This window comes from Plecotus auritus (assembly GCF_963455305.1).
Source record: "Plecotus auritus genome assembly, chromosome: 10".
NCBI lineage: Eukaryota > Metazoa > Chordata > Mammalia > Chiroptera > Vespertilionidae > Plecotus > Plecotus auritus.
The window spans coordinates 36,657,934-36,800,721 of record NC_137785.1 but is presented as its reverse complement, the minus strand read 5'-3'; the positions used below and the strand labels follow the sequence as shown (position 1 = coordinate 36,800,721).

The 142,788-nt window shown below is 47.1% G+C and overlaps 4 protein-coding genes, 2 long non-coding RNA genes and 1 pseudogene across 18 annotated transcripts; 6 read left to right on the top strand and 1 right to left on the bottom strand.

Moving 5' to 3' along the window:
• Positions 1–12,426: 12,426 nt before the first annotated feature.
• On the top strand, positions 12,427–55,249 carry FCGBP (Fc gamma binding protein; the record flags this gene model as incomplete). The annotated part of the gene is made up of 19 exons (XM_080645217.1): positions 12,427–12,481; positions 16,978–17,327; positions 20,889–21,459; positions 23,461–24,065; positions 26,711–27,278; positions 30,366–30,958; positions 33,140–33,728; positions 33,856–34,055; positions 35,508–35,646; positions 37,007–37,344; positions 38,372–38,945; positions 39,301–39,917; positions 40,303–40,846; positions 41,690–42,261; positions 42,511–43,084; positions 44,105–44,304; positions 47,793–48,176; positions 54,675–54,952; positions 55,075–55,249. The coding sequence occupies 19 exons, from the start codon at positions 12,427–12,429 to the stop codon at positions 55,082–55,084; spliced, it is 7,761 nt and encodes a 2,586-aa protein (XP_080501343.1). The 3' UTR covers positions 55,085–55,249.
• A 13,910-nt stretch (positions 55,250–69,159) lies between these two features.
• FBL (fibrillarin) lies at positions 69,160–84,082 on the top strand. The gene is made up of 9 exons (XM_080645641.1): positions 69,160–69,275; positions 75,961–76,128; positions 76,235–76,336; positions 76,422–76,516; positions 80,248–80,418; positions 81,366–81,498; positions 82,780–82,892; positions 83,696–83,841; positions 83,977–84,082. Exons 1-9 carry the CDS (start codon positions 69,266–69,268, stop codon positions 83,999–84,001), a joined length of 963 nt encoding a protein of 320 aa, XP_080501767.1. The 5' UTR covers positions 69,160–69,265; the 3' UTR covers positions 84,002–84,082.
• LOC308236218 (small ribosomal subunit protein eS12-like) lies at positions 73,162–73,553 on the bottom strand (annotated as a pseudogene). The gene has a single exon. The product of its transcript is annotated as a small ribosomal subunit protein eS12-like (transcript).
• A 290-nt stretch (positions 84,083–84,372) lies between the features above and the next one.
• Positions 84,373–93,418, top strand: DYRK1B (dual specificity tyrosine phosphorylation regulated kinase 1B). 12 transcript variants are annotated; one of them, XM_080645592.1, is made up of 11 exons: positions 84,394–84,533; positions 86,545–86,708; positions 88,183–88,302; positions 88,402–88,590; positions 88,991–89,138; positions 90,105–90,391; positions 91,123–91,269; positions 91,351–91,491; positions 91,905–92,100; positions 92,481–92,587; positions 92,681–93,418. In XM_080645592.1, exons 2-11 carry the CDS (start codon positions 86,646–86,648, stop codon positions 93,050–93,052), a joined length of 1,770 nt encoding a protein of 589 aa, XP_080501718.1. In that variant the 5' UTR covers positions 84,394–84,533; positions 86,545–86,645; the 3' UTR covers positions 93,053–93,418. The 12 variants fall into 12 exon arrangements, with proteins under 12 accessions (XP_080501710.1, XP_080501718.1, XP_080501715.1 ...); XM_080645589.1 differs by having other exon boundaries at positions 91,785–92,100; XM_080645588.1 differs by having other exon boundaries at positions 88,180–88,302; positions 91,785–92,100.
• An 816-nt stretch (positions 93,419–94,234) lies between these two features.
• LOC308236198 lies at positions 94,235–121,520 on the top strand. The gene is made up of 3 exons (XR_013959247.1): positions 94,235–94,329; positions 99,484–99,592; positions 121,484–121,520. It is a non-coding gene; the product is annotated as an uncharacterized lncRNA (long non-coding RNA).
• LOC308236197 lies at positions 121,520–123,775 on the top strand. Its single transcript, XR_013959246.1, has 3 exons — positions 121,520–121,657; positions 122,577–122,653; positions 123,639–123,775. It is a non-coding gene; the product is annotated as an uncharacterized lncRNA (long non-coding RNA).
• A 768-nt stretch (positions 123,776–124,543) lies between these two features.
• LOC308235258 (uncharacterized protein) lies at positions 124,544–142,124 on the top strand. The gene is given in 4 exon segments (XM_080644022.1): positions 124,544–124,848; positions 124,852–125,211; positions 127,404–127,502; positions 141,724–142,124. Coding segments are annotated over 4 exon segments (978 nt in total). The 5' UTR covers positions 124,544–124,671; the 3' UTR covers positions 142,066–142,124.
• Positions 142,125–142,788: the final 664 nt, after the last annotated feature.

Genomic DNA, 142,788 nt, shown 5'->3' with positions numbered 1-142,788 from the left:
GGATGGATCTTCCAGACAAAAAATCAACACAGAAATGGTGGGCTTAAATGACACATTAGTTCAGATTAATTTACTTGATATCTTAAGAGCATTTCAGCCCAAAGAAACAGAATATACACTCTTTTCAAGTGCACATGAAACATTTTCTAGGATAGACCATATGTTAGGAGGCAAAACGAGTCTCAATAAATTTAAGAATATTAAAATTATATCAACTATCTTTTCTAACCATATGACATGAAACTGGAAATTAATCACAAGGAAAACTGAAAAACACACAAAGCCATGGAGGCTAAATAATATGCTATCAAACAATGAATAGGTTGCAGTGAGATCAAAGAAGAAATAAAAAGGTATCTGAAACAAGTGATATGAGAACACAATAATCCAAATTATATGGGACAAACAAAAGCAGTCTTAAGAGAGAAATTTGTAGCATTACAGGCCTATCTCAAGAAACTAGAAAAATATCAAATAAACAATCCAACTTTACATTTAAAGCAACAAAGTGAGGAGAAGGAAGCAAAATAATAAACATCAGAGCAGAAATGAATAAAATTAAATTAAAAAACCCAATGCAAAAAAAACAATGAAACCAAGCGCTGATTCTTTGAAAAGATAAACAAGTTTGATAAACCTTTAACCAGACTCATCAAGAAAAAAAGAGAGGAGAAACCAAGATGGTGGCATAGGTAAACACCTGAAATTGCTGCCTCGCACAACCACTTCAAAACTACAACTAAAAGACAAAATGGACATCATCCAGAACCACAGGAAGGCTGGTTGAGTGGAAATTCTACAACTAGAAGGAAAGAGAAAAGCACACTGAGACTCAGAGGAGCTGCAGAAGTAAAGTGCAGAGGTATGGGGCTGGCAACTGAGTACACAGTTGTCTTTTTCAATCGGGAGGGAGACAAAAGCTCCCAACTGCTCTGAACTCCATTTCCGGGTGATACTCTGGGGACCCAGACTCATATGGGGAGAAACTGGGTTGTCTGGCAGTGGGAGGAACTCAAGGGTGCCTTTCTCTCAGAGATGCTTGCAGCGATTACTGCGGACAATGAGATCCGGGCCTCTTAGGGCAGGGCTGAGGATCAGCCATAGCTGTTTGCTCCACCCTGCTGATTCCCTGAGACCCTGCCCCACCCTAGCTGTGTGCAGAGGCCTTTGCATATGAATGGTCTGGCCCTTTGCATTCTAAACTTACCTTTCAAACTGCAGCTGAGTCAGAGAGACCGAGAACATCCAAAAGAAGGCCCAAGGCCCCACAACAGCTTCCATTGCTTCACAGCTGGGCCTCATCTGGGCACCTCCAAACCCCAAACAAAGAAAGGAATCTGCAGATCTCTCCATAGCTCCTGCTGTGTGGCCTCAGGCAGAGGCTAAATTAGCACCTCCTTAGATCTCCAAGAGCCAGTGTACCCAGTGATCAGAGTGGGACCATCCAGATTACAACTCCTCAGATCCATAAAGGACACATCAGGGGGCAGACTCAGTGAGCACCAAAGCCCCACTGAAGCAAGTCTTGCCTCATAAGGGTGTCTCCAGCACAGAAGTTCTCCCATCATAGACACAGCTGATCCTCACAGCCAATTGGCCTGGAGGTCAATTCCTCCCAGTGATACCAACAACAATCAAGGCTTAACTACAACAAGATTGTGCACACAGCCCACAAAGGGGTGCACCAAGAGTATCCACCTCAGGTAACTGGGGAGGCTGAGCCACTGGGCCCTATGGGACACCTAGCACACAAAGCCACTCTATCAACACAGGGAAGCAGCCAAAATGTGGAGACAAAGAAACAGCTCACAAATGACAGAAATGGAGGAAAACAAACGACTGGATATAGAGTTAAAACCACAGTTATAAGGTTTTTCAAGAATTTTCTAGAAAAGGCTGATAAATTTAGCGAGACCCTCGAGGATATGAAAAAGGACCAACTAGAAATTAAACATACACTGACTGAAATAAAAAATATTATACAGAGACCCAACAGCAGACTAGAGGAATGCAAGAATCAAGTCAAAGATTTGAAATACAAAGAAGCAAAAAACACCCAACTGGAAAAGCAAAAAGAAAAAAGAATCCAAAAATATGAAGATAGTGTAAGGAGCCTCTGGGACAACTTCAAGCGTACCAACATCAGAATTATAGGGGTGCCAGAAGAAGAGAGAGAGCAAGATACTGAAACCTATTTGAAGAAATAATGACCAAAAACTTCCCCCACCTGGTGAAAGAAATAGACTTACAAGTCCAGGAAGCACACAGAACCCCAAACAAAAGGAATCCAAAGAGGACCACACCAAGACACATCATAATTAAAATGCCAAGGGCAAAAGACAAAGAGATAATATTAAAAGCAGCAAGAGAAAAACAGTTAGTTACCTACAAGGGAGTACCCATATGACTGTCAGCTGATTTCTCAACAGAAACTATGCAGGCCAGAAGGGAGTGGAAGAAATATTCAAAGTGATGAACAGCAAGAACCTACAACCAAGATTACTTTACCCAGCAAAGCTATCATTCAGAATTGAAAGTCAGATAAAGAGCTTCACAGATAAGAAAAAGCTAAAGGAGTTCATCACCACCAAACCTGTATTATATGAAACTAGTGGCCCGGTGCATGAAATTCGTGCACGTTAAAAGGGGATTAATTAGAGGAAATAATTTAATATTTCTCTATAATAGAAGTGTCAGAGATGAAAGAAAATTAGTAAAATGTATATGAAAACCTTCCTTCTGTCAGAGTCTGGGGTGCACCATGGGACCCAGAGTCAAGTCCCCGCCCACCCACATGCACCTCAAAATCATGTGAGATCCAGACCCGGACAGTCCCCCACCCCATTGAGCTAGATCCAGACCTGGCCAGTCCCACCCTTGTCAAGCCCCGCTGGGCAGGGGGTGTAGCCTCAGGTCACCTGGCCTGGCGCCAGGATGGGGGCCGTGGCCTGAGGTCCCCCAGCCCAAACCAGGGCGGGGGCGTGCCTTGAGGTCCCCTGTCAATACCCCGCTGGGTGGGGGGCATGGCCTGAGGTTCTCCATCAAGCCCTGCCAGGCGGGGGAGCGCAGCCTCAGGTCCCCCATCAAGCCCCACCGGCAGGGGGACACAGCCTCAGGTGCCCTGTCAAGCCCTGTCGGGTGGGGAGCGCGGCCTGAGGTCCCCAAGCCTGGCCTGGGGCAGGGGGAGCAGCCTGAGGTCCCCTAGCCTGGCACCAGGATGGGAAGTGCACCTTGAGGTCCCCTGTCAAGCCCTGCTGGGTGGGGGGCATGGCCTGAGGTCCTCTGTCAAGACCCACAGGGGTGGGGGAGGGCGTAGCCTCAGGTCCCTGCTGATTGCTTGTTAAGGCTCCTTATGGGAACTTGGCCTCAGCTGTGGGTGCAGCCATCTTTGTGATGGAGTGATGTTCAATTTGCATATTCCCCCTTTATTATATAGGATGTGAAAAGTATTCTTTAAGAAGAGGAATAAGAAGAAAAAGGTAAAGATAAAAATTATGAGCAATAAATACATATCTATCAACAAGTGAATCTAAAAATCAAGTGAATAAAAAATCTGATGAACAGAATAAACTGGTGAATATAATAGAATCAGGGGCATAGAAAGGGAGTGGACTGACAATCCTCCGGGGGAAAGGAGTGTGGAGGGTAAGGGAAGAGACTGGACAAAATTCGTACACCTATGAATGAGGACGGGGGAAGGGGGGGTAAGGGCAGAGGGTGGGGTGGGAACTGGGTGGAGGGGAGCTATGAGGGTGGGAAAAAGAGGAGCAATTGTAATAATCTGAAAAAAAAGAAAAAAAGAGAGAGGACCCAAATAAATAAAATCAGAAATGAAAGAGAAGTGGCAACTGACACCAAAGAAACACAAAGGATTTTAAGAAAATATTACAAACAACTATATGCCAACAAATTGGACAATCTGGATGAAATGGATACATTCTGAGAAACATACAACCTACTAAAACAGAATCAGGAAGAATCAGAGAATCTGAACAGACACATCACAACTAGTGAAATTGAAGCAGTAATAATAATAATAAAAACCACCCAAAAAACAAAAGCCACGGACTCAATGGCTTTACGAGTGAATTTTACCAAGAATTCAAAGAACTAACACCTCTACTTCTCAAACTATTCCAAAAAATTCAAGCGAAGGGAAGAGTCCCAAGCTGATTTTATGTGGGCAGCATTAAACTAATTCCAAAATCAGACAAAGACACTAGAAAAAAAGAATATTATAGTCCAGTATCCCTGATAAACATAGGTGATAAAACTTCAACAAAATATTAGTAAAATGGATCCAGCAATACATAAAGAAAATCACACGCCATGATCAAGTGAGATTTATTCCAGAGGTGCAAGGATGGTACAATATCCACAAATCAATAATGTGATACATCACATAAACAAAATAAAGGATAAAAACCACATGATCATACCAATAGATGCAGAAAAAGCATTTGATAAAATCCAACATCCATTTATGATAAAAACTCTCAGCAAAGTGGGAATAGAGGGGTCATACCTTAATGTAATAAAGGCCATATATGGCAAACCCACAGCCGATATCATACTCAATAAGCAAAATCTACAAGTGTTTCCCTTAAGATTGGGAACAAGACAGGGATGCCCACTTTCACCACTCTTATTCAACATAGTACTGAAAGTCCTAGCCACAGCAATCAGACAAGAAGAGGAAATAAAAAGCCAAACTGGAAAGGAAGAAGTAAAACTGTCATTATATGCAGATAACCCTAAAGTTTCCACCAAAAAACTACTAGAACTGATTAAATGAATTCAGTAATGTGACTGGATACAAAATAAATAACCAAAAATCAGTTGCATTTTTATACACCAATATGGAACTATCAGAAAGGGAAACTAAGAAAACAATCGTATTCACAATTGCTTCAAAAAATAAATGATAAATTTAACCAAGGTTAATAATAAATTTATTACCCAGTAAGAAACTTAACCAAGATTGTAAAATACCTGTACTCAAAAATCTTTAAGACACAGAAGAAATTGAAGAAGATACAAATAAGTGGGTAGGAAGAATTAACATAATTTAAATGTCCATACAACCCAAAGCAGTATATAGATTCAACACAATTCCTATTAGGATACCTATGTGTATTTTACAGAACTAGTAGAAATATTCCAAAAATTTATATGGAACCACAAAGACCCCAAAAAACCACAGCAATCTTGAGAAAGAAGAACAAAGTTGGAGGAATTACACTTGCTGATATTAAACTCTACTACAAGGCTATAGCAATCAAAACATCATGGTACTGGCATAAAAACAGACATATATTAGTAGATCAATGGAACAGAACAGAGAGCCCAGAAATAAAACAATGCCTTTATGGTCAACTAATATTTGACAAAGGAGGCAAAAACATACAATGGAGGAAAGACAGTCTATTGAATAAATGGTGTTGGGAAAATAGGACAGACATGTGCAAAAAAATAAAATTAGACCACCTTCTTACACCATACACAAGAATAAACTGAAAATGGATTAAACACTGAAATGTTAGACTAGAAACCATAAAAATCCTAGAAGAAAACATATGCAGTAAAATCTCATACATTTCTTGTAGCAATATTTTTTCTGATATATCTCCTCGGGCAAGGGAAACAAAAGAAAAAATAAACAAATGGAACTATATCAAACTAAAAATTCTTTGCATAGCAAAGGAAACCATCAACAAAATGAAAAGACAAGACACTGAATGGGACAACACATTCACCAATGATACATCTGATAAGGGGTTAATATCCAAAATTTATAAAGAACTTATAAAACTCAACACCAAAAAATCCCAAAACACACATACACCACACACACACACACACACACACACACACACACACACACACACACACCAAAATCCACCCACAAAGAATCCAATTGAAAAATGGGCAAAGGCCCTGCTGGTGTGGCTCAGTTGGTTGGGTGTTATCCCGTGCACTGAAAGGTCGAGGGTTCAATTCCTGGTCAGAGCAAATGGCTGGGTTGTGGGTTGGATCTCCAGTAGAGGCATATGCAGGAGGCAGCTGATTGATGTTTCACTCTCACACTAATGTTTCTCCCTCTCTCCCCTCTTCCTTCCTCTCTTTCTAAAAATCAATTTAAAATTTGTAAAATTAAAAACAAATGGGCAAGGATTGGAATAGACACTTATCCAAAGAGAACACACAGATGGTTAATAGACATATGAAAAGATGCTCAATGTCACTAATCATTAGAAATGCAAATTAAACCACAATGAGATATCATCTTACACCTATCAGAATAGCTACCATCAATAAACAACAAATGTTAGCGAGGATGTGAAAAAAAGAGAACCCTCGTGCACTGCTGGTGGAAATGCAGATTGGTGCAGCCACTGTGGAAAGCAGTATGGAGTTACCTCAAAAAATTTAAAATGGAACTTATGAACCTGTGATCCCACTTCTGGGAATATATCCGAATAAATCCAAGACACTAATTTGGAGGAATATGCATCCCTATGTTCATTGCACCGTTATTTACAACTAGAGGCCCAGTGCATGAAATTCGTGCATGGGTGGGATCCCTAGGCCTGGCCGGCGATCAGGGCCTATTGGGGCTGTCTCACCCAGTCCCGATCAGGGCCAGGCTGGCTGGGGCCTGCCGTCCGGCGGGGAGGGAATGGGGGAAGTTGGCTGTCCATGGAGGTTGGCTGTGGGAGCACACTGACCACCAGGGGGCAGCTTCTTCCTTGAACATCTGCCCCCTGGTGGCCAGTGCACATCATAGCAACTGGTTGACTGGTCGTTCTGGTCATTCAGTCATAAGGGTCACTTAGGCTTTTATGTATATATATATATATATATATATATATATATATATATGACAGCCAAGATTTGGAAGCATCCCAAGTGCCCAACAGTAGATGAGTGGGGAAAAAAGCCATGGTACATTTACACAATGGAATACTACTTGGCCATAAAAAAGAAGAAAATCTTACCCTTTGTGACAGCATAGATGGACCTGGAAAGCATTAGGTTAAGTGTTTCATGACAGTCAGAGGAAGACAAGTACAATATGTGAAATCTAATGAACAAAATAAACTAACAAACAAAATAGAAACAGACTCATTGTTAGAAAACAGACTGACAACTATCAGAGGAGAGGGTGATTATGGGGCTGGGTGAAAAAGGTGAAGGGATTAAGCAAAAAACAAAAAAATTCAGACATAGACAACTGTATGGTGATTTCCATAGGGAAAGCAGGATGGGGGGAGGTAGAGTAGGGTAGAGGGGGGATAAAAGGCGATGGAAGGAGACTTGGGGTAGTGAACACACAATACAATATAGATGATGAATTATAGATTGTACACCTGAAACCTATATAATTTTATTAACCAATGTCACCCCAATAAATTCAATAAGGAAAGAAAACCCTACAAAGCAATGCTATAGCTGACATGAGGACCAGATGTAATAATCTCCCCTACCCTAGCACTGACCAATTAGTAGAGGCCACAGCCCTGACCACAACTCTAATTCCCTTAGACACCATGACTGGTGATTTTCCCCCTATATAATCCATCCCCTGAAAGCCATCAGGAACCAAGTCTTTGACTAGCTTACCTGTGACTCCAGGTGTGCACCATCTCCTCAACTAATGAACCCTTACTTTCCTGGCTGCAAAAATTTTGATTAAAATTAAATTACATAGAAAATTCAGTTCTTTCCATTATATTTCAAGAGCTCAATGTGTAGCTATTGCCTACCACATTGGACAGCAGCAAATATAGAAATTTTTTATCATCACAGAAAGTTCTATTAGACAGCATATGTAGGTGGACATAGAAAAAAATCTCCTAGAGAAAGAGGTCATTAGAAAAAGAAGCAGAGAAAGATTCTGAGAACCACAGCGTAGAAGGGGTTACTATAGGAAACACAAAGCAACACAAGATCCAGAAGAAAGTGACGTCATGGGAGCCAAAGCATTAGAAATTTTCTGTATCTTTTTTTTGGTTTTATTTCTTTATTTTCTCTTTATTTTATTTTGTTAGGCATTAGAAGTGTTCAAGGAGGAAGGGTTCACATCAAATGTTACAGAGGGAGCTAGAACCAATTGGCAAATAAGAGGTCATTAGAGAGTTTAGCAAGACAGTTTTTAAAAATATATATTTTTATTGATTTCAGAGAGGGAGGGAGAGGAAGAGAGAGAGATAGAAACACCAATGATGAGAGAGTCATTGATTGGCTACCCTGACCGGGAACCAAACAGTAACCTCCTGGTTCATAGGTCGATGCTCAACCACTGAGCCACTGTGGCCGGGCTAGCAAGACAGTTTTTAAAAACAAAACACCCAAACAAAGAAAGTACTTCACTGCTCACTGCACAGCAAGCAACATGAGGCTTGTTCACATGGGTTCCACAGGTACCGTGGGGGGTCACATGGAGGCCCCAGATGGATGCCTATCCTTGAGGTGGCTTGCATTATAGGAGAGGAATCCTGAGCTTAAGGAATCTTCTATTTTATAGCAAGTAGTAAGCAAGCCTGGGTTTTTTTTTAAATATATTTTATTGATTTTTTACAGAGAGGAAGGAAGAGAGATAGAGAATCAGAAACATCGATAAGAGAGAAATATCAATCAGCTGTCTCCTGCACACTCCCCACTGGGGATGTACCCGCAACCAAGGTACATGCCCTTGACCAGAATCGAACCTGGGACCTTTCAGTCCGCAGGCTGACGCTTTATTCACTAAGCCAAACCGGTCAGGGCTGGTTTTTGTTCCAGAGGGTGACATTATGTCATTCTTCAAGACTGTTCACAGAAAAGAAAAAAAAATACTGTTCACTGCAAGTACATTCCTGAGAAATGGCCTGGGTAAAGGCAGTCAGGCCTTGCACTCTTGGCATACCCAGCAAAATACGCAGGAATGCCAGAGACCCATGGAGGAGTGTCTTTCAACTAATACACTGCTGGAACGAATGTAAAATGGTGCAACCACTTTGAAAAACATGGTTTTTTCCTAAAATGGTAAACAAGGCACTCTCCCTCTCAGAAGCATGCCTTGCCTTTCCCTTCTCCCGCTCCTCCCCAGTGCATTACCTTTGTCTTTCTCTCTCCTAAGCTCCAAGGGCCATTCTTTTAGCAAACCAGTTTTAATGCACATGGAGGTCAGATTGTGGTGGGTGGAAGAGAGATTGGTGGGGAGGTATAGAACAGAACATAGATGTAGCAGAACTCTCAGTTCCAAGTAGCTAAAACAAAACAAGGGGATTTCCATTAAGTACAGGAGCAGATAGCCAGTGTCATATAAGAGGAATTAAAGAGATTAGCCTCAGCTTGGGTTGTAGCAAATGACTCATGCAGAAAGTGATGATGTTTGGATTCCAGATAAGGAGTCAGCAGGTAGGTTGTGGGGAAGGTGCACCAAGAGGAAGGAACTGCATAGCAATGGTGAGGTGCACAGTGCAGGAAACGGAGCACCAGGACTTGGGATCCTCCTGCCAACAGTGTGGATTTGCATTCACAGGGACAGGGAAGCTTGGGATGCTCTTGAGCAGAAGAGGAACAAGATCACGGTTGAGCCTTAGGGAGGTTAGTGGCAGCTTCGGCAAGATAGAGGAGTTCCCCCAAAGGAGTAAAGAGACCCCCTTGTGGAATCCAGAGCATGTAAGAATGAAGTTAGAAATTGCTAGCAAATCTGAATTTAGCTGCAGAGAGTAAATTCCCTCCAGCTGTGCCCTGGGGCTGTAAAGCCCAGATAAGCCAGAGGGTTCCAGATCCTGCCTGCAGGGAGAGGTCATAAGGCTCAGATGCACAACCACCCCTTGTTTGGGCTGCCAGTGGTGGGATAGAGGTGGTTTCTCCGTGTGCCATACCAGCACAGCCAAGGGTGAACCTGAGGAGGGGCGGTGAAGGATTGAAGAAAAGACAGACAAGAGAATACAGATGGGGCTCGGTGGATCGCCATGCCTGGATGAGGACATAAAAGACCCAGCCTGCAAGCCGATGCTTTATTTTATAGTCTGGTTAAAACAGGGTAGATTAACATGTATACAAATGTTCTTGTTTTGGCAACACTTGCTGCACCTCCCACAGCTCATTAGCTTCTTAGGAAGGAATGAGGGAGGGCTACAAGGTCAGGCTTAATTATGCCAGGAGAGCTCTGTCCTCCAGGCTGGGACTTGTTTGTGGCCCTGCCACAGGTCAGCCCAAGGCTTGGCACTAGAGCCACTCCCTACATCTCCGACCATAAGAAAGTGTCCCCACAGGTTATCTTTACCCCATCAGTGGGATATCTGAGAACAGATATGATATGAAGTAAGGCACAGGGTCCAGCACACTATACACCCCCCCCTCACACACACACCCTAAACAGACCAAAAAGGTCCCAGGGGTTTCATATCCAAAATATAAAAGATTTCCCACCCCCACCCCATTTCTGAGGACTCTGTCTGCAGAGAGCAATGGCAGTTTTTGAAGAGGGGAAGGTTTCTCTCTGGAGTCAAGCTTGGAGAAGATTGGGGGGGGGGGGGCGTGTAAAATCACCCCTGAGACTTACCCTAATTGTCTGTCTCCCTCCCCTCCTCATTTCTCTGAGTGCCTCAGACTATAAGAGAAGTATCTGACATAGATTTTGACATCTTGGTTTGCAATAGCTGCTTCCTCCTTAGGAATCCCAGAAGCCCGCTCCCTTTTTCCCTTGGCAACTCAGATGACCCCTCTACCCACCCCCAGACTCTTCAGGGACCCAGGCACCCCTCTCCCCAAAGCTCTCACCCCTTGTAGCCCTCCCCCGCCACACACACACACACACTTCCTATTTCTCAATAGCTCTGGCTTTTATCCAGTCTCCTGTTTACTCACTTCATTTTCCTGATTGACTTTGGGTCCCTGGTTGATTCTGAGCCTTTATCTCTCCCTCTGGGAACCTGCCCTGGGTGGGGGGTATCAGAGCCCCACCCACCCTGGCTGCACAGAGGCCCAGGTCTTGGTGATAAGAGAGGAGGAGTCCTAGGGGCAGCAGCTGCTGGGTGTTGTGTGAGAGGACACCCAGGCTTTGCAGCTGTTGTTTCCATGGGAGACTCCCCAGCAAACAATGAGTCCTAGGTCAGGAGGATGGAAGCAGGGCGTGGGTCAGGCCAGGCCCCAGGAGGAACAGACTCCACCTGAGAAAGCCCACACCACCTTTCAGTGGTCTCTTCTCTCTGTGTGCGACTTAGACCCATCTCCCATCCCAGGCAGGTTCTGGAGTGATGAAGGGCACTCACAATCTGTTCAATCAGCCCCTTTTCAGGGCCAGAAAACAATTCTCCAGGAAGTGGAACCTGGTGTCTGTGGGGAACCAGGAAACGGAGGCCTCTATCTCTCTTTGCACACAGCTCCAGTTGCCACACAGAGGTGCCTGCCTCCCACCTACAGTCTTTGAGAGTTTGCAGAGCACCCTCTGGGAGAGAAATAATCCCAGTGAGGTTAGTTTTGAAGTTCCCATTTCATAGGAGGCCCTTGGACTGGGGGTGGAGGTATTGTGTCTCACTGCACAGGCCTGAGTAAGGTGTTCAGATACCTCCCCATCACACACACTCCCATAGTGGTGCCTGGAAACAGCATGTGGGTGGCTGGGGACCAGGGATCAGCTAATAGAAACTGGGGAGCAGCCAGGACCCGGATGCAGGTCTTTTGCTATTGTACCTGGCAGAAGCCAAAGAAAAAATGTGCAGGCAGCTTCTGGTCAGCAAACAAGATCAAATATCATCTTCCACCCAGCTCCCAACCCGCCGGGGACCTCGGGTCTGAGCACCCTGCTCCCCAGCTGTTTCCCTCAGGACCACCACCTTTCTAAGACTGAAGTTCCCAGCAGGCTCTCAGGGCACAGCCACCAGCTGTTCTCATATCCTCAGGCCCCAGGCATCCAGGCTTGCCCTCCACCCTTCACAGGCCTTCAGGATCCCCATTCCACCTGGCCCTGGGATCAGGAGCCTCCTCCCGGAAGTTGGAACCATCTGCCTGGCAGGTGGCCCAGGGTGTGGCGTAAGGAGCCCAGAAACTCCATTATATAGCCCAGCCCAGGGGCTAACCCTGAAGCTCCAGGGACCTGCAGGTGAGAGAGGCTGGGTCTCCTTTGGCAATAGGCCATCAGGTCTCCTACCCTTGCCCTTGACTCCAAGCTTCCCCACCCCATCCCCAGACCCAATGGACATCCAACTCCCTATCCTTGTCTCTGTCCTGCCCTCCCCACCCCATCCCTAGACCAACTGGACATCCAACTACCCTATACACACTGGCCCTTGGATCCAGTCCACTCAAGCCTTCCTGCTGTCCAGGTGGCCATTGTCCTGAGACTGGGCCCTTCTGTTCTTTCTGAGATGGCCTCCATCAGGAGGGGCAGACCAGCTTCCTATGACCTCCCTCTATTTCCTCACTGCAGACATGGGTTTCCTGTGGAGCTGGTGGACACTCTGGGCTGGAGCAACCCTCCTGTGGGGTAAGTAAGACCAAAATCCCATCCCTGTTCTTGTTCCAGTCTTGATCCCTGTTCTTGTTCTTGACTCTGCCTGCCTGAGTCAGCACCCTCCATTTGTGTCCTCTCCACAAACCCATCTCCCAATGTCACCCTAGGCCTAGCTGCAATGGGAGAGAGGGCCCTTGGGCTCTGCAGAGAAGTGTGATAGAATTGAGGTGAACACCTTAGTCCCCAATTCAAGATGCAAGAACAACCATTCCCTTGATTTTCTGCAACTCAAGCAAAGTTAGACCCTAACAATCATTCTGCTGAGTTAATGGAGAATTTCACTAAAGTCATTCTTGGCCGACTTGGTGCCCAGTTCTCCAGAGTCCAGGAATGGAGTCTTAAGTAAACCAAAGGACTGGGGGGACGATGGGACACCAAGATGGGACACCTGATTCCTTGGCCCCATGGACACTAGGATACCCTTCAAGGGCCCCCTCATTCAGCAGGCACTCCTTCTATAACCCCACACTCTTACCAAGACCCCATAGACCAGTGGTCGGCAAACTCATTAGTCAAAAGAGCCAAATATCAACAGTACAACGATTGAAATTTCTTTTGAGAGCCAAATTTTTTAAACTTAAACTTCTTCTAACGCCACTTCTTCAAAATAGACTCGCCCAGGCCGTGGTATTTTGTGGAAGAGCCACACTCAAGGGGCCAAAGAGCCGCATGTGGCTCGCGAGCCGCAGTTTGCCGACCACTGCCATAGACCCTTCCTTCTCTCCCTCCCCTCCCCTCCCTCCCTTCCCCTCTCCTCTCCTCCCCTCCCCTCTCCTCCCTTCCCTCTCCTCTCTCCTTCTCCCCCCCCCCCCCTCTCTCTCTCTCTCTCCTGGAGAATCTCTTTCTTTTTAAGGGTGTTGAAAAGTACCAACTGCTCTCTATTTCTTGGAGACATTTTACTCACACTCCATAACTCCTTTCTTCCCTTTGCCCACTTCACACTTCCCACCCCACCTCCAGTTCTATTATCACAAACTGGCAACTGAATCCAGCCACTTTGGACCCCATAGTGCTTAAAACAATTTTGGGTTGGAGATTTCACATGGAAATTCAGAGAGCCAGTTTCTCGCAAAAATAGAAAAAAGTAAAATCTGGCATAAAAAAAGGAAAAAAGGAGCCGATAAGCTGTCAAAATAACAACAGGCTAAAGTTAGTAGCAACACCCCACTTTTGATGTGTCTGAATGGTCCGTTTGCACAGTCACCACCCAATATTTATGTTACTTGCTTCACACTTGAATTTGAGATCTCTGTCCAAAGCATTCAGGCTTTTGGAAGACAAAGTCAGAAAGGCTGGTAGGTAAATGCTGCAAGAAAAAGGAGAAAGGGAAGAGAAAAGAGGGGGGAAAGCCCAAGTTAATATTTAACAGGTTATCCAGGCACAGGGCTAGGGGTTACTTCTCTGATGAATAAGTAGACCCATGAGTGCATTTTCTCACCCCAGGGTTGACCCAGGAGGCCTCAGTGGACCCCAGCAATGCTGGAGGGAAGGAGTTCCTCACAGCCTTCCTGCAGAACTACCAGCCTGGGTACGTCAAGGGCAAGCTCCACCTCCTCCTCACCAGTCTGTCGGACAGCCCTGCTTCAGTTGCCATCCTCAGCCAGGCAGATGGCACCTCGCAAAATGTCACAGTGAAGCCTGGGCAGTCGGTCATGGTCAACATCGGCACCAAGGCTGAGATGATCGGCAGCAATCTCTTCCAGCACGCGGTATTGGTCCACTCTGATCGCAACATCTCTGTGCAGGCCATAAACACTAAGCCAAACACGGAGGAGCTGACACTGCTGCGGCCTATCGGTGCCCTGGGAACAAAGTACTTTGTGTTCACACCCCCTAGTGCCTCGGCTAAGAATGTCAAGGAGTTTGCTGTGGTGGCTGGTGCAAAGGGTGCCACGATTAGTGTGCAGCTGAAGGGGGCAGTGACATTCCTGGGCAACTTCTATCCAGGGGGCAGTGTCCTAACTGTGACTCTCAAGCCCTACCAAGTGGCCCAGGTACAGAGCACGGCTGATCTCTCAGGGTCAAAGGTCACAGCCAGTAGCCCTGTGGTTGTCCTTTCCGGCCACAGCTGTGCCCAGAAACACACAAGCTGCAACCATGTGGTGGAGCAGCTGTTACCCACGTCTGCCTGGGGCACCCACTATGTGGTGCCCCCTCTGGCCTCCCAGACCCGCTACGATCTGGTCTATGCTGTGGCCAGCCAGCCCACGAAGCTGACCTACAACCACGGGAATGTCATCGGCTCCAGGGGACTCCAGGAGGGTGACTTGATTGAGTTTGAAGTCCGGCCATCCTGGCCACTCTTCCTATCTGCAGATGTGGGCATCCAAGTCCTGTTGTTTGGCACGGGTGGCACAAGGGACAGAGTGACCTATGACCCCTACTTGGTCCTGATCCCAGATGTGGAGGCTTACTGCCCTGCCTATGTGGTCAATAACTTCCCAGGCTCTAAGGGTGTGGCCCTAGTGGTGGCACAGACAAAGGATGCTGACAAGCTGACCATTGATGGACACAGGCTGGGGACCAGGCTCACCTGGGTAACTGTTCCAGGCAGTGAGTTCTCATATGCTGAAGTGGACCTCAACAGTACTAACATGATCCACATGACCATGGCCAATACCAGCTTCGGGCTGCTCACCTTTTGGCTGACCCAGTCTGGGGGCTACGGGACAGCAGCTGCCTGCAGCCAGAGTGAGTGATGGGAAACAACACCCCGTCCATCAGGTGTCCCCTTTGTGGGCTCTCTTGCCTTTCCCCTTTTCTTACCCATCTGCTCTCCTGTGGCTTCCTGGCTCAGCTAGGCTGTTCCCCCTGCCACACACACACACACACACACACACACACACACACACACACACCTCCATCCTCTCTGTCATCCTTCCTTTCCTTAAGGCTTCCCAGCCCCTCTCTATATCAGCACCCCCACCCAAGCAATACTCTATGTTTAGCAACAGGTGTGGTCCAGGGTCCCAACCAGTCAGAAGAGATACCAGCACATGAAGCAGGGTCCTAGAAGCCCCCATGGTATCTGGCATTAGCCCTTGGTCTGTTGCTTTTGGGGAGAAGTTGGGGAAGAGGTCTTAGGGGAGAGCCAATGTGTGAGAGAGAGGAATATTTGGAGGGGGGGGGACAGGGATGGGTTAGCAGCTTTTTACCAATTTGTTTGTAAATATTTTTATATTTTAGCAACTGATACACAGCTATACCAGATGCTAACTGATACTCTCCTACACCTGCTTTGGAATGTTTATGCCCAAACTCAGGAGGCCTAAAAGTATAATAATAATGATGCCTCCCATGCTGGGTGGGGTATTTCTCTCTCAATATACCAGGTACCTCGCACACGTTAACATAGTTCATCTCTAGGACCTGGCCCTATATGTAACCTCAGGCTCAGCACATTGAGAAGCTGCTTCCAGGCAGGGCAGCGCTTGATGGCACAGATGGGAGAGCCAGGTTTCTGGGGTTCAAATACCACCTCTGCTTGTGTGACTTGGGGCATATGACTTCACCTTTGGGGGCCTCAGTTTCCACTTCTGTGAAATGGGGATAATAACAGCACCCCCTTCACAGGTGTAATGAGTAAACATTTGTAAAGCAATTTGGGGGTACCTGACAAGTGAGTAGGGTTACAGAAGGGTAAGCTGTGATTATGAGTAGACAGAAGGCAAGAGCTTCCGAAGACTAGGAAGCAGAGGAGCAGAAACTGTTTCTCCTTATTTGGAACCCCTACTCCCTTAAGCTAGGACCCTAGACACTAGGTTTCCCAATACTGGCAAAAATGTCCCTCCCTCCGCCCCTCCATGGCATAAAACCACGCTATTTCAAAGGGCCACTTTGGGCTTCAATAGAAGAATGGCAAAGGGGTAGGTGATTAATTATAACACCTGGGGCAGTTCCCAACCCTCCTTAGTTTTAGCTTATTTAAACCTGGCAGCACCCCCTCCCCAAAAATCCCTGTGAAGAAGGTATCATTGTCATCAATGTCACCAGTGAGGAAAGTGAGGCACAGAGAGTTTAACATTCCTTGTCAGTGTCACATAGCTAATTGGTTGAGCCGGGATTCTAACCTGGGCAGCCTGACTCCATTGTCATTTCCATTCTGTTGAACAGTCTCTGTCTTCCATCTTCTGCCTTAGCATTTTGACCTGAGTGAGAGGGTAGGAGAGGAGGAAACAGGGAGAGGAAATTAACAAGTTAGGTCTGCCATGATTGTTCCTGCCCGTCCTTTTCCGCTACCTTCCAGTCCTTCTGGGCTGAGCTGTGTTAAACTAGGGAATAAGGAAACCTGGGCTCGGGTTAGGCCTGAGCAGTTCTCTCCCTGTGCGATTCCAGACCTCAGTTTCCCCACTTCTAAAATGGGTAGTTGTGAGCACACTGCCCAAACTCCCTGCAGCGGGATTGCGCCAGGATTCCCACCCACGTGGACATTTCTAACTTCTCCCTCGCCACCCCTCCTCCCACCCCAGCCCTATTGTCTGCGGAGAAGACCTCCTGCGAAGATGTGCAGTGCGCTCCCTCGCAGCTCTGCCAGGTGGTGGACGGGCATGCCAGGTGCATGCCAGGCTCCGTGGCCGTCTGCCGAGCCCAGGGTGACCCCCATTACACCACCTTCGATGGCCGTCGCTACGACATGATGGGCACGTGCTCGTACATGATGGTGGAGCTGAACAGCGAGGACCAGACACTGCCAGCCTTCAGCGTGGAGGCCAAGAACGAGCACCGTGGCAGCCGCAGAGTCTCCTACGTGGGTTTCGTCACCGTGCACGCCTACAGCCACTCTGTGTCGCTGGCCCGCGGGGAAGTTGGTTTCGCCCGGGTAAGGAATCCTGCGTCTTCAGGGTTATAATGCCCATCAATTAGAAGGAGGAGGCAAAGCCTGGGTGTGGGGCCCCCCAATCCTAGTGGAGGGTATAAGAAGTGGGCCCAGGATGTGGGGGCTGGGAAGGAGGGATTTGAAAATCTGTGGCAGAATCTTAAACCCCTTTTGTCCAGCAATGTACTTCTAAAAATTTTAAGGATGCCCAGAGATATGGTTAGGGAAAAAAGTTTATGCCAATGTGGTTTGTAATAGCAAATAACAACAACAACAACAATAATGGTAGGGAAAAAGAAAACAAAATGTCCCAAAATGGGGAATTTCTTAAGTGACCAAACACTAACTTTAGTGAGCACTATGTGCCAGATTTGTTTCTTCGCATTTTCCAGGTTTTAATGCACTTAATATTCACAGCAATTTGTAGGATAGGCATTATTATTATTATCAATGCTTTTAGATGAGGAAACTGAGGTCCAGAGAGATGTGTGACTTCCGATGGTCTTAGAGCTATAGGAGATGGAGCTGGGAACACAGGTAGGCTGGCTCATACGTCCCTATTTTTAACTTCTAGTCCTTTTGCCTCTGGTAAATGGGTCAATACAATAACAGCCTACAGCAATTATTCATTTCCCTCCACCATGTTATTTTGAAAATGTTCAAACATCTGAAAAGTTAAAATCACTGTGCAGTGAACACTCGTATGCCAATCATCTAGATCAGGGGTAGGGAACGTCTGGTCGGAGGGCCATAGAAGGCCCCCGAAATCATTTGGTCTGGCCCTGCCAAGTCATTAGGGGTGAGTTAATTAAATGTTTGGCCAAATATAGCAGGCTAATTTTTAAGTTGATAATTTTGTATGGCTCAAGAATGATGTTATAAATATCCAAATGGCCCTTGGCAGAAAAAAGGTTCCCCACCCCTGATCTAGATTCTAAATATTTTACTCTTCCTGATTTATCACACATGTATCATCTGCTCATCTCTCTGCCCATTCAACAATCTATCTTATTTTTTATGCACTTCAAAGTAAGTTCCAGACACCAATATATTTCACCCCTAAAGACTTCAACATCCATATCATAACTGGAATACATTATTTTTACATTTCTTATTGCTTACTTTTGAAATTAAATTTATACATAATAAAAGCCACACATTTGAAGTGTACAGTTACTGAGTTTTGGCAAATGTGCAACTCAAACCTGCATTAAGATACAGGATATGTTCATCACTCTGGAACATTTCCTTATGCCCCTTCCCAAAAAATCCCAACCCACCCTAGATGCAATCACAGTTTTGATTTTTTCCCTCCATAGATTAGTTTTGTCTGTTCAAGAACTTCATATTAATGGAATCATCCAGTCTCAGGAGCCTTTTGTGTAAGGCTTCATTTGCTCAGCATAATAATTTGAGGTTCTCCCCTGTTACTGCAATTAATTTTTTAATAGATAAAGCCTTCGCATAGCTCAAAACAAAGAAGAAGCATGTTGTGAGAGGTCTTGCTTTCAGCCTATCTTCATCTGATCTTCTCCCACTCCCCACAGGTAACACCTTTACTCATTCCTTGGGTGTCCATCTGGGGTTTCTTTGTGCCAATACAAACAACCATAAGCATACATTCTTACCCCTCCCCGTCTTAGAAAAGTGTGCTGTACTGTGTGCTCTGTTCTGCACTTTGCTTTTCGCACTGAACCATACATTCTGTTTCCATATCGATGGATAGAGAGCCTTCCCTTCCTTTCTTACAGCTTCACCCTTTTCCATCGCATGGGTGCATCATAGTTCATTGAACTCAGTTCCCCGTGGATGGACACTTTGCTCTTGATGGCAAATGGTACTGCAGTGAATATTCTCAGACCTCTCTCATTTTATGAGTGTACAGGTGGATCTGAGAGATTAATAGCCAGGTCGATTAAAGTTGGTGTTCTTGAGATCTAGGGGGATTGAGCACAAGCTAAGGGGGGCTTCAAATCCCTTGAAGTTATGTGCAGAATTTTGCACATGCCATGTGCAAAATTTAGGAAGGGGGTCCATTGCTTTTGTCAGTGACCTGACACAGGTGTAAAGCTCTTGGTAGAATCAGGGCAGGATGTCCACAAGATGTTAGGAGAACAAAGGAGTTCATGAAATGATGACGTTAGCATGGTCTCATTGTTTTTAGAAAAATATAAGTGTATTTAAAGGTAGAAGACAAAAATATTTCAGAATTTATAAATGCTGTGTGTGTGTGTGTGTGTGTGTGTGTGCGTGTGTGTGTGCGTGTGTGTGTGCGTGCCTACAGCAATATGGGTGATTTGTCTTTTCTGTTTTGCTCATACACATTTTGGAAGTTTTCTGTAATGAACAAATATTACTTTGTATTATTTAAAAATGGAGATCACTGCTCTTGCAGAGCAATAGATTTGAACAGTGATCCCTGGACTGAGAGCCTATAAGTGTGGGAGACCCAGGCTGTCTTAGTCACTGCTATGTCCACAGCACTGCGTAGCACAGACCTGGACACACAGTAGGACTCTTAGAGGCTTTGCTGATTAACTGAATGAATGAATGAATGAATGAATGATTTATCATATCTTCAGACCACCACTCATGCTGTTCCTTCTGCATGTTATTCCATTTTTATACCCCATACTCTAGTCTAAGATGAGAATATGTGGAGAAAGCATAAGAAAGAGATGCTCAGGAAGAGGAAATGGGTCCAAGGGACAGAGGGACATACTCCTTATCTTCTGGCAGACTCTCTCCACTGGGACATTTGCAAAGGAATACTCTTCCTAGTCCCTATTTTCATGGCACTCTCTTACTAATCTTTTACAGCTCAGCTCAGCTGTCACTTCCTCCAGGAAGCCTCCCCTGACCTGCAAGGTTGGGTCTGGCCCTTTTCTAGGTTCCCACAGCCTCTTTTGCCTCCACCTCAGCCCTGCCCATTCTGACCTTTCTAGTGAAAGGTCTGTCTTTACCATTGGACTGGGAGCCCCATGAGAGTAGGGTCAGTTGTCTTGGTCATCGCTGAATCTCCATGATTTCCCAGCACAGGCTAGGCAGAGTGAGTGCCCAGTGAGTGTTTATTTGACACAGCAGTGCCCTCATTCACTCACTGAGTGCCTGCTGTTCTACCAGGCACTGTTCTAGGCACTGGGAATGAAGTAGGGATCAAAGCAGACAAAGATCCCTGTCTTTGTGGACACCTGGCAGTCTATGGAGTTAGACAGATGATACGTGCAAATGATATATTAGAAGGTTAGAAACTATGAGAACAAAATAGAGCAGGAAAGAGTTGCCATATAAAATAGGATGGTCAAGGATGGCCTTGTTGAGATGGTGACATTTGAGGAAAGCTTTTGTAAGAGGTGAGGAAGTGAGCTACATGTGCATCTAGGGGAAGAACATTTCATTCCACAGGGATAGCAACAGCAAAGATCCTGAGGCTTGATTGGTGGCAGTAATAGGAGGGTAGAATCCCACTGCAAGCTGGAGCAGGGAAGCCAGTAGGAGGAGATGAGGGTCTGAAGGCCAGACCACATGATGTGACCACTCCCCTCCCTCCTCATCCTTCTGCAGATCGACAACCAGCGCTCACGCCTGCCTGCTTCCCTGGCTGAGGGTAGCTTTCGTGTGTACCAGAGTGGGACACGGGCCATAGTGGAGCTGGACTTCGGGCTGGTGGTCTCCTATGACTGGGACTGCCAGCTGGCACTGAGCCTGCCCTCACGCTTCCAAGGCCAGGTGTACGGACTGTGTGGCAACTATAACGGCAATGCCACTGATGACTTCCTCACACCTTATGGGGATCAGGCTCCTAACGTTGTGGAGTTTGCCAATAGCTGGAGGCTGGATGACGGGGACTTCTTGTGTGAGGACAGCTGCCAAAGCAACTGTCCCTCCTGCACCCCAGGCCAAGCCCAGCACTATGAGGGCGACCGTCTCTGTGGCATGCTGACCAAGCCTAACGGCCCCTTTGCCGCCTGCCATGATACCCTGAGCCCCTGGCCCTTCCTGAAGGAGTGTGTATACGACCTGTGTGTGCTCAATGGGGACCGCTCCAGTCTGTGCCGTAGCCTCAGTGTCTATGCCCAGGCCTGTCTGGAGCTTGGCGTCTCTATCAAGGACTGGAGGTCACCAGCCAACTGCCGTGAGTGATGTCCTGGTCGGGGCTGGGAACACATGGAGAGAGGCAGGGGACCCCTTACATCTGCTCAACACCTAAACACTTGGTGTGGTTCAACCTGGAGCTGGATCATGTCAGGGACATGGAGATGGCCAAGATGGCCAGGCTGTGTCCACAGTGAGCCTAAGGTTGAAGCAGACATATCACTTGACAGTGACAGTCCAGAATGGTCATGGCTAGGTTGGGGGAGGCATAGACAGAGTGGTCAGGGCAAGGATGGGGGAATTTCAAGGAGTCTATGGGAGACTAGAGAAGCTTTCAGACTCAGTCTGAGGGATTAATGCGGATTTATTAGAGAAAAGGATGTCCAATCAACAACCCATAGGAGGACTAGGAACTAGCTAGGAAAAGAGGAGCAGGAAGGGAGTTCCAGGCTGAAGGAAGAGCACATGCTAAGCTTGCATGAGAGGTCATCCTCGGACTCCCAAAGCAGAAATGTGAACACTTCTTTATAGCCTTTCCATGACACCCCGATGTCCTCTGGATAAAGTCCAAGCTCCTTAGTCAGGTGTCCATCCCCTTAATCATCCTTTCACTAATTTACTCATTCATTCACCAAGCATTCCCCAAGTCCTTATCCGTCCCCGTCTCAGAGCTGGTGATGTACACCCACCTGCCCCTGCCCCTGTGAGGTTCTCAGAGAAATGTTCAGGAGGCAGAAAGGCTGGGAGGGAGGGAGGAAGAGGCATCCAGGCCCAGGCCCAAGGCTTGAGACACTCCGGAGGAAGAGTAAGTCTGGAGTAGATACTGAGGCTGTTTGGGGTTTGTCTTGGTCATTGTTGTGTCCTCGCTGCCCAGTTCTCACTCCCCTCTGCAGAGTTCCCTAATGCCTAGTGCAGAAGAGGAACCAGGGAGTTCACTCATCCACTGGGCCAGGCCCTGTCCTTGGTGCTGAGGATTCAGCTGTGATTGGGCAGACCTGGTCCCCACTCTCACAGAACTTATGTCCTATCAGGAAGACAGCCAGTAAGCAATAAACTATGGAATATCTCCAGAGAGCAAAAGGAATAAAGTTTATGTAATAAGAGCAAATGGGAGGATCATGAAGAAGGTGCTTAGGGAACACCTTTCTGAGGAGGTGACATTGGGGCAGAGACTAAGGATAAGGAAACAGAGTCAGCTAAGTAATATCAATGATGCTTATGGGGTGTCTCTACACAGATGAGCTCATGTACTCCTCACAACAACCTGTGAGGACAGTACTATTATTATCCCATTTTACTGAGGGGAAAACTGAGACACAGGGCAGTTGGAATCATTTGCTCATGACCACACAGCTAAGAAGGGAGAGCCAGGATTTGAACCCAGCCCATCTGGGTTTCAGTAGCCTTCTCTTAATAACATGCTGTACTGCCTTCCGAGGAAAGTCCAACACAGGCATAGGGGCCTGAGCCGAGAGTGCGAGGATCTGTGAGGAGGCCACTGTGGCTAGGGCAGAGTGAGCCAGAGAGAAATGAGAGGAGAGGATAAGAGGTGATGAGGGCAGATGGTGTGGGGCCTCGTGGGCCACCATGAGGACTCTGGCCTTCACTCTGAACAGGATTGAGCCACAAATGGGCTCTGAGCAGGAGACCGGTGTCCTCTGACTCAGGTGTTCACAGGGTCCCTGTGGCTGCATGTGAGGGACAGACTGTGGGGCATGGTGGGGGCTGAGGGGAGCCAGCAGGAGGCTGCTGGAGTGGATAAGAGGGGGTGGGGACGGTGATGATAGGAGAAGGGGGCAGATTCTGGGTAGACTTTGAATATGGAGCTCACAGGATTTGCTGAACGGTTGGTTGTCCAGGGAATGAAGGGAGAAGGGGTCAACTCTATCTCTGAGGTTTGAGGCCTGAGCGCCTGAAGAATGGGGAGCGCTGGGGGAGGATCAGGGCTCTTTGGGGAGGGAAGTCCTGGCACTTTCCCAACTAAGAGTCCCTCCAGGGTCCCACTGGGTTGGCCTGACCCCTTATCCCTGTCTCCCCGCAGCCCTGACCTGCCCTGCCAACAGTCGCTATGAGCTCTGTGGCCCCGCCTGTCCCGCCTCCTGCAACCCCACTGCTGCTCCCGCCAACTGCTCGGGGCGCCCATGCGTGGAAGGCTGCGCGTGCCTCCCGGGCTTCGTGGCCAGCGGCGGCGCGTGTGTGGCGGCCTCGTCCTGCGGCTGCATCTACCAGGGCCGCCCGCTGGCTCCCGGCCAGCAGGTGTGGGCAGACGATCGGTGCAGGCGGCGCTGCATCTGCAACGGCGCCACCCAGGAGGTGAGCTGCAGCGACACGCAGGGCTGTCCCGCTGGCGAGCGCTGCCGCGTCCAGAACGGCCTCCTGGGTTGCTATCCCGACCGCTTCGGGAGTTGCCAGGCGTCGGGGGACCCGCACTACGTGAGCTTCGATGGCCGGCGCTTCGACTTCATGGGCACCTGCACCTACCTGCTGGCCGGCTCGTGCGGCCAGAACGCCGCTCTGCCCGCCTTTCGGGTGCTGGTGGAAAATGAGCATCGGGGTAGCCAGACCGTTAGCTACACGCGTGCTGTGCGCCTGGAGGCCCGCGGCGTGAAGGTGGTGGTGCGCCGGGAGCATCCCGGGCAAGTGCTGGTGAGCAGCAAGCACCCAGGGCCCGATGGAGGTGGAGGGGTGGGCATTTCTCCCAAAGAGTGGGTGGGGCTGTTAGGAGGCCTGTGGTCACTGATGAAAGCCAGGGTCCCCAAGCAGGCGCTGCTGCCTCTGCCTGACTGTGTGACTTTGGCTCTCCCGGCCTTAGTTTTGTCCTCTGTCAAATGAGATAATAAGAAGGTGCCTCGAGTAGAAGCCGCTTCACAAGGTGGTTGTGAGAATTTGCCCAGTTAATATTAGTAGAGTGTTTACAAGCCCCTTGAGGCCCAGCAGATGTTCAGTACATGTTAACTTAATATTATGTTGATGTGAACCCTCCAAAGTTATAGATTTGTGCGTTTTATGGTTGATTTTCAGAGGGTAAGGTGACCTGTAAAAGGTCGGGAACTAGAGGTGTGTGCGTTGAGGGGAGCGGGGGGTGAGAGGGGAGAGCCCAAAGAGCAGCATGCTTCTGGGCAGAGGGCTCTCAGATGGTCCACCTCCCCGCAGAAGTCAAGATAAAAGTCAAGAGGTGGGGTTGTGATAAGATTCACAACAGTTGATAATTATTATTGAGAAGGCTGAGGCAGTGTCTCAGGCTTTCAGGGGGGAGATGAGTGGGAAATGGAAAACCAAGCGAATTTTCCATGTGCCAGGCACTGTGCCAAACACTTTACAGGCCTTAACTCTTAATCCTGTAAATCCAACGATTTTGGAGTAAAGGAAATTCTGCCCATAAAGCCTAGTGTTTGACATAGAGAAGCCCCTTGATAAGCAGAGGACATAAATGCCAATATTTATGTTCTCGCCTCTCTGAAATGACATTTAAGCGGAGGCTTGGATAATAATAGCCAACATATATTCTTACTTCTATGTGTTAAATGCTTGACCTACAGTAGCTCAATAAATTTCTACAACTACCTTGTGAAATAGCTAATCTTGTTAGATGAAGAAACTGAGGCTTGGAGAGGTTAAGTGACTACTTACTCAAGGGTACACAGTCAATGAGTGGCAGAGCAAGGATTTGAAGCCAAGCTTCTCTAGAGTCCATACTCTCAAACACTATCTTCTGTTGCCTCTCCTGAAGAGAGAGATGGAACAGGCAGGGAGATAAGTGGATGGAAAGGGGTTCCTGCTAGAAAGAACAGCAAGTGCAAAGACTTTGAGGAAGGAACAAACATGAGAGGTAGAGGAACAGCATGGAGGCCAGTGGGGCTAGGATAGATGGAGAGAGGGAGGAATGAGCGAGGTAGGGGATAATGGAAGGGATTGCTATGATAGAGGCATTTGATTTAAGCTAAAAACTAAAAGATGAGGAAGAGACCACCAGGTGAAAAGTAGTTATTCCTAGGCAGGGGGAACAATAGGTGCAAAGGCTGAGGCTGGACTGAGCTTGAAGAGCATGGGGCCAATGAGGTTGCCCCTGAGAGAGTGAGATTGGGAAGATGAAATACTGAGGCTGCTAGGAGATGAAAAGTGGGGACAAAGCAGGGCCTGGTGGGTAGAAGGGTTCTATTTTAAGCTGATATGTGAAAGAAGCCAGGCAAAGAATAGGAATGAGGTAGAGGGTAGAAATGTGGCAGCAAAGGGTACAGCAAGTGCAAAGGCCCTGTGGCTGGGCTGAGCTGGGTGAGTTCAGGAGAATATCAAAATGCCTGCATGACTGAAGTTTCAGGGGTGGGAAATGGGATCATTAAATTGAAGAGTAGTCCTAGCTGGTTTGGCTCAGTGGATAGAGCATTGGCCTGCGGACTGAAGGGTCCCAGGTTTGATTCCGGTCAAGGACATGTACCTTGGTTGCGGGCACATCCCCAGTAGGGGGTGTGCAGGAGGCAGCTGATCGATGTTTCTCTCTCACCAATGTTTCTAGCTCTCTCTCCCTCTCCCTTCCTCTCTGTAAAAAATCAATAAAATATATTTTTAAAAAAAAATTGAAGAGTAGTGGGACTCAGATCATCTAGGGCTTTTCAGGCCATTGTAAGGGGTTTGGGGCAAAGCTGACACCTAAAAGGTGAAGTAAAGATGGCCAAGTGAAGAGTGGTGGGTGGTCTTCTAGGAAGAGGGCAAAGCAAGTGCAGAGGCCCTGAGGTGGGAATGTACTTGATCTGTTCAGGGAGACATCAAGGAGGCTAAGCGAGTGATGTAGGCTCAAAGGTGGAGAGAGCCAGGGTTAAGCAGGACCTTCTAGAGTAGGAACTTGGATTTAAGCCAAGTACTGAAGGATGAAGGAAAAGCAGCCAGGACAAAAGTACCAGCTGACGTTCTTGGCAAAGTGAAAAGGTCCTAAAGTTAGACTAAACTGGAGAGTTAGAGGAATATCAAGAAAGCCAGTGTCACTGGAGCAGAATGAGTGAGGGGGAGGGTGTGAAGAAGTGAGATCAGGGAGGTCATGGGGAGACAGAGTGTGAAGGCTTTGAAGCCCATGAGTTAGGGATTTGGATTTAAGTTGATGCTTGAAGTATGAAGAGAGGTGAATGGTGTGCTAGGCAGAGGGAACAGCAAGTGCAAAGGCTCTGAGGTGGGACTAAGCATAATGTGCTCAAGGGAACAGCAAGAAGCTGAGACTAGCTGGAGCTGATTGAATGAGGGTTGGGCTACAGAGCCATGAATACACCCTGACCCCTTGGCTCTCCTGCATCTCTACCCAGGTGGATGGCATCCTTCAGTACCTGCCCTTCCAGGCAGCAGATGGGCAGGTCCAGGTGTTCCGCCAGGGCCAAGATGCAGTCATACGCACAGACTTTGGCCTGACTGTCACCTATGACTGGAATGCCCGTGTGACTGCCAAGGTGCCTGGAAGCTATGCTGGGGCCCTGTGTGGGCTCTGCGGGAACTTCAATGGGAACCCAGATGACGATCTAGCTCTGCGGGGTGGGGGCCAAGCTGACAATGCACTGGACTTTGGGAAGAGTTGGCAGGAGGAGACAAGGCCAGGTTGTGAAGCAACCAAGCCAGGTGACTGTCCCAAGCTGGATTCCCTGGTGGCCCAGCAGCTGCAGAGCAAGAAGGAGTGTGGGATCCTTGCTGACCCTAAAGGGCCCTTCCGGGAGTGCCACCGCAAGCTGGACCCACAGGGCGCTGTGCGTGACTGTGTCTACGACCTCTGCCTGCTACCAGGCCAGTCTGGGCCACTGTGTGACGCATTAGCCGCCTACACTGATGCATGCCAGGCCACTGGGGCCACTGTGCACCCCTGGAGGAGTGAGAAACTTTGCCGTGAGTACCAGTAGTGAAAACTGGGGTCTCAGTCTTGTGTGTATTCATTAACGTATAAATACCATTAATTCATTTAATTCTTATAATAGCCATATGAGGTAGGAACTGTGGTTTTACCCATTTAACAGATGAAGAACCTGAGGCTCAGAAAGGATCAGTTACATGCCCAGGATCATGACAGCTAGGAAATCACAGATGCAGTAAATATTTGTAAGATGACTGGATAGATCTGGTGGCCCTGGGTCTGGTTGCCATGTGGCAGTTGTCATTCAGAGATGAGCAGTGGCCCTGCCTTTAGAAGGAGCCCGGTTCCCTCTTCAGTTCTTCTTGGTCCCCATCTGGTCTACTTCACTCATGTACAACATCTGCCTGGCCCCTTGGGTAGCCAATTTGAGACCCTTGCATCCGATGTGGCTGCAGGAATGGTCTGCACACATTTTTGCTTGCCTATAAGAGAAGTTCACAAAGCCATGCATCCCTTCACCTGATTTTTACATTTTAAAATTTATTGTTGAAATATAAAACACATGTTTAAATATACATAAGTAGCAGTTAACCATTCTTCAGCAAGAGAACAAATTTGCATAACCTGTCCCAAGAATCATAAAAAAGAATATACAAGGCCCCTGCACTGCCTCAGAAGCCCCTTCATGCCCTCTTCCTGGCCCTATAACCCAAGAGGTAACCACTATTCTGATATCTAAAGTTCCTAAACTTGATATAAGTGCAAGTTTACATCTATAGTTTTCATTCCACAGAATAATGAGAAATAATAAGTACCTGTTGTTTTAATTCACTAAGCTTTGGGGATATTTGTTACCCAGCAAAAACTAACTGATGCAGTGACCAAAAAAGAGACTTCGGAGTATATAACTATGTTACAATAGGTTAAATACTGTTGCAACTAAAAACCATGTCACCAGTTCCTTGACATCATCCAAAACCCAACCTGGGTTCCAGTTTCCCCAGTTCTCTAAGAAAAATGTGTTTTGTTTTTTTTTCCAGTTTATTTGAATCTGAATTCAGACTAAGCCCACACAATGCATTGGGTTGATTTTTCTTAAGTCACTTTTATCCTGTAACAGTCTCCTCCCTTCTCCCCCAACATATTATTATGAAATTTTTCAAACATACAGAAAAGTTGAAAGAATTTTAGCCCTAGCCAGTTTTGCTCAGTGGATAGAGCATGGGCCTGTGGACCAAAGGATCCCGGTTTCAATTCCGGTCAAGGGCACATACCTTGGTCGCTGGCTCCTCCCTGGCCTGGGCCCTGGTGAGGGCGTGTGCGGGAGGCAACCAATCAATGTATTTCTCTCACATTGATATTTCTCTCTGTCTTTCTCTCTTCCACTCTCTCAAAAAATCAATGGAAAAATATCCTCAAGTGAGGATTAAAAAAGAAAAAGGAAAAAAAAAAGAGAGAATTTTACACTTACCATCAAGATTCTACAGTCAATATTTTATTATACTTTCTTTGTCGCATACCTATCCCTCTATCCACCCTCCCTTTTGTTCATGCCACTTATTTATTGGAAAATAACAGGTCATTTGCCCTCAGGATTTCCTATTATCTGGACTTGACTAGTTGCTTCTTTATAGTGTTATTTAATTTGTCCCTTTGTTTAGCCCAGTGGTTCCCAACGTGGGGCACACACCCCACAGGGGGGCAATTTGATTTTTAAGGGGGGCAATTGAGAATGAGTTATTAACGGTGAATTTTTTGCATTTCTTATGGTTCTAGAGGCCTCATATACAGCATATAAGTATACTAGTATATTGTGACATATTTATGCATTTCAGTTCTCTATTATATGTTTTGAAACTTTATTTGCTATTTTTTCATATCACTTTATATTATTATTTTTTTAACAATTTTTAGTGATTTCTTCCTTAGTACTTCAACTGTCCTTTTGTTCTTTTTTCTCTTTCAAGGATGCCATGTTCTTTGGAAGCTTGTTTAGACCAAGTTAATCACCTTTTAGGCTTCATCCACGAGAATAGGAGTTCACTTTTTAAAAAAAATATATTTTTATTGATTTCAGAGAGAAAGGGAGAGGGAGAGAGATGGAAACATCAATGATGAGAGAGAATCATTTACGGCTGCCTCCTGCATGCCCCCTACTGGGGACCGAGCTTGCAACCCAGGCATGTGCCCTTGACCAGAATCGAACCCGGGACCTTTCAGTCCACAGGCTGACTCAAACCAGCTAGGGCTAAGAGTTCACTTTTTTAATAATAAGAATTATATGTCACAGGCGGGGCAGCGGGGCGGCGGGATTTTCTTGTAAACTAGATATTAGATCTAGAACAGTGCTGTTCCATAGAACTTCAGTGATAATGGAGATGTTCTACATGCGAGTTGTCTCATATGGTTGCCGCTATCACATGTGGCTATTGAGCACTTGAAATGGGGCTATTGTGACCAAGGAACTAAATCTTCAACTTTATTCCATTTTACTTCCATTACACTTAAATGGCCACAGTGGCTATTGTATTGAGCTGCACAGATAGAGGACTCTGACTGGGTTCAGTTTTAGTTTTTCATTGTTGTTGTTGTTGTTGTTGTTTTAGGAAATTGCCTTTCTTATAATCTGGAGTGAGTGGGGTTTGGAGAGAGGAACAGGGATTTTTTCTTTTTTCTTTACAACACAGCCAAATATTTTAATTTATAGAATTACTACTCCTACTATAGAATAAAGAAGCTAAGAGCACTGCACTCACAAATACACTGCATAGATCACACACACACTCACTATATACATGTATATATATGTTTAAAATATGTACCACATATGCACTTGTTACTAATTTGAATAAGGTCACTGAAAACATTACAGATGATCCAAACCACAGTTAAATAAGAAAAGAATCCTAATTATCAGTATCAGATTAACTGTGATATAATCTGTTTCCCCAGGCCCCACTCAACAGAGGGAGTCTTTGCAGCTGGACCACTTATGTGCGAATGTGCGTGCGTGTGTGTGTGTGTGTGTGTGTGTGCAGTGTGTGCACATGCATGTGTGTCAGGAAGTCAACTGTGTCACCAGAGTCAGGGATTCTCAATTCTGACAGTCACTTTCCCTGCAGCACTGAGCTGCCCGCCCCACAGTCACTACGAGTTGTGTTCCCGTGGCTGCCCACTGTCCTGTGGAGACCTCCCAGTGCCCGGGGGCTGTGGCTCCGACTGCCATGAGGGCTGCGTGTGTGATGAGGGCTTTGCGCTCAATGGTGAGTCCTGCGTGCCCCTGTCCTCCTGCGGCTGCTTGTACCAGGGCATCTATCACCCGCCGGGCAAGACCTTCTATCCTGGACCGGGGTGCGATTCCCTTTGCCACTGCCAGGAGGGCGGCCTGGTGTCCTGTAAGCCCTCCACCTGCGGCCCGCATGAGGCCTGCCAGCCGTCTGGTGGCATCCTGGGCTGCGTGGCTGTGGGTTCTGCCACCTGCCAGGCGTCGGGAGACCCTCACTACACCACCTTCGACGGCCGCCGGTTTGATTTCATGGGCACCTGTGTGTACGTGCTGGCTCAGACGTGTGGGGCCCGGCCTGGCCTGGACCAGTTTGCTGTCCTGCAGGAGAATATGGAGTGGAACAATAGGAAAGTCAGTGTGACCCGGGTGGTCACTGTCCAGGTGGCTAACTTCACCCTGCGGCTGGAACAGAATCAGTGGAAGATCAAGGTGAGAGCAGGGACGGAACCTTGGGGGTGGGGGGGTGGGGGTCTGGGATAGAACGTGATCTGTGGGTGGGAGACTAGGGCTCAGAGTGGATGTGGGAGGCATGGGGCTCCCAAGCGAGGGCTTGCCAATCAGAGCCCAGAGTGGGGAGCCAAGGGACATGAGACCTGTTTTCATGTGGCTCAGTCTTCCCCCGCTCTGCCCTTTGACTATACCCCACTCTGAATGTCTTTCCCACACCCTCTTCCCTTCCTCTCCATCTTCCTCTCCATCCTGGTCCCTGCCCCAGCCACTTCCCTAGTCTCCCAACCTGTGGCAGAACATGATGCAATCAGAGGTTGGTAAAGTTCAAGGATGGGAAAGGGGTCAAGGACAGAGGACGATCTGTGGATAACTCCATCACTCCTTAACAGCCACAACCACAACAATAACAGGATTATGGCTTTATACAGCTGACTCCAGCATTGGCGGCTAAGCACTTCATACCAACGGTGTCATTTGATCCTCCAGCAGTAGCTTGAGTGCCATGATTTGCTTTATTTTTTTCGAGGGGAGGTCTCATCACTGGCCCAAAGGCCCCAGCAAAAGCAGGACTTAAGCCCAAGATGGTGTGCCAGGAGACAGCATGCTGGGCCCTGGGTGCTTTGGGGCTTTTCTGATCAAGGATTTGGTCTCAAGTGGGAACTGGCATTTCACTTACACTGGAGGGTTTTCCCCAGAGATCCCACTATAATTCAGGCACATGGCTGTTGTACTAGTAGCAATATTGACGATGAGGATGCTGATGAATAGCTGACTATTTCATGTGCTCATGGATTTGATGTTTAAATATAGTCCCTGATATAAGCAAGCTCCTAGAATAGCACCTGGCATATTCTTGGCTCAAAATGCATGAGTTGTTGGTGTTGTTATTTTCACCTCACTGAATCCCTCAGCTTTGCCATGAGGTAGAAACTATTAATATTCCCACTATACAGATGAGGAAACTGAGGCACGGGGGTAGGGAGTAAGTCACTTGTCCTTAACCACTGCCCATCCCTGCTTGGGGAGTATGGTGGTTGACTCTATTTAGGAGACTCAGTCAGGAGAATGTCTTTCCCCTGCCTTCTCCTCTGATTCCTCACACTTTCAAAACAACTGTGTCTGCGTTTTAAAAGGCCAGGCAAGCACGTTAACCAGAGTTGGATTTACAAGGCTTTGTTGGTGTCCAACAGCCTTACACTGAAACAAATGATTTTTGGTTCATGGACTTGAAGTCATTTCCCTCAAAATTTAACCTGACTTTCCACTCACTGATGCTTAAGGCAAAAACCCTTAGCACCCATTTACTCTTCAAAATGAAAACTTCCAGTTATAGCTAGTAATAATAGCAAATGTTCCCAGAACACCCATTCTGAAGGAACACCCATTGTGTTGCTTCTTAGCACTTGGCAAATATTAATATATCAAATCCTGGCAACACTATGGGGTAAGTACCTCATTCCCACTCAGTAGATGAGGAAGCAGAAACAGAGAGGTGACTCTCCTGCCCACGGTCACAGGAAGACTGTAAGGCAGGTGTCTCTGGAGTCAGTCACCGCAGTAAGTGGTAATTAAACAGTGACTGGTAAGGTTTTATTCCACTGAGACCTGTATTAGTTTCTCGTGGCTTCAAACCACAGAAATTTATTTTCTCATAGTTGTGAAGGTCAGAAGTCCACAATCACGGTGGTGGCAAGGGCTGCACCCCCCTCCCAAGGCTCTAGGGGAGAATCCCTCCTCGTCCTTTCCAGCTCTCGGAGGATCCGGGAGTTCCTTGGCTTCTAACTGCATCTCCCCACTCCAATCCTTGTATTCATCTCCGCTGGCCTTCTCTGGTATTTCCGTGTCTTTTCTTCGGGCTCTTATAAGGACATTTGCCATTGGACAGAGGGCTCACCCTAATCCAGGATGATCCCATGTCAAGGTCATTATCCTAATTACATTTGCAAAGACCCTTATTTAGAATAAGGTCATATTCTGAAGTCCTGGGTGGATGTATCTTTTGGGGACCACCATTCAACCCACTATAAGACTCTATTATTATACCAAGTTTACAAATATGGAAACTAAGGTCATACAGATCTTCAGTGTCAGGCAGGGGCTTGGCTAGGGTCTGCCTTCTCCAAGTGTACCCTCTGAAGCATGGCATCTCCTACCTCCCAGGTGAATGGTGTGGACAGGAAGCTACCTGTGGTGCTGGCCCAGGGTCGGGTCCGTGCCTCCCAGCATGGCTCAGACATTGTGATCCAGACTGACTTTGGCCTGCGTGTGGCCTATGACCTCATGTACAATGTGCGGGTCACGGTTCCAGGCAACTACTACCAGCAGTTATGTGGTTTGTGCGGGAACTACAACGGTGACCCCAAGGATGACTTCCAGAAGCCTGATGGCTCGCAGGCAGGCAGCCCCAATGAGTTTGGCAACTCCTGGGAGGAGGCCGTGCCCGGCTCTCCCTGCCTGCTGCCCCCCACCTGCAAGCCCGGCGAAGACTGCAACCCTCCAGAGTGTGGACCTGAGCTGCAGGAAAAGTACCAGCAGGAGCAGTTCTGTGGGCTCCTCACCAGCCCCACTGGGCCACTGGCCGCCTGCCACAAGCTGCTTGATCCCCAGGGTCCCTTGCATGATTGTGTCTTTGACCTCTGCGTGGGTGACGGACACCAGAGCATTCTCTGCAGTAACATTCATGCCTATGTGAGTGCTTGCCAGGCGCTTGGAGGCTACGTCAAACCCTGGAGGAATGAATCTTTCTGTCGTGAGTAAGGGGCAGAGAAGGCAGAGACCAAAGGACAGAGAGGGGGAGGTTGAGGCACAGACGGGGAAGACCTTGGGCCCTGCAGCCCCTCCTTCCCAGGGGCTCTGACCACACCCACTCTTTGCAGCGATGAAGTGCCCCCCCAACAGCCACTATGAGCTCTGCGCAGACACCTGCTCCCTGAGCTGCTCTGCACTCAGTGCCACCCCGCAGTGCCCGGATAACTGTGCGGAGGGCTGCCAGTGTGACCCCGGCTTCCTCAATGACGGCCAAGCCTGTGTGCCCATCCAGAAATGTGGCTGCTACCACAATGGTGTCTACTATGAGGTAGGAACTGGTCATCCTGAGCAGATCTGGGGCCTCATCCTGGATCTGAGCTTCCCACTGCCTATCAACCTCTCAGCCTGTCCACTTGGCATCCTTCATGTCCCTCCCACCCACCCCTCTTCCACAGCCCATGGCCCCACTGTGGTCCAGTTTGTCCCCTCTTGCCTGGCTCCTCCCAGTTCTCACTTTTGCTCCCTTTGGTCAATGTCCCCATGGGGGTGGGAAAGACCTTTGTAAATATGACCTGGCTCCCAGGTCAAGTTTTGGCTTTGTATCTGGGTCTAGATTTTGTCTCTGTTACACCAGTGGCGAACTCCCTTGCTTCCCTCTCCCACTCTCACAGCTACTCCTTTTCTTTTGACTTGAATGTGTTTGTCTAAAGCAGGGGTCCTCAAACTTTTAAAACAGGGGGCCAGTTCACTGTCCCTCAGACCACTGGAGGGCCGGACTATAGTTTAAAAAAAAACTATGAACAAATTCCTATGCGCGCTGCGGGCCCGGGACGAGTCGGCTGCTAAGCAGGACAGGCAGCGGCACCCGGCGGGCCAGATAAATGTCCTCGGCGGGCCGCATGTGGCTCGCGGGCCATAGTTTGAGGGCCCCTGGCTGTCTCCCACTCTCACAGCTACTGCTTTTCTTTTGATTCGAATGTGTTTGTCTAAAGTCTGTCTCCCTCAAAGAACTGTGAGCACCATGAGGGGAGGGCCCTCCCTGATGTTCTCCTCATATGAATAATAATAATAGCACATAGGCAGATGGTGCTTACTATGTACCGGTTACTGTGTTAAGTGCGGTATGTGTATTATACTACACTATGATATATAAATTTTTCATTATGAAATTTTTCAAATATGCAAAAGAGAACTGTAATAAATCTTCACATACCCATCACTCAGCTTTAAAAAAAATCAACATTTTTTCCAATCTTGTTTCATCTCTACCCGTTTTCTCCCCACTCTGTATGATTTTAAGGAAATCCTTCTCATTTCACCTGTGCTTTATATGTATTACTAACTCAGTTATACTTTCATAGGTAGGTGTAACTATTATCTGCAACTTACAGATGTGGAAACTGAGGCATAAAGAAGTTGAGTAACTTGCACCGAATGATGTGATTGGTGCAGAGCAAAAACAGGCTTCAGACTCACTGTCTGCCCCAGAGCCTTAGCTCCGCGTCACTCTGTTACCGTCACTCTGGTATACCATTCATCCTAGACAGCAGATATTTAGTGGCTATTTGGTAATAAACAAATGAGTAAATGAATGAAAGTGAGTGAATGAATGAATTGAACCCCAAGGCCAGGTGGTGTCTTAGTTTCCCACACAAGGGACCACCCTGATGAAAGATGTCCCTTTCCTGTCCCCGGGATCCCTCTGTGCCCACATCACCAGAGATGCTGGAGTCAGAGGGCACAGATCCCGCACTGACGGCTGTGCCCTCTGTCCCCACAGCCGGAGCAGACGGTACTCATCGACAGCTGCCGGCAGCGGTGTGTGTGCCATGCTGGGAAAGGCCTGGTGTGCCAGAACTACAGCTGTGAAGTGGGGCACGTGTGCCAATCCTTGGCAGGCATCCTGAGCTGTGTCAAAGGTGATGGGCTAGGGCTGGGGCCATTGTGACTTGGAACAGAGCACAGCGACTCTGGAGCTGAGGATGGGTGACCTGGATCTTTATGGTGGCAGGCACAGAGGACTAAGGATTGAGGTCTCAGACCTGGGACCCCTGGGCTTGGATTTCCAGGGCCATGGGCAGAGGCCCCCCAGGCTGGGAGGCAGGGACTCTCCTGGTGGAGTCCAGGCTGTGGGAGCCCTCAGAGCTGGGCAGATGTCAGAGACCCTTGGCATAAGGGAGGGACAGGCAAACATTTTCTCTAAAGGGCCAGATGGTTCCTGGCCAGTTGGTTGAACATAGTCCCATACACCAAAAAGGTTGTGGGTTCGATTGCCAGTCAGGGAGGTCACTTATAGGAGGCAACCAATTGATTGATGTTCCTCTCACACTTTGATGTTTCCTTTAAAAAAATGAAATAAACTCGCAGGCCATACGGTTTCAGTCACAACTCAACTCTGCCATCATGGCATGAAATCAGCCACAGACTATGCAATAGGAGTTGTAGCTCCAATAAAACATTACGTACAAAAACAGGCAGCTGGTGGTGTCACAGTTTGCTGACTACTGATATGTGGGATTAGTCTTGGGGCTTCAGACACCATCCCCAAGGGATTTGAGAGACTGGCCCCATGGGGCCAGGGACAGAGTCCTGAGGTCTCAAGCAGAGACCCCACCAAGGCTTGAGTCTTGGATACAGGGCCCCATTGAGTGGAGGATCAAGATTTTTAGAGATACCATCTCATACATGGGGACCTCCCACATTAAATCTAAGATACAGAGCCACCCCCAGGACTGGTTTCTTAGGGTGAAAAGCAGAGAATAATTGCCTTATTTCTGAGGATAAGGAAATGGAACCTCCAGAACAGACTGAGACCTCAGGGCTGATGGGCAGGGACTTCTAGGGATGAGGGGTATATTGGTCAAAACCTAATCAGGAGACAGAAACCACACAGCAGCTTGAATAGGGAAAGTTGGATAGAAAGAATTCTTTATTTGTAATGAGGATGGACACTAAGGAACACAAAGCAGATACAGCCCCTGCCCCTGAGGCTAAAGCAGAGCTCCCGAGGAAGGGAGGAAATGGGAAGAGGGCCCCCACCCCAAGGCTGAGAGGCAGGTCTCATTGCAAGGTGTGACTGTAGCCCACTGGATGACCAGAGAGGTTGTGCAAGCTGGAGCTGGCGAGCAGGAAAATGCCCACTGAGTGGGGGTGCCACATGCCTCTGGCCCATGCCCCTGGCCCCCAGAGTCAGTATCCTGCACAGATGGGAGTAGATGTTGGGGAGCAGCGAGCCTCATGCCAGGCAGCCCCTAAAGGTCCTCTCTCACCTGCCCCCAGAACTGTGCCATGGTGTGACATGTCGGCCACAGGAGACGTGCCAGGAAAAGGATGGCCATGGTGTGTGCGTGCCCAACTATGAGGCCACATGCTGGCTGTGGGGTGACCCCCACTACCACTCCTTCGACGGCTGGGACTTTGACTTCCAGGGCACCTGTAACTATGTGCTGGCAACAACCAGCTGCCCAGGGGTCAACTTCCAGAGCCTGACACCCTTCACTATCACCACCAAGAATGAGAATCGGGGCAACCCTGCTGTGTCTTATGTGAGGCTTGTCACTGTGACTGCCCTCAACATCAACATCTCCATTCACAAAGGCGAAGTTGGCAAAGTCCGGGTAAGTCCCACAGAAGGGTCCCCTGAGCCCCCAATTGGGCAGGAGGGGTCCTGCCGGCCACAGTTAGGAGCTCAGTGCTCTCTTCACCTAGGCCTGAAACAAAATGGAAGCAAAGCAACTACATTAGTTCTCTGTTGGGAACTCAGTGAGCTCACTCCTTTGTAAAGGGCTTTAATATAGGACTTCAGCATTTTACCTTTTCCCATAACTGGCTTTGTATCCAGGCTCTCCATATGAGCTGTGTGATATTGGGCAAGTGACTACTTGGTGGGTCTCAGTTTCCTTATCTTAGGAATGGGGATCATAGCAGGCCCTGCCCCACAGTGAGGGGGTACACATCAAGTGCTCAGCTGAGGGTCTGACCCCAGGAAGCCACCATGAATGTTTGTGAGGGTACAAATGAGAGGCCTAGAGACGCCAATGTGGAGCAACATTCAGGGAACTAGAGAGAGAAATGGGTCACCCTTTCTACCCAGGGTAATGGAGATGCAGATTAATGGCAGCTCATGGGGCGGGGGTGGGGGGGGGTGGTTGGGAGTGAGGTGTGGAGCAGGATAGGCACTCAACAAATGATGGTGAGTGGAAGAGATGCCCAGACACCCAGAGGTGCTCAGGAAATCAGGAGGGAGGGAGCAAGTGGGTGAGAGACCCAGATAAAGACCCAGAGAGAAGGACCAGATAAAGAGAGACCCAGAGAGAGTACACACACACACACACACACACACACACACACACTCAGAGAAATCCAGAAAGAGAGATAGATCTAGAGGTAGAGAGACAATAGGGAGAGGAAGGGAGGGAGATGGCAATCATAAAAGATCCAGAAAAAGATGCAGAGGCAGGCTTCACTCCCCAGGACCTAAACTACAGCAGATGTCCATGTCTGTCAAATGACTATGCGAGCATCAGTTGTGAGAAGGCCTTGGCACACTCCAGCCGTGCAGGCCAAGTGAGGGAGGCAGAGGCCAGGCTGGGCCTCCACACCTCGAGTGACCCCTCTTTACCTCCCGGTCCCCCTCCCCCTCAGGTGAATGGTGTGCTGACAGCGTTGCCTATCTCCGTGGCTGGTGGGCGGCTTTCAGTGACTCAGGGCGCATCAAAAGCAATGCTGGCAGCCGACTTCGGGCTGCGGGTCAGCTATGATTGGAACTGGCGAGTGGAGGTGACGCTGCCCAGTAGCTATCATGGTGCTGTGTGTGGGCTCTGTGGGAACATGGACCGCAACCCCAACAATGACCAAGTCTTCCCTAACCGCACGCTGGCTCCTTCTGTACCCATCTGGGGTGGGAGCTGGCGAGCTCCAGGCTGGGACCTACTGTGCTGGGATGAATGTCAGGGGTCCTGCCCAACATGCCCTGAGGACCAGCTGGAGGAGTATAGGGGCCCTGGTTTCTGTGGACCCCTGGCCGCTGACGCAGGAGGCCCCTTTGCAGCCTGCCATGCCCATGTGGCACCTGAGAGCTTCTTCAAGGGCTGTGTTCTGGATGTCTGCCTGGGCGGTGGGGCCCATGACATACTTTGCCAGGCTCTGGCTACCTATGCTGCTGCCTGCCAGGCTGCTGGCATTGTCATCAAGGACTGGAGGGCACAGGCCGGCTGTGGTGAGTGCTGGGGTGAACAGGGCACTTGGGGGTGCGGGTCCTGTCTCTGCAGGGCTGGTTTGGTTTCACTCCAGTCCTTCTGGGTCTTTTTGTTTCTTCCTCTTTGTTTTTGTCTCTTGGTGCTTTTTCTGCACCTTCCTATGATTGTCTCTCTGTCTCTATTGTTCATTCTCTCTCTCCTGTCTCTGTTTGGGTGTCTGCTTCTCTCTGTGTGTGTGTCTCTTGCTCTGTCTCTCTATCTCTCTGTCCATCCCTCGTGTCTCTATCTTAGTCTCCTCCCACCCTATCCTCAGATCCCACCTTCTAACACCATTCTCTCTCTTTCTCCTCCTCCCCCTCCTTAATCCACCTGCAGAGATCTCCTGCCCTAACAACAGCCATTATGAGCTCTGTGGCCCACCATGCCCTGCCAGCTGCCCGTCCCCTGCGCCCCCCACGATCCCAGCCGCATGTGAGGGCCCCTGCGCTGAGGGCTGCCAGTGTGATGCGGGCTTTGTGTTGAGTGTAGACCGCTGTGTTCCTCTGGATGGGGGCTGTGGCTGCTGGGCCAACAACACTTACCACGAGGCAGGCAGTGAGTTTTGGGCTGGTACCACCTGCTCCCAGAGGTGCCACTGCGGACCTGGGGGTGGCTCGCTGATCTGTAAGCCTGCCAGGTGTGGGCTCGGGGAAGAGTGTGCCCTGCTGCCCTCAGGCCAGTATGGCTGCCGTCCTGTTAGTACCGCTGAATGTCAGGCCTGGGGTGACCCCCATTACATCACCCTGGACGGGCACCAATTCGACTTCCAAGGTACCTGTGAGTACCTGTTGAGTGCACCCTGCCATGCACCACCCTCTGGTGTTGAGAACTTCACCGTCACTGTTGCCAACGAGCACCGGGGCAGCCAGGCCGTCAGCTACACCCGCAGCGTCACCCTGCACATCTACAACCACAACCTGACCCTCAGCGCCCGCTGGCCCCGACAGCTGCAGGTAAGGGGTCTGTGGATCAGACAGGAGCACATGCCAACCCTGAAGTTGCCTGGGAGTTAGCGGTCTGCCATTCCCCTGATTACCATGCACAGGTTCAGAGTATAGGCCTCGAGCCAGATGGCTTGGAGCAGTGGCTTCCCCACCTCTGAGCTTTCGTTTATTCCTCTAAGGAAAGTATCTGCTTCAGAGGGTAGTATGAGGAGCCAGTGACATCGTGACTAAAGAGTATTACTATTGTTGCTATTATTAAAAGGAGGGAGGTCACGTGCTCAGGGTTCCCACGCCCCTTCCTGCCCCCTCCCACCCACACACCCAGGAGGTAGGAGACAGGATTCCAATCTGAGTCCTGGCCGTTCACTGCCTCCACCCACACCCACGCCCGCAGGTGGACGGCAAGCTCGTGGCGCTGCCCTTCCAGCTGGACTCGCGCCTGCGCGCGCACCTGAGCGGCCCCGACGTGGTGGTGACCGCGGCCACAGGGCTCTCCCTGGCTTTCGACGGGAACAGCAACGTGCGCCTGCGCGTGCCGGCGGCATACGCGGGCGCCCTTTGCGGCCTGTGCGGGAACTACAACCGGGACCCCTCCGACGACCTGACGGCGGTGGGCGGAGACCCCGGCCGCTGGCAGGTGGGCGGGGCCGCGGGCTGCGGGGAGTGCGTGCCCCAGCCGTGCCCCGCGCCCTGCACGCCCGAGCAGCAGAAGCCCTTCAGTGGCCCCGACGCCTGCGGCGTGATCTTGGCCCCGAACGGCCCGCTGGCGCCCTGCCATGGCCTCTTGCCGCCCGCGCAGTACTTCCAGGCCTGCTTGCTGGATGCCTGCCAGGCCCAGGGCCATCCCGGAGGCCTCTGCTCGGCCGTGGCCGCCTATGTGGCAGCTTGCCAGGCCGCTGGGGCCCAGCTCGGCGATTGGAGGCGGCCGAACTTCTGTCGTGAGTACTCATCCATGCGTGGGCCACAGAGTAGAGGTCTCCCCGCTTCCACCCTTCACAGGGCTCCCAGACAAGAGCCTTCCCATCCAACGTGGGACTTAGGCACCACCCTGCCTCTCCCGAGCCAGCTAGCTCCTGTCAGAGAAACATCTTGGCATTCACTCGCTAAATACACCAGGTCACATACTGCAATGGGAGAGACTCTGATACACCTGGTCAGAAAACCTGCGTCCAGCAGACTCTCGGGGTACATGCACTCAGATATCTTAGGCAGATAAAGTGGGTTGGCTGACCCCCGTCAGAGCTACACAGCCAGATACACCTGGTCAAGTAGATTCTCCCAGGTACCCCTGGTCACAGAGACCTTGAAAGTTACACCTGGTCAGATGCCCCTGCACTGTTTCAGACACTGAAATACATAGCAATTGGTCCAATAACATCAGACAGGGACTCTGGTTAGAGACACGGGTCAGATACACCCCAGTGGAATCATGACCCTGATGTAGCCCTAGGCAGATAGGTACAGATTCACACGGATTCACACCCCAAGATACATCTGGCCCCACACCCCAGTCAGATTCACATCCTGAATACCCACAGCTGGTTTAGACCTGCATAAATATGCATGGTCAAATTGATCAGGTTGGCACACAATGTGGTCAGAGAGACCTGGTCCCCGGAGCCCCACACTGAATTTCCCAGTTGGATGTGCTGAATCTGACACCTGCTCAGATCCCTGGACAGATTCACTCATGAAAAATGCAGGTAGAGCATACAGACCCACATGGGCAGGTGCTGCCACTCTGTACCTCCCTCTGAACCGTTTCCCTCTTGTCCCCACAGCCTTCCAGTGCCCTGCCCACAGCCACTACGAGCTCTGTGGCGACTCGTGCCCTGTGAGCTGCCCCAGCCTCTCGGCGCCAGAAGGCTGTGAGCCAGCCTGCCGGGAGGGTTGCGTCTGCGATGCCGGCTTTGTGCTCAGTGGTGACACCTGCGTGCCTGTGGGCCAGTGTGGCTGCCTCCACGAGGGCCGCTACTACCCCCTGGGCGAGGCCTTCTACCCAGGCCCTGAGTGCGAGCGGCGCTGTGAGTGTGGGCCGGGTGGCCAAGTCAGCTGCCAGGGGGGCACAGCCTGCCAGCCCTATGAAGAGTGCCGAATAAAGGACGGTGTCCAGGCCTGTTACCCTAAAGGCTGTGGCCATTGTGTGGCCAGTGGGGGCATCCACTACAATACTCTTGATGGACGTGTCTATGATCTGCATGGCTCCTGCTCCTATGTCTTGGCCCGAGTCTGCCGCCCACAGCCTGGAGATGAGGACTTTGCCATTGTGCTTGAAAAGAATGCGGCTGGAGATCCCCAACGCCTGGTGGTTACTGTGGATGGCCAGGTTGTGGGCCTGGCTCGCGGCCTGCAGGTAAGGAGACATAGTCTTGCCCTGGGAATCTGAAAGGGGCATGGCCCTGCCTTGGGGACACTGAGGGGGCAGGATCCTGCCCTGGGAAGTTTGTGGAAGACATGGTTCCCCCTAGGGGTCTGAGGACACTGCCCCACCCCAAAGGGACCAAGAGGGACACAGCTCCACCCTGGGAGTCTAAGGGAACTGCCTTATCCTGCCTTATCTGTGGTTCTGTGAGTCCCTGACCCACCTGATCCTTCCACCCAGGTCACTGTGGACGGCGAGGCTGTAGCCCTGCCTGTGGCTGTGGGCCATGTACAGGTGACTGCTGAGGGCCGGAACATGGTTCTGCAGACAACCAAGGGGCTGCGGCTCCTCTTTGATGGTGATGCCCACGTCCTCATATCCGTCCCCAGCCCCTTCCATGGCCGAACCTGTGGCCTCTGTGGAAACTTCAATGGCAACTGGAGTGACGACTTTGTTCTGCCCAGTGGCACTGTGGCCCCCAGCGTGGATGCCTTTGGAGCTGCATGGCGGGCACCCAGCTCCTCCCAAGGATGTGGCGAGGGTTTTGGGCCCCAGGGCTGGCCTGTGTGCTCAGCAGAGGAGACAGCGCCATATGAGAGCATCAAGGCCTGCGGGAAGCTCCGGGACCCCCAAGGCCCCTTCGCAGCCTGCCACCCGGTGCTGAGCCCCTCTGAGTACTTCCGCCAGTGCGTGTTTGACCTATGTGCCCAGAAGGGCAACAGCACCTTCCTCTGCCGTAGCCTGGCTGCCTACACAGCAGCCTGCCAGGCGGCCGGCAAGGCCGTGAAGCCCTGGAGGACAGACAGCTTCTGCCGTAAGTGCCCATAGGGCTCCCCAAAGGACTCCAGACCAGGCTTGAGGATGCCCCCTGATCTGCTTCCAGTCCTGCCTGCATCTTAGGAGCAGTCCCTCCCTGTTGAAGGACCTCCACCCTAGCTTCTCCCTCAGCACATCCTACTGGCTTCCCTCTGGCCAACTCGCTGACTGGCCCTTCTCAGACTCCTTCAGGGTCCCGTTCTCCAAAACCTCAGATGCAGTTCTCCTTAGGTCTCATCCTGGACCCTTTCTGTGGTGACCTGGAAGGGTGGGTGGGCAGGTCTTTAGTACACACAATAAAGCCTGAGTCTGCGACTCACCCAGACCCCACAGTATGGGAACACATCCCCTCACATCCCCCAGGACAAGGCTGCAGCCCCCTCAGATCCTCAGGACTCTACCTCTCAGATCCCCCCCAGTGAGGGGGTATCTGCTTCCTTCAGATCCCCAGGACAGGGCTGTGTCCCCTCCCACTCTCTAGGACAAGGCAGTGGCCCCTCATGCCTCTATGGCAGGGCTGTGTCTCCTTCGTTCTCCTCAGGGAAGGACCTACTTTCAGGGCCATTATCCATCTCTGTGGCCTTAGATTTGTCTTCAGTGCTGAGCAGGGACACTGTCTCTAGCCCTGACCTCTCTCCTGACTGCTAGCCTCAGGGGTCCAGTGGCCTCCTGGACACTTCCTCTTGGGTGTCCTTAGGGTTCTTCCTACCTGCTGTGTTCCCAAATGACATCAGCATTTCATCCCAAACTTGATCCTCTTATTTCCCGACCCTGGTACTCATCTCAGGGCAGCCATACCATCCAAATGCTTCCCCTGGGTCCTCAGCTCCCTGTTTTTGCCCCATCCTCACCCTGACCACTCTGCCATACTTCCCCAATGCAGCTCTGATCACGCTGGGCCAGCACTATTTATCCCACTGATGTGATCTCCAGTGCAGGGCCTGGAGCTGTCTTCATCACCTGTGTCCCCAGGGCTCAGTGTGCAGGTATGACCCCTCCCTGCCTTTTCTCTCTGCAGCACTCAAGTGCCCAGCCCACAGCCACTACTCCATCTGTACACATTCCTGCCAAGGCTCCTGTGCAGCCCTCTCAGGCCTCATGGGCTGCACTTCCCACTGCTTTGAGGGCTGTGAGTGTGATGATCGCTTCCTGCTCTCCCAGGGCATCTGTGTCCCTGTCCAGCACTGCGGCTGCACCCATCATGGCCGATACTTGCCAGTGAGTAGGGGCTTGAGGTGGGCAGGGAGGGTGGAGGGGCTTGAGGGAGACTCAGAACTTCTGTGCTGACCTACTCAAGGATGGGGACAGAGGAGCCATCCACATTTCCCAGCTGTGACATCCCTGTATTAGTTTCCTGTGGCTGTGGTGACAAAATGACCATAAATTTGGTAGCTTAAAACAAGAGAAATTATCCTCCCACAGTTCTGGAGGCCATGAATCAGAAATCAGATCACTGGATCAAAGTCAAGCTGTGCTCAGGGCAGCACCCTCTCCAGAGACTCTAGAGAAGAATCCACTGCTTGCCTCTCCCAGCTTTTGATGGCTGCAGGCATTCCTTGGTTTATGGTCACATCACTGCAGTTTTTGTTTCTGTGTCATACCCCTCTTCTGTGTGTGACATAAAAATTCCCTCTGCCTCTCTCTTAGAAGGATATACATGATTGCATTTGAGGCCTACCCAGGTAATCTCTCAATCTCAAGATCCTTAATGTAATCGCATCTGCAAATACCCTTTTCCCATATAAGGTAACGTTTACTGGTTCCAGGCATTAGGACTTGATATCTTCAGGGGGCTATATGGCTGTTATTCACCTACTACAGTCCCCTCCCTGAGCCTCATTTTTTCATCTGTAAAATGGCGTTTATCATCATCCTTGAGCCATAGGTGTCTGAGGACTGGGTGCAATTTGCACATGAAAGGCACCCACTGGGCATTGGACCTTGCCCTCCACTGCTCAGTAAAATTTACAACAGTGCAGTAGATAGTACAGCTAAAAACAGTTTAATAATGTAAGTTGAAAATTAATTTATTTTTGTTATAGTTGATTTATTTTTATTATTTATGTTTTTTGAGCTCTTACTCTTGTTACCGGACTGCTTCCGGCAAGGTTTGGGACCTTTTGCATGTCAGGTGACTTCCAGGTTCTTGACTTGTGCAGGAAAAAATTCAAGATAAAGTTCAGGTGAAAGTGAAAGTGAGTTATTAAAGCTTAGGACAGTGAGGCAAAAGAATATCCTTGGAGACAGGATCAGAAGGTAAACCTGAGATGAGCTGCCACTGCCCACTGCTTTCCTGGTTGCGAGTCTCATCAGAACTCTTAGAGTTTAGGATAAAGAAAGCAAAAGTACACAGCTGAGGAAAGGAGCGCAGGCATGCTCAAAGAAATGTGCTAGCTGGTGTACTTTGTCCTGAGAGACAAAGTTTTCTAGAAGCAAGAATTTTTGGGGAGGTGGTAGGAGAGGATCTCAACAGACCATTCATTAGATTTCTGGGTGTATTATTTAGTATGCTGATATTTTTAAGTGGGCATATAATGGAGTCTGGTCAGTTTTACCTCTATCTTGAATTAGTCTGGATCTGACTGGGTTTTGTCATCTAACTCTATGACTATGGTGATTTAAACCATTTGCTCTTAGGCATCTCCAATTAGGGAGGGTAGGGTTTTGTGATTTATTAGCTTGCTGTTAATTGTTCAGCCATTCCAGCCATTTGTTCAACCATTGGTCTCGGTTTTCTCATTCCACTTGCCAGGGAATTTTCCTAGTTTCTTACTTACCTGCCTCATTACTCTGTACCAAGTTTGTTACAAATGTTAATTCATTTAATAATCATAATATCCTATGAGACATTTGACTGATGCAGAAATTGCATAAAGAGAAGTCAGCCCAAGGCTACCTACTAGAACGTGGTGATGCTGGGAAGTGCACCCAGCAGCCTGGGCTCACCCTCTGAACTAGTAGGCATCCTACTTCTTCAAAAGCATATTTATTAAATAAAAGAAAGGTGGGTAACCACATTCATTCTCATTCATCCCAGTTTTACTAATGGCAGAAAGGTGGATGAGAGGGTCTGGATGTGCAGGACTTCTGGAGAAAGAGATGCCAAACTTCTGCTTCTTCGGGTCTCACAGCCAATAGGAAGCCCTCCTTGACCCCCTAGGCTGGGTTCGGTACCTCTGGACTCCCATAGCCCCCTGTCTTTTTCCATCCCACACTGCCAGTGCTGAAGGGTTTTTTGGATTTGTGAATCTGGGGTGGAGATACAAATGTGGGAGTCATCAGTTTAGAGGTGGTATTTATTTGTTTTATTTCATTCATTCATTTCTTTTAAAGTTTTTAAACTTGTTTTTAAAGACTTCAAACTAAAGAATACTTGCAAGAATAGTACAAAGAACTCAACCGTTGCCCATTTGCCATTATGCTTTGCCATCCTCTCTATATAAATATATATATATATTTGAACCATTGAGAGTATGTTACAGACACAGTGCCCCTTTACCTTTAAGTGCTTTAGCATGGGTTTTCTAAGAATAAGGAAATTTGTTTAATACCAACACAGTACAACTCAAAATCAGGCAATTAACACTGATTCAATACTATTATTAATCTAATTCTAATTTCACCAGTTGTCCCCATAATGTCCTTTATAACAATCACCCATCCCCAGGATCAGGTCCAATTAAGAAGCAGACACTACTTTTAGTTTTCATGAGATTAAAAAAAAAATAATTACCTTTATTGTTGAAAGTATTACAGATGTCCCCCTTTTTTCCCCATGGACCCTCTCCACCACCATCTCCCAGGCCTTCACCACACTATTGTCTGTGTTCATGGGTTATGCATATGCATATAAATTCTTTGGTTAATCTCTCCCCACCTGAGATTCATCAGTCTATTCCACGTTTCTATGTCTCTGGATCTATTTTGTTCATCAGTTTATTTGTTGAGATCACCAGATAGTAAATATAGGTTAGAAAGAAAAAAAAAGATCTGAGGGCTGAACCTTGGGCAAGGAAGCATTAAGGATTTGGGAGGAACTTGAAAATGCGTGAAGAAAGGGCAGTTGGTTAGGTAGGGGAAAAAACACAGGAGAAAGTAGTTTCCTGGAACTGGATTTCCAGGGCCCTATGTTCTGGGATGTGGGTGCCAGGACTCTGAGATGTCTCCTGCTTGCCCCTACCTGTGTCTGTCAGCTTTTGCTCGGTTGCAAACCACCCCAGAACTTAGTGGCTTAAAATAGCTATTTATTTAGTTCACAGTTCTGCAACCCTGCAATTTGGGCTGGGATCACCTGGATGGTTCTTCTGTTTTCCTCTAGGCTCACTCATATAACTCTAGTCCCCCGGTGGGTTAGCTTGGAGCTAGTTTAGAGTATCATCAGTGGGGATTGTTGTCTCTCTTGCACAGGGTCTCTTGTCCTCTGGCAGACCCAGGCTTGTTTTCATGGTGGCCTGGAATGAGAGTGGGAGAGAAGCTGTAATGTCTTGAGGTCTTAGCTTGAACCTGGCACAGCACTGCCTCTGCTGCATTATGAAAACCAAAGCATAGTCTTAAAGCCAATCTGGATCTGTGGGGAAAGGGAAATAAACTACATTTCTTAATGGGAGTTGTTGCAAAGTGATCTGCATGAGTCCAGAAGGTTGAAGGATTGTGGTCATTGTTGCAATTGACCACACCATGGTAACCTGGCCCCTTTTTGTGCACAGGTGAACTCCTCCCTGCTGAGCTCAGACTGCAGTGAGCGCTGTTCCTGTTCCTCAAGCACTGGCCTGACGTGCCAGGCAACTGGCTGCCCTCTGGGTCGTGTATGCGAGGTTGAAGCCGGGACCCGGGACTGCTGGGTCCCCCCCGGTCTCTGTTCCCTTTTTATGGGCACCAATCTCACCACCTTTGATGGAGCCCACAGTGCTGTCAGCATCCCTGGCATCTACGAGCTCTCTTCCCGCTGCCCAGGAATACAGAAGACCATCCCCTGGTTCCGTGTGCTCGCTGATGTCCACTCTTGCCATGACAAAGTTGAAGTTGTGGGTCAGGTTCACATCTTCTTCCAGGATGGGCTGGTGACTGTGACCCTAAACAAGGGCGTGTGGGTAAGCCTTGGCACGAGGGCATGTCTCCCTTGGGCTTTGTCTTCCTATTGCAGTGTCCCTCCATTCCTGGCTGCCTGTCTATCTTGCTATCTGTTTTCTTTATCTAGATCTCTACAGTTTGGTCTCTGGATTTGATCTAACCAACTGAGCTACCTGGCCAGGGCCACTTACTAGTTTTGATGTTAGTTTTGACTCTTGGTTGCAAATGACAGAAAACCAAATTCAAATTTCCTTGAGCAAAATGAATTCATTGGCCCTCATAATTAGAAAATCCAGGGAGAGAGCCTCAGGAGAGGCTGGATCCAGGTGCCCTGGCAGTATTGTCTGGATTTGTACCTTCATCTTTTAGACTTGCTGTTTTCCAAATCATCTTCATTTTCTGTGACTCTTTATAATATCCCCATGACACAGGAACCATTATTATCCTCATTTATACACAGGGGGAACTAGAGCCCAAAAAGGTAAAGTCATGTACTCAAGTCACTCAGAGAATGCCTGGGAGACCCAGGCTTGAACCCACCAGCACCCATGCTCTTAACCATTTTGATGGGAACAGGGCGCTGGTGGTAAGTGTGTAGATACAAGGAACCAAGATGGATTCCAACTACAGGGCTCAGTGGGAATTTCCACTGACACTGTCAATCACAAGCCACTTGATCCTTTTGCTTTCTCTTAGGGACCCCTCAGGCCCATTGTTTGCATCAAGAGTCCACTCCAGGCCCACGTGCCTCCTCCATTCTGCCCCTTGACTTCCTGTCACTTAGAACTGCCTTTTATTTGCTAAACCCATGGTTCTCATCACCCCAATTCCAGATTTCTTAAAGAGAGAATCTGTTTAGCTTAACGGGACTGATGCTGACTCATAGTCTCCTCATTTATAGTTCATATGATAGAGCCCACAACCCAAACATAGATGTTAGGTTGCACTAAAGCAGTGGTCGGCAAACTGCAGCTCGCGAGCCACATGCGGCTTGCAAGCCGCGGTTTGCCACTCTGTTGACTAATGAGTTTGCCGACCACTGGGATAGGGGCTTAATCACAAGGAACAACAACAGCCTGTAATTATTGGAATCGAGAGTCTAGGTCAGTTGTCGGCAAATTCATTAGTCAACAGAGCGGCAAACTGCGGCTCATGAGCCGCATGTGGCTCGCAAGCCGCAGTTTGCCGACCACTGCACTAAAGTTCTCAGATGAGCACATCTCTATTTCCACAACCTGTTTATTGACTGCAGAGATATCCACTGGTATCTTCCAGGTCCAGTCAGGAGATAAAGCCCATGCTCCACACATTCCTCCCCCAATGGATGGTTTACATCCTTCCACCAAAGCACAGATGGAGTTCTCTCTTTAAAAAAAAAAAAAAATATATATATATATATATATATATACATATATATATATATATATATATATATAATTAAATCCTCAACTGAGGATATTTTCCCATTGATTTAGAGAGAGTGTAAGAGAGAGGTAAAGACAGACAGAAATATTGATGTGAGAGAAACAAATCGATTGGTTGCCTGCTGCAAGAGCCCTGACCTGGGAGGAACCTGTAACCGAGGTACGTGCCCTTGACCTGAATCGAACCTGGGACCCTTCGGTCTGCAGGCTGATGCTCTATCCATTGAGCTGAACTGGCTAGGGCTAAATATATTTTTATTGATTTCAGAAAGCAAGGGAGAGTGAGAGAGAGATAGAAACATCAATGATGAAAGAGAATCATTGATCGGCTGCCTCCTGCAATCAAGGGATAGAGCCCACAACCTGGGCATGTGCCCTGACCAAGAATCAAACCGTGACCCCCCTGGTTCATATGTTGACACTCAACCGTGGAGCCACACTGGCCAGGCAGCAGTTCTCTCTTTAGTGTACCCTGGACCAATCAGTCCTTTTCTCTGGCCATCTGCTTGATTCATAATTCAGGTTAACGGACACCTCCTCTTTCAAGAAACGATTCTCTACACAGCCAATAGGTCCGTTCTAAAATTATAAAACGGATCAGGTCATTCTGCTCTTTAGAACACTGCAGTGGCTCTCCCAGAACAGCGTCCCAAAGTCAAGCCACCTCCCTTCCATGCCCTACAAGCCCTTGAGAGAACAACTCCTGGCCTCTCCAGCCTCATTCCCTGCCTCATTATGCTCATAACATGCCAAACTGGCCTTTATGCTATTTGTGTAGAAAGCCATGCTTGTTCCCACCTCGAGCCTTCTCATGTGCTGTTCCCACTGCAGCAGTGCTCTTCTCCCAGAGACTCTAAAAGTTGGCTCCTTCTCATCCTTCAGGTCTGAGTCCCAGCATTGCTCCTACAGAGAGATCTTTCCTGAAAACCTGCAGACACTCCCACGCTTCATCCCAATCTCAATGCTATTACTCTCTTTTATTCCCTTCAAGGCTCTTATCACTATCTGAAGTTATCCGTTATTTGTTTGTGTTTGCCGCCTTCCTTCATCACTAGATATGATCCTTAGATGGGCAGGGATCCTGTCCATCTTGGTCATTACTTTGTCACCAGTACCCACGTCAGGGCCTGGAACCTAGGGGGTACCCAGGAAAAGTTTGGTTTTGTGACTACATTCAGCCCTGTTCCCTCTGCATCAGGCCATGTGCTGGGTAACACAGATGACTCAGATCCAGTCCTTACACTTTTAAAGCTTGCAGCCTGGTTAAACTTTCCATTCACCTCTCCAGCTCTCCTTCGCTGCATCCATCCCTTCTTCTTCTCCCCTTCCTTCTAGCCATCTCTTCTCCCACCTCTATTTTCATTTTTCATCTCTCTCTCTCTCTTCTTCCCTTCCTCCCATCCCTCTCTCCATTTCTTCCTTCCTTTCTTCCAACTGTCTATTTCTCCATCCATGCATCCATCCATTCATCTATCCATCTTTTCAGATCCATCTATCTATCTTTTCTATCTGTCTACATCTCTCTTCAATCATCTGGCAGAGGAAGACTCAGATACTAAAACATTTAGAAAAAAGAACTTTTGTTCAAAGTTCTCTAGGGAGTCTAACTTTAGAAGGATTAACTCATCAATGAAAAGAGACAACAGTTATATAAAGGAAAAAACTCACAAGATTACCAAATTAACTGAGTCCACAGCCTATGATAGAGAAACAGTAATTTTCTCATATGATCATTATACTTTCTAGGTTATTACTTGGCTTCAGATATCAGCATTAAAAAAAATAAGGGGTGAAGTTACTTTTGTTAGGGAACCACTAACTTACAGGACATGCTCAAGGGTTCTTTTATTTTGAAAACTAGAACTATGTACACAGCATGACACCGGGGTTTGATTGATTGTCTATCTGGTACAAAGTAACCCCTCACCCCCTGCCTCCTTTGGAATGTTGTGTGTGTGCCTGTTGATCTGTTGATCCATCTCTGCATTCATCCACTCTCTAATCTTCTCTCCATCCATCCAAACATCCAACTATCTTTTTTTTTTTTTACTTACATTTACTAGTTTATTAAAGGATAAGGTAAAGGATACAGATGAACAGCCAGATGAAGGAGAGACAGGGCGAGGTCTGGGAGGGTCCCAAGCGAAGGAGTTTCTGTTCCCATGAATTGGGTGTATCATTGCCTGGTGTAGATATGTTCACCAGCCTGGAAGCTCTCCAAATCCTATACTTTTGAATTTTATAGAGGCTTCCTCACATAGATACAATCAATTATGAGCTCCATTTTCATCCCCCCTGCTGAGGATGGGGGCAGGTAGGACTCAAAATTCTAAGCTTAGCCTTACTGGTTACTGGTGACCAGCCCCCATCCAGGAGCCCACCCAGAGTTGCCTCATTAGAACAAAAGATGCTCCTGGTACTCTGATCACTTAGGAAATTGCAAAGGTTTTAGGAGCTCTGTGCCAGGAACTGGAGGTAGAGACCTATATTCGTATATATTTATTCAGTTATCTTACAGCTCTCTCACCAAAGAGATGAGTGCCCACCTTACCTATTTTTTAAAAAAGATAGGTGCCCACCTTACCTATTTTTTTTAAAAAAAATGTTTATTGTTCAGATTATTACAGTTGTTCCTCTTTTTCCCCCCCATAGCTCCCCTCAACCCAACTCTGACCCTACCCCATGCCCTTACCCCGCAACCCCCTGCCACTGTTCTCATCCATAGGTGTATAATTTTTGTCCAGTTTCTTCCCGCACCCCCCAAACCCCTCTCCTCCTAAGGATTGTCAGTCCACTCCCTTTCTATGCCCCTGATTCTATTATATTCACCAGATTATTCTGTTCATCAGATTTTTTATTCACTTGATTTTTAGATTCACTTGTTGATAGACATGTATTTGTTGTTCATAATTTTTATCTTTACCTTTTTCTTCTTCTTCCTCTTCTTAAAGAATACCTTTCAGCATTTCATATAATACTGGTTTGGCGGTGATGAACTCCTTTAGCTTTTTCTTATCTGTGAAGCTCTTTATCTGACCTTCAATTCTGAATGATAGCTTTGCTGGGTAGAGTAATCTTGGTTATAGGTTCTCGCTATTCATCACTTTGAATATTTCTTGCCACTCCCTTCTGGCCTGCATAGTTTCTGTTGAGAAATCAGCTGACAATTGTATGGGTGCTCCCTTGTAGGTAACTGTTTTTCTCTTGCTGCTTTTAATATTCTTTCTTTGTCTTTTGCTTTTGGCATTTTAATTATGATGTGTCTTGGTGTGGTCCTCTTTGGATTCCTGTTTTTTGGGGTTCTGTGTGCTTCCTGGACTTGTAAGTCTATTTCTTTCACCAGGGCGGGGGAGTTTTCTGTCATTATTTCTTGAAATAGGTTTTCAGTATCTTGCTCTCTCTCTTCTTCTAGCGCTTCCATAATTCTGATGTTGGTACGCTTGAAGTTGTCCCAGAGGCTCCTTACACTATCTTCATATTTTTGGATTCTTTTTTCTTTTCCAATTGGGTTTTTGTTTTTTTGTTTTTCTGTTTTTTGCTTCTTTGTATTTCAAATCTTTGACTTGATTCTTGCGATCCTCTAGTGTGCTGTTGGATCTCTGTATATTATTTTTTATTTCAGTCAGCGTATGCTTAATTTCTAGTTGGTCCTTTTTCATATCCTTGAGGGTCTCGCTAAATTTATTGGCCTTTTCTAGAAAATTCTTGAAAACCTTGTAACCGTGGTTTTGAACTCTATATCCAGTCATTTGCTTTCCTCCATTTCTTTCATTTGTGACCTGTTTCTTTGTCTCCGCATTGGGCTGCTTCCCTGAGTTGATAGCATGGCTTTGTGTGCTAGGTGTCCTGTAGGGCCCAGTGGCTCAGCCTCCTCAGTTACCTGAGGTGGACACTCTTGGTGCACCCCTTCGTGGGCTGTTTGCACAGTCTTGTTGTTGGTATCACTGGGAGGAATTGACCTCCAGGCCAATTGGCTGTGAGGATCAGCGGTGTCTACAATGGGAGAACTTCTGTGCTGGAGACACCCTTATGAGGCAAGACTTGCTTCAGTGGGGCTTTGGTGTTCACTGAGTCTGCCCCCTGAGTGTGTCCCTTATGGATTGAGGAGTTGTAATCTGGATGGTCCCACTCTGACCCCTGGGTGCACTGGCTCTTGGATCTCCAAGGTGGTGCTAATTTAGCCTCTGCCTGAGGCCACTCAGCAGGAGCTACAGAGAGATCTGCAGATTCCTTTTCTTTGTTTGGGGTTTGGAAGTGCCCAGATGAGGCCCAGCTGTGAAGCAATGCAAGCTGCTGTGGTGCCTTGGGCCTTCTTTTGGATGTTCTGGGTCTCTCTGACTCAGCTGCAGTTTGATAGGTAAGTTTAGATTTCAAAGGATCAGGCCATTCATATGCAAAAGCCTCTGCGCACAGCGTGGATGGGGCGGAGTCTCAGGGCGGAGCAAACAGCAATGGCTTCCCATCAGCCCTGCCCTAAGAGGCCCCCGGGTCTCATTGTCCACGGTAATCGCTGCAAACACCTCTGAGAGAAAGCCGCCCTCGATTTCCTCCCACTGCCAGACAACCCAGATTCTCCCCGTATGAGTCTGGGTCCCCAGAGTCTCACCCAGAACTGGAGTTCAGAGCAGTCGGGAGCTTGTGTCTCCCTCCAGCTTGAAAAAGCCAGCCGCGTACTCAGTTGCCAGCCCGCTCCACGCGCGCACGCCTCCGTACCTCTGCCTTCCGCACCTCCTCTGAGTCTCAGTGTGCTTTTCTCTTTCCTTCTAGTTGTAGAATTTCCACTCAGCCAGTCTCCTGTTGTTCTGGATGATGTCTGTTTTGTCTTTTAGTTGTAGTTTTGAAGTTGTTGTGCGAGGTGGCAAGTTCAGGTGTTTACCTATGCCACCATCTTGGTTTCTCCCTCCAAACCTCCAACTGTCTTATGTATCTATCCATCCTTTCAGGTCTTCATCTGTTTCTGCATCTGCTTCTCTGCTTTTGCTCTTTGAACTTGTTATCTTGCGTGGGGTCTCTATCCCGGTAACATCCCAGCTCTTCTGTGGCTCTAGCCTAACTTCTGTGTCTTCCTCCGCCCCCCAAAAAAACAACAAACAGGTGAATGGTCTCCGAGTCCGAGTAGATCTCCCAGCTGAAGTGTTAACATCTGTGTCTGTGAATCGGAATCCAGATGGCTCCATGCTAGTCCAGCAGAAGGCAGGGGTCCGGGTACAGCTGGGCACCAATGGGCAGCTGACTGTGATGGTCAGCAGTGACCATGCTGGGATGCTGTGTGGTGCCTGTGGAAACTTTGACGGAGACCAGACCAATGATGGGCATAACTCGCAGGGAAATACAACAATGGAGCACTGGAAAGCACAGGACTTCTCCCCATGGTGAGGATGTAGCATGGAAGCCAGGTTACTTGGGGCCAGGGCACCTGAGTCCTCATGGGAAGGAAGCAGTTGGGCGGGTACTCAGTCTGTAAGAGGAAGTGCTAAGTGTCTATCTCTTGCAGTCATGACTGATCAGTTATCCACTGGAAATGAGGACTTCAGGACCTGATCCCTCTGGAGGCTGCAATAATTCAAGGATGCACTGTGTTGCTATGTATTCCTTCCCTGCTCTCCCCCTCTGCTGAGCTGCTGAGGCTGACTGTGAGAGCATTGAATAAATATCTTAAGCTAAGCTGCATGCCCATGTGTCTTTTTAAATATATACTAGTACATATATATTTTATTGACTTCAGAGAGGAAGGTAGGGTGAGAGAGATAGAAATATCAGTGATGAGAATTCATTGGCCAGCTGCCTCCTGCACACCCCCCACTGGGGATTGAGCCCACAACCCAGGCATGTGCCCTGACTGGGAATCGAACTAGACCTCCTGGTTCATAGGTAGATGCTCAACCACTGAGCCACACCAGATGGGCACCCATGTGTTTTATTCCTGACTTCCTGCCTGCATAGTAGGGTCAGATGCTTGGGGAATCTGGCACATGATGAATATTTATTGGTGGTTGAAAGGATGGATGGATGGATGGGTGGCGACATAGGTGGGTGGATTGGGAGAGGGATGGATGAGGGAATGAGGAGATGGGGAAATGTATTAGAAGAATGGGTGGATAAAAAGATGAATGATTGGATGGAGGGCAGGAGTAGAAAATGGAAAGAGAGATCAATAGATCTAGCTTTATCATTTCTTTTTTTAAAAAATATATTTTTATTGGTTTCAGAGAGGAAGGGAGAGGGAAACATCAATGATGAGAGAGAATCATTGATCGGCTGCCTCCTGCACACCCCACGATGGGGATCAAGCCTTGCAACCCAGGCACGTGCCCTGACCAGGAATCGAATCATGACCTCTTGGTTCATAGGTCGATGCTAAACCACTGAGCCATGCCAGCCAGGCAGCTTTATCATTTCTAGCCCTAGCAAGTTAATTTCTCTGTCAATTAGTTTCCTCATTGTCTTAGTCCATTCAGGCTGCTGTAACAAAATTCTATCTAATAAAGAGAGAATATGCTAATTGACCCTCACGCTGTCACAAAGATGGCGGCGCCCACAGCCAATAAGGAGGGAATATGCTAATTGACTGCCCCGCCCTCAAAGATGGCAGCACCCACAATCAATAAGGAGGGAATATGCTAATTGCCCCGCCCTCAAAGATGGCGGCACCCACAGCCACAAGATGGTGGCGCCCAGTCCCCTCAGCCCTGCTGGGGCGGCAGGCATGCAGCAAGGCCTGGCTGCTCCACATACATGCCTTCAGAGTCCCAGTCCCCTCAGCCCCCCAGCCATCCAGGGCCGGCCTGAGGCACAGGCAAGCCTCGGATGGCGGCTGCCCAGCTGCCCAGGGTCGCCCGAGGCTCAGGTAACCAGGGCTGCCCAAGGCTTGCGCTGCCGGCAGTGGCAGCAGCAGAGGTGTGATGGGGCATCACCTTCCCCTGATCATTAGGTCGTCTCCCACCCCTGAGGGCTCCCAGACTGTGAGAGGGGACAGGCCGGGCTGAGGGACCCCCCGCCAGTGCATGAATTTTCATGCACTGGGCCTCTAGTACCATATAATAGGGGAGGGGGGTTATAAACAACAAATTTATTTCAGAGCTCTGGAGGCTGGGAAGTCCAGACCAAGGCATCAGCAGATTCAGTTCTGGTGAAAGCCTGCTTCCTGGTTCATAGATGGTTGTCTTCTTGTGTGTGCTCACAAGGCAGAAGGACAAGGGAATTATCTGGGGCCTCTTATAAAGGCACTAATGTCACTCATGAAGGTGCCACCCTAACTGTAACCGGACAATCAATGGGTCCATGTTGCCTGTCACTACTTGAGCCAATTAAGCAGAGATGGGTTGAATCATATATGCGCATTTATTCCAATACTGCTGGCAGTACGGAAGAGCAGTACATCATCCACAAAAATCTGCTCTGCAGCCCCCCATAAGCCAGCTACTTATATAGGGTAAAACAAAGATTACATGGGGAAATAGGGATTACAGGCATGGGAAAGTAGGAGGCTGGGGTGGGACTCCATTGTTTGGGCAACAAGGTTGTTAATCTTTCAATGGTAATAGGCAGTTCTTTTTAAAAATATTTTTATTGATTTCAGAGAGGAAGGGAAAGGGAAAGAGAGAAACATCAATGATGAGAAAGAATCATTGCTTGGCTGCCTCCTGCATGCCCCCTATTGGGGATCAAGCCCGCAATTTGGGCATGTGCCCTCACCAGGAATCAAACCATGACCTCCTGGTTCATAGGTCGAAGCTCAACCACCGAGCCATGCCAGCCGGGCAATAGGCAGTTCTTGAATGGAATGGTTTAAAGGTTGATTCCCAGGTCCAAGGTTGACCCCCAGGTCCTGGAGGCATACAACTCCCAGCCAGGTCAGAATGTCCTTTCTTTAACCAACACAAGGCAATCATGGTTAACAGAGCATGATTAATATTTCCTATAACCATAGCTAGTTCCCAGTATTCTATTTTTGCCCCTAACATTTCCCCCCTGCTATTTCTATCATCTTATATCTATGAGGTTAGTTTTAGATGAAAAAGTCTCATCCTATCCTAGCTGGTTTGGCTCAGTGGGTAGAGCATCAGCCTGTGGAGTGAAGGGTCCCGGGTTCGATTCTGGTCAAGGCCACATGCTTGGGTTGTGGGCTCGATCCCCATGCAGGAGGGGGCACGCAGAAGGCAGCCAATCAATTATTCTCTCTCATCATTGGTGTTTCTATCTCTTTCTTCCTCTCCCTTCCTCTCTGAAATCAAAAAAGTATTTTTTAAAAGTCTCATCCTGCTGGACTGCATTTGCTTCTGCCTTGAAAATAGTTCCCAGGGATGGGATACACCAAATGTAGGATCTTGGATATGTTTTCTATCAACAGAGAATTGTCAGAAAGATTAAAACAGCACATTCCTTTAAATTCCTCACAACCATGGTTATGTTGCAACAGCAAATTTATTGCTGCCAGATTTTCCCTGACCTGGCTCAGCTCTTGACTTATCCTCTGTATATCCCTGGAAGCGGCATTCAGGCTCTTAGCATGCTACAAGCCAGCCGGGTCACTTCTACATCAAGGGAGCCTACCATTACCAGCATAACAAAAATGGTCAAAGCAATATAGACAGAACAACCAAGATGGTGGCATAGGTAAACACCTGTACTTACTGCCTCTCACAACCACATCAAAACTACAACTAAGAGACAAAACAAATATTATTCAGAAACATGGGAAAGCTGGCTGAGTGGAAGTTCTACAACTAGAAGGAAAGAAAAAAGTGCATTGAGACTGGTAGGAGGTGCAGAGGTGCAGAGATTCGGAGGTGCGGAGGTGCACATGAAATGGGCTGGCACCTGGGTGCGCTGTTGTTTTTTTCTATCGGGAGGGAGATACAAGCTCCCAATTGTTCTGAACTCTAGTTCCGGGCAAAACTCTGGGGACCCAGACTCATATGGGGAGAAACTGGACTGTCAGGCATTGGGCCGGAACATGAGGGCAGCTTTCTCTCAGAGGTGTTCACAGTGATCATTGTCCCTGCAAGGAGCCGCAAGACACAGAGACCTGGGGACTTCTCAGGTGCAGGGCTGACTGGCAGCCATTGCTGTTTGCTCCTCCCTGGTGATTCCCTGAGACCCCACCCCACCCAATTTACAGCCCCACCCAAGCTGTGTGCACTGGATTTGCATATGAATGGCCTGTCCTTTTGCAACCTAAAACCTAACAAACTGCAGCTGGGTCAGAGAGTTCCAAAGATTCCAAAAGAAGGCCTAAGGCCCTGCAGCAGCAGCCTGCATTGCTTCACAGCTGGGCCTCATCTGGGCACTTCCAAACCCCAAACAAAGAGGAGGAATCTGCAGATCTCTCTGTAGCTCCTGCTGGGTGGCCTCAGGCAGTGGCTGACTCTGCACCTCCTTGGAGATCCAAGAAACAGTGTACCCAGTGGTCAGTGTGAGACCATACCAGATTACAACTGTTCACATCCATAAGCGACACACTCAAGGGGCAGACTCAGTGAGCATCAAAACCCCACTGAAGCAAGTCCTGCCCCATAAGGGTGTCTCCGGCACAGAAGTTCTCCCATTGTAGACACAGCTGGTCCTCACAGACAATTGGCCTGGAGGTCAATTCCTCCCAGTGATACCAACAACAGTCAAGGCTTAACTACAACAATACTGTGCACACAGCCCACAAAGCGGTGCACCAAGAGTTGTCCACCTGAGGTAATTGGGGAGGCTGAGTCATGGGGCCCTATAGGTCACCTAGCACACAAAGCCACTCTATCAACACAGGGAAGAAGCCAAAATGCAGAGACAAAGAAACAGGTCACAAATGAAAGAAATGGAGGAAAGCAAATGACTGGATATAGAGTTCAAAACCACGGTTATAAGGTTACTCAAGAATCTTTTAGAAACCTCCGAGAAATTTAGTGAGACCCTCAAGGACATGAAAAAGGACCAATCAGAAATTAAGCATACACTAACTGAAATAAAGAATAATATACAGAGATCCAACAGCAGACTAGAGAATTCCAAGAATCAAGTCAAAGATTTGAAATACAAAGAAGCAAAAAACATCCAACCGGAAAAGCAAAAAGAAAAAAGAATCCAAAAATATGAAGATAGTGTAAGGAGCCTCTGGGACAACTTCAAGCATACCAACATCCGAATTATGGGGGTGCCAGAAGAAGAGAGAGAGCAAGATACTGAAAACCTATTTGAAGAAATAATGACCAAAAACTTCCCCCACCTGGTGAAAGAAATAGACTTACAAGTCCAGGAAGCACACAGAACCCCAAACAAGAGGAATCCAAAGAGGACCACATCAAGACACATCACAATTAAAATGCCAAAAGCAAAAGACAAAGAAAGAATATTAAAAGCAGCAAGAGAAAAACAGTTAGTTACCTACAAGGGTGTACCCATATGATTGTCAGCTGATTTCTCAACAGAAACTATGCAGGCCAGACGGGAGTGGCAAGAAATATTCAAAGTGATGAATAGCGAGAACCTATAACCAAGATTACCCTACCCAGCAAAGCTATCATTTAGGATTGAAGGGCAGATAAAGAGCTTCACAGACAAAAAAAAAAAAGCTAAAGGAGTTCATCACCACCAAACCATTATTATATGAAACTAGAGGCCCGGTGCACGAAATTCATGCACGGCGGGGAGGGGTGTGTGTCCCTCAGCCCAGCCTGCACCCTCTCCAATCTGGGACATCCCTCTCACAATCCAGGACTGCTGGCTCCCAACCACTCGCCTGCCTGTCTGCCTGATTGCCCTTAACTGCTTCTGCCTGCCAGCCTGATCACCTCCTAACCACTCCCCTGCCAGCCTGATCAATGCCTAACTGATCCGCTGTCAGCCCAATTGCCCCTAACTGCCCTCCCCTGCCATCCTGGTCACCCCCAACTTCCCTCCCCTGCTGGCCTGGTCACCCCTACTGTCCTCCCCTGCAGGCCTGGTCACCCCCAACTGCCCTCCCCTGCTGGCCCGGTCACCCCTAACTGCCCTCCCTTGCCAGCCTGGTCGCCTCTAACTGCACTCCCCTGCCGGCTCGATTGCCCCTAACTGCCCTCCCCTGCCAGTGTGGTCACCCCTAACTGCCCTCCCTTGCTGGCCTGGTCACCCCTACTGTCCTCCTCTGCAGGCCTGGTTGCCCCCAACTGCCCTCCCTTTCTGATGTGGTCACCCCTAACTGCCCTCCCCTACAAGCCTGGTCACTCCCAACTGCCCTCCCCTGCAGGCCTGGTCGCCCCTAACTGCCCTCCCCTGCCAGCCTGGTCACCCCTCACTGCTCTCCCCTGCTGACCTGGTTCCCCCCAACTGCCCTCTTCTGCCGGCCTGGTCACCCCTAACTGCCCTCCCCTGCAGGCCTGATTGCCCCCAACTGCCCTCCCCTGCTGGCCATCTTGTAGTGGCCATCTTGTGTCCACATGGGGGAGGCCATCTTGTGTGTTGGAGTGACGGTCAATTTGCATATTACCTCTTTATTAGATAGGATGCTGGAGGGTATTCTCTAAGAAGAGGAAGAAGAAGAAAAAGGTAAAGATAAAAAAATTATGAACAACAAAGTGACAACAAATATATATCTATCAACAAGTGAACCTAAAAATCAAATGAATAAAAAGTCTGATGAACAGAACAGACTGGTGAATGTAATAGAATCAAAGGCATGGAAAGGGAGCAGACTGACAATTCTTGGGGGGAAGGGTTGTGGGGGTGAGGAAAGAGATTGGACAAAGAGCTTACACCTATGGACGAGGTCAGTGGGGCGGGGGGGAAGGCCTGGAGTGGGGTGGGAACCAGGTGGAGGGGATCTATGGGGGGAAAAAAGAGGAACATCTGTAATAATCTGAACAATAAAGATTTTTAAAAAGAAGAAGCAGCAATCCAATAGAAAAGTGGGCAAAGATCTGAACAGTTCATAGAAAAAGAAATACAAATGCTCCTTAAAGATAAAAAATGCTTGATCCTGTCCATATTAAGAGAAATGCAAATTAAATGATCCCAAGACACCACCTCTCACCTATCAGATAGGCAAAAATACAAAAACTCAACATTATATTTATTGAGAAACATATGAGGAAAAGAATATTGTCATGTTACCAGTAGAAATACTGCAGCAAAATGTGGCAGTATCTAGCAAAATGATAGATGCATTTTTCTCTTTACCCAGCACTCTCACCACTAGGAATCTAACCCAAAGTACAGTGGCAATAAAAGGATGTAAGCCCAAGGCTATTCATTGCATTGCTCTTTATAATGGAAAAAGACTGAAACAACTCAGGTGTCCATTGTAGGGGACTGGTTGATTAAACTACACTTCATCTACATGATGGACAACTATGCAGATAAATGAAAACCATAGAAGATCTCTAGACACTGTTCTGTCATTATCTCCAAGATATATTGTGAGCGAAGAAAGCAAGGTTAGACAGTGTACATAAGAAAAGAGACCTAAGTGCCCTAACCGGTTTGGCTCAGTGGATAGAGCGTCGGCCTGCGGACTGAAGGGTCCCAGGTTCGATTCCGGTCAAGGGCATGTACCTGGGTTGCGGGCACATCCCCAGTAGGGGGCGTGCAGGAGGCAGCTGATCGATGTCTCTCTCTCATCGATGTTTCTAACTCTCTATCCCTCTCTCTTCCTCTCTGTAAAAAATCAATAAAATATATTTAAAAAAAAAAAAGAAAGAAAGAAAAGAAAAGAGACCTAAGAGAAGGAGCAAGGGGCTGGAGTAATGGTAATGTCCTCTTTGTTGACCTGGGAGATGGTTTTGTGAGTTGTTTCCTTTGCAATGACTCATAAAGCTGCACAGTTACATGCATTTTCTGTAAGCATGTTGTACCTCAAAAAAAGTTTTAAAATCAATAAATTTTAATCTCAATTATAATATCTGAAGATTCTTGACCAAAGAAATGAGAGAGAGAGAGAGAGAGAGAGAGAGAGAGAGAGAGAGAGAGAGCGCAAATGACTGGTAGTTAAGAACCTGATTTGAACAAGCAGCAATTTTTTAAAATCATATTTTTAGACCATTGAGAAAATAGGAATGTAGACATTACCAGATTATTAAAAGGATTTCTTGTTAATTTTGATAAGTGTGATAATGTAAGAAAATGTGTTTTTTTAAAGAGATGCATAGTTAAGTATATGGGGTAAACAGGCATCATATTGAGATTTGCTTTAAAATACTCTAGCCAAAAAAAAAAAAAAAAAAAAAAGATGGTGCAATAGATAAGGCTGACAAATTATTGATAATTGTTGTGGTTGTGTGATACGTAAGTGGAGGTTTCTTATATTCTCTACTTTTGTGTAGGATTTAAAATTTTGTTTAAAATATTTTAAAACAATATTTTTATTGATTTCATAGAGGAAGGGAGAGGGAGAGGGAGAGAGAGATAAAAACATCAATGAGAGAGAATCATTGGTCGGCTGTCTCCTGCATGCCCCTCATTGGGGATAGAGCCTGCAACCTGGGTATATGCCCTGACCAGGAATCAAACCATGACCTCCTGGTTCATAGGTCAATCACTGAGCCATGCTGGTGGAGCTAAAATATGTGTGTGTGTGTGTGTGTGTGTGTGTGTGTGTGTGTGTGTGTAAAATATCATATACATATCCTATATAATAAAACCCTAATATGCAAATTGACCGAACAGTGGAACAACTGGTTGCTATGATGCGCACTGACCACCAGGGTGCTGATGCTCAACGCAGGAGCTTCCCTCTGGTGGTCAGTGCACTCCCACAGGGGGAGCGTCGCTCAGCCAGAAGCTGGGCTCACGGCTGGAGAGTGCAGTGGTGGTGGCGGGAGCCTTTCCCACCTCTGTGGAAGCACTAAGGAGGAGCAAGCTGAGTGGCAAGGAGCGGTGAGCAGGCAGGCGGTAAGGAGCAAGCAGTCCTGGCCTCCGAGAGGGGTCCTGGACTGCAAGAGGGCACAGGCTGGGCTGAGGGACATCCATCGCCCCCACCCCACCCCGTGCATGGATATATATTATTATTGATTTCAGAAAAGAAGGGAGAGGGAGAGATAGAAACATCAATGATGAGAGAGAATCATTGATTGGTTGCTTCCTGCACACCCCCTACTGGGGATCAAGCCCACAACCCGGGCATGTGCCCTTGACTGGAATCAAACCCAGACCCTTCAGTCTGCAGGCCGACGGTCTATCCACTGAGCCAAACCGCTAGGGTACTAAAATATTTTTAATCAGGTCATGAAGGTCCCAGTCATAATAGCCTCTGAAGAGTTCTGAATACTTGGTCCTCATTTAGTTTTTCACTGAAATGTGTATGCAACACTAATCCTTAGGACTCTGCGATGGCCATTTCTTCATTCAATAAATATGTCTGAGCACCTACTATGTGTTCAATTTGAGATGTCTTGTGTTAGGTTGAAAAATTCTCCAGAAAGACCAATCATGATTAGAGGGCTGAAACTTACATCACCTGCCACATCTGGGAAAGGGAGAGAGGGTGAGTTAATCACTAATGGTCAGTGATTGAACCAATTGTTCCCATGTTTCATTACACAAAATGAGCTTTGGAGAGCTTCTAGGTTGGTGACCACATTGAGGTGCTAGAAGGGTGACACTCCTGGAAAAGGCATGGAAGCTCCACGCTGCTCCCTCCACACCTTGCTCTGTGCATCTCTTTCATTTAGCTGTTCCTGAGTTGTATCATTTATAAGAAACCAGTAAAGGTATGTAAATCATTTTCCTGTGTCTTATTAACTGTTCTAGCAAATTACCAAACAGAGGAGAGGGTTGTGAAAACTGATTTACAGCCAGCTGGTCAGAAGTATGGGTGACTTGGACTGCCATTGGTGTTTGAAGTGGGGCAATCTTAAGGAACTGAGCCTTCAAACTGTAAGAACTAATGCTAGTTCGGGTAGTTAGTGTCTAGGTTGAATTGAATTGTAGGACACCAGTTGGAGTCTGAAGAGACTTGGAGAATTGCTTGGTGTGGAAAACTCTCACATTTGGTGTCATAGTGAAATGTATGAAGACAGAAAGAGTTTTCTTTTACAGCATATGAGGTAATAGGTGCAGTTGGCTTGTAGATATGAAGATAGGAGGATACTGAAGTTCTCTTGTGATTGCTTCTACCTTCTCATTCAAGTAGGAAGCAAGGTCATCAGATAAGGAGTAACAGAGGAGGGGAAGGTTGCTTTTTAAAAATATGTTTTTATTGTTTTGTGTAATTTTTTAGAGAGAGAGAGGGAGAAATAGAAATATCAATGATGAGAAAGAATCATTGATGGCTGCCTCTTGCACACCCCCTACTGGGGATCAAGCCTGCAACCAGGGCATGTGCCCTGACCGGGAGTCGAGCCAACAACTTCTCGGTGCATGGATCGATGCTCAACCACTTAGCCACACTGGCTAGGCCAAGGTGTTTTGTTTCGTTTTGTTTTAATCCTTACATGAGGATATGTTTTTTTATTGACTTTTTTTAGAGAGAGAGAAACATCTATCAGTTGCCTCCCATACACGCCCAACTAGGGATCAAACCTACAACCTAGGTATGTGCCCTGACTGGGAATGGAACCCACACCTTTTTGGTGTATGGGACAATGTTTCAACTAACTGAGTCACCCAGCCAGGGCAGGAGAAGGTTTTTGAAAGAGGCGAAAGTGTAAAATAATCTTTCAAGAAATAGGTCCAACCACTTTGGAAAACAGTTTGTCAGTTTCTTAAAAAGGTGAACATACTTTTACCCCAGGACTCAGCCATTTGATTCCTGGGACTCTTCTTAAGAAAAATCAAAGCTTATGTCCACACGTATATCTGTACTAGAGGCCTGGTGCACGAAATTCGTGCATGGGGGCAGGGGGAAGGTCCCTCAGCCCAACTTGCACCCTCTCCAATCCAGGAGCCCTCAGGGGATGTCCTACTGACAGCTTAGGCCTGCTCTCCGTGGTTCTCTGCTGTCTGTGGGGCCCGCTTGGCCACTCCCAGGTCGCTGTGGGCAACAGCCAAGCAGACCCTGCTCTCAGCGACCACCCCCTGGGACTGCAGGACTCCAGCGGGGCTGAGAGGACTGGGTGCTGCCATCTTGTGGCTATGGGTGCTGCCATCTTTGTGTCGAAGTGATGGTTAATTTGCATATTACTCTTTTATTAGATAGGAGGATACATGAATGTTCATAGCAGCATTATTCACAATAATCCCCAAACTGGAAACAACTCGAATGCCCAGCAACAGGTGAACAGATATACAAAATGTGATAGATCCATACAATGGAATCCTCAGCAATAAAAGGAATGAACTACTGATACACTTAACAACATGGAACATGAAAACAACAAAAACTGGACACAGGATGCTATATATTGTATGATTCCATTTGTACAAAATGCGATGATGGAAGTGTCCTGAATGGAATTGTGGTGATGGTTGCACAACTGTATAAATTCATTAAAATTCACTGAACTGTACTTTTGAAACAGGTGGGTTTTATGACAAGTAAATTGTATCTTAATAAAGTGCTTAAAAATTAACACAGGTTACCAATACAACTAATAGGGGGAAATCACATGGGAAAATGAACGGATTAGGGACATGTGCTGGAAAGGCTGGGCAGCATTAGGGCCCACTTGGGTTTGTGGTCATGAGTACAAGGTAAGACCAGTCAGAGTGGGCGTGTTTTTCTCCATCCACATTCAGCTGCCAGGGTGCAGGTGCAGAGGAAAGTTGACTTCCTAGGGTGAAAAAGACCAAGTTAGAAAAGAATATGTTGTGTGAGCAAAGGAGTGGTGATGATGATGGGTAGGAGCCAGGCTGGGCGGTGGGATGATGATGGGTGGGAGCCAGGCTGGGTAGTGTGGTCATGAGGGGGTGAGGGCCGGGGAGAAGATGGTTAGCCTAATGTATTGTTGGGACTGTGATTGTTGGAACAATAGCTTTAGAGGGAGTTAGCTGGAAAGACAGGAGTGAAGGGCAGACAGTGAGATACATGTAATTAAAATTCCATAGGGGCTGCAGTTTGGGCACCATTATTGTCTGGGAATGGGTCTTTCTCCCCAACCTGGTTGGGACCTCTGGGCTGCCACAGTCACCACTGAGTCCCCCACACAAAGGCCAGGTGTGACTGTGAGAAGGAAGGGTTGGGTGCATGACAAGATCTCTAGAGGAGAGGAAGTCAAGGCACCAAGAGGCCAGAATAGTCAAGGATATTTAGAAATCACCAAGAATTATAATAGGGGCAGCTTTAGTGGCAGTGAGCCTGGAGTTTAAATAATGACGTGACTTGGGAGGTTATAGAGCAGGCGAAAAGAATGGGAAAAGGTGCTATAGTATGTATAAGCTTCAAAATTAGGGATTTAGAGAAGAGAGAGAGTGAATGGTTTAGAAGTGGCAATGAGGAGGGAGGAGGATCTTATCCCATCTAAGGCCCGTTGGGCATGAGAGTTGAGGAGGAGAAAAACAGCCCCTGCTTAGAAGGGCTGCATAAAAGACATGTCTTCAGGAGAGAGCTAGGATGTGTTGAGAGAAGGAAGGCAAAGGAGGGTTCAGAGGAGTTAAGGCTATGGAGAGATATTTGGAAAAGCCCTCAGTGCCTCCCCCATCCCAGCCTTAACCATTCTGCCTGTATCTTTCCCATTCCAGTCCTGACCACTCTGGGCTGATACTGTCTGGGGACCGGTCTGTCTCCCCCACTGGACTGGCCCACTAATTACTCACCGAGAGTGCTAATTTCAGGTCTGAGGAGCATGTTGGCAGGTGAAATACCTCCAAGCCAGGAGATAGTGCCAGGATTCCAGAATCCTGGCAACCTTAAATCTGCACTGTACTGAGTATTTTTGTCCTTTAAGGAAAAAAAAAGTTTTAATTGGAAGGCAAACAGTAAAATTCATAAGTATGGACCATTATCCTGGATCAGAGCCATTTGAATTATAACACCATTCCTAGAAATCTAGAATAAACTCAGCAGATTTTCCATCTTAATAAATTTTCAGGAATGATTCTGTGCTCTGGAACACCCTTCCCAGAGAACTCAAAACACCACTGAACACCCACTCACTCTGTGCCAGGCCCTGTTCTAGGTACGAGTGAAACAGCAATGAAAGACCAGTGGATTCTCCTGGAGGTTATTTGTAACCTCTCATAGGAGCACTGTTTGGATTTGTGGAATGAATTTAAGCATGAATATTAATATTCTAATACTACAAAGCACAAAATTCTCAATACTTACCCCTACTCCCACACTCCTACATGCAGCCAGAGTGACCCCCACGTCAGATCATGTTTATGCTGTGTTCATGACCCTCCCATAGGTCCATCTCACCCAGAGTAAAAGCCAAAGTTCTCACCATGACCCAGGAGGCTGCACACAATGTCTGTTACCTCTCTACCTTCATCTCCTCCCACTCTTCCCTGCTCACTCTTCCCCAACCACACTGCTGTTTCTCCAACCCTCTTTCCCTTTCCTGCCTCAGGGCCTATGCACCTGCAATCCTCTTTGCCTGGAACTCTCTTCCCCCAGGCAAGAGCTTGCCTCACTCCTCACCACCTTTAGCTCTTTGCTTGTTGGACATCCCATGAGAAATTTCACTCCTCCTTCAGTGGTCCCTGTCCTCCTCCCTGCTGTTATTTTCTCCAAAGCACCCGTATTGCTTATCACAATCAACATGTTTGGTGTCTCTTTCCCCATTAGAAAATGAGTTCCAGGCCTGGCTGGTGTGGTTCAGTTGGTTGAGCGTCCTCCCTCCCCTGAACCAAAAGGTTGTAGTTCATTCTGGTGGGAGCACGTGTGTGAGTTTTGGGCTGATTCCCCAGTAGGGGCATGCAGGAGGCAGCCTTAGATGTTTCACACATGGATGTTTTTCTTTCTCTCTCTTTCTCCCCACATCTCTAAAATCAATTATCTATACTAATCTATACTAATAATAGAGAAACATGCAAATTATTCATTACAGCGTCATGTCACCACCGGATCAGCAGGCTGCGTCCCTGCCCTCTGCTCAGGCAGCTGCAAGGCCTGGGGTAGAATAGGATACGATAGGAGGGGATAAGAAAGGAGAGGGAGAGGAAGGCAGGCCTGCATGCAGACAGGCCAAAAGGAGAAACAGAAATTTAGAAAGGGAACAAGAAAAAGACGCAGGAATGGAAAGGGGAAGGAAACGCAGGGCTGCAGACGGTGGCGGGGCGGGGAGAGCAGGTGCGCCCACGAAAGAAAATGAATTCCAGGAGAGTGAGGGTTTGCGTGTCCTGTTTACCACTGTATTCCCAGCACCTAGAAAAGTGTCTGGTACAGACAGGCGCAAAGTTAATGCTTTTCTAATGTATTAATGGGAGTCCAGAGTCGGTCCACGTTCTTGAGGATGGAAATGGTCAGGGAAAGGGTTTGGGTGTAGAGGGGACCTTAGAGAGTTAACTAGGACTAGAGAAGAGGGGCAGAGGAGACAGCCCACGCGAAGGTTTAGGGATGAGCCCTGATTACTGGAGTGCTCAAACCAGTGAAGGGGGAAGCATGGAACAGAGTCTCTGCTCAAGCAGAGATAGCGCCCCGGGAGTCCGGAAGCCCTGAGCTCAGGCATCCCCGCCCACAGAGCTCAGGATCTGGGCGGGGCTGGGGCCCCAAGGGGCGGGATTACGTGATTGCATCACACGCCGTACGTCGCCGCGCGCGTGCGCTCCTTTCCACGTGCAAAAGCCCCTTACTCGTGGGGTTCTGGACTCCGCAGAAACCTGACGCGCGCAGCTCTGCTCTCGCCATGAAGCCAGGTGCGGGGCGGGGCTGGGGTTGGAGGTCAGGGACTGGAGCCCGGCGGGAATGGGGTTCGGGGCTTTGGCCTGGAGGCAGGGGTTCTGAGGTCCGGGTCCGCGGCGGGAAGGGAGTCCTGGTTCCGTGTCGTGTGGGAGAGGGTCTTGGTTCCGCGCTGTGGTCACTTCTGAGCCCAGGGTTCAGGTGTGGGAGTTTGTGACTGGCTTCGGAGGTCACGGTCGTGTGTCGAGAGTCTTTGGCCTGGGCGTCCTGAACGTCATGACACTCGTCTCACTGAGGTCTTGATTAGGTTCTTGGATATTGGACCCGGACAGCAGTCGGTGTTAGTGACCCTAGAGTTTGGGTCCAGGCGTCTGGGGTCGGAGCTCTCCGGGCTTCGCTTTTGGGAATCTCTCTTGGTTCGGAGGTGTAGTCTCCGAGAGCTGAGTCTAGGAGGCGGTTGCCGCCGCTACCTCCGTCCCCTTGGCCCCCAACCCACTATCTTCTCGGAGGGGGCCAGAGACGATGAGGACTCCCGGCTTGATTGTATGTCTCCCTCTGGCCCACTTTCCCGCTCTACTTTTTCCCAAGGGGGCGGGTCCCTGAGGATGGAGTGGAGATCGTGGGCCTAGTGATTCTCAAGTACACGGTGAGGAAACTTCACAAGTCCAGGGTAGGATTAGCGGGTCGGGGAGGGAGATAGTCACAGGGCAGGAGTGCTTTTATTTATCCTATTTTTCTCCAGATTATGATGATCCCACCCCACCACCCTCATGGTGGAATGCTGAGAGCCCTGGCTTTGACAGCAGAAAGGCCCCAGTTCAAAGTTTTCATCCTGGCTCTGCTTCTAACTTATTGTGTGACCTTGGGCAAGTGGTTTTACCTCTTTGTGCCTCAGTTTTCTCATCAAGAAAATGGCGCCCAGTTACAATTTAGTAAGATCTTGTTAAGAAAAAATAGCACTGGGTGGTAATCATTTTGCAGTATTTAAGTGTATCAGATCAAAAGCTGTACACTTTAAACTTACACAATGTTATGTGTCAATTATATTTCAGTAAAGCTGATAAAAATAGCACAGTGCTTGAGATATAGTGTTGGCTCCAATTGTTATGTTTATATTTTTTCTCAAGGGGAACAACATTAGGATCCTTATTCCTGGTATCTCAGCTCTTCCTCAATCAGCCTGCGCCCATCCCTCCAACTTGCTCCACTGGAATTGGGGAAGTCTCCCCACTTGTGACCAAAAGGGTCTGTTTTCTGCTACAGACACTCCCCCCCCCCCACCCCCCCAGCCTGTGGAGAGATTGGGTCACATGGTGAGGGGGATTTGTGGATCCATGTCCCCTTCAAAGTTCTCTTTTTCTTCCGGGTTTGATGGAGTGGGGTGGGAAGTGCTAGGATGTGTATCTTCTACTGAGACCCTAGCATTGCCGCAGGCATCCTGTGATCTGATTCTCCCAGGAATGGAGGCTACACATTCCTCCCAACCCTTCCCCTCATTATGTTTGGGTATGAAGTTGTAGAAGTTGTCAGGAGTCAGCTCTTCAGTGGGGATTTTAGTCTGAATAAGAGAGGAAGCTTTTGGAAGATTCTGAGCAAGGACCTGATGTCAGTCAGACTTGATTGACACTTGTTTTTTTAAAGGATCCTCTGTAAAAAGACTTTAGGGGAGCAAGAGTGGAAACAGGCACATCAGTAGGAAGTTGGGTGCTGTAATCTACAAGGAGATGATGTGACTTGGACCAGGGCAGTCAGTAGCAATCAACCTGGCGACAAATTGCTACCATTGGTAATAGATTTTAAAGACAAAATCAACAGCTTGTATGTGGGTGTGAGAGAGGAGTCAAGGATAACCAAAGGTTTTGGCCTGTGTGACTGGAAGGGGGGTAGAGTTGCCATTTTTGAGATGGGTCAGGCTGTGGGAGGAGAACAGTTTTAAACCAGGGAGGGGGGGTATCTGTGGATCCCCTACCCAAAACTTCTAGAAGAAGTGTGTGCAAACTAGTGTTTTGGTGAGGAGTGGGTAATTTCAGTACATTTTTTGTAAGAGCCCCAGGATTTGAAATGGATCAAGATAGGTTTTGAGTGTCTAGGACTAAAAGTTTACTCTCATGCCCAATTGTACTCCATGCCATGCCCCTACTTTCCAGGCCTCTGTTCTGTCAGGCCTGAGTAGAGAGTCTCTTAGACCTAATGGTTTCTCCAAGTAGGAGGGAGGACTCATTGCCTTAAGTTTGAATAATATTCACACTGTGTGCTAGGCAGTATACTGAGTGTTTTATGTGTGTTGTCATTTAATCTTTTCAAGTCTATGAAGAGGGCACTGCATTATCTCCATATCTGTTTTAGAGATGTTTTCAAGGCTTCCAGGAACCTTCTCTACTCTCTAGGATTGCAAATGGTGTGGCCATCTCCTTGTGTGGGATACATGAACTGCTTGAGGAGAGGAACCAGGGCTCTGATCACCATCTGATCTCCTGCTTCTTGATTGAACAGAGTGGCTGGTTTCTCCATGAAGCAGAACCCAGAGGCTTAAGAATCATCAGCAGATGGTGTACCTAATACTTCTGGAGCCTATACTTTGTGCCAGATGTTATGCAGGGTGCTGGGGATGCAGTGGTGACCAAAACAATTAAATATCCCTGTTCTTTTGGACTTGGTTCTAATGGGGGAAGCAGGCATTAATAATGTTTAAAATGCCATGGATGAGGCCCTGGCTGGGTAGCTCAGCTGGTTAGAGCATCATCCCGATAAACCAAGGTTGCGGCTTCAATCCCCAGTCAGGGCACATACAAGAATCAACCAATGAATATATAAATAATATATCCATCTCCCTGCCTCCCCATCTCTCCCTTATTCCCTCCTTTCCTCTCTCTCTCTCTCTCTCTCTCTCTCTCTCTCTCTCTCTCTCTCTCTCCCCCTCTCCCTCTCTCCCCCTCCCTCCCTCTCTCTTTCTCTCTCTCTTTCTCTCTCAAATCAGTCAAATAAAAAAAAAATGCCGTGGATGGTAATTGTTAGGGGAAAAAAAAGAAAGTGGGGTAAAGGACCAACATGACTCAGTGGTTGAGCATCAACCTATGGACCAGGAGGTCACGGTTCAGTTCCTAGTCAGGCCATATGTACAGGTTGCAGGCTCAATCTCCAGTGTGGGGCATGCAGGAGGCAGCCGATCAATGATTCTCATCATTGATGTTTCTATCTCTCTCTCTTCCCATCCTCTCTGAAATAAAAAAAATATATTAAAAAGAAAGAAAGAAGCCAGAGAAGGAAAATTTAATCAAGGACTTGAGTACAGTGAAGGAGTGGGTGAACCAAGCAAATGTTCACAGGATACAGGCAGTGGAAACAGCAGATGTTAAAGGTTGAAAAGCTGGAAAGTGAGTTTGTTCTTGGGGAGGAAGAACATAGTGCCCAGCATAAAGAGAGTGAGGTCAGAAAACTCAGCAGAAGGCAGGGCCCTGTGATGTTGGGTCTCAATTTGGGCTGCATATTAAGATAACATGGACAACTTTAAAAAGCTCCCATACTCAGGCCCTATCTGGTTTGGCTGAGTGGATAAAGCATTGGCCTGCGGACTAAAGGGCCCTGGGTTCAATTCTGGTTAAAGGCACAGGCCTGGGTTGTGGGCTTGATTCCAGTAGGGGGAGTGCAGTAGGCACCAAATTGCTGATTCTCATCATTTGATGTTTCTATCTCTCTTTCCCTTCCTCTCTGAAATCAATAATGATATATTAAAAAAAAAAAAAAAAAAAGGCTCCCATACCCAGGCTCTCACCCAAGACAATTAGAATGTCTAGGTTTCAGGGATTAGGCAAAGGTGAGACCTACTGCTTTAAAGACGCTTGGAGCCAGAGAAAGGATTTTTTTTTTTTTTTTTTTTTATAAACAAAAGCCAAGTTTATTTGTTCATTTCTTGCATTTGAAGTACTCCTTGATGACATCCTTTGCCTGAGACTCTTTGCCATAGTCCTTAACCACCACACAACTACAACCTACCACTTTAAGGGGTTTTCCCTCTGTCGATTTTACAGAGGCCTACCCATTCCCCTAGTTTCTTGTTGTCATCAACCTTAATTAAGTTGAATTGGTATTCAGCACAAAGCCACCAACTTGACATACATAGGCTTATCACAGTTGGATGCAAGTACACAAAGGTGGGCTTGGCACTTGTCTAAGGCTTTGGCAGCTTTGCGAATTCCGCGCGCTAGGCCATCTTGGATGAGGGCAGTCTTCAGCACCTCTTGCAAAGTAGTATTAACGTCCATTACACCTCCAGCAGCAATGCCTTCCTCGACCATGTTGGTGGGTTATGGGTAGAGCCAAATCTTTAACGCACCCAAGCCTCCGCGCAGCTCTGTGGCAGCAGGGAAAAAAAGACAGAGAAAGGAATTTTGATTTCATTTGAATGTGATGGAAAACCACTGAAGAGATTTGGGAAGGGTACTGATGAGATCTGATGCCCTGTTTTAAAAAGGGCATCATTAGCTGCCACATGGACAGTAGTCTGAGAGAGAGGGTAAGAAAGAAGGTTAACAATTCTTGGTTATGTGTAGAAGTTTTGAAACCGTTAATTTTTAATGATTTATTAGGAATAGCTATTAAGAAGTTGTACATGTTCATCTTTAGTGCCATTAAGATGCATGAAGCTTTCATAGAAAGTGAATATAATGTACCTTTACAAAAACATTAGCAAGTTTGCTATTGAATAGTTTATATCAAGTCAGATTATTTATTTATTTTTAATTTCTTTCTTAATCCTCATTCAAGGATATTTTTTCTATTGATTTTTATTTATCTTTAATATATTTTTATTGATTTCAGAATGGAAGGAGAGAGAGAGAAACACCAATGAAGAGAAAGAGCGCCATTGATCAGTTGCCTTCTGCATACCCCGTACTGGGGATCAAGCTGCAACCCATGACCTCCTGGTTCATAGGTCGACACTCAACCACTGAGCCACACGGGTGGGCTGATTTTTAGAGAGTGGAAGAGGAGGGAGGCAGGGAATTGAACCCAAGACCCTTCAGTGCATGGCTGACACACTAACCACTGAGATACCCCAGCCAGGGCTAAAGTCAGATTATTTTAAATCAACATTAATCTTTATACTACTTTTTATAATTTGCGATTTTTCTGACTGTCAATAAAGAGCTTTTGAAATTGTCAAAAGTCACATATTGAATCTGTTAGCACCAAAAGTCTGTCTGCTTCAAACATTGTTTTGTGCTCAGTGAAGTGAAGAACATTTGCACTATCCTGAATGATGAAAATAAGTCTCTGAATCTTTTTTTTTCCCTTAAACTTTCAATTCTGTTGATAAGCCCTAAACTGCTTATGAACTGTTGCCCATCCATAAAACACAATTTGTTTTTCTTTTTTCTTCTATTTTTCCCTGAGCTGGTAGAGACTTCTGCAATCTTGGAAATAGGAGATCAGTTAGCAGGAGAGGCATCACACCGAGCTCCCCTCTGTTTGGGTGTTGGCACTTTTGTTCCAGATACAAGGGTAGGCATAGGAAGATGTTTCCAGGATCTGGATGACCCTACCACACCAGGGAGCACACGCAAGTGTGCATACACTAACACGCGCACGTACGCGCGCGCACACACACACACACACACACACACACACGCATGCAGTGTTCTGCAGACTAATTACTCTCCTATATCATAAAAGGCTAATATGCAAAATGACCAGTCGCTATGACGTGCACTGACCACTAGGGATCAGATGCTCAATGCAGGAGCTTCCCCATGGTGGTCAGTGAGCCAGAAGCTGGGTGAGTGTAGTGGCAGTGGCAGGAGCCTCTCCCACCTCCGTGGCATTCCCCGAGGGCTCCTGGACTGCCAGAGCGCACAGGCTGAGCTGAGGGACCACCCCCTCCGAGTGCACAAATTTTGTGCATCGGGCCTCTAATTGAATAGAGAATGAATTCTGTGAATCTACCATTCAGCCAGGAACAGATTATTGACAGTAAGCTTTATCTACCTATGTACCCCTCCCCTATCCTAACCCCATAATTTCTCCCTCCCATTACTCAGTATCACGGGTTTTGCATTATCATCCCTTGACTCTTGTGGAATGGAGGTGGGACATGGATTATCACATATGTCACCACAGCATAGCATTGTTTCACTTCAGTTGCTGAACTTTATAGAAAGGATATTATATTGAACTAGAGGCCAGTTGCACGAAGATTCATGCAATAGGCCTTCCTTCCCCTGGCTGCTGGCACTGGTTTTCCTCCAGGACCTGGGCCACAGTGGAGCCTTCAGTCTTCACTCTGTGCCTGCGCATGCAAATTAACCCGCCATTTTGTTGGGTTAATTTGCATACTCACTCCTGGTTGGCTTGTGGGCGTCGCAGAGGTACTGTCAATTTGCATCTTTCTCTTTTATTATTGTAGATGTGGTTTCCTTAGACTTGCTTTGTCACTTAACATTTTGATTCTAAGATTTATCTATCTTTGGCGGGTAGCTATAGGCCCTTTTAATTTTTATTGTAAATATTTCCCTTTTTTTCCTTTTTTTGTCTGTTGTGCCTGTGGACATTTGAATTAGTCCTGATTTTTCTGCTGTTGTGGACATTCATGTACATGCTGCCTGGTACATGTTTCTCCATTTTCTCTCCTGAGTAGAATTGTGAGGTGTAGGAGTAACTTTTCCAGCTTCCTTGCCCTGATTCCTGTTTCTGTTTCCATTACAGGTTTCAGCCCCCGTGGGGGTGGCTTCGGTGGCCGAGGGGGCTTTGGTGACCGTGGGGGTCGAGGTGGAGGCCGAGGCAGCTTTGGTGGGGGCCGAGGCAGCTTTGGTGGGGGCCGAGGTCGTGGTGGAGGCTTCAGAGGCCGTGGACGAGGAGGAGGAGGAGGAAGAGGTGAGTGAGATTGGGAGATGTGATGGAGGAGACTTTCCCTGAGCTTGGCGGGTGGTATAGGAATAAATGTGGGGTCTCCCTCTCTCACTGGGTCTCTCCCTTGTAGGTGGCGGGTTCCAGTCTGGTGGCAACCGGGGTCGTGGTAGGGGAGGAAAAAGAGGAAATCAGTCAGGGAAAAATGTGATGGTGGAACCTCACCGGCATGAGGGTGAGTGAAGAAGGCAAGGAACCTGCTGAGGGTGGGGTGGGGTGGGGCCCAGAGTCCTCACCGCTGTTCTGATCCCCTCACTTAGGTGTCTTCATTTGTCGTGGAAAGGAAGATGCCCTAGTCACCAAGAATCTGGTCCCTGGAGAATCAGTTTATGGAGAAAAGAGAGTCTCAATTTCGGTGAGACATGGGCCCATCTCAAAGCCACCAGAGCACCAGCTGATGTTTTACTGGTCTCCCTGCCTCCACCATGTGTCCTACATGGGACAGCGAGGGCATTGTCTTAATACATAAGTCAGATCATGCACTTCCTTCCCCACATGCCTTCTATGACTCCCATTGCCTTCAGGTTAATGTTCCAGGTGTGGCCTGGAAGGCTCTTCACATTCCCGTTTCCCCTTGCCACTCCCTGTCCTCACCTCCTCCCACTGTCTCCCTGACTATCTTCTAGCCCAATGACCTTGCTGTTCCCCTGCCTGGAATACTCGTCTCCCAGCTCTATTTATGACTGGTTCCCTTTTACACCAGCGTGTCTGGTCAGGTGTCACCTTGTCTTTCTCAAAGGCCACCTTTCACTACCCTGTCTGTCAAAAACAGCCCTCACCGCCTATCTCTTGCCCTATTTTTATTTTCTTGGTTAATGCTCACCTGAGGATATTTTTCCATTGATTTATTTTTAGGGAGAGTGAAAGAGAGAGGGAAAGACAGAGAAACATCGATGTGAGAGAAACACATTGATTGGTTGCCTCCTGCATGAGCCCTGACCAGGGCCTAGGCCAGGGAGGAGCCTGCAACCGAGGTACGTGAATCAAACCCTTGACTGGAATAGAACCCGGGACCCTTTGGTCCACAGGCCAACACTCTATCCACAGAGCCAAACTGGCTAGGGCAGTGGTCGGCCAACTGGCTTGCGAGCCGCGGTTTGCCGCTCTGTTGACTAATGAGTTTGCCGACCACTGACCTAGACTCTTGATTCCAATAATTATAGGCTGTTGTTGTTCCTTGTGATTAAGCCCCTATCCCAGTGGTCGGCAAACTCATTAGTCAACAGAGCGGCAAACCGCGGCTCGCGAGCTGCAGTTTGCCGACCACTGGGCTAGGGCGTCCTGTTTTTCTTTTTTTTTTTTTTTTCTTTTTTAAATAAATCTTTATTCAGATTATTACAATTATTTCTCCTTTTTCCCCCCATAGCTCCCCTCCACCCCTTTCCCACCCCACCTTCTGCCCTTACCTCCCCCCCACTGTCCTCATCCATAGGTGTATGATTTTTGTCCAGTCTCTTCATGAACCCCCCATACCCCTTTCCCCCTGAGAATTATCAGTCCACTCCCTTTCTATGCCCCTGATTCTATTATATTCACCAGATTATTCTGCTCCTCAGGTTTTTAATTCACTTGATTTTTAGGTTCGCTTGTTGATAGATATGTATTTGTTGTTCATAATTTTTATCTTTACTTTTTTCTTCTTCCTCTTCTTTAAGAATACCTTTCAGCATTTCATATAATACTGGTTTGGTGGTGATGAACTCCTTCAGCTTTTTCTTATCTGTGAAGCTCTTTATCTGCCCTTCAATTCTGAATGATAGCTTTGCTGGGTAGAGTAATCTTGGTTGTAGGTTCTTGCTATTCATCACATTGAAAATTTCTTGCCACTCCCGTCTGGCCTGCATAGTTTCTGTTGAGAAGTCAGCTGACAGTCGTATGGGTGCTCCCTTGTAGGTAATTAACTGTTTTTCTCTTGCTGCTTTTAATATTCTCTCTTTGTCTTTTGCTCTTGGCATTTTAATTATGATGTGTCTTGGTGTGGTCCTCTTTGGATTCCTTTTGTTTGGGGTTCTGTGGGCTTCCTGGACTTGTAAGTCTATTTCTTTCACCAGGTGGGGGAAGTTTTCGGTCATTATTTCTATTTCAGTCAGTGTATGTTTAATTTCTAGTTGGTCCTTTTTCATATCTTCGAGGGTCTCGTTATATTTATCGGCCTTTTCTAGGATATTCTTAAAAAGTCTTATAACGGTGGTTTTGAATTCTATATCCAGTCGTTTGTTTTCCTCCATTTCTTTCGTTTGTGATCTGATTCTTTGACCCCGCATTTTCATTGATTCCCTGAGTTGCTTAGGTAGATATTTGTGCTAGGTTTCCAATATGGCCCAGTGGGTCTGCTTCCCCAGTTAACCTGAGGTGGACACTCTTGGTGCACCCCTTTGTGGACTGTGTGTACAGCCTTGTTGTAATTAAGTCTTTATTGTTGTTGGTATCACTGGGAAGAATTGACCTCCGGGTCAGTTGGCTGTAAGGATCAGCTGTGTCTATGCTGGGAGAAGCCCGGTGCTGGAGACAGCCCTATAGGATTAGACTTGCCAAATTGCAATAGCCTCTGTGCTCAGCTTGGATGGGGTGGAGCCTCAGTCTTGGCTTCCTGTCAGCCCCGCCCCTGCGCGCACGTTCGCTTTCAGTCCTCCGCCTTCCCCAGCTCGAGTCTCCGCCTGAGAGTCCAGACTCCCCCCACAAGAGCATGGGTCCCCAGGGGCTCGCCTGGAACCGGGGTTCACTGCAGTCAGAACTGGGGCACAGTGCCGTCAGGAGCCTCTGACTCCCCTCCACCAGGGAAAGCCCGCGGCAACCTCCGCAGCCCTTGTGTGCACCGGCGCGGGCGCACTTTCAGTCCTCCGCCTTCCCCGGCTCCCGAGTCTCCGCCCGAGAGTCCAGACTCCCCCCGTAAGAGCGTGGGTCCCCAGGGGTTCGCTCAGAACTGGGGTTCAGTGCAGTCAGAACTGGGGTTCAGTGCGGTCGGAGGCTTCCTTCCCCCTTCCGCCAGAGAAAGTCAGCCAGGCTCTCAGCCGCCCTTCCTCTCTGCGCACACAAAGCCCCTTTGCCGTACCTCCAATTCTCTGTGAGCTTTTCTCCTTCCTTCTAGTTGTAGAATTTTCACTCAGCCTGCTTTCCTGTGGTTCTGGATGGTGTCCGTTCTGTCTTTTAGTTGTAGTTTTGAAATTGTTGTGCGAGGCAGCAGTTTAGGTGTTTACCTATGCCGCCATCTTGGTTTTTCCGGCGTCCTGTTTTTCAAAGATTTTTTAAAATTGATTTTCAGAGAGAGAGAGGAAGGAAGAGGGAGAAACATTGATGTGAGAACAAAGTATCGATTGGCTGCCTCCTGCACACCCCTACTGAGTGTTGAGCCAAAAACCTGGGAATATGCCCTGAACAGGAATTGAATTGGCAACCTTTCTGTGTATGAGACTGAAGCCCAACCAACCAAGTCACACAGGCCAGGGCCCCCTTCCCTATTATCCCATGTCATTTTCTTTATGGCCAGGCGCATTCCTGCCTCAGGGCTTTTCTGCTGTGTTTCCTGGCACCTGGAATGAGCTCCCCCTCCCAAGATAACTTGAATGGCCCCTCATCTTCTTCAGGTCTGCTTCTTGGCTCTTCCCTGGCCACCCTTTCTCATTTTCACCTGTCTCTCGCCCTGCTCCCCATACGTCATATCTACTTTTCTGGCTTGATCTTTTCTCCTTAGTGCCTGTTACTGGCTACTATGTCAACTGTGTGTGTTAGTCAGTTCATTACATACTTACTCTTTCAGGGCACGGGTCTTTGTCTCGGTAACTATGTATCCCCAGTGCCTAATATAGGGTCTGCACACAGTATGTCCTGGCACAGCAAATGTTTGTGGAAGGAATGTGTAGATCTGGTATGATCTTGTCTCTGTGTTTATTGTCTGGTGTTTCCCCTTTTCCATGAGTTAGTAGCTTCTACTATAAGGCAGACACTGCATATGTTGAGGTCACTGATATGTACCCACATTTGTTTCTTATACAGTGATTGAGGTTTTTTGAGGGCCCTAGGGTTAAGGACAATGGGGGCTTGTAGAAGAATCTGGCACTGACTTCTATTCCATCTCTCCTGGCCTAGGAGGGAGATGATAAAATCGAGTACCGTGCCTGGAACCCCTTCCGCTCCAAGCTGGCAGCAGCAATCCTGGGCGGTGTGGACCAAATCCACATCAAACCAGGGGCCAAGGTGCTCTACCTTGGGGCTGCCTCGGGCACCACCGTCTCTCATGTCTCTGACATCGTAGGCCCGGTGAGTGAATGAAGTTATGGGGATGGATATGAGTAAGGGCTGGTGGTGAGGTAGGAGGGAGAGGAAGGCTGCTGCTCTGCCAACCTGGAGTCAGAGGCCCTAGATCCTTCCCTGCATTGTATGGCATGGAGCTAGGCCTTTCCCTGCTAGAGTGCCTGTGAGTAAAAGAAGCAGCTTGAACTATCTGCTCTCCAAAGCCTCATTCAACTTCATTTCTGAGTTCTTGGCCAAGGGGCATGGACATTGGGTCACCATTGTTAGCCAGGCCCAGAACTGAGTATAAACCAGACTACTGAGTATATACCAGACTACTTGATTTAGTTGTTCTTTTAAAAAATTTATGCCCCCAAAATCTGATCTTCTAGTTTCTCTTGAAAGAACAAATCTCATTTTCTGGGCCTGCATTTCGGTGTGGCTGTACAAGCTCCCTGTTTAGAGGGTACCTGTGCATGTCATTTCATGACCTCTAGCTCATCTACATTACAGAGCCTATAAAACCCAGACTCTGGTGCAGGCGTTTAACAGTGACATGACTTTCACAAGTTATTTAATCTCTTTGGGCCTCAGTTTACCCCTCTGGAAAATTGGGTTATTGTGAAGATAAATGAGTTAATTCCTGTAAAGTACTTAGAGCAATGCCTGGTCTATTACAGATATTCTTAGCTGTTATGACTTCATCTCTGTGCACTAGCTTCCTGCTTTTAAGCCTGTGTTGGGGGCTTGGGTTTTCAGATCAGGCAAAGCGGGAGGGAATAAACTTCGGCCAGCGACTTCGTGTCTCTGGACCTCAGTTTATTCATCTGTAAAATGAACATAATAATAATAGTTGTTAAGTGGTAGAGTTTAGATTTGGGGATTTGAAGATATGCTGCATGCAGTGTATGGGCCCAAAGTAGGTGCTCCATACATGAGAACTAGTATCATTATTGTTATTTGATTTATTTTAGGATGGTCTGGTCTATGCAGTTGAGTTCTCCCACCGCTCTGGCCGTGACCTCATTAACTTGGCCAAGAAGAGGACTAACATTATTCCTGTCATTGAAGATGCTCGGCACCCACACAAATACCGCATGCTCATTGGTGAGGGATCAGAGATTGGCCCAGGTTGGGTAGGATAGGCCACTCCAGGTTTCCTGGAAGAGGCCAGGGCCCTAATTTGGATGGAATTGGAATGAATGAGCAGGCCTCTTGAGACTGCAGGAATGAAAAGGGTTGGGGGAGCCAGGTGAGGTTGTGAAGATGGTAGACCTGCTTCAGGGTCTCTGGCACCTTTAGATGCCAGCCTCCTCTCCTCTGATCTCGTGCCCCTCTCCCTAGGCCTTGGCTGCCCCATACTTCCTTCCTCCCTCTAAAATATGGTACTTTTACACTGCCCCTGGCTTATATAGACAAGCCTCCTTCAGCTCTACCTGGTGTTTCTCAGTGGTTAGGTCATGGGTTCAATTCCCAATCAAGGCCACATACTTGGATTGCAGTTTCAATCCTCAGGCAGGTGCAGGGAGGCAACAAATCGATGTTTCTCTTTCTCAGCCCCCTCCCTCCCACGCTCTGTAAAAAAACATCAATGGAAAAAATATCCTTGGGTGAGGAGTAAGAACAACAACAACAACAAAAAAAGCCTCCTTCAGAGGTCCTCCTCGTCCTCTAGTGAGATCATAACCCAGAAAGCACAAACTGAGTGTGGCCTGGCCCAGAGGAGCCCATTGTAAATATCAATTACTTTGATTTTTTTAAAAAATATTCAGAAGCAAGATGTAAAAATGGAATTCTTTATAAATTACCCTCTGAGGTAACATATGAACAATTTGATGTCTGCTTTTTCAAATTTTAAAAAGTTAGTTTCATTACAACATCTTCCCATATTTTTAAGTTTGTTTTTTTAATCATACTGCCTTAAAAATATTATTTTGCATTCTGCTGGTTCCTGTGAAGTTTTTTCCCATGTACCTATACTATACCCCTTGTCCTGCAACTTGTTTTCATCTGACAATCCTGCAGACACTCTTGCCTGTAAGTGCTCACCTTTATTTGCCTTTTGATGACGTTTCTGTCACCCCACCCCACCCCCTCCCAGACCCGGGAGCGTCTCGAGGGTAGGGTCCGGGTTTGACTCGTCTCTCTGTCCCCCACGCCCGGCCCGGGGCTAGGCACAGAGTAGGTGGCAACCATGGGTTACAAGCGGCGTGAGTGAATGATGTGACTGGGTTTGGACCCATCTTGGGGGCACCGTGGAGGGAAGGGGGATCAGTGTGGGGAAGTGAGACTGGAAGCAGGGAAGACTGCCAGGAACCTGCAGGCCCCCTGGGAGGAGCTGGGAAGATCAGTGGACCCAGCTTTTAACTGCCACTTCTTTCTCCCTAGCAATGGTGGATGTGATCTTTGCCGATGTGGCCCAGCCAGACCAAACCAGGATTGTAGCCCTGAATGCCCACACCTTCCTACGTAATGGAGGACACTTTGTGATTTCCATTAAGGTGCGGGTCTTGGAGGAGTCTGAATATCTTCTCTATCATTAACTGCCAAGTAGCCAGTCAAAACAAGGGAGCCTTCATCCCCCCTAATTCAGTCAGTCTATTCTCAGCCTTTATCCCCACACAGCTCCCTACAAGCCATTCCCTGGCCTGAGTCAAATATCAGATGATGAATAATGTCTGCAAAACTAGCAGCTTTGGGTTTAAAGAAGCAATAGAATGTAGTGGTCAAGTGCATGATCCCTGACTCTGACAATTTGAGTTTGAATTCCAGCTTGCTGTGTGACTTTGAACAGGTTACTTAATCTGTGTGCTTGTAAAATGAAAATGCTATATATGTAAAATAGAAATATTAGTCCAATTTTTAGTGTCTATATAAGGATTAAATTAATATACGTGAAGTGTTTTAGAACAGCCTGGTGTAGAATAAATACTAGGTAAATGCTGGTTGCATTTTAAAAAACATTTTAGTTTGAAATAGAGAATTTTGCCATGTGCCTTTCAACCAGATTCACCATTTTGTTAGCCTTTTGCTACATTTATTTTCATATTCTCAGCTGCATTATTATTGTTAAAGAGGAAGCAGAAGGGGGAAAAAAGCCCTGAGTGTAAAATTTAAACACTGGCTTTTAGATAATAGGACTCTGTTGAAGGCTACCTGTTCCAAATCCAGACCAAATTGAAAATTTCCAAAACTTGAGTTTCACCATTTCCAGTAAAAACAAGTACTTCTAATTTAAAGAGCATAGAAAAGGGCAAATAGCTCAAAGCCTTGCTGCAGACTTCAATTCCTCTCTCCTCTGCAGGCTAATTGCATTGACTCCACAGCATCTGCCGAGGCAGTGTTTGCCTCTGAAGTGAAAAAAATGCAACAGGAAAACATGAAACCCCAGGAACAGTTGACCCTAGAGCCATATGAAAGAGACCACGCTGTGGTCGTGGGTGTATACAGGTGAGCAGGGGGCCCAGTATTCCAACAGGACAGATGTTCCTGGCCCCTGCACCCCAGAGCCACATGGTTCAGTACTTGTTAGGAGTGCCCCTAAAGTGGTGACAAGCTCTGATGCCCCTCATCTTCCTCTCACAGGCCGCCCCCCAAGGTGAAGAACTGAAGGCTGGCTCTTCATCTGGATTGCTAGAGATTGTGTTGCTACTGTTACACGTGTGTTTTTCTATTAAAAGACTCATCCTTCCTTCCGGTCTGGGTCTGCTGCTGATTGCTTGGGGACTTCCATTGACAACAGGGTGGAATGCGCCCTTAGTTAACTTGCGTGGTGGTGGTGGTTGGGGTTGGACATTCTCATCCGACCACACAGCGCATGCTCCTTTCTTAGCTGCCTCTTGCGCCACACAAGCCTGGATTTTGGCGCTTGGGCGGAGCTCACTGCGCATGTGTGCTGGGCTCTGCTGAGCAGGCGCAGTGTGTTGCCGAGAGTCACGTGAGGGGAGCGGATTGGGGGAGTGGGGGCGGAGCCCGAAGCCTGTGGGGAGGGGGGGCCGGTTTGTTGTGGTTGCCATTTTGCTGGTTGCATTACTGGGTAATCAGGGCCCTGCTTCGCTGCGTCCACCGGATATCTTCAGCCAGTGGGCAGGCCTGAGCTCGGGCTTCCCGAGCAGTTTGAGTCCCCTTGCCTGCGTTCTCAGGTAACGAAGTGGCTACAGATGGGGCGCGGCTCGCGCTCCGCCCTCCCCCTGTCGCCGGGAGACTTAGGAGGCGCAGGGAGGAGAGGAGTGGGGCGGCGGGCAGGTGCAGGCCATGCCTAATTATTCATAGTTGGATTCCTGGAAGGGCATAGCCCGAGAGAGTTGTCCTGGGAAGGGGTACCGGGGTCCCGCTCCCGCCCTTTGTTTGGGCTCGGCTCTGCCCGCTGCATCATTGTCGCCTAGCAACAACCGCCCCGAGCTGTGATTGGTTGAGCTCTTGGGCCCAGCGACCAATGGCACGGTTGTTGCCATGGCAGGTGTGGACTGCCAAGTTCAGGCCTGCCCGCTGGCCCTGGCGGCCCTCCAAAATGGGAGGCCAACCTGTGTCCCTGGGGGCCGGTGGCTGCGTGGGGCGGGGCCGGCGGGTCGAGGGTTAACCCGCCCCTCCCCTCCCCCGTCCACCTGCCTTTCCCTTCCCTGTGTGCCCCGGGTTGACCCTCGTCCCTGTCCCCTCCTCTTCCCCCCTCCCCCCTCCCCTCCCGTAGCGGCTGCTGTTGTCACCCACCCGGCCTCCTGTCCCGCTTGCCCTCCCCGCCGACGGGCTTGCCGGGGCCCGCCGGCCCGGGACAGGCGGCTGTCTCCTCACCACCGCCACCGCCGCCATGCTGGCTGCTCGCCCACCCCACTGGGGGCCCCACCGCGCCCCAGCCTCCCGTGGGCCCCGCACCAGCCCTGACCCGGGTAGGGGGTGGTGGCTGGGAGAGACGATCCTGGTGTGGGAGGGCCCCCAGGAAAGAGTTTGGTGTGCGGGGGGGGGGGGGGGGTGGGAGAGGTAGGGGGGGAGCTCCAAGAGAGGAGAGGTCGTGGGGTGGCAAGGCTTGGCATAGGAGAAAGGGACTGATATGAGGGAAGGCCCGCAGGGAGAGGATTTTGTTGTGGCAGATAGGGAAGAATTCTGTGATATTTGGGGGATTTGGCTATGGGGCCTTCTAGGAATGAGCACAGTTGTGGATTGACCAGTGGACAGAAGAGTCCCTGGAGAAAGGGCCCTGGTAGGAATATTGGATTGGGAGGAGGTGGGTAGACTCCAGTGTAGGCAAGAGAAGGATGATCACTATAAATTGTGAGAAGAGACACATCCCCTTTGCTCCCATCAGGAGGAGTGGGCCTTGATTGGAAGGGGTACCTTGGCATAATATTGGGGAGTTGGGCTATGGTATGGAGAAACTAGCTGGAGGGGTGGTTATTGAGGTGGGAGAATATAATATAGGGAAGCGGTCTTGGCATAATATGGGGAGGGTCCCTGGGGAAGGGTGTGCCCTGGTGGACCAGAGGAGTAGGACTCTTGTTATATAGGAGTTTTCAGATAACTGTGATCAGGAGGTACCCAAAGACCCTGATGTGGTTTTAGAGGTCTACAGAGGACTTTGCTGTGGTTTGGTGGGGGCCTAGAGGACTCTAATGTGGTTTGGGGAATCCTAGACTTCTGGATTGGGGGATCTGCTGGGAAGGGTAGATCTTGAAACAGATGAACCTTGCTTTGATGAGATCCCAATATTCAGGGGAGAGTGCAGGAGGACAGGATCTTGTGTGAGGGCAGCCTGGGGAGGGTTACAAGTGGAAATGGGAAGAAAAGAGTGAACTCTACTCCCCATACTGTCTGTGATTTCTGTTTTCTTCCTTCCTCCAATTATTGGTGTCTTTCTGTCCTTTTCTTTCCTGGCCCATATTCCTGCCTGACTCCTGATCACTCTCTTTCACATGTGCCCCTGTTTGTGCTGTTTACCTCATTTATTTGGTAATCATTTGTTGAGGGGCTCTGCTATGCCTTTTTTCCCCTCCCCTTCACCACTTCTGTCTGTCCCCTCTTCATTCCCACCTGTTGCTCTGTTGCACTTTTCCTCCACCCTTGCCTTGCCTTGCCTTCTCTCTGATGTCCACCTCTTTCCTGCCTGGCATTATCCCACACATCCCCTTCCATATTGTTCCCCTGCCTCCCGCCTGCTCTCAGGTCTCAGCGGCGGTGGCAGCCGAGGTGCAGGATGCGAGAAGGCGCCCCCCGGCCGGGCTCCCGCTCCAGGCCTCGCTCCCCTGCGGCCCTCTGAGCCCACCATGGCCATCCCACCAGGCCATGGTCCCTTCTCTGGCTTCCCAGGGCCCCAGGAACACACACAGGTATGTTGTCAGCTGGCTCCTCGCCTGCCTGGGGTAGAGGGAGGCTGGGAATAGAAGGATCTTGGGGCCAAAGATAATGTGGTTGTCCAGGACAGTCTCTCAGGGTCATGAAGAGCCCCATGGAAGTTGAATATAATAGAAAAGTTGCTGGCAAAGTCAGGGTTTTGAGGGCCTGGATTAAAATAGGTAAAATTACTTAGGTTCTCCATGTTTCAGTATTCTATTCTGTAAATGGGGCCAATAATAATATTTACCTCACAGGGTTGTTGTGAGGATGAAACCAGTTAATGAAATACATGTAAAATGCTGAGGACAGTGCTTGGCACATAGTAAGCAGTAAATGTTCACTAAGAAAAAGTCCAGAGTGAAAGATCTGGAGGGGGTGTAAGGGGAGGAAAGTTGAGCCTGAAGGGTCTTGGAGCTAGCAGGGCCTAGGGTACAGGGTATAGATCTCCAGGGATAGAGACAGTTAAGGTTCTGAAATGTAGAGCTTGAATGGGAGGTCCAGGGTGCTGGATCCAGATCCAGTACTCTTGAAGTGAAATAACTGGACAAAGATGCTCAGATTGGGGCGGGGGGGGGGGGGGGTGGCGGGCGTGTGAGCATTGGAAAGGCTCTAAGGCAGTGGTCAACAAACTGCGGCTCTGTTGACTAATGAGTTTGCCGACCACTGCCTTAGGGAAAAACACTTAAAAAACATTTTAATAATGTACTAATGTCTTTAACCTGAAGTCAAAACTTCTGGGTAAAGGTAATGCCTTACAGCAGTGGTCGGCAAACTCATTAGTCAACAGAGTGGCAAACCGCGGCTCGCGAGCCTCATGTAGCTCGCGAGCCGCAGTTTGCCGACAACTGCTCTAAGGGATAAGGGTAAAGCAAGATGGGAACCCTTAAGATGGGATACCCAGATGGATGGTCTCAGGCGAAGGGTTGGGTCGGGCAGAGCCTAAGTTTTTTGTATGATCTCTCCCACTGAGGTTCAGAAATGAACACTCAGCCATCTTTAACAATTACCCACTATAGCCCTAGGTGGTTTGGCTCAGTGGATAGAGCGTCAGCCTTCGGCCTGAAGGGTCCCCAGTTCGATTCTGGTTAAAGGCACATGCCTGGGTTGCAGGCTTGATCCCCACTTGGGGGCAGGCAGGAGGCAGCCAATCAATGATTCTCTCTCATCATTGGTGTTTCTATCTCTCTCCCCCTCTCCTTTCCTCTCTGAAATCAATAAAAATATTTTTTAAAAATAATTATTATTATTATCCACTACATGCCAGGCCTTGCTCCAGGCACTGAAGATATACAGCAAGAATAAGACATAGCCTCTGCCCTTGGTGACTTTCTCTGCTAGTGGGGTTGTCAGACAGTGACCAAATAAATAGGCACGCAGTAGTGATGAGCCAGCCACCCATTAGTTCTCCCCCTTGAGGTTGGAGGTAAAGGTCTGTCCTTAGTGCCCACCTCTCACCCCGCCCAGCAGGTATTGCCTAATGTGCGGCTCTTGCCGAGGAGGCTTCCTCTGGCCTTCCGGGATGTGACCACAGCCCCATTGCGCAAGCTCTCCGTGGACCTCATCAAGACCTACAAGCACATCAATGAGGTAGGCAGGGGGTGGGGGACCCGGCTGGGTGCTGAGGGGTCCTGGCTGCTGGCACAGGTCACTCACCAGTCCTCATCTCCTGGCTGGCCGGCTGGGCAGGTCTACTATGCAAAGAAGAAGCGGCGGGCCCAGCAGGCTCCTCCTCAGGACTCAAGCACCAAGAAGGAGAAGAAGGTCCTGAACCACGGTTATGACGATGACAACCATGACTACATAGTGCGCAGTGGCGAGCGCTGGCTGGAGCGTTATGAGATTGACTCCCTCATTGGCAAAGGCTCCTTTGGCCAGGTGCGGGATGCCCCTACCCACCCAGATCCAGAGATTGGGGGATATGGGCACCCACTGATATTGATTCACACAGTCAGTGGTTCAGTGGCTTCAAGTTCTGTGCTGGGCCATTCAACTCAGCCCAGTCACTTGGTTTTCCCTGTGCCTGTTTCATTTTCTTTAAAAAAAAAAAAAAACTGCAATTAACAGGACTCTGCACATGAGGTTGTTGTATTATTTCATGTCCAGTGTTCATACTAGTGCCTGACTGTGGTGAGCACTCAATTTTGAATTTCTGTTAGTAATATTGATAATGATATTGGTGAACCTCCTTAAGCTGGAGGCAAAACAGTGGTACCTGGCGCTGTCTCCTCCCTCATCTCCTATTTCCCTCACTTTGTGACATACCCTGCCCCTGCAGGTGGTGAAAGCCTATGATCATCAGACCCAGGAACTGGTGGCCATCAAGATCATCAAGAACAAAAAGGCCTTCCTGAACCAGGCCCAGATTGAGCTGCGGCTGCTGGAGCTGATGAACCAGCATGACACCGAGATGAAGTACTACATAGGTGAGCCCTGAGGCAACACGAGTTGCTTAAGGACAGGTCACCCCTGCTATAGGATGGGGTTGGTGTCCTCAGGACAGGGTTTGGTCTGTAATTCCATGACATTGGTGACTCTTCTGCCACTTTTTATGATTTTTGTCCTATTCACAAGATAATGCTGGTCAGAGTTTCTTAGGTGCTTAGGGTCATGCTCTGTTGTAAACACTTTACATAAATAAGCTCTTGTCTGCCTCACCACAGTGCCATGGAAGGGGCATCATTGCCCACAGCCTAGAAATGAAGAAACAAGGCATTCAGGTGCTATTACTGCATAAGGTCACAGAGTGTGTACTCAGTAGAGCTGTAATTTGACCAGGCAGTAGACTCCCAGAGCCTTTACTTTTAACATCTATGCCAGCCTTTTCCCTCTTGTTTATACTGGTTCCTCTTAGAAAAAGCAAGAGGACTTAAAGAGTATGTTTCTTTAAATATAAATCCTCACAGTAAATGGAAAATGAGTAACCTCTGCCACATACAAAAAAGAACTGAGACTAAAATAATGTTATAAAATTAAATGAGGCAGTATAGAATCGTATTAAAGACACCATTGGTGAGCCTCCTTAGCTGGAGGAAAACTGTGGTGCTTGGCCTGTCTCCCTCTTCATCAGTCCCTGTACAGACCTGTCAGTACCAAATAGAAACTTTCTCTTTGGTTTAATCTGACAGTTTGACAAGAGACTTGGGAAGAATTCACTTTTCTTAAGAAAATCAGTCTTTTTCTTGGTATGATCCAAGTTATAGACCATATGAAAATACCGGACTAGCAGCTGGTACCTGTGGGCACACCACACTTTGGCCAGTGCTCAAGAAGCAGAGACACATATCTGCTCCAGCCCTCTCCTTGATTCCTGCGTACCCCAGGCCACCACTGGCCTTCTCTGAGCCTCAGTTTTTTTTCCCCACCCACTTATTTGGTCCCCTTCCCGGCAGTGCACCTGAAGCGGCACTTCATGTTCCGGAACCACCTGTGCCTGGTGTTCGAACTGCTTTCCTACAACCTGTATGACCTCCTGCGCAACACGCATTTCCGGGGTGTCTCACTGAACCTGACGCGGAAGTTGGCACAGCAGCTCTGCACAGCGCTTCTCTTCCTGGCCACGCCCGAGCTTAGCATCATTCACTGCGACCTCAAGCCTGAAAACATCCTGCTCTGCAACCCCAAGCGCAGTGCCATCAAGATCGTGGACTTTGGCAGTTCCTGCCAGCTTGGACAGCGGGTAGGGCCTGGCCCCGCCCTAGGGGTGGGACTAGTGGTGTGGGTATGGGTGTGGCTGGGACCGGGCGGGGCCAGCTGGTGGCCAGAGATGAAGGGGCCTAGCGAGGTAGGCTGGATGGGGTAGTGAAGTAGCTGATGCCTAAGGGATAGTGCTTAGGATAGGTATGAAGGGTGGGGCCAGTGTGTGATAAAGGGCCAGTGTAGGTAAAGAAGAGGCCACAGGTTATATATACTGCCCAGTCAGAAAAGGAAGAGTGAAGGCTGGGGGTGGGGCCAGTTTTGAGGCTGCCAGATGAGGGTAGGGGAAATTGGGTTGGCTTTGAGCCTAGTTGGCACTTAGCTAAGTATTGTTTACCCAGTCTTCTTAAAGCTGTGATGGAAGGTTGGGGAAGGTGCTTCAGCTATGCAACTTCCTGTAAGCAGTCATTTGAATTCATGATGGTGATGGCATGAAAAGGGTCTGGATTGGGGTGGTAGGAAGGGCCTAGGTTTGCAGACTGCCAAACTCTGACTAAGAGGGGCCCAGAGTCAGGCCTACAGATGGAGATCAGGAACAGACTAGGCCAGCAGACTTTTGAGGCTGATGAGTAAAGTGGAGGTAGTGGCTCCTGTAAAGTTGGTGCTGATAACATCAGGGTTTGTAGCAACCACATCCCCAGTTTGAGGGCAGAAGGCTTGTTGTAGTTTTGGGGGTGCCAGTGGGGGTGACTATTGCCCTCTATCCTCCCTCAGATTTACCAGTACATCCAGAGCCGCTTCTACCGGTCACCCGAGGTGCTCCTGGGCACGCCCTATGACCTGGCCATTGACATGTGGTCCCTGGGCTGCATCCTGGTGGAGATGCACACTGGAGAACCCCTTTTTAGTGGCTCCAATGAGGTGTGATCCTGAGGAGGGGGTGTGTTGGAGGGGGTGTAGGCTGGGCTGGCCTGATGACCCTGACTGCCCACATGCTCACAGGTGGACCAAATGAATCGGATTGTGGAGGTGTTGGGCATCCCACCAGCCCCCATGCTAGACCAGGCACCCAAGGCTCGCAAGTACTTTGAACGGCTGCCTGGGGGTGGCTGGACCCTACGGAGGACAAAGGAACTCAGGAAGGTGCGGCCCCTGCCCTTTGCCGCTCCTCCTACCCTGGTGGCCCCTCACTCTCTCACACTTGGGGCTCCCTCTCTCCCTGCTCTCCCTCGTGTCTTTCCCTTCCTTTCTCTCCCCCTTGTCTGTCTTTTCCTTCCTCCCCAATCTACCCTCTCTCTCCTACCCACCCCACAACTCTTCTTAGCTTCTTTTTCCACTTTCTCTCTGGTGCCTCTGTTTCCCCGTGTGTGTCTCCCTGCCCCTCCTGCCCACTGACGGCCACTCTCTTGCCCCCCCTCCCACCCCCTCCCTGCCAGGATTACCAGGGCCCTGGGACACGGCGGCTGCAGGAGGTGCTGGGCGTGCAGACGGGCGGGCCCGGGGGCCGGCGGGCGGGGGAGCCGGGCCACAGCCCCGCCGACTACCTCCGCTTCCAGGACCTGGTGCTGCGCATGCTGGAGTATGAGCCCGCCGCCCGCATCAGCCCACTTGGGGCTCTGCAGCATGGCTTCTTTCGCCGCACGGCAGATGAGGCCACCAACACGGGCCCGGCAGGCAGCAGTGCCTCCACCTCGCCCGCCCCCCTCGACACCTGCCCCTCCTCCAGCACCGCCAGCTCCATCTCCAGCTCTGGTGGGTGCCCAGTGCCCAATAGGGTAGGACAGTTGTGGGGGAAGCTCTGGTTTGGCCTGAGCTTAGGGACCTTGTCATTGGGCCATTACCTAGAGCTTTGAAACTGCATGATCCTGAACTCCAAAGGTTAGGGCAGGAGAGCTCCAACTGGCCCTGACCTGATCTCTGAAACTGAGTTTGTGCTCAGACCTCTAATTGGTTCTGACTCCAACACCCAAAACTGAACCCTAATCTCAAAAGTGGGCCTGATTTTTTCACATTAACACAGAACCCAAAGCCCAAACCTGGGCCTGGGTCATGAATCAGACTCAGCCACCTGAAAACCCAGCCACCACCTCTCCTTACTTAAGGCCTCTTCTCTCCTCCCCTGGTACTTCCAGGAGGCTCCAGTGGCTCCTCCAATGACAACCGGACCTACCGCTACAGCAACCGATATTGTGGGGGCCCTGGGCCCTCCATCACTGACTGTGAGATGAACAGCCCCAAGGTATGGGGCTTTAGGGCCTTTGGAGGTGGGTGGTGGGGTATCTGGGACCCGGAACTTGGGCCTCCATCACCCACTGTTCCTTTGCTCCTTTAGGTCCCACTCTCCCAGCCGATACGCCCCTGGGCAGGCGGTGATGTGCCCCACAAGACACATCAAGCCCCTGCCTCTGCATCATCACTGCCAGGGGCTGGCACCCAGTTACCCCCCCAACCCCGATGCCTTGGCCGTCCTCCATCACCAACCTCACCACCACCTCCGGAGCTGATGGATGTGAGCCTGGTGGGCGGCCCTCCTGACTGCTCCCCACTCCATCCAGCGCCTGCCCCCCAGCACTCGGCTGCCTCAGCCCTCCGGACTCGGATGACAGGAGGTCGTCCACCCCTCCCACCCCCTGATGACCCTGCCACTCTGGGGCCTCGCTTGGGCCTTCGTGGTGTACCCCAGAGCACAGCAGCCAGCTCATGACCCTGCCCCTTCCCTGGGGCCCCTCCTGAAGCCATACCCCTCCCCCCATCTGGGGGCCCTGGGCTCCCATCCTCATCTCTCCCCTTGACTGGAATTGCTGCTACCCAGCTGGGGTGGGTGAGGCCTGCACTGATTGGGGCCTGGGGTAGGGGGTCAAGGAGAGGGGTTTAGGCGTGCCCCCACACTAAGGACTGGACCCTTGGCCCCCCCTCTCCCCTTGTTTTCTATTTATTGTACCAAAGACAGTGGTGGTCCAGTGGTTGGGAGACCCCCTTCATCCCAGGGCCCTAGGAAGGGGTGGGGGCAGGTAGGGGGAGATGGCATTGCTCCTCCTTGCTGTACCCCCCAGTAAAGAGCTTTCTCACATGCCCGCCTGAGCGTTTGCAGGGCCCTGGCTCCCTTCACCCAGCCCTCAGAGGCATGGTGCGGAATGTGTTTGGGGAGGGGGTGCTGGAAGAGCTTTGTCTTGTCGGTTATACCCATAGGGAAGTTATAGCTATTGGTACAGACATGGGGCTGCAGGAGGTCTGGGCCTAAGGAATCCTAGACAGAGATTCTGAATAGGATTATAGCCCACATTTGCCTTTTCCAAGGTAAATTGAGTCTCTGAAAGGGTAAAGGCCCACCTCTGACCTGTTTCTGAGAAACAAGTTTCTGTCTTAGTCAGCCAGGGTTTCCACAGAGTCTGTGCAGGAGTGGTTCCTTTTGCCAGGCAAGCATCCAGTAGGTGCTGAATACATGTAATAGAACTTATTAGTGCCATCTGGGGATTAACAGGCAGACAAAGGGTACAGACTTATCCCCCCGCCTCTGACGTCTGGTCTTACCCTTTGGTACAATTGCGGAGCCAGACGTTTTGAGATTTTCAGGCCAAAAAAATATCCCAGGGGTTCCAGGTAAGTGGGCCTGTTTCCTTGGCATTTTGGAAACTTTTGTCTCCCAAATGGCCAGTCAAGAACCTCCTGTTGCAAAGGGTATCGTCTTCCACCTCAGGGATGCGGGCACCTCCTGGGAAATGGAGCTCTACTTAGCATCAGCAGCGGTCCCACTTTTCGTTGGGAAACTACAAAGACCAGAGTTCTTTTCGCTCACGGGTTTAGGGGCGGGATGTCAGGCGGCCAATCAGCAGTCAGACAAACAGCCGGATGCTTGTCGCTAGCTCTAAAGGAAGAAGGAAAGGGCCGTGATTGGGTGTTTTTGGCCGTGCTCCGCGCAGGTGTTGATTTCTGTTGAGGCGTGCGGCAGGTGCCAGAAAGCTTACCGTGGAGAGCGTGAAGGTAAGACGTTCGTAGTTGGAGCAGGAGGTAGGCGCAGAGGCCTGAAGCGGCCCCATCACGTGGGACATCACCCAGCACGCGGGAAAGACCCCGTCAGTAAGGAGTGAGCAAGGGCTCCGTTACTTATTTGCGTGTATTCGCTAATGGTGGCAACGTTGAACGCAAGGGAACCCAGACGAAGCACGGGTAGGGAAACTTCTGAAGTGGAGAAACTGCCTGAGCTGAGACCTAATGATAGGGTTGGGGGGGCGGAGCGGTACTTGCGGTGCGGTGGAATGGCTTGCACAAAGGCAGCAATGAGAAACGGCCTGGTGATCTGGTTTTGGAGATCTTATTGAAAGTTCTGTATGAATTAGGTCGTGGAAGATTTTGTTGGCTATTTGGGGATTTCCTGAAGGCAATGAGGAGCCATGGGAGGATGTCTAGAAGGGAAGGCCCTATTTGCTGTCATCTGGCAGTAAATTGACGGGAGAGACTTGGGTCTGGGAGCCCAGGATGATGTCTGTGGCAGGATCCTAGGCAGGATCATCCGGGATGAACCAAGGAAAGGGTCTTGGTAGGGAGCGGAGGAAAAGTGTGGGTTGACAGGATGGATGTGTGGTTTACAGATTGTGGAGAGGGGCGGAAAAGGAATATCTCTAGCATGTAGGACAAGTGGCTGCATATTTTAGATGCTTAGTTAATTGTTTTTTGAGTGAATAGTCCTAGGAGGCCAATACTAGTATGATCTCCCTTTTGCTAATGAGGTTGCTGAAGGCAGGGAAAGTTAAGTAACTTGTCCAAGATCACATAGTTGGGAAGTAGAGGGCTCAGGATTTGTGTGTATGTCACCCATTGACTTAGCCAGGTGCAAGGTGAGCTTCTAGTCACTAGCAGGAGCCAAATCATGTGGATTCTGTAAGGAATTTGGGATGGATAAGCATGGAAACACATCTCAAATTTCTATTTCCAGCTCAGAACCTCTCCTGTGACTGCTGACTGCCTACATGATATCGCCTCTTGGATATCTAGAGATATCTTGAGAGTAATCTTGGCCAAATTGAACTCCTGGTTTTTCCCAAAAAATCTGTTCTTCCAAGGTTGTTCTCAGTAAATGTCACCTCCTTCCTTGTAGTTGCTCAGACCCAAAGCTTTGGAGTTGTTCTCGAGTCCCCTCTTTGTTTTATATTTCTTTTCACCTCCATTGCTGTCACCCTAGTCCTGTCCACTCTCATCATCTGCCTAGATCAGTGGTCAGCAAACTCATTAGTCAACAGAGCGGCAAACCGCGGCTTGCAAGCCGCAGTTTACCAACCACGGCCTAGATCATCATGGCAGCCTTCTCAATGGTTTTCCTGCTCCCCACAGTCTGTTCCTCACATGCACCCAGAGTGACACTGAACACCTGAGTCAGGTCACGTTCCTCTCCTGCTCAGTACCCTCCCGTGCCTCCATCTCACAGAAAGTAAATGCCAAAGTTTTCTCCATGACCTGCAAAGCCCTGCATGACCTGTCCATGTTACTGCTCTGACATCGTTTACTCATCCCTCCTTGCTCACTCTGCTACAGCCACACTGGCCTCAGAGCCTTTGTACTTGCTGTTTTGTTTATCTTTATTGTTGAGAGTATTACAGGTGTCACCCTTTCTCCCCATTGACCCTCTCCTCCCCAGGCCTTCACTGCACTATTGTCTGTGTCCATGGGGTTATGCCTGCCTATAATAATAAAAGCGTAATGTGCTAATTAGACCAGATGTCCTTCCGGACGACCTTCCAGATAAAGCCAGGACTGTGAGGGAAGCTCGGGTCCTGGGTGCCAGAGGGAAGCTGGTGCCAGCAGCTGGGGGAAGGAAGGCCTACTCTGGCACAAATTTTGTGCATTGGGCCCCTAGTTCATTCTTTTCCCATCATACCCTCCCCCCTTCCCTCTGAGAATCGTTAGTCTGTTGCAAGCTTCCATGTCTCTGGATCTGTTTTGTTTGTCAATTTCATTTGTTCATTAGATTCCACAGGTAAGTGAGATCCTGGCTTATTTTGCTTAGCATAATACTCTCCAGGTCCCTCCATGTTGTCTCAAAGGGTGTGAGATCCTTCGTTTTCACATCTGCATAGTATTCCATGGTATAAATGTACCACCTGTTCTCTTTACCTGGGACACTTTCCCAGATAGTGAAGGCTCACCTTCACCTCCTTTAGGTCTTTACTCAGATGTCTCCTTCTCCTTGAGATCTTCCTGTCCACCCTTCTAGAATTGTACCACTAACATTTGTATGTTAACTTTCCTTAGCATTAATCATATCACTCTAACACATATAATTTCTTACTAGAGGCCCAGTGCACAAAATTCGTGCACTCGGGGGTGGGGGGGGCGAGGAGCTCAGCCTGGTCTGCGCCCTCTTGCAGTCTGGGAGCCGTCAGTCGGATATCCTTAGCACTGCTGCAAAGGCAGGAGAGGCTCCCGCCACCACCGCTGCACTTGCCAGCCATGAGCCTGGCTCAGGGCTTCTGGCTGAGCAGTACTCCCCCTGTGGGAGCACACTGACCACCAGGGGGAAGCTCCTGAGTTAAGCATCTGCCTCCTGGTAGTCAGTGCACATCATAGCGAGCAGTTGAGTGGCATTAGCATATTATTCCTTGATTGGTTGAACAGCCGACTGGATAACAGGACACTTAGCATATTAGGCTTTTATTATATAGGATTGTCTGTCCCCCCCTCCCCTATCCCCACCAGATCATATACTTCATGAGGGCAGGAGCTTTTGTCTATTTCATGCTTTATCTCCAACACTTATAAGAGCCCTTGACATATAGTAGGGATTTAATAATTCTTTATTGAATGAACTAGGGGCCCGGTGCACGAATTCGTGCACAGGTGAGGTCCAGCCGGCCCGCCCCAATGGGGACCCATTGGGGGTGGGGCCGGCCAGAGGGAGGGGCTGTGGATGTTTGGCTGTCCGGCCCTGGCCCCAATCGGGGTGTTGGTGGCCAATCAGGGGTGGGGCTGGCGGGGGGAGGGGCCGCAGGAGGGCTCCAGGGTGTGTCAAGCACATCTCACTCAGTCCAGGTCGGCCAGACCCCAGCAACAAGCTAATCTACCGGTTGAAGCATCTGCCCCCTGGTGGTCAGTGTATGTCATAGCAAGCAGTTGAGCATCCTTAGCATATCATTAGCATATTACGCTTTGATTGTTTGAATGGATGACTGGACATTTAGCATATTAGGCTTTTATTATATAGGATGGATGGGTGGATGATTTCAGAGCTCAGATCCTGATCCCAGCATCCTAGAGACTCTGTCAGTTCCCTTACCACAGAACTTTAAGGAGCCGCCTTAAAATTTTTCTGAGGTCTCAGGCATTCAACCAATGTTTTCATCTTGCCTCAGCTTTGTGCTCAGCATTGGAAAGACAGCAGAGAAAAAAATAGTTTCCCTGCCCCCAAAGAGCTCACGGTCTTGGGTGGGGGGTTCAACTCATCAACTAGTCACACAATATGAAATTACAGAGAAAGGTAGAAAGTGCTATAAGAGCACTTGACAGGAAATCTAATCTGGACTCTAGAAGTGAGGTTTGAGGTGATCTGAAGGAGTAGGCATTAACTCCCATTAAATCTGGGGTGAGTGTGTGTGTGTGTGTGTGTGTGTGTGTGTGTGTGTGTGTATAACATGGTTGGAACCTAAAAGCTGACAGGGAGCAAGAGATCAGACCACGTAGATCCTGTAAGGAGTGTGTGTCCTTACCCCATGTGTAGTGGGAAGCTGTAAAAGAATTTTATTTTTTTTAATTTTTAACTAATTTTTGGAGAGAGAAGGGAGAGGGAGTGTAAGAGAGAAACTTCCATGTAAGAGTAAGACATCGATCAGCTGCCTCCTGCATGCCCCCTATTGGGGATCAAGCCCGCAACTGTGGCATGTGCCCTGATCCAGAATCAAATGGCAACCTTCAGTACATAGGATGATGCCCAACCAACTGAGCCACACTGACCAGGGCATTAATTTTAAATAGTGGAAAGAGGCACGGTCAGTTGTATATGTTAACAGATCCCTTAGGCTGTTGTGTGGGGAATTGACCATAGGGGATTACAGATTGAAGTAGAGGCCAGTGATGAGGCTGTTACTATGAGATTAAAATAGCTGCTGCTAATGAAGGCCACCCATTCTTTGATGTTTTTTTCCATTAGAAGGTGAAGTCTCCTCCTCCTCTAATCCGGTCTGACCTGTGACTTGTTTTACCAATAGAATGTAGTGAAAGTGATGCAGTTGGGGAGGCCTGGGCCTTTAAGAGGCCTGGCAGCTTGTGCTTTTGCTCTCTTGGAGCCCTGGGCTTCTGTATAAAGAAATCCAGCTACGCTGCTAGAGAGAAATGTGGAAAGAGGCCCAGCCAGCCCCTAGCTGTTCCCCTGTTTTAGCTGATGTACTAGACATGAGTGATGCCATCTAGCCCAGCTCCCAGCGGACATGTGGAGTAGGGATGAGCCATCCTGACTTGAATTTTATTCTCAGTGAGATAGGAATAAATCAGAGCATTTAGAGCTGAAGAATGATGTGATACTAATAGGATTCCTCTAGTTGCCATGTGGACACAAGGATAGAAGTGCACTCCAGTGAGGAGGCTACTGCACTAAATCCAGCCAGAGATAGTGGTGGCTTAGCTTGAGTAGTAGTAGTGGAGGTGGGAGGTATGGTCGGATTTTGGATATGATTTGAAGGATGAGTAGGCAGGATTTGGGGTATAGGTGTGGGGTGAAAAAGAGGAATCAACAACCAAGGGTTTTAGCCTTAGCAGAGGAAGGAGGGAATGCCAGTAACTATAAGAGGAAGACTAAGAGAGGCTGTGGATGTGGATATAGTAAGCATCCCAGTGGACTTGCTGAGCAAGCAGTGGAATCTAGGAATCTGGTATTCAGGGGTGAAATCTGGACTGGAGATGTAATTTGTGTAGTCATTGGCATTTTTGTGGTATGAAGGCCCAAATGAGGTCACTAAGGTAGGGAGTATAGATGGAAACAAGGTCTGGGAGTTAGGGCAGGGAGGTCCATGAGGAGGTTGCTGCCATAATCTAAGTGAGAGATGATGGTGGCCTGGACGAGGGCAGGGACAGTAGTGAACAGTCATCTGGATACATTTGTTGTTGTTCTTGTTAATCCTCACTCGAGGACATTTTTTCATTGATTTTTAGAGAGTGGGAAAGACAGAGAAAAACATCCATGTGAGAGAAATACATCAACTGGTTGCCTCCTGCATGAGCCCCGACCAAGACCTGAGCCAGAGAGGAGCCTGCAATCAAGGTACGTTTGATCCTTGACCAGGATCAAACCCGGGGCCCTTTGGTCCGCAGGCCAGTGCTCTGTCCACTGAGCCAAACCAGCTAGGCTGGATACATTTTGAAAACAGAACTGACAGTGGATTGGTTGTGGGTGATGATGGAAAGAAATAGACAAGGGCCTCGTGAGAACGGGATAGAATCAGAACATGGGGCAGTGACTCTTCTTTCCTCCTGGTCCTGGCACTGTGGTCTCGCCTCTCTGCATCTGCTGCTTCCTCTGTTTGCAGGCAGCTGGGCTGGCCCTGGGTCACTCTTGCCCTGACTCCATGTGACATTCCAGTGCAGTGCCCACAGCTCCTCTGTCCCCATTCCAAATTCCCCGGACAAGAATCAGATTGCTGGGGTTGGCTCTCAAGCTCTGCTCAACCTGCTATAGCTGGGGGGTGAGGGGTTTATGCAAGGGTGTCTGTCTGCTGGGAAGGGCTGTGGACTGGGCACCTCAAATAGTCACCAAGTGTTTCTGACAGCTGGTGTATTGGGGGCAGGAGTGTGTGTGTGGATGTTTTGGTAAGTGGGTAGGTGAGACATTATTTATGTAGCCTCAGATGAGTGAATGGGGTAGGAGAGATGAGGAAGTTGGGCTCTGGCAGGCTCTGAGCCCAGAAGGGTTAGGGTTACGTTAGGAGAAGTGATGGGGATCCAACATAGCTTCTGCCTGCCATAGTAGTCAGGAAGACAGACACTCTTCACTCCTCACTTGAGAGAGACACAGCAATGACTGAGACAGCCTCCACCCTGCCCTCTGAGAGCACCCATTAAGTGGGGGAGACACCCCCTCACCAGACGGGGATCAGGGAGGGCCAGGATAGCAGGAGTTACAGGGTGCTGTTGGAACCAGAGGAAGTACTTGATCTAGTCTAAGGTATCAGGAAGGACTTCCTGGAGTAGAGAACACATGAGGTGAGATTTGAAGAGTCAGATGAAGGGAGTTTGGGTCTCTGCAGGTGATGACTTTTAACCAAGTCAGTAAATACTTAAATAATTTTTTCATATTAAATAATTTTAGATTTACAGAAAAGTTGCAAAGAAAATACAAAAGATTTCCCATATACCCTGCAATACCCTGCACCCAACTTCCTCTAAAGTTAACATCTTGTTCAAAATAGGAAATTAATGTTGATTAGTATTCTAACTAAACTCCAGACTTTATTCATATCCTACCTGTTTTCCACTAATGTTCTTTTTCTGTCCCAGGATCCAATCCAGGACACCATGTTGCATTTATTCGCCATGTCTCCTTGGTCTCATCCAGTTTGTGACAGTTTCTCGGTCTTTCCTTGGTTTTCATAACCTTGACAGTTTTGAGGTGTACTGCCCCTCAGTCTGGGTTTCTATAATATTTTTCTCATGGTTAGAGTGGGATTATAGGTTTGGGGAAGAATGCCATTCAACTGATATTTACCTAGATCACTACTTTAAGGTGGTGTCTATCAGGTTTCTTAACTATAATGTTATGGTTTTCCCTTTTCTTACTCTGTTGGTTAGAAGCAAGTAACGAAATCCAGCCCACACTCAAAAGGAGGAGAATAAAGCTCCAGTTCTAGTAGGGAAAAATATAAAAGAATTTTTCATAATAAATATGGGAAGATACTTTGAGACTGTGCAAATGTCCTAATTCTCCTCAAAGTTCCACCCACAGTTTTTAGCATTCATCATGGATCTTGCCTGAGACAATTATTACTGTGGTATTCTAGTGTTCATTTTCTACTTCCCTAATTTCTTCTACATTTACTATTTAGAATTCTTCTGTAGGAAGGTTTGTCTCTTCTACTCCATTTATTTTATTTGTATAATCACTCATTTTTATCAGTATGGACTCATGGATATTTATTTTATTCTTTGTGTATAATCCAGTACTATCATAATTAATTTTTTCACTCCAATTATTTCCGTTTTGGCTATAGGGGCTCTTTCAGGTTGGTTCCTGTGTTCTTTATTTATTTTATTTTTTCTTGAGTACCTACCTCCTTACTCTCTGGCATTGTAAGATGATTCAGGCTTATCTTGCATTTTCCCTGCCCCAGCCCTGGAATCAGCCATTTCTCCAGGGAGCCCAGGTTCCTTTTATTGGAGAAAGGTATTAGAAACCAAGGTCTGGGCACTGAGTACGGTCATTGCTACTGGGGTGTCACTGTTTCTAGTCCCTCTTAGCTGACAGCAAGGAAATATACGTATGTGTACAAACCCAGGTATGCACACACATCAGTATTTCTGTGTGTATATGTATAGAGAGTTATAGCTATCTGTGTATAAAAATAAACATGAGCCAATACTGATTTTATATATATATATATATATATATATATATATATATATATATATATATATATATATGGTTAATCTTCACCTGAGGACATTTTTCTATTGCTTTTCAGAGAGAACGGAAGGGAGGGGGAGAGACAGAGAAATACTGGTGTGAGAGAGATACATCGATTGGTTGCCTTCCGCCTGTGCTCCAAACGGGGGATCAAGCCTGCAACCAAAGTACATGCCCTTGACTGGAAACAAACTCTGAACCCTTCAGTCCACTGAGCCAAACCGGCTAGGGCAATACTGATATTTCTGACTCTAATCCAGCCTAAAAGGTTCATTCTCACCTTCCCTCCTTGCTTTCTTTGTAACTTCTTTCTCTGACAATAAGAAACTTGGCTCAGTGGGCACTTTTTTAGGCTCACTTATTGACCATCTTGGCAAAAACTGGCAGTGTTAGCCATTCCCTTCTACAAAACACTCTCCCTTTGGTTTCTCTAACACTGCTTTCCCCTGATTTTCTTCCTATGTCTTGCTTCTTTACAAGAAGTTCCTGTTTTCACTGATCCCTTAAATGTGGGGGGAGCTCTTCTCAACTCCCACCCCTGAGCCATCTTAATCTCTTTTATGGTTGGTTTGCTGTCTCTGTGCTGGCGATGCCCACTCTGCCCTAAACCCCTGCATCTTCCCTGGGCCCCAGATGTGAGTGGCCTCATGAGGGCACCATTCCCTTTCCCCTTCAGCCTGAGTGATCTCTGGGTCCTTAACACGCACTATATCCCAAATTGCAACTCTCAGTCTCTATCTCAGGGGTTACCCCAGGCTCTCAGCACTGGGCTTCATCTTTGATGCCTCCTTCCCCATTACTCCCCTCCCCACCCCCCGCCACCGCAGGCCCTACCCATCAGCCTCCACAGATTGTCCACTAGGACTCCTGGATGCCTCCCATCTGACCCCTTCTTGCCGTCATGATCCCACCTTGGCCAAATCCTGTCCTCTCCCCCCTTGTTTCTGCCTGCCCTTCCTCCTTGGCCTCTGGCTTCCCATCTCTCCCTGTAACCCACCCCCACTTGGCAGTGAGAGGGATATTTGTGAAACACAAATCTAATCATGCCCTCCTGCTTCAATACGTTCCATGTTTCTCCAGTGTCCTTAGGATAAGGTCCTACCTCCTGGTACTGAAGGCTTGGTGTGATCTGGCCCCTGACCATCACCATCTCAGCCTGTCTCCCTGACTGCCTAAGCTCTAGACAAACTGAACTTCTTTGTTTTCTTGAACATAACCAATGTACTCACCTAGGTCTCTACATAGGTCTTCACCCAGCCCCAACAGTCTTCAGCTCAACCAGCCCTGCCCACCCACTTTCTTCCCACTCATGTTATTTTGAAATAGTCCCCAGACATTACCATCTGTAAGGATGATGAATACAGTGTAACCAATGGTTATTACTGAGTGTTGGAAGTTGGTGTGTGGGGTAGCTTTACTTGAAAACAATTTTTGCAATGAACATGTTTTTACTTATTGCTGACAGTATTACAGACATTCCCCTCAATGAACATGTTTTCATTGAATACTAATATAACACCAATAGCTGTTGTGGGAGAAAATTTAAAAAAGAAAAAAAATGTCATGTGTTTGAGTTTAAGAGCAAAAACCTTTTAGGAATCATTTTATTTAAAAATTCTACAGAGGCAAGAAGAGTGTAGAGGTTTGTTGTCTGTACACACTATAACAGAGTGCTGGAAGGTGAAAGTGCTGGAATGTACTTTGAAGGAGTGCTTGTAAGCTTCCTTTTGAGTCACATCCACTGAGGGGATTTTCTACCATGAATTTTCATAATTATCATTGTAAATGTGACTTGTGTAATTTGTCTAAATGGTGTCTTACAAGCACTGGGAACAACAGTTATAGAAAAGGATTTTGTATATGTAGAGGAATCTTTGGTGTTGGGAGAATCTTTGTCTTCTGCTATGATGTCAGTGACTATTGGGACAGTGAATTTAGGGTAAGGCAACTAACTGTGAATGCACCCACTTTGAGACATTTTGTGGTTTTAAATCTGGCTAGCATGTGCTTTAATGATAACTGCCAATATCTACCTGACGCCTTTTTCATGCCAGGCCTGTTCCAAGCCCTTTCCATGGATTAATTCAGTAATCCTCATACAGGCTTTAGGAGGCAGCTACTATTCCTTTCCCAGTGTTTCGTGAGAGGCATTTAGAGCTTAAACCAAACGCTTCAGGTTCCATAGCTAGTAAGTGGCAGTCCTAGGACTAGAATCCAAGAGTCTTGGTTGGTTCCATTGTCTGTGCCTTTAACCGCCTTCCTCCTGGATGCCATTCTTAAAGGAGATGTTCACAGTTCTGATATTGCAGTTTCTTCTTTGGGGAAGAAGAGCTTACTTCTCCAGCTGCTAAAAATCTCTTTTCAACATCCCCAATTATTTGTAAAGAAAAACACTTTTAACTATTTTTTTAGGGAAAATTTCAAAACCACACAAAAGCATAGAGAAGTCTAATGAAAGCCTATGTCCCCATCACCCAGCTTTGACAATTACCAGCATATGGCAATTCTTGTTCCATTTATATCCTGCACACTTTTTCTCCTCTGCTCAATTATTTTAATGCAAATTCACATATGTTTTATTAAAAGACATTTTCTTTAGAGAAAAGGAAACCTACAATTCCTTGCCCCAAGTCCTCCCTGTGCTGGCCAATTGACCGCCTTCCCTCTCCTCATTTTCTAAATGCAGACAGATCTGTGTGATACTATCACCTGGCTCTGTCCCTGGCTTGTTTCCGGGAACCCTATCCTACAGGCGTTTATCCCCGTTGCTCTGAAGCCTGAAAATGATCCTTCTCAGTGACCATGGACAGGCTGGTGTTGCTTGGCAGGCTCCTCCCCTGTAGTAGGACATTTAATCTGCTCATGGCTTTTTGCCCTAATCATGTTCTCTTTATGTATTTGGGTTATTTTCGGATGCCCCCTCCACTCAAAACCAGGTCAGGCCACCTGTAATACTCCTCACACACTTTACATTATGTTTATGATGGTCAGAATGCAATAGGGATTTGGATACTTATCTATATTAATTGCCTGAGAGCTCCATGAGGGTAGGTATCAGGTCTGTCTTCATGCCTCCTGTGTCCCCAGCATCACCCAGTGCAGGGCCTGGCACTCACTAGGTGCTCAGTAACAGTGATGAATGAATGAGTGATTGCCAAGGTCAATAGCTGAGCTTTTGTCATGAGGGAAATAGGAAGCCACAGAATGTTTTAGGCAGAACTGAACCCATTTTTTTTTTTTCAAACTAATGTGCATACAAATTCCCTGGGGTCTTGCTAAACTGCAGATTGTGAGTCAGTGGGTCTGAGGAGCGGCCTGAGATTCTGCATTTCTAATAAGCTCCGAAGTCATGCCAGTGTTTGGAGCAGCAAGGGTCTTGCTGTGCTGTTCATTAGTCCAGCAACCAGTCACATGTGGTTGAGCACTTGAAATGTGGCTAGTGTGAATTGAGATGTACTTCAAGTGTGACATACCCATCGGATTTCAAAGACTACTACAAAAAAGAATGTAAAATATCTCAATTTTTATATTGATCACATGTTAATATGGTAATATTTTGGATATATCGAATTAAATAAAACATTATTAAAATTAACGTGTGTGTTTTTTTCATGTGCCTACTAGAAAATTCAAAATTACATTGGTGGCCCTCTTATTTCTATTGGCTAGTGCTGGTCTAGAGCACTCCAGACTCCTTTTTACCTCCGAGCATTTGCACATACTTTTCCCTCTTTTTGGAGTACCCCTCTTTCTCACAACTTCCTCCTCACAAATAATTTCACACCTCTTTCAGGTCCCAATTAAGATGTCTTGTTCTCCAGGAAGCCCTCCTTGATCCCCCAGGGTGTGTCAAGTGTTTGTTCTGGGCTTCCAACAGTCTTTGGGTTTCCCTCTTCTCAGCCCTGACCATCTGTGGTGTCAGCATCTGTATGTCTGTCTCTCTCTCTTTAGATGGATAAATCCATGAGGATGGGGACAAAGTCTGTTTTGGTCATCACTATCACTAGAACTTGGCACAGAGTCAGTGTTTGCTAACTGAATTAAGAAATGATGAGGAAGATGTGGGTCCTACACATTTTACAGCTCTTGACATGGACTGTGAAGCCAGCCTCACCTCTAGGCTTGTTTTGATGAGTCCCAGACACCATTGTAGCATTTGAAACTGCTTTAACTGTTTTACTGGGTGTGCAGCAGGCATGTTGTGGATCTTACCAGTCTCTGAGTGCAGTTACTCTTCTGCCTCTGTCCCTGAGCTACCCTCTCTTGGCATTTGTCTTCTGCCAATGGCACATTTCTGAAGGGGATTTTTTTTTTTTTTTATAATTTATATCATCTGTTGTTAGTCCAACACAGATGTTGATATTATTCCCATTCTGCGATTTCCCTTTTTCAGAAGACTCCATATAGGATGATACTCTTTATAAAGCTCAAAACCAAGCACAAGCAAACATTGTTTAGGGATGCAAACATATGTGATAAAATTATACCTTAAAATACCAACGGGTAAGGGAACCTTTTGGGATTTATTGATTGTACACTTCAAATGGGTATATTTTATTGCATGTAAATTATAAGCTGAATTAACAGAGTTGGGCCAGAACAAACTTGCTCTGCCTCTGGATATGCTGTTAAGGAGGTAACACTGGGGGCAGAGCCACCATCTGGTGACTCAGCTGTCATGATGAGGATGACAGGGCGGAAAGGAAAAGGACCTAAATTCTTGATGTCACTGAGCCACCTACAGGACTTTGCTTTCTTTGCTATATCTCCAGATCCTAGAACTGTGCCTGACAATTAGTTGGCACTCAATAAGCATATGTATTTTTTTTTAATATATTTTATTGATATTTCACAGAGAGGAAGGGAGAGGGATAGAGAGCTAGAAACATCGATGAGAGAGAAACATCGATCAGCTGCCTCCTGCACACCTCCCACCGAGGATGTGCCCGCAACCAAGGTACATGCCCTTGATCGGAATCGAACCCGGGTCCTTTCAGTCCGCAGGCCGACGCTCTATCCACTGAGCCAAACCGGTTTCGGCAAGCATATGTATTTTTAAGAAAACTTTTATTGAATACTAGAGGCCCAGTGTACAAAATTCATGCATGGGTAGGGTCCTTACGCCTAGCTGGCAATCAGGTCCGATCAGGCCCTTTGGCTGCCAGCTGGGGCCTGCCTTCCCCAGCTGCCAGCTGGGGCCTGCCTTCCCCAGCTGCCAGCTGCCAACCGGGGCCTTACTTCATTCTGTGCCACCCCCTGGTGGTCAGTGCATGTCATAGCGAGTGATTGAACTCCCGGTCAAACTCCCGGGGGGACACTTTTGGCATATTAGCCTCTTATATATATATAGGTAATTTAAAATTATTTCAGTGTTTGAATTTAACAACCCTGGAAAATAATGCATTTCCTTTTTATTCAAGCCCATTTTTTAAATTTAATAAATCTTTATTGTTCAGATTATTACAGTTGTTCCTCTTTTTTCCCCCATAGCTCCCCTTCACCCGGTTCCCACCCCACCCTCTGCCTTTACCGCCCCCCCCCCACTGTCATCATCCATAGGTGTACGATTTTGTACAGTCTCTTCCCACACCCCCACACGCCTTTCCCCCCGAGAATTGTCAGTCCACTCCCTTTCTATGCCCCTGATTCTATTTTATTCACCAGTTTATTCTGTTCATCAGATTTTTAATTCACTTGATTTTTAGATTCACTTGTTGATAGATATGTATTTGTTGTTAATAATTTTTATCTTTACCTTTTTCTTCTTTCTCTTCTTAAAGAATACCTTTCAGCATTTCATATAATACTGGTTTGGTGGTGATGAACTCCTTTAGCTTTTCCTTATCTGTGAAGCTCTTTATCTGCCCTTCAATTCTGAATGATAGCTTTGCTGGATAGAGTAATCTTGGTTGTAGGTTCTTGCTATTCATCACTTTGAATATTTCTTGCCACTCCCGTCTGGCCTGCATAGTTTCTGTTGAGAAATCAGCTGACAGTCATATGGGTGCTCCCTTGTAGGTAACTAACTGTTTTTCTCTTGCTGCTTTTAATATTCTCTCTTTGTCTTTTGCTCTTGGCATTTTAATTATGATGTGTCTTGGTGTGGTCCTCTTTGGATTCCTTTTGTTTGGGGTTCGGTGCACTTCCTGGACTTCTTTCACCAGGTGGGGGAAGTTTTCTGTCAATATTTCTTCAAATAGGTTTTCAGTATCTTGCTCTCTCTCTTCTTCTGGCACCCCCATAATTCGGATGTTGATACGCTTGAAGTTGTCCCAGAGGCTCCTTACACTATCTTCATATTTTTGGATTCTTTTTTCTTTTTGCTTTTCCGGCTGAGTGTTTTTTGCTTCTTTGTAATTCAGATCTTTGACTTGATTCTTGTGATCCTCTAGTCTGCTGTTAGATCTCTGTATAATATTTTTTATTTCAGTCAGTGTATGCTTAATTTCTAGTTGGTCCTTTTTCATATCCTCGAGGGTCTCGCTAAATTTATCAGCCTTTTCTAGAAAATTCTTGAAAAACCTTATAACCGTGGTTTTGAACTCTATATCCAGTCGTTTGCTTTACTCCATTTCTTTCATTTGTGATCTGTTTCTTTGTCTCCGCATTTTCGCTGCTTCCCTGCATTGGTAGAGTAGCTTTGTGTGCTAGGTGTCCTGTAGGGCCCAGTGGCTCAGCCTCCCCAGTTACCTGAGGTGGACACCCTTGGTGCACCCCTTTGTGGGCTGTGTGCACAGTCTTGTTGTAGTTAAGTCTTGATTGTTGGTGGTATCACTGGGAGGAATTGACCTGCAGGCCAGTTGGCTGTGAGGATCAGCTGTGTCTACAATGGGAGAACTTCTGTGCTGGGGACACCCTTATGAGACAAGACCTCCAAAAGCCTCTGTGCTCAGCTTGGATGGAGCAGAGTGTCAGGGCGGAGCAGACAGCATTGGTTTCCCATCAGCCCTGCCCTAATAGGCCCCTGTGTCTCAGTGTCCCGTGGTAATCGCTGCAAGCACCTCTGAGAGAAAGCCACCCTTGAGTTCCGCCCGCTGCCAGACAGTTCTGTTTCTCCCCGAATGAGTCTGGGTCCCCAGAGTCTCGCCTGGAACTGGAGTTCAGCGCAGTCAGGAGCTTTTGTCTCCCTCCTGCTTGAGAAAGCCAGCCGCATATTCAGTTGCCCACCCTCTCTGCGCGCGCACCTCGGTACCTCTGCCTTCCACAGTTGCTCTGAGTCTCAGTGTGCTTTTCTCTTTCCTGACAGTCCAGTTTCACCCCATATGAGTCTGGGTCCCCAGAGTCTTGCCCGGAATTGGAGTTCAGCGCAGTCGGGAGCTTTTGTCTCCCTCCCACTTGAGAAAGCCAGCCACGCACTCAGTTGCCAGTCCTCTTCACGTGCGCATCTCAGTACCTCTGCCTCCTGCAGATCCTCTGAGTCTCAGTGTGCTTTTCTCTTTCCTTCTAGTTGTAGAATTTCCACTCAGCCAGCCTTCCTGTGGTTCTGAATGATGTCCGTTTAATCTTTTAGTTGTAGTTTTGAAATTGTTGTGCGAGGCAACAGTTTAGGTGTTTACCTATGCCACCATCTTGATTTCTCTCTCTATTCAAGCCCTTTTGATTTGAGTCCTCTTATGTGCAGCCAAACACATCTTAACTAGTGACCCACATGGTGAGTTACCACTAACTGTTTTAGGGAGAACCCAATATCTGCTAGGCCCTTCTCTGAATCTTCACAACATCCATGTGAGGTGGTTTGAGATCCTCCATTTAATTGAATGACCCTAGATCATCGTGTTTGATCTTGCTATCACACATGCCTCCTGTGTTGAGACACACTTCTGTTTCCACCCATCACCTTCAAGGAATTCCAACATTGCGGTCACATGTAAGATCAAGAGAAAAGTTTTGTAGATTCACCTTAAGAAGCCATTGAAGGCATCCCATGGTGGCTGTTATCTACTGCTACATAATAAGTCACCCGTAATCTTAGTGGCTTAAAACAGCAACTTACTATTTCTTGTGGTTCTATGGGTGATGGGGCTCAGCTGGCAAGTTCTTGCTTAAGGACACTCATGTCATTGCAGTTGGATATCAGCTGGGTCTTCAGTCTGAAGGCCCGACTGGCTTGGTGTCAAGATGGCTTGCTCACATGACTGGCAGTTGGTACTGGCTGTGGCCTTGGGCTTCTCTCAGCATGGTGACTGGGTTTTGAGAGAGGGTGTCCAAGCTTCAGAAGCCCTAGAACGCCACTTTTTCTGCATTCTGTTTGGTCAAGTAAATTGCAAGGCTGACCTAGATTCAAGGAGAGGGCAAGCCAATCATCCCTTGAAGGGAGGAGCAGCATGTGTGCCATTCCAAGTGTCTATTTACATGGACTTTTTACTGTCAGTTATACCTCATCACCAAGAACTGCCTGGCGTCAAGCCCCTTCTTTTCTTGCTTCCCCCTCTCTTCATGGTGCCACCCACTCTCCAGGGCTCTCAGTTGGAACCTTCATCTGGCATCAAGTCTTCGGTTGGAGGGGCCAGAGGTGGCTTACGTTTCATGCCCCTTCACTCTAGCCTGACTTTTCCCAACATCCTTCAGCTTTGAAAAGTTTACCTTTTTATTACGTAAACTTTTTTACTGGAGCATAATACATACTATAAAGTGCAGAAATCTTATGTTTAGGTGAATAAATGTCATATCCAGCTCAGTGACCTGTCACTGAAAACAGCTTATCACTTTTTTTTTGTGGAACTCACAGTCACAGTTATGGTCCAATAATAGGGTTCTGTTTCTCTAAAGGTTTTCAAGACAAATCTTTCAGGTGTAGGAAAAGATAGCCAAGGAACATACATGTATAGCCCACAAACACAGTGTGGTGATGGCCAGAGGGAAGGGGGTGGGGGCTGGATGAAGGTGGGTAAAAGGGGGGAAATAGGGAATATCTGTACTAGTGTCAAGAATAAAAGAAGAAAGTTAATATATAACCACTTTTATATAATCTTTTAAGCATTTCTATTTCTTTTTAATGAATCTTTATTGTTCAGATTATTACAGGTGTTCCTCTTTTTTTCCCCCATAGCTCCCCTCCACCTGATTCCCCACCCACCACATGCCCTTACCCCCCGCCACTGTCTTCATCCATTGGTGTAAGATATTTGTCCAATCTCTTCCCGCATCCCTCACACCCCCTTCCCGCTGAGAATTGTCAGTCCACTCCCTTTCTATGTCCCTGATTCTATTATATTCACCAGTCCATTCTGTTCTTCAGATTTTTTATTCACTTGATTTTTAGATTCACTTGTTGGTAGGTATGTATTTGATGTCATTTTGTTGTTCATAATTTTTATCTTTACCTTTTTCTTTTTCTTCCTCTTCTTAAAGAATGCCCTTCAGCATTTCATGTAATCCTGGTTTGGTGGTGATGAACTCCTTTAGCTTTTTCTTGTCTGTGAAGCTCTTTATCTGACCTTCAACTCTGAATGATAGCTTTGCTGGGTAGAGTAATCTTGGTTGTAGGTTCTTGCTGTTCATCACTTTGAATATTTCTTGCCACTCCCTTCTGGCCTGCATAGTTTCTGCCGAGAAATCAGCTGACAGTCGTATGGGTGCTCCCTTGTAGGTAACTAACCGTTTTTCTCTTGCTGCTTTCAAGAGTCTCTCTTTGTCTTTTGCCCTTGGCATTTTAATTATGATGTGTCTTGGTATGGTCCTCTTTGGATTCCTCTTGTATGGGGTTCTGTGTGCTTCCTGAAACTTGTAAGTCTATTTCTTTCACCAGGTAGGGAAAGTTTTCTGTCATTATTTCTTCTAATAGGTTTTCAATATTTTGCTTTCTCTCTTCTTCTGGCACCCCAAAAATTCGGATGTTGGTACGCTTAAAGTTGTCCCAGAGGCTCCTTACACTATCTTCATATTTTTGGATTCTTTTTCCTTTCTGTTTTTCTGGTTGGGTGTTTTTTGTTTCCTCATATTTCAGATCTTTGGTTTGATTCTTGGGGTACATTGGTCTACAGTTGAGTTTCTGTATATTCTTTATTTTAGACAGTGTATGCTTAATTTCTGACTGGTCCTTTTCTAATTTTTTGGCATTCTAATTAAGATCCTTAAAGGTCTCATTAAGTTCCTCAGCGGTTTTTAGAAGATTCTTGAGTAACCTTATAAATGTGGTTCTGAACTCTATGTCGTCCAGTAGTTTGCTTTCCTCCATTTCTTTTATTCGTGACATGTTTCTTTGTCTCCGCATTTTGCTGCTTCCCTGTGTTGATGGAGTGGCTTTGTGTGGTAGGTGACCTATAGGGGCCAGTAGCTCAGCCTCCCCGATCACCTGAGGTGGACGCCTTTGGTACACCCCTTTGTGGGCTGAGTGCAAAGTCTTGGTGTAGTTAAGCCTTGATTGCTGTTGGTACACTGGGAGGAATTGACCTCCAGGCCAATTGGCTGTGAGGACCCGCTGTGTCTATAATAGAAGAACTGCTGTGCTGGAGGCACGCTTATGGTGCAGGACTTGTTTCAGTGGGGCTTTGGTGCTCACTGAGTCTGCCTCTTGAATGTGTCACTTATGAATGTGAGGAGTTGAAATCTGGTGTCTCACTCTGACCACTAGGTACACTGGCTTCTGGATCTCCAATGGGGTGTAGGTCAGCTACTGTCTGAGGCCACCCAGCAGGCGCTACAGAGAGAACTACAGTTTTCTCCTCTTTGCTTGGGGTTTGGAGGTTTTGGAGCTGTCTGACCTGGGCTGCAAGTTTGCTAGGTTAAGCTGCGCTAGGGCAGGCCATTCATATGCTAAAGCCACTGCTTAGAGCTTGGGTGGGTTTGTAGATTGTGCGGGGCAGGGTCTCAGGGCGTTACTAGACTAGGGCGTGGCAAACAGCGATGGCTGCCAGTAAGCCGGCTCTGCTTCTCCAACTGCGTCCTGCGTCCCGCGCCCCAGCACAGTAAACAGTTATTCTTACGCGCAGCCCTGCAAGCAAGCCACCCTCACTTTCTGACCCCACGGCAGACAGTCCAGCTTTTCCCCGTAGGAGTTTGGGTCCCCCGTGTCTCCCCAGAAACTGGAGTTTGGAGTAATCGGGAGCTTGTCTCCCTTCGGGTTGAAAAAGCAGCGCTCCCAGACACCCGTCACCAGCCCAATTCACGCGCTTCCGTACCTCAGCTTTTCAGCACTTGTGCACCTCTCAATGCTGTTTGCTCTTTCCTTCTAGTTGTAGAACTTCCACTCAGCCAGCTTTCCCGTGGTTCTGGGTGATAGACGTTTTGTCTTTTAGTTGTAGTTTTGAAATTGTTGTGTGAGGCAGCAGTTTAGGTGTTTACCTACGCCGCCATCTTGGATCCTCCTCTCCAAGAACCGCATTTCTATTTTTTGTGCATTTTTATATCGTCCATATTAATACAGTGCAACTCATCAATTACACGCACATCTACATATACTGAAGATGTAACTTATAAAATTACTAAAGGCCCAGTGTACAAATTCATGCACCATTGGGGTCCCTCGGCCTGGTCTGTGGGATCAGGCCAAAACCGGCTCTCTGACATCCCCCAAGGGGTCCCAGGTTGTGAGAGGGCACAGGCCAGGCCAAGGGACTTCACTGGTGCATGATCTGGGCCGAGGAGGGATGCGGGAGGTTGGCCAGCTGGGGTGGGACCGTGGGAGGGCTCTAGGGTGTGTCTGGCTGGTCTCAGTCCTGATTGGCCGGACCCCAGCAGCAAGCTAACCTACTGGTCAGAGCATCTGCCCCCTGGTGGTCAGTGCACATCCTAACGACTGGTCCACTGTCTGCCCCCTGGTGGTCAGTGCATGTTATAGTGAGCAGTTCAGCTGCCTTAGCATATCATTAGTATATTACGCTTTGATTGGTTGAACGGCCTACTGGACACTTAGCATATTAGGTTTTTATTATATAGGACTAGAGGCCCAGTGCACAAATTTGTGCACCTTGAAAGGAACTGTGGGGCCACGAGGCTGCCGGTGTGCACAGGGGCGGGTCTCGGCCCATCCTCTGTGCCCCCACCTGGCCCCTCCTGTTATGCCCCCCCCCCCCCGCCACGGCCCCCGGTCCCCTCTCAGCCAGCAGTCCTGCTCCCGCTGCCACTGCTCCCATGTGCTGACAGCACTGGCCCCGTTTTCACCTGCTGACAGTGCAGAGCGATTGGGACCGGCGCCAGCAGCGGGTGCGAGCAGGGCCAGCGCCGTCAGTGGGTGTGAGCAGCAGCTGCTGCCCCAATCGCCCCTCGGGAGCAGGGGAAGGTGGAGAAGCACTCAGGGGCGATCAGGGCTGGCAGCTGCCACTCGCACCTGCTAACGGCACCAAGCGATCGGGACTGGCAATGGATGCTGGCAGTGGGTGTGAGTAGCAGCTCCGGTGCTGGCTGCGGGTGCAAGCAGGGCCAATGCCGGCAGCCGGTGTGAGTGCCGGGCAGGACCGTGGTGCGCAGGAGCAAAGAATTTTCAGTTATCACCAGTGGCTTGCCCCAATGACAGCAAGCTGCACCCCGCCTTGGTCTGGCACCCCCGCTCACCTGCTCCACCATCCCGCTGCTGCTGACACCTGCCATGTTCCACGCGTGCCCCCTGTTGGTCAGCGCACATCATAGCAACCGGTTCGGTTGTTCCGCCGTTCAGTCTATTTGCATATTAAGGTTTTATATATATAGTATGGTGTATGTGGTCAAAAAGGTTTGAGGACTTCTGATCTGGAGTGGTGGGGGGCTCATAAACAGGACAGTATGCCTTCCCCAAGGTCCTGAGGGAGTGTGGGGTGTAATGAGTGGTTTTCTGGAAGAGAGGATAGTAAAGCTAAGATGTGAAGGAAAAATAAGTCTGGGCCTGCCTGTGCAGAGATCCCAGAAATGACATTGTGGAATGGTTTAAAACATTGTGCAACTGGTTGTAAGCAGCATCCGGATAAAGAAACAGAGCATTAGTAGCCCCAAAGTCCTCTTTATGCCCCCTCCCAGTCATTACCTCCCTGTGGCATATTATAGTTTCCAAAAATGACTGTCTCCCATTCCACATGCTCTTCTTCATGGCACTCTCACATCAAAAGATGGAGTCTGTCCCTGGCTGGTGTGGCTCAGTGATTAGAGTGTTGGCCCACCCAACCAAGAGTCTGGGGTTCGACTTCCATTCAAAGGCATGTACTGGGGTTGAGGGTTTGTTCCCCAACCCCAGTCGGGGTGTGTGTGGAGGCAACCAAGATGTGTTTCTCTCACATCCATGTTTTTCTCTCCTCTCCCCCTCCCCCTCACCCCTCCCTTCTACTCTAAAAATCAATGAAAAAAATATCCTGGAGTGAGGATTAAAAAAAAAAAAAAAAAGATGGGAGTTTGTGACCACTCCTCTTGATCCCGGGCAGTATAGCAAAAGTGACATCCAAAGCTGAGTCACAAAAGACAATATGGCTTCTGCCTGTTTTTCCTGGAAATGCTCACCTTTGGAACTCAGCTGCTGTGCTGTGAGGAAGCCCTGACCATGTGTATAGTTAATGGATGAGCATTTTGGCCAATAGCCAGAATCAACTGCCAGATGTGACTGAGGAAGCCTTCAAGATGATCCCAGCTCCAGCCACCATCTGATCTAACTGCATGAGAAAGTCCAAGAGGAAATCATCTGTCTGAGCTCACCCAAATTCCAGAAACTTGAGTGATAATAGTGTTTAATTATCATTGTTTTATTTATTTATTTAATATATTTTTATTGATTTCAGAGAGGAAGGGAGAGGGAGAGAGAGATCGAAACATCAATGATAAGAAAGAATCCTTGTTCGGCTGCCTCCTGCACGCCCCCCCTACTGGGGATTGAGCCTGCAACCCCGGCATGTGCCCTTCAGTCACCAGGCCAACGCTCTATCCACTAAGCCAAACTGGCTACAACATAGTTATTGTTATATGTCAGTAAATTTAGAGAGGTTTCTTATGCTGCAATAGATACTGGTACACCCCATACTCCAGGGGTAACCACTGTGCTAACTGCTAGCACATTGATTATTTTTGCCTGATTCTTTACTGTATGTAAAGGAGATAATAAAATACATCAACCTCCAGGTTTTTTCTTTTAACATGATTGCTAATCTTGAGCCCATCTTATGCGATTTTAATGAGTGGGTATACGTTTTGGTTTCTGGGGCTCTGTCCTTTGAGGGTGGTGTAGTGAACATGAATTTTATTGGCCTTTCCAACATCTATTCCATTTATTGGTTACAGCATCCCAATCCTCCCCACCCCCCTCCCCTCTCACACACACACACTTTTGGTCTGGTGTTGCTCTGAATCCACCTGCTGACTCTCTAGGCTAGCCCATAACCCAGGCATGACTAATGAGAATCTTCCATCTCACTGACCACAATGATTGTTCAGAAATGATACTGTGACCCAAGGGGCCTGGCCAATGAGAGCCCGGGTGGGCTTATGCTGAGATAGTAAGGAAAGGTAGAATCTAATGTCAAACCTGCTAAGGCGCTACTGTGAGGGGCAAGCTTGCCTGACAGCGAAGACAATACAGAAAGGAAGGCAGAGTTGAGAAATGAAGAGACTAAAAGAATTCCTTCTACCTCCTCAACCCTGGGTCCAGCTGTGCCTGAAGAGAAACTTACCTGTTTCAACAGATGAGCTTACAAATATATCTTTCCCTTAAGTCAGGTTCAGTTGGGTTTTCTGTCATTTGCAGCTAGAAGGTATCTATACACATGGACTTTCTGAAAAAAAACAAACAAAACAGAAAAACCCAGACCCATCAACATTCCCATTTGCTGGACTAACCCATCAACATTCCCATTTGCTGGACTAATTCCTCATGTGGAAAAGACAGTATAACATAGTACAGTGGTTCTCATATGTGGAATCTGGACCAGGAACATCAGCATCACCTGGGGCCTTGTGAGAAATGCAAATTCTTGGACCCCGCTTTAGTGAATCACAAATTCAGAATAGGTTCTAGCAAGTCTGTTTTAAGAAGCGTTGCTGGGCTATGTGCTAAAGTCGGAGCATCACTGCAGCAGATAAAAGCACAAGCTTGAGGTTCACTTTTCATCTCTACCTCTGTCTGGCTCTCTGATTTTAGGTAAGTTGCTTAAATTATCCTGCTTAACATTTCCCATCTGTAAAATGATGTATTTTCTATGATATTTGGACCAATGACTTTAGCAAGGTGAATCACTCAGAATAATGTGTGGCACATAGTCCATGTTCATTAAAGTTAGATCCAGGGTTCCCAACCTTTGTTGGATATTAGAATAACCTTAGAATCACCTCTGGGACCTCCCTGTCTCCCCCCTCCCCCCATTTCTGCTTCTCATGAAAGAAAGCGGGGAATCTGAATTTCTAACAAGTTCCACGGTCAAGCTGATGCTAGTCTAGGGGACCCCACTTTGAGAACCACTGAGTTAGATATTACTACTGCTCTCCAGCTCCCCTTCTAGTGGCTCTGCAGTCACCTCAGGTGCTCTGGAATCACTTTTTCCGCTGACTCAGGCCTCTGCCTTCTCCATTCCCTCCCCTCTGGCATCATCTTTGGTAGATGAATTCTCTATGCTGGTAACTGGAGCTCTGAGCACAGCCTTCCTCAGAGAGTAGCCCCAGCTTCCACCTGTTCAGGGTACCTGATTGATGGTTCCTTCAACCACAACTCTTCAGAACTGCCTCCAGCTTTCTTATATAAGCAGACACTTCCCTCCTTACTTCTGGGAGGCCGCAATTGCCTCATTGTTTCTGATACTAGCTGTCCACTCCAACTCCCATCACTTCACTCACTTCTCCATCACAGACATTTCTGTAATTTGCTAATAAAAATGGCTTTAAATGCAGGGCAAATCAAGCCCCCTCCAACATACTCCTCTGCAACTTGGCCTGCTAGCTCAAACAACAAGGTCAATGTGGCTGGAGCTGACATTGAGACAGAGGATGGCAGGAGATTATGTCAGAGAGATGGTCAGAAGACTGTACAAGACTTTCTATGTCATGAGCAGAGATTGGACTCTATCCTGATAGTGGGGATATTTTAAATCACACACATGTAGCCACCACATCAGTAAGAAATGGATTTGCCAGTCAAACCATTCCTACATTTGTGGGTCCTGGACCATACCCTTCTCTTCCCATTTCTATCTACATATTGAACCCTTTAGGAGTCATCCATGCATATATGTGGACACACTAATTTGCATGTTGGAGCTTGATCCATCTCCCAAAATCATTTATTGTCCACTCCTTGGGCCTACAGGTATGCACACCAGCATGACCTACTTTGGTTATAGGGTGCAAGATTGACTGGGGAGAGACCCACACAGGTAACTGGAAGCAGGTTCAGGAACACTTAAATAGGGGATTCTAGAGAGCTGGGTTCTCTGAGCTTGGTCTAGAACAGCATTGTCCAAGAAGATAGCCATGAATCACAGGTGGCTACTTAAATTTAAATTAATTAAAATAAAAGTTTAAAATATAGTTCCACAGTTACACTATCCACATTTTAAGTGCTCAATAGCCACATTTGGCTACTGTCTATCATATTAGACAGTGCAGAAATAGTACATGTCTATCTAGAACTTTCAAATATTCTATTGGACAGTGCTGGTTATGAAGGAGACGTGGTATGGGTTCAGTAAGGCAGGAAATTATCCTCCCTACACTGGAAAAAAGAAGGCAACAAACAGCTTTCAAAGTAGTCACTATAAATATGTTCAAACAACTAAAAGTAATAATGATTTAAAAATAAAAGAAAGGTATAATAATGACTTGTCAAATTGCAAATATGAAAAAGTTAGGCATAAAATAGAAGCAAATGAAATCTGGAGCTGGAATGTACCATAACTGAAATGAAAAATTCACTAGAGAGGCTCAGTAGTAGATTTGAACTGACAGAAGAAAGAATTAGCACACTTGTCAATAGATATTATGCAATCTAAAGCATGGAAAGGAAATTAATAGACATAAATGAACAGAGCCCCAGAGAAATGCAGGACACCATTAAGAAAAACAACATACATGTGATGGGAATGCCAAAAGGAGAGGAACAAGAAAGAAGCCAAAATATTATTTTAAGAAACAATGGTATTGCCTGGCCGGAGTGGCTCAGTTGGTTGAGTGTTGTCCTGTGCATCGAAAGGTTGCTGTTTCAATTCCTGATCAGGGCCCATACCTGGGTTGCGGGTTCGATCTCTGGTTGGGGCATGTATTGAAGGTAACCCATTGATGTTTCTTTCTCACATCAATGTTTCTCTCTCTCCCTTTTTCTCTCTAAGCATGTCCTCTGGTGAGGATTAAATAAATAAATGTATACAAACATACATATACATTTTGTTGGGCCTATAACATACAGAATTGTTTATAATTACCATTAATAGCACAAAGAAAGTATGTTGGAGCAAAGCTGTATCTAGCTACGGAGATGACTCCAGTGGGTAACTTGAAACTAGAACAAATAAAGAGAACCAGAAGTGATAAGGTTAATATAACAAAAGCTGTAAGTATATATTCTCTTATTTTTTCTGTCAGCCACTTTAAAAGACATAAAATATATAAAGTAATAATTATAACAATGAATTCATGGTAATATTTATAGATTTAATGTGTATAACAATAATACAACAAAATAGGTAAGGTAGTCTCTCTTTATAGGAGCAATTTTTCTGTATTCCCTGGAATTAAGTTAGTATAAATCTGAAGATCATTCTGATTATTTAAGATGTATATGATAAGACCTAAGGAAATAACAAAAAATTAATGAAATAAAATTAGTAAGGAAATTTAAATGCTACTTTGGAAAATATTCACTTAATGTAAAAGAAAGCAGTAAAGGAAAAATAGAAGTGCAAAAAAAGCATGAGACACATAGAAAATAAGTGAAATGATGTAAATCTAAATATATCAATACTAACGTTAAAAGTGAATGGATTAAACAGTCCAATCAAAAGGAAAAGATTGTCAGAAAACAAAAACCCTCAAGATTCAATAATATGCTGTCTACAGGAGACATACCTTACTCATTTTTATCTATAGGAGATATGGGTAGATTGAAAGTGAAAAAGATATATTATGCAAACGGCAGCCACAAGAAAGCTCTAGTAGCTATACTCATATCAGACAAAATAGATTTTAAAGCAAAAAGTGTTACTAAAAGTAACTGGAGACATTTTATAATAGGATCAATTTATCAGAAAGATATAATAATTACAAGCACACATGCACATAACAAAAGGGCCCCAAAATACATGAACCAACTACTGACAGAATTGAAGGGGAAAATACACAATCTACATATATAAAAGGCTAAGTGACTGACAGTCCAACCAACCGGCTGATGCATATGACATGCAATGGCAAGTAGAAATAAACTGATGACTTGCGCATGCACAATATATATAAAGCTCTTGCTGGCGCCAGTCGCACGCATGTGTTTCAATCTGTCATTGTCAGTCGTGAATTTGGTTGTTTTTGTTGACATTCAATGTGAACCACGTCACGATTTATTCATCAACTGTCCCACCGACTGACCAGCCAGTACATATGATGCGCACTGGCAATCCTATATAATAAAAGACTAATATGCTAAGTGTCCGGTCATCCAGTTATCCGTTCAACCAATCAAAGTGTAATATGCTAATGATATGTTAAGGCTACTCAACTGCTCGCTATGACATGCACTGACCACCAGGGGGGCAGACCCTCTGACCAGTAGGTTAGCTTGCTGCTGGGGTCCGGCTGATCGGGACTGAGTGAGACGGGCCGGACATGCCCTGGAGCCCTCCCACGATCCCTCCCTGGCTGGCCAACCTCTTGCGTCCCTCCCGGGCCCTGATCATCACTGGTGGGGTCCCTTGACATGGCCTATGCCCTCTCGCAATCTGGGCTGAGGGACACCCCCCCCCCAGTGCATGAATTTTGTGCACTGGGCCTCTAGTTTAAAAATAAACCTTGACTCGCAGATGCGCGATACATATAAAACTCTCGCTAGTGCCAATCACATGCATGTTTTAACTTTATAATACTATATTATATGTACTATTTTGACATGCAGTTTTTTGCAGTGACGTAATTACTGCATGAATCTTTCTTCTAATTAATTTCCTTTCAATGTGCATGCATTCGTGCACATTGTTCAACAATAATATTTTGGAACTTTCAATAATGGATAGAAAAATTAGGCAGCAGGTCAACAAGGAAGTAGAAGGTTTGAACAACATTATAAACCAAATAGATCTGACAGATATCATTAGAACACCAGAATATACATTCTCAAGAGCATATGGAACATTCTCCAGGGTAAACCATATGCTATGCCATAAAACAAACCTTGATAATTTAAAAGGATAGAGAGTATGCAATATATGTTCTCTGATGACAATGGAATGAATTTAAATAACAGAGTACTTTAGGGAATTCACAGGTATGTGGAAAGTATAATCTATTGGTACTCTCCTCAGTACCAATGGACCAAAGAAGAAATTAAAAAGAGAAATTAGAAAATACTTTGAGAGAAAATAGAAATGAAGACATACTAAAACTTAAGGGATACAGCAAAAGCAGTGCTTAACAGGTAGTAACTGTTTAAGTAACTCTTTGTCTTTCCAGGTGTATCATTGTGGCTCCTGATGGGCAGAACTGGAGGTCTTGGGGAGAGTGGGTTTCCCAGGACTCCTCCCTGAACATTAATGAGAGCAGAATGACTCAGTCCTCAGATACCTCTTCTCAAGAAGCCTGGGGGAAGGTGAACTCTGACTGTGGGGCACTGGATCTCCTGTCTAGGTCAGCACACAGTGACCCCTGCTCCTGCCTCAGGTCTCCTCCCCAAGCCAGTCCTTCCTTTGTCCTAACAACAACAACAGCAACAAAAGGTGAACCAGATCCTGGCTCTCTGGGGAAGGTGGTTGTGGGAATTGGTTTCAGAGAATGGATCACCTGAAGATGGAAGGAACAAAATCAACCTCAGTCCAGACAAAGCTAACAGTAGATACCAATGGACAATGTGTAGATTTCTTTAATTATTTTCTTCAATTACTGTCCCCCAACCTGTGTGCAGGTACTGGCTGTGTCCTCAGTGACTTGTGCATGTTCCTGAAAGAACATGCATGTCCTTGAAAATTCTGATGCATAAATAGCCCACCCACAGGCGTCTCCTTTTCCATTATCATTGCCCTCTCTTTTAACAAATGTTTTTCATTGGAGTGAATTTTTATATTTTTATAGTTTTGTCTTGTCTTTACAGTTTCAGATAGAAAATGATCAGAGGGTGGTACTTCAGAAAGGGCCCTTCCCTTCTGCTAGGTCATCCCTGTTTAGACGCTATACATACCAGTGACCAGGTTAAAGGTTTTACATCTATTAGCTCATCTGTTACTGAGAGCTCCCTCTGAAGTAGGAATTTCTGATAATCCTCCTTCTACTGAGGAGACGAAGACAAGGAGAATTCAAGTAATCGATCTACGGTCTCACTGCTAGTAAGAGGCAAAATTAGAATCCAGGAAGCCTGGTTCTTGAAAGCTTGCTTTCAATGACAATTCTCTCATTTCTTCACGGACACAGAGTCCTGACTGTGATGAGGTGGGAAGAAGGGGGCCCTCAGAGTTTGTCCTTAGATGTTTAACCTGCTTTGCCACTGGGTGTTGTAGGAGGGGAGACCACACCTGGATTTGTCCCTCTCATCCACTCTCTTCTCCCATGGCAGGTCCCATACATAAAACTTTCATCCTTGAACATTGGTTCTTCAGTGACAATCAAAGGGACACCTGCCATGTCTTTCATGTGAGTACTCTGTAGCCTATGGTGGGAAAATGAAGGAGTGAGGTTACTTATTTTTTTTGTTTTATATTTTTTCTTTATTGGTTAAGGTATTACATATGTGTTCTTATCCCCCTACTGCCCCCCCCCAACCCCCCACTCATGCCCTCACCCCCCTGGTGTCTGTATCCATTGGTTAGGCTTATATGCATGCATACAAATCCTTGGTTGACCTCTCCCCCTTATCCCAACCCTCCTAGTTTCCATTGCCCTAGGAGCTGTATCAGTGAAGAAATTGCTTTGGCATATGTCTGAAATTTTGCTGCCTGTGGATTCCTCTAAGAATTTTATGGTTTCCCGTCTTATGGTTAAGTCTTTTATTTATTTTGAGTTTATTTTTATGTATGGTGTAAGTTGGTGGTCTAGTTTCATTTTTTTGCATGTATCTGTCCAATTTTCCCAACACCATTTATTGAAGAGACTGTCTTGAATCCATTGTATGTTCTTGCCTCCTTTGTCAAATATTAATTGAGCATAGTGGTTTGGGTCAATTTCTGGGTTCTCTATTCTATTCCATTGATCTACATGTCTGTTCTTGTGCTAGTACCAGGCAGTTTTGAGAACAGTGGCTTTGTAATACAGCTTGATATCTGGTATTGAGATCCCTCCTACTTTGTTCTTCTTTCTCAGGATTGCTGCAGTTATTTGGAGTCTTTTTTTTTAATTCCAGATGAATTTTTGGAGAGTTTGTTCTAGGTCTGTGAAATATGCCATTGGTATTTTAAGGGGGAGTGCATTGAATCTATATATTGCTTTGGGTAGTATGGACATTTTAATGACATTGATTCTACCAATCCATGAGCACGGTATGTTCTTCCATCTGTTTATGTTTTCCTCTATCTCTTTTTTCAGTATCCTATAGTTTTCCGAGGATAGGTCTTTTACCTCCTTAGTTAAGTTTATTCCTAGGATCTTGTTATTATTATTATTATTTTTGGTGCGTGAGCAGCAGCCCCATGAGCAGCCCACCCCCATCCGAGGAGCAGCAACTCAGGAGCAGCCTGCCCCTGTCTGAGGAGCAGCAGCCTCATGAGCAGCCCACCCTCATCCAAGGAGCAGCAGCTTCCCAAGCAGCCTGCCGCCACCAGCCAGAGGAGCCACCACTGCTGTGAACAGCGCCCACCAGAGGAGATGCCACCAACTGAGGAGCAGTTGCTGCTGTGACCGCCCGAGGAGCAGCCACTGCCTGAGGAGCCACTGACACCCAAGGTGCAGCCCTTGCATGACTCGACACCTAGATCCTTTGGTGAGAGCAAAAATGGGTAGACAAAGAAACCCTCAAAGGAAAGAAAAGAAGGAATAGCCAGAAAAGCAGCTAAGTGAAACAGAGGCATGCAGTATGTCATAAAAATAATTCAGAATAAGAGTCATACACTTTATAAACGAGATAGATGAAAAAATCAATAACTTATGTAAGAATCAAGAAGAAATAAAAAGTGATATAGCTGCAATAAAAAACACCTTGGAAAGTTTCAATAGTAGACTAGGAGAAACGGAGGACAGAATTAGCGAATTACAAGACAGGGAAGCAAAACACACCCAAACTGAACTGCAATTGGAGAAAAAATTAAGAGGTTATTGAAGCTTTGGAGATCAATTCATGCACGAGTGATACTGAAATGTGTAATTAGCATAATGGTAACACAATGCAGTTGCATTTCCTAGAGACCCATCTGGTGCCAGGATTAAACCTACAGGTGCATGTCTGTGGGTAAGTGTTGAAGACTGGGGGCTGGGGTCACTCAGGCATTGGAGCTGAGGTTTATTATCAAGGGAAATACAGCAGTATTTCCAGGGCATGAAAAGTAGCCCCAGGCCAGTGACTGCTGCTCAGTGTGAGTCTTGGGCTAAGAGATGTGGCATCTCCCCACCCTGGGCAGGACAAGCTGAAGCAACCCCACAGGGACACATACTGCAGTATCACTCAGGAAGGCCTTCCTTCCACCAGCAGGAGTTGGGAAAGGTATATATGTGTGTGTCAAATGTGGGCCCCCATGAGGAAGAGTCCTGCTCCACATGCTGCGTGCTTTGCCTTCAGCATGAGCCCAGAACTGCAGGTGGATTTCCACACTGGAACTCAAGAGGACTCAGACATCGCCTTCTATTTCCGAGTGTACTTTGGCAACTGTGTGGTGATGAACAGCCGTCAGTTTGGGGACTAGAAATCAGAGGAGAAATACGATGGTATGCCTTTTGTGGATGGACAACCATTTGAGCTGTGCATCTCGGTGCTTCAAAATGAGTACCAGGTGAGTGTACCCAGGAACATCCACTACATGGGCTCTAAGGGCTCTCAGAGGAGGACACAGCTCTCCCTGGCCTGGCCCCCAGAGTCACTTGTGGTTAATCTCCTGCCCCTCTCATCACAGAGCACCCTCTGCTTGTACTGCCAAGCTCAGGTCAAGATCAGCACACATGCCTTATTCTCCACAGTGGAAAATTTCCTCTGTCTTCACTTGCAGCCATGTTTTCTACCTGTGCTGTCATTCTTTCTGTTTTCATGTAGGAGATTGTTAAAATATGCATATAAATAATTATAATTAGTTTAATATTGAGTGTTTTTACATTCCTAAATCCAGTCCCTCTCTCCAGAGCAATAGTTACTAGTCCCTTTATGCTCTTTCCAGAGATATTATATGCTTGTACAAGTCTATCATCTATCTATCTATCTATCTATCTATCTATCTATCTATCATCACGTATCTGTATCTGCTTTTATTTCTTTTTAAATAAATGATTTATAAGTATTTCTAGAAATCGCACATTGAAGACTAGAGTTTATTTGTTGTCAAAAATTGTATGTTACATGCCCTAGCTGGTTTGACACAGTGGATAGAGCATCGGCCTGCAGACCAAAGGGTCCTGGGTTCTATTCAGGTCCTAGGGCACATATCTGGTCAGGGCGTGTGCAGGAGGCAACCAATTGATGTGTTTCTCTCACATTGATATTTCTCTCTGTCTTTCCCTCTCTCTTCCACTCTCTTTAAAAGTCAATTGAAAAATATCCTCAGGTGAGGATTTTTAAAAAATGATAATAAAAAATAATAAAAATTGTATGTTAGAGAAATCATTCTGCCTGTGATATCCCCACATTATTTAATGTTCGCCTAATATTCTAATAGAAACAATCTCAGAACGATTTAACATGACCCTTATTCATGCACATTTAGGTGGTTTCCATATTTTGCTCTCACAAATGAAGCTGCATTCTATATAATATTTTTGTCTTTATCAACCTCTCAATGCTTATATGAAAGGACAAATTCAGAGAAATGGAATAGCTGGTTAAAAAAGTGTGTGCAATTTAAATTTGAAAAACTAAGATCTTAAAAAGTTGACTTTTTTTCCATAGCCATGGTAATAAAGTGTATATTTAAAAATTGTGACCTTTCTAGCCCTAACCGGTTTGGCTCAGTGGATAGCATGTCGGACTGCGGACTGAGGGGTCCCAGGTTCGATTCCAGTCAAGGGCATGTACCTTGGTTGCAGGCACATCCCCAGTTGGGGGTGTGCAGGAGACAGCTGATCGATGTTTCTCTCTCATCGATGTTTCTAACTCTTTATCCCTCTCCCTTCCTCTCTGTAAAAAATAAATAAAATATATTTTTAAAAAATCAATAAAATATATTGTATGCATGCATATAAGCATAAACAATGGACGCAAGACACTGGGGGGTGAGGGTATGTATGGGAGTGGGATGGGGGCAATGGGAAGATATGTACACATGTAATACCTTAATCAATAAAAAAAATTGGGAAAAAAATAAATAAACATAAATAAAAAATAAATAAAAATTGCCAAAACCGGTTTGGCTCAGTGGATAGAGCGTCAGCCTGTGGACTGAAGGGTCCCAGGTTCGATTCCGGTCAAGGGCACGTAACTTGGCTGCGGGCACATCCCCAGTAGGGGGTGTGCAAGAGGCAGCTGATCGATGTTTCTCTCTCATCGATGTTTCTAACTCTCTATCCCTCTTCCTTCCTCTCTGTAAAAAAATCAATAAAATATATTAAAAAAAATTGTGACCTTTCTAAATGGAGAAGCAAAAAATTAACATCTTATTATGATTGAAGCCAGGTATCTTTTCATATGCTTATAAGCTGATTTAAATTATCCTCATTTAAAATCATATGTATAATTCTACCTCTTTAAGAACACTCAAGCCCTAGCCAGTTTGGCTCAGTGGATAGAGCATCAGCCCTCAGACTAAAGGGTCCTGGGTTCAATTCTAGTCAAAGGCATATATCCAGGTTGCAAGTAGGATCCCTGGCCCTGATATGTCTCCCTCACATCGATGTTTCTATCCCTCTCTCCCTTCCCCACTTCCACTCTGTCTAAAAAGCAATGGAAAAAAATACCCTCATGTGAGGATTAAAAAAAAAAAAAAAAAAAAAGGATACAGACACTCAGGATTCATGAGACACAGTTCCTGGCCATGAGAATCTTCTAAGCTAGAAGGAAGGCCTGGCAGACATAGACAATACAACAGAAAGTGGCAGCACTTCAATGGAAGAATAAGAGAATCACAGAAAATAGAGTGAACAACTGTCCGAAATAGTCGCAAAATATAGGTTATAAAACGAAGCACATCTACTGGCTTTTGAAGTGTGACGGAGAGTTTCTGGGTGGATGGTGTGTCTATAGGGCAGAAGTAGAAAGAAAGACAGTAAGTTTGTTTGGTGGCATACTGTATTTATGATACATTTTCCCTTCCAGATAAAGATAAATGGCCGTCAATGTTACACATTTTCCCATCGACTCCCGCCAAATACTGTGAAGATGATCCAGGTGTGGAGAGATGTTTCCCTGACTTCAGTGAGTGTCCAGTAGAGAAGAATGTGACCAGAATCCCCACTGTCAAGGAGATCCTTCCACCTAAGTGACGCTGTGATTCCCAGAGCTCGCTAACAACATGGGTTCTCACCCTTCCCCCACACTTGGTCATTAAAACTCCTGAGAACTTAAAAAAATTTGCTTTGTGCTTCTCAGGGAATAAAGAGAAAAAAGATTAAGTGCTCAACACTAAGAGGGGCATGAGAGGTCAAGGAATCAAAGAGGATAAATATTTCTCGGACAAAAGGAGTGAGGGACAGGGTCATGAGATGTCTGAGAAGACATTGGTGACAATATCCTTATGTAATACTTACGATATTCAGACACTCTGAAGCAAAATCCTTCCCCAATTTCAGACAACTAAACCAAGATATTAGGTATCTGGCTCAAGCCACAAAGCTATAATTGGTAGTTGGGGAAGTAACTTTGTATTTGGAGGACAATCAGGTGAGATTTCTTAAATCTTCTTTTATTCCAAGGATGTTTAATATATATTATCACTGTGCCTGGTTTTGTGTGAGATGCACTGGGAAAAATAAAATGAAAAGGCCAGCACTAAAAAGTTTTCATCCAAGAAATAGTTGGAAAACCAAGAAGATTTACCTCAAAGAAACTTTTTTTTTTTTTTTTACTCAAATAATTGCAAGATTTTTTGAAGTTATGTGGGCAGAAGCCTGGGACATGTTTGGTAATGAACTGTTATGATTGTAGACCAGGGAGGATAAAATTATTGTTAAAACAAGAACAATTTATACACATGACGCAGTGACCTGACTCTGGTTGTGATGGCCCATAGAATTGTTGCAGAATAACCAACTTCTCCAGAATATTTTGCTGTAAAACAGTAATTTATTATTATGTCTCCCAGGTTTGCAGGTGTCCTGCACTCATATGGGTAGTGTATTTTGTGGCCTTAATCCGATTATAGTAGGAAGTAGAGTTTTCTGATGGGTGCTTTCCTCATGTCTCACACTTCACTTGAGCTGGATGAAAGAGCTGGGGGCTGGCTGGTTGTTTCTCTTTACACAACCTTCATAGCTGTCTTAGACTTCATCAACTCGCTTAGGTTTCATGGCTGCCATAGTGATCCCTTGAAAAGGCCCAAGCAGAAGGTGCAAGGTATAATAGGACCTAGCTCTAGAAGTCATGCAGTGCCACTCCCTTCACATCCTAGTGTTCAAAGGTGAGTCAGAGAGACAGCCATAATCATGTGGAGGGAACTACACTAGGGCAGGGGTATGTTGACTTGTGGTTCACAGAAATCATCCTAAGAGACTAGCTACTGCTCCACCCTCAGGCCCCAGAGACATTCACACTTCCACATACCCAAAACACTGACCACTTTTTAAGGAATTTCCAAATGTAATAGAATTACAGGAACAAGGTTGCGACAGAAGTCCAGCATCTCACCATCAAAACCAGGGCCTGGTGCTCATGAAGTGAACTGAGTATAACTCCTCTTAATATGTGCACTAAAGGGACAAAATACCTGCCTCATACATGCCAGACATACATGCTAAAACAGACATAAAAATGCAATCCACAACTCTATTTTAACAGGCAGCCATAGAAGATGTATAGCAGCCAATGCTTCGTTTCAAATCTGAAAACCAGCCAGGCTCATATCTACCTTTTTCTTTGGAATTGTTACTTTGCATCAATAGCGTCCACCCTCTTTTCTCAGCTTCTTTGAGTTCCTGCCCAGATGTCAGAATGCCTATTCTAGGGGCTCTGATAATCAGCCTCTTAGCAAGTCTGGAGAACAACTTAGGAGACATACTTAGAAGAGATTATTAATAAAAATAGACCACGGCAGATTTAAGAAAGTCTTCTGGAAATAGTCTCTTTCTCCACAAGGACTACCTTGGGCATCAATCACATGATCTCTCACCATGTCCATTGCCACAGCTTCTTCTTCAACTCCAGCCTTCTTAACTGAAATGCTTCTTTCCTTAGTCTTCCTCCAACCTAACATCCAGAAGCCTTGAAGTGGCAACACATTGCTAATGGCACTTTTCAGGCCTTTCTTCTGGGTTTCATTTCATACTGGAATGACATTTTTCCCCTCACTTATCTGTAAATTCCTGAGTTTTGATTAGACACAATCTTCTCCTTTCATTCTTCCTGTCTCCATCTTGGTCATTTCTGCATTTTGATAACGGATCCTAGAGCCTCATCACTAGCCTGTAATTTATTTTTTAGGGAATTAGCTAATTCTTCCACTAAGTGGATGAAAACTATCCTGGGGCCCTTGGCTTGGTCAGCAGAGCATGAGTGAGATTTCATATCTACTTTCCCCTTAGCTGGTGGTCATCTTATTGGAATAACCTAGCCAACCCTACCTGGTGGCCACGAAAAACAAACTCAAAATAATTGCCCTCTCTTTGAATGATATTGGTCAACTCAGTCCACTTCCCATGGATTATTACATTCATCTTTATCTTTTGTGCTCATGGTGCCAGTAGTGATGTCTCAGATACTAAGATATGACAGAGTCCAGGGATCAGTGTTCCACAAGAAATCTTTGAAGTGCCTCTGGGAAATTCTGATCCCATTTTTCTCAGTCCTCCTCAATCCAAGTCTCCCAGCAATTTAGGCATATCTCAAAAATAGAAAGACATTCCTAGAACTTAAAGCCTCCCTCCTCTCCTCTCCTCCCCTCCCCTCCCCTCCCCTCTCCTCCTCCTCCTTCTCCCCCCCTCCTCCTCCTCCTCCTCTTCCTCCTCCTCTTCCTCTCCTCTCCTCTCCATCCATGACTGACATGACACTTTCAAAGCAGTCAGTTCTGTTCTAATACTGTCCTTGACAACCAAGTCTGCAAAAGCTTTCCTCTCTGCAGAGCTGCCCTTGGTGCTGACTAATGTGATGCTAATGGAGGTTAGCACTCTCTTTCCAAGGGAAGGGCAGGACAGATAGAATAAGAGGATTTTTTTTTAAATAAATGAGTCATAGCTCCAAATCCCTTCGATGGATGAAGCATAAATTTACTTTATATTTTCTCACCAAAATTTCTGAATTATTTCAGATTTTTCTAACAGGAATTCATCTGCAACAAAGTGTGAGCCTGGAGAAGTACTCAATTTTCATCAGTATTTCATTTACAGATCATGCAATAATTATTAAAATACTTTACCAGTGTGTTTTTTTTTTCCAAAGAAACCACAATGCTATTAATGTTGTTCAGAACCTGCAAAATATTATTTTTAAGTACTTTTTTTTTTAATTTTAGAGAGGAAGGGAGATTGGCTGCCTCCTGCACACCCTACACTGGGGATTGAGCTTGAAACCCGGGCATGCGCCCTTGACCAAAATCGAACCTGGGACCTTTCAGTCCCAAAGCCGACACTCTATCCACTGAGCCTAACCAGCTAGGGTGCACAATATTATTTTCATATTTATAAATCTGCAGTTGTAAAGCAGACCTACACTACACTCAGTGGTCTCATGAACTATACATTAAGATGGATGGGAATTTCCTTACTCTTCCTTCACAAAGTAGACATGACATTTATATAGTGATAATTGAATAAGAGCTATCTATTATTCTGAATCTTAAAACATTAATATTTTAATCAATAATGGGTTGAAGTGAAAATTAAGCAGAAGGTGCAGCATATTAAAGCAAACAGATGAGATATTAACAGCATGTTTATGGTACTACAGCAACATTTTATATTTAGGGTCCAAAAGATGAGTTAAGTGAGTATCTGGAAAATATTAAGGAAACATGATCCTTATCAAAGAGGCTTTGAGAGCCCAAATAAGAGGCTTGTGCTTTAAGGACTTTGTTGAGCCTTGGGAATCTATAAAGCAGAAAAGCAATAAGGTCCTTTTCTGGCACCAGAAACTATTTAATGAAAACCAGGTGTCTATCACACCTGAAATTGTCCCATTCCCAGGGTCCCTTCTGTGATAGCTGTCACATGGAGAGAAAGCCTGGTTTAGGAATCGTGGGTGTTAATTTTGTGGGACCTTGCACACAGAACCTACTTAAATAGATGTGAAGAGGGAGTGCAGGAGTAAATGAGTGACTGAGTGTGCCTCAATTCTAGGCTGAATATCTAACCAGGGACATTGTTTAATGTTCATTGCAATATCATTCATAATACCCCCAAACTGGAAATAATTTCAATATCAAAAATAGATGTTCCCTCCCCCATTGCTTCCCACGTCCTCACCTTCCCAAGCAAACCACATTCTGAATTTCTTTATCATTTATTGTTTTTATTCATGGTTTTATAATCTATGTCTGCAAAATAATTATCAAGAAAACTATAAAACATATAATTTAATAGAATACCTGACTATGTGGACACATGTACCTTATTAATGGAGAATCACTTTTTTTAAAAAAATCTTTATTGTTGAAAGTATTAAATATGTCCCCTTTTTCTCCTATTGACCTCTCCCACTCGGCCCCCAACCCTCAACCCAGGCCTTCACCACCCTATTGTCTATGTCCATGGATTATGCATATATGCATATGTGTTAATTGGTTGATCTCTTCTCCCCCATCCCCTGCCTTCCTTCTGAGGTTAGACAATCTGTTCCATGGTCCTGCCTCTGGGTCTATTTTTGTTCATCAGTTTATGTTGTTCATTAGTTTCCACATATGAGTGAGATCATGTGACACCTTTCTTTGACTGGCTTATTTTGCTTAACATAATGCTCAATGGAGAATCATTTTTAAAGATTCAAGTTCTCACCCTAGCTGGTTTCACTCTATGGATAGAGCATCAGACTGTGAACCAAAGGGTCCCAGCTTCAATTCCAGCCAAGGGAACGTACTTTGGTTGCAGGATGCTCCCAGCCCTGCCCTGGTCAGGTCTCATGCAGGAGGCAACCAATCAATGTGTTTCTCTCACATCAATCTATCTCTTGTTTCCATCTCTCTTCTAGTCTCCCTAAAAAACAATGGAAAATATCCTCAGGTGAGGATTTAAAATAATAATAATTTTTAAAATCCTATATAATAAAAGGCTAATATGCAAATTGACCAAATGGCAGAATGACCGGTCGCTATGATGCGCACTGACCACCAGGGGGCAGATGCTCAATGAAGGAGCTGCCCCTGGTGGTCAGTGCGCTCCCACTGGGGGAGCAGAAGCCAGGCTCACGGCCCTTGAGCACAGCAGCGGTGGTGGGAGCCTTTCCCACCTCCATGGTGGGGAGCGGGCCTAAGCCATCAGTCGGACATCCCCTGAGGGCTCCCAGACTGTAAGAGGACACCCCCAAATGCATGAATTTCATGCACTGGGCCTCTAGTAAATAAATAAAAGATTCCAGTTCTCCTCTAAACCTAAGAAGTTACCAGTTTCTAAACAAAATCCTAATAGAATTTTTATAGAAATTCTCACACTGACTCAACCTCACCAGATGTCAATAAATACCTCATTAAAGTGTATGATATAACTATAGTAAGACAATCTGCACTGTTGCAGATAAGCAAATTCATTAACCAGAGAACAGAGGATCCAGAAACAGACCCAAGCATAGAGGTGGCATTACAAGTGAGCCTGGACAAGAGGTCCCCTGGAAGTTGCAAGCCATCTGGGCTAGAATTTGAGGACTTACAACAGTAGGGTAAGGAGAGATGTCTGCCAGAGACTTAAGACTGAAGAGGGAGGTCAAGGAGGAGAAAAGGGAAGGGAAGGAGGCATGAAGAAGGAGGGGATAAAACGTGAAAGAAGGGGAAAAGGAGAGAGGATGAGGAGGGGTAAAGAAAAGAGAGAGGTGGCCTACATTTTATGCCCCTTCATTCTATCCTCATTCTTCTCTGATGTCCTTCAGCTTTGAGAATTTTACCTTTTTGTTGTACTGAAGTAAACTTTTTGACTGGAGAATAATGATACATACTGTAAAGTTTGGGTCTATAAATGTTCACATCCAGCTCAGTGGCCAGGGATATTGAGGTGAACAAGACAGACTGTTTTTATGGAACTCAGTCACAGTAACAGTCTTGGGAAAGCATTCTGGTTCTCTCAGGGTTTTCAAGACAAGCCTTTCAGTTGTAGGAACATATTAGAAAGTTGTTTTGTTTTTTTTACTATTTATAGTGTTACAGATGTCCCTATTGCCCCCATTCCACCCAGCCCTGCCAGCTCTCCCTTCTCACCTTGGCCTTCACCACATTGATGTCTGTGTCCCGGGCTATGTGCATATATGTTCTTTGGCTAATCTCTTCCAGTCCTCCCACTACCCTCCCCTCTGAGATCTGTCAGTCTGTTCCATGTATCCATGCCTCTGGTCCTATTTTGTTCATCAGTTTATTTTGTTCTTTCCATTTCACATGTAAATGAGATCACATGGTATTAGTCTTTCTCTGATTAGCTTATTTTGCTTAGCATAATAATCTACAAGTTCATCCATGCTGTTAAAAAGAATAAGAGTTCCTTCTTTTATATAAACTAGAGGCCCGGTGCATGAAATTCGTGCATGGGGTGGGGGTGGATTTCCCTCAGCCCAGCCTGTACCCTCTCCAATCTGGGACCCCTCAAGGGATGTCCGACCGCCCATTTAGGCCCGATCCCACGGTTGGACATCCCTCTCACAATCCAGGACTGCTGGCTCCCAACCGCTCGCCTGCCTCTGCCTGATTGCCCCTAACCGCTTCTGCCTGCCAGCCTGATCACCCCCTAACCACTCCACTGCCAGCCTGATTGACGCCTAACTGCTTCCCAGCCGGCCTGATTGCCCCTAAATGCCCTCCCCTGCTGGCCTGCTCCCCCCCAACTGCCCTCCCCTGCAGGCCTGGTCCCCCCACAAATGCCCTCCCTGCAGGCCTGGTCCCCCCCAACTGCCCTCACCTTCAGGCCTGGTCCCCCACAACTGCCCTCTCCTGCTGGCCTGGTCCCCTCCAATTGCCCTCCCCTGCAGGCCTGGTCCCCCCCAACTGCCCTCCTCTGCAGGCCTGGTCGCCCCCAACTGCTCTCCCCTGCTGGCCCAGTCACCCCTAACTGCCCTCCACTGCAGGCCTGGACCCCCCCCAACTGTCCTCCCCTGCTGGCCCAGTCCCCCCTAACTGCCCTCCCTGCTGGCCTGATCACCCACAACTGCCCTCCCCTGCAGTCCTGGTCCCCCTCCCAACTGCCCTGCCCTGCTGGCCTGGTCCCCCAAAACTGCCCTCCCCTGCAGGCCTGGGTCCCCCCCAACTATCCTCCCCTGCAGGCCTGGTCCTCCCCAAACTGCCCTCCACTGCAGGCCTGATCCCCCCCAACTGCTCTCCCCTGCAGTTCTGTTCCCCCCGCAACTGCCCTCCCCTGCTGACTTGGTCTCCCCCAACTGCCTTCCTCTGCTGGCCCAGTCACCCCTAACTGCCCTCCCTGCTTGCCTGATCGCCCACAACTGCCCTCCCCTGCAGGCCTGGTCCCCCCAACTGCCCTCCCTTGCTGGCCTGGTCTCACCCAACTGCCCACAACTGCCCTCCCCTCCAGCCATCTTGTGGTGGCCATCTGTGTCCAGATGGGGGCATTCATCTTTGACCACATGGGGGCGGCCATCTTGTGTCTTGGAGTGACAGTCAATTTGCATATTACTCTTTTATTAGATAGGATGTACTATAGCCTATGGGGGAGGGAGAGACATCTGTAATACATTCAACAATAAAGATAAATTTAAAAAATGAAGTACCTCATAGGATTTTAAAAAAAAGTACCACAGCTTTTTTTTTATTGTTTAAAGTATTACATATGTCTCTTTTTTCCCCAATTGACCCTCCACCAGCCACTCCCACCTCTGAGGGCAATCCCCCACTGCCCCAGTGTCTGTGTCCATTGGTTATACTAATATGTATACATACAAGTCCTTTGGTTGATCTCTAACACCCCCCCTCTCACTCCTTACCCCTTGTCTCTGGATCTATTTTTGTTCATCAGTTTTTGTTGATCATTATATCCCACATATGAGTGAGATCGTGTGATATTTATCTTTCTCTAACTGGCTTATTACACTTAGCATAATGCTCTCCATCTCCATCCATGCTGTTGCAAATGGTAAAAGTTCCTTCTTTTTTATAGCAGTGTAGTATTCCATTGTGTAGATGTACCACCATTTTTTAATCCACTCATCTGCTGATGGGCACTTAGGCTGTTTCCAAATGTTAGCTATTGTAAATTGTGCTGCTATGAACATAGGGGTGCATATATCCTTTCTGATTGGTGTTTCTGTTTCCTTGGGATATAGTCCTAGAAGTGGGATTACTGGGTAAATGGGAGTTCCATTTTTAGTTTTTTGAGGAAATGCCATACTGTTTTCCACAGTGGCTGCACCAGTCTGCATTCCCACCAGCAGTGCCTGAGGGTTCCTTTTTCTCCGCATCCTCTCCAGCACTTGTTGTTTGTTGATGATAGCCATTCTGACAGGTGTGAGATGGTACTTCATTGTCCTTTCGATTTGCATTTCTCAGATGATTAGTGACTTTTGAGCATATTTTCATATGTCTCTTGGCCTTCCTTATGTCCTCTTTTGAAAAGTATCTATTTAGGTCCTTTGCTCATATTTTGATTGGATTGTTTATTTTCCTTTTGTTAAGTTGTATGAGTTCCCTGTACATTTTGGAGATTAAATCCTTATCTGAAATAGCATTGTCAAATATGTTCTTCCATGCAGTGGGCTTTCTTGTTGTTTTGCTGATGGTTTCTTTTTCTGTGCAGAAGCTTTTTATTTTGATGTAGTCCCATTTGTTTATTTTCTCCTTAGTTTCCATTGCCCTAGGAGCTGTATCAGAAAAGATATTGCTACGACATATGTCTGATATTTTGTTGCCTATGGTGTCTTCTAAAATTTTTATGGTTTCCTTTCTTACACTTAACTCCTTTAACCATTTTGAGTTTGCTTTTGTGTATGGTGTAAGTTGGTGATCTAGTTCCTTTTTTTTTTTTGCATGTATCTGTCCAAATTTCCCAGCACCATTTATTGAAGAGACTGTCTTGACTCCATTGTATGCTCTTGCCTCCTTTGTCAAATATTAATTGAGCATACTGGCTGGGGTCAATTTCTGCGTTCTTTGTTCTGTTCCATTGGTCTATATGTCTGTTCTTATGCCAGTACCAGGCAATTTTGAGAACCGTGGCCTTGTAATATAGCTTGATATCTGGTATTGTGATCACCACAGCTTTTTTATCCTCTCATCTACTGATAGGTATTTGGCCTGTTTCCAGGTCTTGGCTATTACAAATAGCTAGTGGCCCAGTGCATGAAATTTGTGCACAGGGAGGGGGGTTCCCTCAGCCCAGCCTGCACCCTCTCCAATCAGACATCCCTCTCACAGTCTGGGACCACTGGCTCCTAACCACTCACCTGCCTGCCTGCCTGATCACCCCTAACTGCCTCTGCCTGCCTGCCTGATCACCCCTAACTGCCTCTGCCTGCCTGCCTGATCACCCCTAACTGCCCTCCCCTGCTGGCCTGATCTCACCCCCAACTGCCTCTGCCGGCCTGGTTGCCCCCAACTGCCCTCCCCTGCCGGCCTGATCTCGCCCCCAACAGCCCTCCCCTGCAGGCCTGATCTCACCCCCAACAGTCCTCCCCTGCCAGCCTGATCTCACCCCTAAATGCCCTCCCCTGCCGGCCTGATCTTGCCCCCAACTGCCCTCCCCTGCAGGCCTGATCTCACCCCCAACTGCCCTCCCCTGCAGGCCTGATCTCGCCCCCAACTGCCGTCCCCTGCCGGCCTGATCGCCCCTAACTGCATCTGCCTCAGCCCCCACCACCATGGCTTTGTCCGGAAGGATGTTGGACATCTGGAATATGGCCAGTGAACCCAGTCTAATTAGCATATTACCCTTTTATTAGTATAGATAGATTATATAGCATAGGATTGTTTAAATGGTGGGGGAGAGCCTTTTTCAGCAGGAGGAGATGTTCTTGGCAGACAAAAATACATACTCTCTATATCTGAACTGATAGCCAGACATATGCACTATACTGCCAAACCGGTCATTAAAAAGTTGAACCGCTTTCTTACACCTTACACCAAACAGCTGTTGCCCTTAAAACCCCTCCTCAGCCGAAACCGGTTTGGCTCCGTGGATAGAGCGTCGGCCTGGGGACTCAAGGGTCCCAGGTTCGATTCCGGTCAAGGGCATGTACCTTGGTTGCGGGCACATCCCCAGTAGGGGGTGTGCAGGAGGCAGCTGATCGATGTTTCTCATCGATGTTTCTAGCTCTCTATCCCTCTCCCTTCCTCTCTGTGAAATATCAATAAAATATATTTAAAAAAAAAAAAAAAAAAAAAAACCTCCTCAGCCCCCACCTTAGGTTCTGCCTTCTCAGTTCACCCCAGATTAGGTTCTGATTGGTCGGTTTCTATGCCAGTTAGTGTCAGAAGCTCCGCCTCCTAGGCAGCTATTGGCTCCTTGCAGTTCACCCAGATTTGGTTCTGATTGGTCAGTTTCTATGCCAGTCAGCGTCTCTGAGCCTATCTCTGGGCCTGATCAGAGAGGCCCAGAGGAAAAGAGAGGCACAGCTGCTGGTGAAGCCCAGAGAGAAAGAGAGAGGCAAGGACTGATCAGCAGCTACCACGGAGGCTGCAGATCAGACCCTGTCCGGGCCTCTCTCCAGGCCTGACCAAATCCCCATCAGCAGTCAGTGTTGGGTTGCCACACCCACAGTGGTGGCAGTCAGTGCTGGATCACCACGGCAACCCAGCACTGACTGCAGGACTGACTTCTGGTGTTCGGTGGAGCCTTCAGTCATTACGGACCCTAAGTTTTTATATATTAGGATGCTATTAACAATGTCAACCTTGTCATAGGTCAGTTGACTATATTTGTGTTGATCTACTTCTGGGCTTTCTATTCTGTTCCATTAACTACTTGTCTAATCTTTTACCAATATCACAATATCTGGATTATTATAGCTTTATCATCCATCTTGAATTTGGGTAGTGCCAGTCCTCTGTCAGTCTGGTCCATGTATCATGTCGTGTTTTCAGTCTTAGGAGAAAATAATCCAGTTTTTCACCATTAAGTATAATGTTAGGTGTAGGTTTTTTGTAAATGTTCTTTATCAAGTTGAGGACGTTCCGTCAATTTTTTGTTGAGAGTTTTTTTTTTTATCAGAAATGGATGTTGGATATTAAATATTTTTCTGGATATGACCCCTGCCAGGGAATGGGAAAGATACTTCTGAGTAAAAGCTTTAATCCTATGGTTACTTTGGAAGGCAGAGCCACAAAGGAGGACAGAATGGACAAGGAAATCAGATTGATCCATCCACATGTACATCTTAGTGGTTTGTGATGGATCTCTGTAGCTATGGCTGCACGTCAAGAAAGTCCGTGACACCATCATACAACACAAGGCCAATCCTGAAGAGCCTGCTAGGATTGCAGGGTCATTCCAGCTGTGGCACAGCTCACCCTGAATCTCCTTTAAGAACAGTTCTGGAAGATTAAAAATGGCAACAGAGTCAGAGGATGCTGCACAGACACGCTCCCAGGAACAAGCTGGAATTACAACTAAAATACAGAAAGGCTTCCTGACTAATCAATGGAAAACTCACAGGAGAGAACCCTGATACCCGAGGACCGAAAGTGGAGACCACATAGAGACTGGTAGGAGGGGCGGAGGCGCAAAAGGGCTGGCCAGGCACCCACAGACAGCAACTGAAGTCCCAGAGATATATCTCAGCTGTGGGGGGGGTGCCACTGAGAACTCTGGGTTCTAATCCCCAAGCTGGGCTCCCCAGCAGAAAGCACCAAACTGAAGAGGGTACCCACATAACATCTAGCTGTGAAAAGCAGTGGGGTGCTATCTGTCAGGGAGTGGTAGCTGAAAGTTTGGGCACCTTCTTGAAGGGCCAATGCACAAAAATTCCCTGTTGAGCCACCCACCTTGTGCTCTGAGAGAGAGAGGGTGAAGTGGACTGGAGCTACGAGCGCAGAACCCAGGACTGGGGACCCAGGGGATAGAGTTCAGGAGGCAGACACCCCAAGTTTCCTGGGCTGAGTAATTCTCTCACACAGTGGAGGACATCTTTCTCATGTAGACATCTGCCTTGCCTAAGGGGAAGACAGTTGACACACCCTATTGGAAAACACCTTTCCCTGGGGCCACTTAAGAGATTAAAAGTAACAGCCTCCTGGCAGAAGCAACTGCCCCACCCTGTTGAAAAAAACTCTCACCACACCTGAGAACAATTGCCTGGGGGCAATTCAAGTCAAAATCCCATTTGTCTGTAGACAGAGGTGGTCTCTCGAGGCTTTGAGTCTTTGTCTGATCTAATTGGTCAGAAACAGCCTTTAACACTGTCCTGCACTAGAGATTGAGAGGTATAGAGGATCTACATAAAACATAGTCACAAACCCAAACAGAAAGCCAAAATGAGGAGACAAAGTAATAACCCCCAAATGAAAGAACTAGTGAATTCTCCAGAAGAAGAGATAAATGGAGCAGAGATAAGAAATTTATCTGAAACAGAGTTCAGAGTAATGATGTTAAAAATGCTCAACAGTATGAAAAAAGATATAGTAACTATGAAAAAAGAACAGTCTGAGATAAAGAATGATATAACACAAATAAAGAACACATTGGAATAAATACACAGCAGATTAGGGGAAGCTAAAGATCAAATCAGTGAATTAGAAGATAGAGTTGAAAATATCACTCAATTAGAGAACCAAAAAGAAAAAAAAAAAAACAATTAAAAAACAGGAGGACAGCTTAAGGGAGCTGTGGGACAATGTGAAATGTAACAATATTAGAATAGTAGGTGTGCCAGAAGATGCAGAAAGGGAAAAAGGGATAGAGAATGTGTTTAAAGAAATAATGGTAGAAAACTTCCCTAACCTGGTAAAGGAAAAAGTCACCCAAGTTCAGGAGGCACAGAGATCCCCAAACAAGAAGAACCCAAACAGACCCATGCCCAGACACATCATAATTAAAATGCCCAAAATTACAGACAAAGAGAGAATCTTAAAGGCAGCAAGAAAAAAGAAAGCTGTTACCTACAAAAGAGCTCCCATAAGGCTGAAACCTGATTTCTCATCAGAAACTCTACAGGCCAGAAGGCAATGGCATGAAGTACTCAAGGTAATGGAAAGCAAGGATCTGAGACCAAGATTACTGTCATTCAAAATAGATGGTCAAATAAAGAGCTTCCCAGACCAAAAAAAAGGCTAAAGGAGTTCATCACCACCAAGCCAGCATTACAAGAAACGCTAAATGAATTGCTGTAAGGGATTGCTGAGAAGAAAAAACAGAGAAAACTAGCCATACAGAATTAAAATGGCTGTAAATAACTACCTCTCAAAAATAACCCTAACCCTGCTTGGCCCCGGAGGATGACTGGTTAGCCAGAGACGGGTAAGATTCCTCAGGGAAGGAACAACCTAAGACAGGCACAGTCACAGAGGGGTCATCAGGAGAGAACTTGGGGATCATCAGAGATGGGGCACAGACCCTCACCCGCCCCAACCTTGCAGGGGCCTGAACCCTCACCCCATCTGATGGAGGTCTCCTGCTCCCATGGCTGCTTTGCTTCCCACGCCCAGCTCAGATCAGGACACAGGTGACAGACAGTGTGACTTGGCCCAGCTCAGATTGGGACCCAGGTAACAGACAGAGACTTGGCTGACAGCAGCTGCCCTATATCTAAATCCAGCCTAGCACCAGGAATGCTCAGGGCCTACTCAAGAATGCAAATAATCCTTTCCACTAATATTTACAGGGTAAACTAAAATTGTTGGTAGAGTATTAAATTTGACAGTAAAATAATAATCAAGTTTTCAGATTAAATTAAATAGGCTAATTCAAATAAGTGAATATTCAAGAAAATTTAATTGTACTGGACAAAAAGCTGTTCCTAAAGTGTTAACTAAAATTTCTATTGGTAGTTCATCTCATGGTAAAATTCCTGAACATGCAATGAAACTAAAGCAGTCATATTTTTGTGCAAAAAATTAAAATTTAAAGTTATCAAGACTGCATTATAAAATTTACAAAAGCCTCCATTAATCAAAAAAAGGGGGGGGGTAGTAGGGTAATATCATGTAAGGAAAAATATCCTATAAGTAAATTACATCTAGAAAATTTTTACTTTACAAAATTAATTTTCATTTGTAATGCTAACAGCAAGACACCCATGGTGTCTAAATAAGACAAAGGAAAATCGTTTGGGCAAAAATAAAAAGGATCCCAAATCAATTATATAGAAAAGATTCCTTTATTAACTTTTGGTCGAGAATATGTTTGTATATTTTCAGAAAACAACTCCAAGACCATGTGGATTCCTGCAACAGAGAGGAATTGACAGGTCTGCTCCAACCACGAAGACAAGAGGAGAAACAGTCCAGAGATGGGAGACGCTGACAACGCCTTGCCACGCTAGCAGTCAGCAGCTGTGCGACGCAGCAGGTTGCCTAGGACCAAACCAGAGAGGGTCGGACCTGCATTGCCACCATGTGCCCACCATCCAGATATCATTGCTGACATGTACACTTAAGGAACTGTTTGACATTGAAACGGGGACTCAGAACTGTTGGACATTGAAATTGGGACTCAAACATTTTTTGTTATTTATACGTTCATTTCTAGTCTGCAGATGAAGATTTTTTAAAGGAAAGAAAAGGGGGAAAAAATAGATACAGAGGCAAAGAAGCATTGAACAGACTGTCAAACTACAGCGGGAAGGCAGAGGAGGTTTTTTGGGGGGGGGGCTGTAAGAGATCAACTGAAGGACTTGTACGCATGCATATAAGCATAACTAATGGATACAAGACACTGTGGGGGGGGGCAGGTAAAGGTATGTACTGGGGGGAAGGGGAGGACGGGAGGAGGTCAATGGGGAAAAAAAAAAGAGACATATATACTACTATTTGTAATACTTCAAACAATTAAAAAAATAAATTAAAAATAAAAATAAAGATAAAAATAAATAACCCTAAATGTAAATGGATTAAATGCTCCAATCAAAAGGTTTAGGGTAGCTGAATGAATACAATGACCCAACTATATGCTGTCTACAAGAGACCCACCTCAAAACAAAAGACATACACAGGATGAAAGTGAGGGATGGAAAAAAATTTTCCATGCAAATGGAAAAGAAAAATAAAAAGCTGGAGTAGCAATACTCATATTCGACATAATAGACTTTAAAAGCATCATGCTAAGTGAAATAAGCAAGTCAGAGAAAGATAAATATCATATGATCTCACTCATTTGTGGAATATAATGAACAACATAAACTGATGGACAAAAATAGAGCCAGAGGGGGAAAAATATTCTAGAATATAACAGAAGTAATCCTGTTATTTGCAGATTTTTAATAT

What these genes read in the sequence shown, in the direction of transcription:
- FBL (XM_080645641.1), top strand. An exon ending in AGGAGGAGGAGGAGGAAGAG is followed by an intron (nt 76,129 to 76,234) that starts GTGAGTGAGATT and finishes TCTCCCTTGTAG; the next exon opens with GTGGCGGGTTCCAGTCTGGT. An exon ending in TCTCTGACATCGTAGGCCCG is followed by an intron (nt 80,419 to 81,365) that starts GTGAGTGAATGA and finishes GATTTATTTTAG; the next exon opens with GATGGTCTGGTCTATGCAGT.
- DYRK1B (XM_080645581.1), top strand. Translation starts at nt 85,196, where the DNA reads ATGCTGGCTGCTCGCCCACCCCACTGGGGGCCCCACCGCGCCCCAGCC. An exon ending in CCTGCCAGCTTGGACAGCGG is followed by an intron (nt 90,392 to 91,122) that starts GTAGGGCCTGGC and finishes ATCCTCCCTCAG; the next exon opens with ATTTACCAGTACATCCAGAG. An exon ending in GGACAAAGGAACTCAGGAAG is followed by an intron (nt 91,492 to 91,784) that starts GTGCGGCCCCTG and finishes CCTCCCTGCCAG; the next exon opens with GATTACCAGGGCCCTGGGAC.